The sequence below is a fragment of the Lepisosteus platostomus genome, chromosome 3, assembly GCF_059453375.1.
Source record: "Lepisosteus platostomus isolate fLepPlt1 chromosome 3, fLepPlt1.hap1, whole genome shotgun sequence".
In the NCBI taxonomy this organism is placed as follows: Eukaryota; Metazoa; Chordata; class Actinopteri; order Semionotiformes; family Lepisosteidae; genus Lepisosteus; species Lepisosteus platostomus.
In genome coordinates, this window is record NC_142613.1 from 64,098,222 (window position 1) to 64,242,400 (window position 144,179).

At 37.3% G+C, this 144,179-nt stretch overlaps 2 protein-coding genes across 4 annotated transcripts; one reads left to right on the top strand and one right to left on the bottom strand.

Annotated features, from left to right (window-relative positions):
• Positions 1 to 301: 301 nt before the first annotated feature.
• Positions 302 to 96,316, bottom strand: ephx2 (epoxide hydrolase 2, cytoplasmic). The gene is made up of 19 exons (XM_088626416.1): positions 96,049 to 96,316; positions 91,187 to 91,271; positions 89,136 to 89,295; positions 87,571 to 87,761; positions 84,372 to 84,494; positions 82,436 to 82,510; positions 81,804 to 81,899; positions 79,454 to 79,532; positions 76,692 to 76,726; positions 74,695 to 74,721; positions 50,373 to 50,458; positions 45,875 to 45,986; positions 39,103 to 39,177; positions 32,572 to 32,617; positions 30,311 to 30,413; positions 23,181 to 23,250; positions 22,016 to 22,096; positions 21,352 to 21,410; positions 302 to 1,290 (listed from the first exon to the last, which is right to left on the bottom strand). The coding sequence occupies exons 1-19, from the start codon at positions 96,150 to 96,152 to the stop codon at positions 1,206 to 1,208; spliced, it is 1,692 nt and encodes a 563-aa protein (XP_088482542.1). The 5' UTR covers positions 96,153 to 96,316; the 3' UTR covers positions 302 to 1,205.
• A 7,985-nt stretch (positions 96,317 to 104,301) lies between these two features.
• Positions 104,302 to 114,502, top strand: LOC148675273 (uncharacterized). Of its 3 annotated transcripts, none has more exons than XM_088626420.1 (3): positions 104,302 to 104,575; positions 113,482 to 113,983; positions 114,215 to 114,502. In XM_088626420.1, the coding sequence occupies exons 2-3, from the start codon at positions 113,487 to 113,489 to the stop codon at positions 114,351 to 114,353; spliced, it is 636 nt and encodes a 211-aa protein (XP_088482546.1). In that variant the 5' UTR covers positions 104,302 to 104,575; positions 113,482 to 113,486; the 3' UTR covers positions 114,354 to 114,502. The 3 variants fall into 3 exon arrangements, with proteins under 3 accessions (XP_088482546.1, XP_088482549.1, XP_088482547.1); XM_088626423.1 differs by lacking the exon at positions 104,302 to 104,575 and adding an exon at positions 108,278 to 108,469; XM_088626421.1 differs by lacking the exon at positions 104,302 to 104,575 and adding an exon at positions 112,319 to 112,526.
• The last annotated feature ends 29,677 nt before the right edge of the window (positions 114,503 to 144,179 follow it).

Consider the following 144,179-nt stretch of genomic DNA (forward strand, 5'->3'; position numbering starts at 1 on the left):
CAAAGCTTAGGTTTTCTCTGATTTTGAAGAAAAGGAATTGTTCATCATTATAGCTTGCTTGTATAGCAAGCTGGGGTCAAGACCTTGATCTTTAATAAATGACAACTCCTAATTGTACAATTTAATCATTGCCTTTTTTGTAACAATATGGTTCTCCTGCAGGTTGTCTATATTCAATGGCATCATATAATTCACAAACATTTGTTTCACGTTATTTATCCTTGATCTACCAGTTACAGCCCAAGTAAAACTACTTATGGTCAGAATGATACAAAGTAATTAAAGAAACCAGACTTAAGACTAAAAGCACACATATGTGGTTTATTACATCTATTGCAGTGTAGGAACAATACACACAATTTCCCAAAATACTTTTAAATTCAAAATTACATTTTTTAAAGTTTAATCTTACATAAACTATGAATATTCCATGAATTACACTTGATCTTTTGCATGAATTCTTTAATTAAACATAATGAAATCATAGGAACAAAAGAAAGGTTTCAACTGAGAGCTGACCAAGAATTATAAATCTATATTACGCACATATACTTTCTTTGTTTTAATTAACAACCATCAGAAGAACAAGGCTTTACAGTACTATTCCATTTGTTTTTTTGTTTTTTTTTAGGACCAGTTTCAAACCTTAAATCATGACCTATAAGAAGAGTTTGACTCTTTTTATAGGTCAAACAGAAATGTAACTTCCTGAAACGTCTACTACTGTCACAGACCAAAATATTGATTTTTTTGCAAAATGTTATTAAAAGGGCCTTCTCAGATCCTCTCCATCTTAACCATCTCTCTTACTGCTTCAATATATCACACTGACAGAAATATTATACAGATCCAGCCATTCAAAATGTGCGACATATGCTGCGCTAAAACAGTGGACGATTCGCAACGAACTGCAAAGTACTGTTTGTGTTTTTTTAATAGGATGAAATACCTTGTAAAGCCGCCAGGTGGGGATGGGTTTAGCTGAGCTGAGCTAAATGTTTCATGTGCAGCATTTGGCCAATCAGGTACTGCAGTATTCCGCCCTAATCTGCAGATAATTTCTCTCGGTATGAGCTTTTACCTCGCATTTTAAATGGCTGCATCTGTACATCATATTAAGTGTTAGATTTAAGTTATTCTCATTTGTTCCTTGTAATAAACCCCCTCTTTACACTGTGTAGCAGGAATAAGAGCTACCATCTCTTTCACAGCTTTGTTTTAACTGGGATTGAGGCCTTCTGGTGTACATCCTTCAGCCATGTAATGAGGATTTTATTGAGCTCAGCTGGCCTGTTAAATAAAACAAACATATGCATCAAGAGAAAAATACAATTCTCACAAAAGAGAAGAAATAAAACAATATTTTAAAATAAAGGCCTTTTTCTTGGAAAGGAGGGAAGTGATTCCAGATATACATCTGATCTTTCATCCAAAGTACCTTTTTAGCACATAAAAAATAATAGAAGGCAGGTTAAGTGCCAAAATAATGAGGGATGTTCTTTAACAAGACGGTTCAGCATTTCAAAGCTGGGACAATACAAAAAATAATGGATGGATGTGGATGTTTGCCTGTTAAGTTTTCCGTATTGTAGGGGCTGTAACATCCTGTTGCTGTTACAGTAAAATTTTTGTTTTTTATGGGACAGGGTTGTTAGCCTTGTGCCCAACCTCCAACATGGAGGCCCTGGCGCCCGACGTGGAACACGAACCCAGAACCCAGAGATTATGAGTCGCATGCTCTACTAACAGAGCTAGTTTAATATTTAAGCAACTGAGACACTGTCATCCCTGATCATTTGCAAATGAAATACAGGAAATGAAGAATAAACAAACAATGAATTAAGTTAATCAAATAATAATTACTTTGTACTAGTTTTTTACAGCAAAAATAAAACAAAAACCACACATTTCTTTTCCACAATCGCTATTCCAAAACATAGTAATAAGGTAGAGCTACAGTATAGGGAGACGAGTATTATACCAACACGCAGCTTGAAAGTTAGCAAAAAATCATCTTAAATTCAAGAAAAACAAAACATGTTATCTCATCCCAACAGCTGACACTTGGAGTTCTCAAGAGAAACATTTTTCAAAGAAAATTAAGTGACCTGGGAAAATTGTAAGGGGTTTAGCTGGAGGCCAATACTGCCAGTACTGTTGAAAGTGAACACTCATTCTAACCAAACAGGAATTTAATGTTTAACTGTTAGTTCATTAAACACTGCAGTGCAAAAAGCTATGACTTCTTCCCCACATAAAATAAATTACTGCTTGGTGAGCATAAAAAAACATTTAAGACTTCCCGACTTTTTGAAAATCCTGTCAGCATGATAAACCTATCTCTAGAGTACAAATTGGAATGTAAAATAATTGTGAAAGAAATGTCTTGTGTCAGTAGAAGTAATAAAGCACGATTCCATTAAAAAAGCGAGAGACAGAAAATAGTGATGAGGGGTGACCAGAGCTTTTCTTAGTCTTAGTATTCAAAGAATCACTTACAGTATATGACTGGTGATGTAAGGGCATCAAGAGCAAAACGGGATAGGCCAACTAGGATATCAGCTCAGATATCTTTTTTCGTACTTTTCAATTCATAGTCATGTTTAGAATGGATGGAGCAACCCTTTCTGGTAATTTTGCCAGCACTCACCCTGCAACTCACAGCTGGCAATCCACTGAAGCTCAGCAGGTATGAGTCCGATCAGTACCTGATCCGGTCTCCGATCAGGAGACCTCCTGAGAAAAAACTAAGGTTGCTGCTTGAAGAGCTGTTAGTAGGGTCAGCACGGGGTGGTCACCCTGCGTTCTGTGTGGGTCCTTATGCCCCAGTCTAGTATTTGGTACATATATTGTTAAAAGGTGCATGCTTCAGATGAGATGTAAAACTGAGGTCATTACAAATCCCAGGGCAATTCTGGAAAAGAGAATTTGTCCCTGGTGTCCTGGCCAAATTTCCCATGGCCTTTACCAATCATGGCGTCCTAATAATCCCCGTCTATGAATTGGCTTCATTACTCTGCTCTCCTCCCCACTGATAGCTGATGTGTGGTGAACGTACTGGTGCACTATGGCTGCCGTCGCATCATCCAGGTGGGTGCTGCACATTGGTGGTGGTGGAGGGGAGTCCCCATTACCTGTAAAGTGCTTTGAGTGGAGTGCCCAGAAAAGTGCTAGATAAGTGTGAGGAATCATTACTATTATTATTATTTTGTTTCCCTCACCATCTTAGTCTGTGGTAGTTGCACTGCCCCACACAAGCTGCAGTTTTGTTGACAAACATGATTTTTTCAAAAGTGTCAAAGCCTAGTTATTGTGACTTGAGATTAGTGATGTTCACAAAAAGTGATACATATACTGTATGTTCCACCTATATTAATCCCTTAGCCTTCTCTTAAAAAACACATGAAAGAAACTGACAATTATAATCAGACCCTGGTACTGTATATGTTGGGCACGCACTCTTTAAAAGTGCAGCATATACTGTAGCAAACGGCTAATTTTCCGAGAAGCCAATTAACCTACCGTTATGTCTTTGGACTATGGGAGGAAATCCAGAAAGAACATACAAACTCCATATAGCACCACACACAAACAAACCCTGGCTTCTTTCAAGAAAGTCTGAATGAAATCTTTGGATCAATTGATTATAAACTGCCAAACAGAATATATAATATATATTTATATTCTTATACCCTCACACCTGAAGAAGACTTCACAGCCGAAACGTGGTATTTTCACTCTTCTCTTTTCAGCATGGAATAAACCTATTACTTGTTCCTTTGCATACTATGCATGCTGACGCAGCTACCCACCTGAACTATTCATATTCTTATATTTGTTATTTTCTTAAAGATGCCGAGATAGTTCCCGACCAGATGCTTAGAAATTTCATTTTTGACTGCATTCAAACTAACATTTCCTTTTGGACCTACCACATGACAGCCTTAATATACAGTATTAACCCTTTGGTTGATAGCTTATGGATGTAACACTTGTTTGAAAAGTAAGCTCTACATACAGTACACAACCAAATTCATTTAAAGCAATAAGACATGATGACTCCAATATTATGTTGTCTTTCAGTTGCAGTTGTTAATAACATACACCTTACACTTACACAATCTGATAATGCAGAGTCAATTAAGAACATAAAGACAGATTTTCAAAATATGATACGTACGATTACATTAAATACAGAACCGCTTTAAAAAAAGTCTTATATAATAATATTGAATCTGATCCACTTTAAAAAAATCGTTCCCTTTAAGTTGCCCTACACATTCATAAAAAAGATCAATAATGTACTATACAAACCTATGAACTGAAGCTTAAATTTTAAGCATTGTTGTTATGTTTTCATATTTAGAGTTCTTTTTGCGGGGACTCAATATTCATAAACAACTGATATTAAACAGTAAGTAGCCCAGTTTCATGAAGCACTAAATAAATCCTTCACGCTTGAGTTGTCTCACACACTGAAGTAGTCATGAATCTCTTTACAAATTGCAAGACTGAAGTCACTGAAACCACAAACTAAGCACTGCTATTCTCAAATACAATTATAACCTTTCCAGGAATCGATTTGAAAGCTATTTACTTAGAGACCCTGCTACATCACCGTAATATAATAAAGGTGCAAGTTACCAACAAAAAAAAAATCATCTGGAAAAGATTTCCTTTTTCTGCTTTTGTTGCATAGATATCTTCCTCCACAATTGTTCTCATACCAAATAAATATACTGTAATAGCATTCAAAGGTGTTCAGCTGTATATGGAGAACTGAAGTAAGATGATTGATGTTCATTTTTCTTTATTCTAGCCCTTGGATTTCTCATAGAACTTTATATGTCTTAACAGCTCTTTTCTTTAGAAATCACATAACAGGGTGAAACAATAATAAAAGCCCAATGTACATTTTAACAGGAAAGGCTCTAGAATTGAAGACAGTACAGTATGTCTTCCCTTAAACAGTAAAGTAGTTCAAGGTTGGTATGTATTGAACATACTAACTTTTTTTAGATGTTTGTAAATTTATTCATCACTCAAAAAATTCTTAGCTTCTAGTGGTTTTGTTTTTTAAAATGATATCTAATGCTTAAGTCTGCTGCCGCAAAAAAGAATGAAGGGTGAACTAAACAGAGTGGAATCATTTTAAGGTTGACTTTAAGCGCTTGGCAATCCTTTCAACAGTGGGGAAATACAATTACACAATTATGTTAGGTCCAGGTAATTCAATTTGGGACATTGCAAACTAGGTTAAGAAAAATGAAACCAAAGAAAATTGAAATACAGTACCAAAAAAAAACCAACTTAAGAAACGTTACAGGTAATATGGAACTAATCATAAAATGTCAATAATATGGCAACCCACTATATGATAGGGGGCAGAGTTTATAATGGGAAAAAAAACAAATAAAAAAGCAATAATCTCAAAGTCCTGATTTACACTCCAAAAGTATGTATGCTGCTACCACCAAAAGGAAAAAATACAGAAAACAGTTTACAGGTTTACTATTAACTTCGAGCAATTTTATGTCCTGTTATCACTTTCAAAATAATCAGTTGCGAAATCCATTGTCCTGTGGAATATATTAAAACATAAATTGTCTAATGCTGCTATAGCCAACACTAAATGAACTCAGGTTTTGATTTATCACAAGTCTTGTTTTAACCCCCACTGGTTTACATACTTTGATTTCCTTGAATGCCATACCTTTCCAATGATGTTGTGATGTTAAATTATAGATGTAGAAGGGCAATAAAGCCTTCAGTTTTTTTTCCAAAGTTTTTGAGTTCTACTGAGAGGCATTGTTTGGGCCAAAAAGCGTATATTTAAAGAGTCAACAGTAAAAACAAATAGTAACAGAAATACTGCAGTTGTAGACTATTAAAAGATTAGAGATCACCTTGCACAAATCATCGTCTGTAGCTTGCCAAAATCTCTAGTTCAATTGTGAAACCCTCTACAGTTCATCATGTAAAACACTAAAAGGTTAAGGTTCCACTGAAAGTAAAACAAACCCCTCTGAAGAAAAGGAACTTAGGAATAGATGAAGTGCAAGACATGCTGAGATTGAGGCAGCTATTAAGGCCGACCTGAAGCAAAGACCTTTTGTGATGGAGGCAGTCTGACTAAGGTGGCACCTAGTATACGAGACACAAAGTGTGAGGAAAAAACCAGAGACACAGAGTTCTGCCATGTGTGGTAGAATCAAAAGAATGGGTGACATGGCCACTACTATTGACGAGTGGTTCCCTTTCTACAGTCCGCACTAAAAAAGCATCTCAAAGGTGAATATGCTGTCTTCTGAACTAGAAAGTCTTACTCCTGGAAAAAAAAAAAACATTGCTTTTAGAATGGCCTTTAATTTTATTCAGAACTTTATATTTCTGATACGATACATAATATTTGCAGTAGGGCACTGGAACTGTATACCTCTATTAGTAGGGCAGTAAAAGGTTTTGTATCTAAATTTTCAATCACATTAACTTTTAACATTCAACACGTCATACCCCTGCTGTACTGGATACTTCTAAGTGAGGATGTAGACTTGGCTGGAATTTTGAGCTTTCAGCTTCCATCACATCTGAGCAGTTGGTTTCGACGATCATCAGACAATCTTAATTTGTCACCCACCACTAGGCAACACTTGAAGAGTGAACACATCACTGAACGATTCATCTTGTGTGCAGTTTAGGCATTCTTATAGATTGTGACACTTGGCTGTCACACTGAATGTGTTTATTTGTTCTTTGAACAATGCCTTACACTCCTAGTATTTTGCAAGATGCTCCGGTAGCTGGCTTTAATTGTGTGTGCATTCCTAAGCACCTGCTTCTTTGACATTTTGATCTACAAATTGAATAAAACTATCTCTGAACGATCCTCCCATTAGTTAGTTCAGACAAGCGATCTGTAAAATGTTGTCTCAGTCTCTAGGGAGCCTATTACAGAAGAAACACATTCAAAGTTTTCCTGTTAACTTATGTTCATTGTGTAACTTGTAAAGCATTTTTGAAGACTCCCAATTTCTGACCTGGTTGTGGTACTCTTGTTACATGTATAGGGGAAGAACTTGAAACTAATAGCCAATTTAAAGTTGTATTTAGCTGAACAAGTAAAAAAATAGACAGAGCATTTGGAAAAAGGCGCCTTATTAATCCTGTGCAGGAAGGAAAGATAATTTCACAGAATAAATCCAGAATCTGAACACAACTAATAAATAGAAACAGCTTAACACCCTCTTGCAAAGGGAAAAGGGTAATAGTATGAATCTAGAGGGGTTTCTTTGTTTCTCCTTGAGTGATATGACTGCAACAGCCACTTCTTCTAATTTCATAGCTGAGAAGCAGTATAGAGCAAGAACGTGAAAATGAGAGAAAAGCTTTGCAAAGAACAGGGACAAATGAGCCGTGCACAGTGTTTGATTTTGTATGTCTCCCCTCTACAACAAAGGACAAGTGCTATACAGTATATGCGACTATGGATTAAGTCAAAGTATATTGTAATAGTCAAACAGCTTTATTATTGATATTTGATTCAGGCTTGAAATTTGACCCTCATGTGCAACATATTGTCCAAACATAATTCTTTCACCTCAGAAATATCTCTAGACTATGTCCTATGTCGCCGCTAACTGTTGCTGAAAAGCTGATCAACACATTTGTCTTCTCCCACATTGACTACTGTAATGCTCTGCTCACTGGGTTTTCTAAATCCACATTGAACAAACTCCAGTATGTCCAAAATTCAGCAACCAGAATCCTGACAAGGTCTAGTGCAAGTAATTACTGTACATTACTCATATTCTTGATTTTTTTTTTGTTGTCATTCTGTAAAGCACTTTGAGAAGCCACCTTTAAAGGTGCTATATAAAATAAAGTTTATTATTATTAATTGAACCAAATTTGAGTGCTTATGCATTATCTTGCTCAAACAGCCTTAAAAAGACTGTTTTATTTCTACAATTAAAAGGTGTACTTACAGTACAGCAAATTATTGTGTTTAAGCTGATTTACTATAGGCTTTATTTGCTGTAGCATATTTTATGTAATGTATTAAAATACAATTTTATTTGTATTTTTAAGCCACCTTCTATTTGCTACAAAATAGTCAAGTCTGTATTATGTCCATCATGCTATTTTTAGGTTATAACCTTAGACAGATTTACTGTATTTGAGATTAATATGAATGAATGTGACTAAGCCGGTTTCTGAAGGGGCCAAAAATGCCCATGACATGACAGCACCTCCGCTACGCTTCCGCATTTGCTCAGAAAAACAAAGAGCCAGCAGTGTTTTGGAACAATGTTTTACAAACAGATGAGACCAAGAAAAGCCATGATCAAAGTGACAGAAAGGTTAGAGTTTAAAGAAAGGAAGGAACTGCAGTTACATCAAAGAACAACCACTTAACTGTGAAATACAGTTGAGGGAATGTCATGCCATATATATGCATGCATTAGAAACTCTGGTTATTTATCATTTATCATTTTAGCAATGACCCTCATTAATAACTTGTTTCATAGCTAAGGTCAGTTTTAAAATCACATGCACATGTAAAATCTCCTCATAATCTGCTTTTTACAGTAAAGGAGAAGTTGACTGTATTCCATAATGGCTTCACATGCAAGGCCTCATACAATGGCTATACAAGCAAAGAACAATTACAAAGAAATTAACAAACACAAATATATATAGAAATTTAAGAAGGTTTCAGCTGAAACATTTTATGTTTCTGAATAACTAATGGGTATGTTCATAGGAAAGAAAAAATAGTTTGATCTTTTAAATATGTACTTTGTTAGGCATTCATATCTTGCTTTAAATCTATTTTTTCTCTGTTCATTGTTGCATCTGATCAAATTTCAAAGCTTACCTAATGCATTTACTCCTATTAACTGACAGTCCTCAGTGCTGTTAATTGTCAGATTATCAATGAAACCCCCATCCTTCACCTTCTTGCACTTAATCTGATGAGTTTGGGCTATGCTGTTAGCCCAGATAATTGTCTTATTAGAAAATGTCCATCATTTAAACCCAGCCTTAACCCCGGGCAACACAATTTCTATTTCTGCAGCCTAGGACATGCTCAAGGATATCCTGATTGGTATTGACAGAGGTTCTCAGGGATTGCTCCCATGTGAGAAATAGCTGCACTCAGGAGTCTTTTCCAGGACAAACAGTTACTGTATACTAGGACACAAGGGAATGGAATACATTCGATTTCTACACAAAAGTTTTCAGCTATCCCACTTTTTATTTGGCAGATTCCTTCTTGAAACTGTTCTGCATTCATCACTTTTTGGACCTACAATATATGACTCTCATCTTCTGATTATCACGTTTTTCAAAGTAAATATTAATTAAACAATCTGCAATGCATTCTTCTCATAATCTGCTGTGTCAGATTCCAAGACCCTATCGATCGGCATGCAGACAGAAGGAGATGAAGACCAAGTAGTCAGAAATCTTTATGGTTGTAAAGGTCATGCCCCTTACCTCCCCTGGGGAGTTAGCAGGAGAGAGGTTCAACAACAGATTAGTTTCGAACATACTACAGGTTACTATAAAGAGATTAACAATGGCAGACTCCTATATCTCACCGGGGTCTCAGTGCTGCATACTGTAGTTATACCATTATACTTTTACAACTAGCACCAAACTTGCTTTCACACACAGGAGAGAAAATATATAATATAAACATGTTGGCATAAATTAAATTGACACCAACTTTTAGAAATTAAGCCCACCGTTTGATGTAAATTAAGAGTGGTTCAATCGTTCTATATTTTGGGGTGTTTGATAAACGCAATAAAAATCCTGACTTTATACCAAATGAAAACTGACCAAAATGAGACTGCAAAATAATGAGAAGGTAAAAATTTAAAATACATTTATTTAAAAAAATCTTAAATCCAAACTAGCACATAAACACATAACCTTCTTACAAATGAATTACAATCACTGAAAATCCAGGCCTTCTAGTCCAAAGCTTAGCCACACTTTTCTCCTTTACAAATAGGCAAACCCTAGTGCAATGTAGTGAAAGAAATGCACATTCCTACACAACAATAGACCCTCCACAGGACTGACTCTTCTCTAAAACCAATGCTTCAGAGCGAAAAACTGTGTTGTTCTGATTAAGAGATCAATCAAGTTGATTTATCTACTAGGGAATGTAAAGAAATAATCATTTATTTATTAAACCATTACTGGATATTACACAGTTAAGCCTACCTGAAACAGAAATCGTGTTCTGTTTTCACAAAGATCATCACATAAAACATTTGCAGATCAGAAGACAAATTGGAAGGATAAAAGCATCTTAACAGGAATATCAGCAGTAGCTTTAGATTTAAAATCAGCAGAACAATAAGCTTCAGAGTGTTGGAGTGGAATCTTGCAGACAAAAGTGAAGCAATATCCACTGACAATGCACTCACTAAACACTACTTTGGAAATACTGTAAGTAATTCAGAAGTGTTCTCTGTGCTACAAACACTTTGTAAATTAGTATCAGGAAAGCCTGGCATTGAGAACCTTCTTTAATTAAAATTGAGCGGCATTTTAAACATAGCCCAGCCAACAAACAGAAGTCACTGCAATTGCTTAGATTTAGCACATTAATTATGCATTTCCTCTTTAATAACTTTACTTTTATGAATCATATTGAAAAGCTGAATCATAATTTGAGATTGTCATCTTCTAATGAAAAATCAAGGGTACATTTATGGGCACCTTATTGCATTGATGAAATGTTACAGTATGAGCACCCGCACTCAGCAAGACATTGTAATTTAGGCTCAATGTCTGTAGAGCTGTTTATCGACAGAGATTATGACAAATGTCTTGCTTTTCTGTAATCCTCAGGCTTTAAACTATGACACTATATAAATAAGTTACAAGTAAATGTACTGTAGTTAACATCCCAATGTTCATGTGGCTTTCCTCTGGATGGTCTGGTTTCCTCCCACTGCCCAAAGACATAATGCTAGGTTCATTGGCTCCTGGAAAAATGAGCCCTAGAGTGAGTATGTGCGTTTCTTGTCTCTATATGCTCTGCAATGGATTGGCATGCCATTCAGGGTGAATTCCACCTGGTATCCGCTGCTTGCCAGTATAGGCTTCGGCTCTAACTAACCGATGAAGCAGTTAGAAGATAGACGGATACGAAAAAGATAAAATATTAGCCCCTATTCGTACTCACTCCTTATCACAGTAAGTTTATAGTATTTTCAACAATATGTAAAAGAATAAGATGATGAAGAATAAATAAGTACACTGCTGCTAAAAGTAAAACAACAAGCATTCTGTTAATTGTAAAAACAGGCACTCTGAAATTATCCATTAAGTTATTTCTAAATATTTCTGTTTACAAGTCAGGGTTATAATCAGATTATAATAATTAAAAATAATTCTAAGCATGCAACCAAAATACTAACATTTGTTTTTTCTTTCATACTTTTTATTTCTGAATTGAAGGTATGACTAACTTACTACTTAAATTACTACTCCACTTTTCTCAGGTAAACAATAAACGTTTTCCTTCAGGTTGTGCTTTCACTTTTCCTGCCACAGGTAAAATTTAGTAATCCATATCTACAACGCATTGAATTTTAGTCCTGCCTACCTGTTTTTAAAATACAAAGAGGTAACCATGATCTGTGTGTGTGTGTTGGTGTGAAAATATGAATAATGAAAGGGTAATAATTAAAACCATGAGATGCTGCTGATGTTGTATGTTGTTAACCTATAGTACATGTATGTAGCCAATGCATTTTCCATAGTACTTGTTTGGAGTCTGAAGTGAAGAATAGAGAAAATGACGCAAGAGTGATTTGAATGAATTCAATGGAGACATTGAAAACCTGTTTATGCTATATTTGATAGTACAAACATAAATGCATGCTATACAGTATATATGCAATATGCATATGAGCAATACCTTATTCAGGAATTCAAGATCTGATAAAAACATTTTCCATACTGCTGTGAAATTCCCAAGTGTAGAGTTAAACCTGTATAAACACATTCATCATTAACAAATGCAAATACGAACGAGCAATTCATGGAAAGACGTATGTTGCAAATAAATGAGATTGCTGCTGCTTTTCAATTACATATCTGGGGAGCATTTAATAGCATGCAGTTCTGCCTCTCTTTTTCACCACTTTTATTCATTGTAGGCAGTGTTTGCCTTAATTATTATTGCTTTATTAGCAAAGGTATATGATTGACCCTGTTATCTCTGCAGGTTCAAAAGTTATTTGGATAGATATTTTAAATTAAAATCAAAATGTTAAAGCAGGAAAAAACTGTGCCTAATTTAAAAACCGAAAAAATGAAGTTAAAATTAGATTATTGATGGTACACTCTTTTCAAGTTACTGTCAGCTACAGTACATTCAAACTGTTAGGTCTGTTTTGTCTACAGTGTATAAGAGAAGCCATTTCAAATTTGTTGCCCCTGTGGCACATTAATTAACACTAAATTTAAATTCATTATACATAAGCTGGAAGCATATTGAATAAATTGTCACAAAATGAAAACAAATGGGGAAACAACTTCCAGAGTGAACTTCTTAGGATATGAAAGCTCAGTGATAAATCACAGGTTTCCAGTGTTGCTCATTACCTTCTACTTGCTTTATAATATACTCCTTCTTCTTCATAATGTATAGATAGCTTTAAAATATGCCTGTTTTTCTATTGGTTAATCTGCTTCTAAGAGTTTTAATAAAATCTTTAGTACTTTCTGTATAAGGATTGTATTCCTCCCTTTAAAGGTGTGATTCTTCCATCAACAAAACAAAGAACGTAAGGTAATGCAAAAATCAAAAATGACCACAAAGCGAAATCTTCAGGAATTATTTAAATTATATCTACAGAGACAGGAATAAAATTCCAGAATGGTTTTAACTACACTAGTTTAGGGGAGTACTTTGCTCAGACAACAGCAGTACCACACCCAGGATTTTAAATTACAGGCTTCAGTTTATGTCTCCAGAGCTCTAGCCACTACATTGCACTACTGCTAGGGACATTGGTAAATGAAAATAGAAAGCATGCCTACAGAAGACAGAAGTTCATGTTTGTCCAGGAGATTATTTCCAGAACCTTCTCCTTTTTCATATGGTCTTAACCTAAATGTAGTTTAGAAACCCCACAATTTTCTCACCATCATCTTCATTAGAATATGAAAACAGATTACAAATAAGGTACTCTACACATTGTAGGAAGTGCAAGAAGTGGGAACTGGTACAAATACACTGGGCACTGGAGGCCCTAAATATAGCATACGTCACAGGTACAGATGGTTTTGATCAGCAAGCCTTGTTAATACACTAATAATTAGTGTTAAGAAAGACTTCAAAAATGTTTCCTGGTGCTTTGAACAGACAATAACTCTGGCACAGCCTAGTTCCACTGAGGACTCATTTTAGGAATGTGACTGAGATGGGCCCCTCTGATGAGGTGAGTTGTGACATGACCCACGGGAGGGTGAACTGGGTCTATCTCAACACCTCCAGTAGTCGAGTGCCCAAACACTCAGTGCCTCCCCAAGAGGGAGGGGTGATCTAGAGGGAAGCCTAGCTGGAGGTCACACGTTAACCATCCTATTATTACCAACCAATGAAGAACCAGTGGGGGAGAAGGGCACTACACCTGATGACATCACAGCCACAACATGACTGGACTATGAAAAGGTATTGTACGGGCCAAAGAATTTATTAAATCCTAGCAACCTAACGAAAGCTAAAAAGCCATGTGACTTTGACCAGCGTCATGAAACAAGCTAAGACAGAGCGAGTCTGTATGTAAATAGAAAAACACAACAGAAATCTGCTGAAGACTATCTGCAGCAAGTTAAATCTTATGACTTGCAAACCAATCTTAATATCAGCTGATCAAACAAATAAATACAGATGGACTTTTGTCGACAAGCTTGAATATTCATGTATATTCAATAGTGATGCTGGAGCAAACTTCATTTCTCCCTACTTTTATCTCACTCACAGTCAGGCTTGAGTCAAACTTTGTGAGTAAACTGTTGGGAAGCCACTCAAGATAAATCCAAGCGGAGTTCTTTCTATTCAAGAGGAACAGCTTCTAAGCACTAAGCAAAGAGAAACTTCTCTGTCTTTCCTGGCACAGAGAAGGGTGCTGCTGGCACAAAGCTGGTGCAAGAAATTGCTTCTGCTTTTCCGCTTCTTCAAAGAACCCTGTCAGCCATCTTTCAAACTGCTCATCGAAGCTGCTTGGCCAGAGTGTGCCAGATGAATAGAAAGTTTACATTAGAAATCAAGAGAATTAAATTATTATACCAATTATGTTTGATAAAGTTCCATTTATGACAGTAATTCAATATTTACTTGTCTTTGAGAGTATGAAAGTGATTAATTACATTAATAGTTTGATTTGCGAGGTGGACCATAATGTGTTCATGTAAATATAATATATATTATATGGTCAATATCATATATATTATTACATGATCATATATATTATTACTCTTGTTAGCTTATTTGGCATGTTTCTGGTTATGTTAAGAAATCATATATTGTATATTTTAAATCTATGCGCCAATATTGCTTTTTAGTTTTTCTGATTGATTCCTAGTAGCCATAAAAAGCAATATTGCAATTAGCTGGATTAGTCCTTTTCCTGAATGTATTTTCTTTCAATAATCTTTTCACCACCCAGTCAGTGTCATTGCCTAGGGTACCAAGGTGGGAGAAAGTTATACAAGTTTTATTTAATTTTTTGTCAGCTGGGTAGAAAAAATACTTCTTCACCTCTTATACTGGGTTCATCCCTGAACTCTATAAATGATCAATTTACTGTGCTGGTGCCACAACATCCTCTATCAGTGTCTACACAACTGCACTAACTTCAATCTCTTAATTTTATTGTTAATGTATCTTTCCCCATTCTTATTTTTCTGGAAAAAAAAGTCTGTTAACTGCACAGATCTGAAAACATCTGTGTATTAACAAACCACTGATTCACACAATTATTTCCTCTACAATTTCTTCGATCCCAAACAAACTTATCTTTCTTTTTCACAGCTCCTCAAAATTAATCAAAAACATCTATAAATCCATTTTCTAACCACTTCAGCCAATTCAGGGTCAAGAGGGGGCCTAAAGCCTATCACGGCAAGCAACAGGCACAAGGTGGGATACACCCGTGAAAGGACCCCAGTCCATTGTAGGGCACACAAACACCACTCACCTCACAGTCATGCACACATTCACACCTATTGCACATTTTCCCAGAAGCCAATTAACCCACTAGTATCTCTTTTGACTGCGGGAGGAAACTGGAGTCCCAGAGCAAATCCCCCGCTAACACATGGAGAACATACAAACTCCACGTAGATAGCAGCCCAGGGATTGCAGCCAGGGCACCAGTGCTTCAAGGCAGTAATGCTAACCACTGCACCACTATGGCACCCTACATCTAAAACAAAGCATTTTTTTCCATTGACAATGAATAACCTTCGCAATGACTTAACATCACCCTCATCTGAGTTAAAACCAGCCTTCAGCACAGCTCCAGAAGAATTTCCACAGCATAAAATGTATTCCAATTGTATTTCCTTTCCACCATAACACCCTTTATATATTTGATGACCCTTTCCTATGGTTATCAAACCTTATACTTTTCACAGGAAAACCCTATGAGTCGTACCTTTTTTATGTTATTTGAACTTATTCCTTTGTACCATTTACCATCGGTTGGATGGGTTTTTAAAGGCACAGCTCTTTGGGAATATTTGTGCATGTAAATCTAGCCATTGATGACCAAAAGGATGCATTTTAAACAAAGTGCCCCTACTATCCAAAATATAATACTAGTCTATACTGGTTCTAAACGAAAAATAGAAAACAAAATGGGCAATAAAACAGTCAGTGAGCCTGTAAAGTCATCTCCAGCCTGTCATACCCCATACTGCGAACTAAAACTGCATATTGCGTGATCAAGATGGTATAACAGTTTCTGAAAAGATAACTTAAAATGTGATTTTGCTCTGCAAAAGAAGGAAGATACAATGCTACTGTATATGTGACAACATGTTATAGTATATACAGTAAAGATGGTGATATCTGTCATTGTATTTATGCAAATATCCATATAATTTAAGTTGAATTTATAAATATAACTGAAGTCTTACCACACATTTTCTAGTTCTACTGTAGATTTGTAATTAACACTGAGGCCTGTGGTTACAAAGGTACATCTCCAAAGTGTGTCTGCATGACACATACAGCTACTGTAGGACATGAGCTTGATGACCAATATCAACAATTTAATCAATGTAATTACAATATACTGTATATCTCCATAGGAAGAGGAAATACAACTGATTACGTATTCATTTACAAATTATGTTTCTTCATTTATAAATTGATAACAAACAAGGAGCAAAGCATAATTCTAAAATAATGCCCTTTAAACTACAGGAAAAGTTAACATTTATGAACTATAAAGGTTATGCCTGGTTCTTAATCATTATTGTACTAGTGGCTAGAAAGCATGTTAAATTTTAATTCAAATGTGCAATATTGGTATTTGATATTTGATATAAATTTGACTAGACTTTACTGTATTCTCATTTGGCTTAAAGTGAAGTAAAAGACTTCTATTGCTAATAAAGCCTTCCCTATGTACACACATTTTAAAATTAAAAAGTTACAGCTCAGTCTTTTAAAATTAAAAAGAAGATCAATGTTACCATGTGTTCAAATAAAACATTATTTTAACAAATTCATAGAAAGGGTAACTAGTGTAAATACATAAATTGTACCGAAGCTGTTTTATTTAAATTTTTCCCTTTGTTTCACAAATTTATCTCTGTGTGGATACCATCAAAAACTTTTTTGTCCCAGATATTCCTTGGCATACTGTATATTAAATGAACCTCACTGCTATTCTGAAATTATTTTATTGTTGTGATAATTGTCATATTAATCTGATTTTTTCAGAGGACCAAAGGCTGTGGAAATACAGTAATCATATTTATATCAAAAGACTGATTGTACCCTTCACATTAAGGACTGTAATCATATACCAGACTAAACCATGTGGTTTTGAAAGTACTTGCTAAAAATGAAAGGTTTTTATTTTTAAAACAATACTTTGACTCAAGCGTTCCAAATCAAGAACACATGATCTTACGATGACAAAGCATGCAAACATATGAAATAAAGCTGGATTTATTAACATTTCTAGAGAGACGTAAAGTTCCATTAGAAATACCTCTAAATCCATCTGACATTTGATGTGCTGAACCTGAAAGTTTAAATTGTCTGACTTCCTGCTTTCTCACACAACTTGGAAGATGAGAGAAAAAGCTTCTGTTCTGTGTACAAGGTTTATAAGGCTTCTATGAATAATTGGTCTTTAGGTCTTGACTAGAAAAAAAATAGGTAAATAGACAATGTATGTTAACATATTCATTTTAAGGCCTAGCACTAGCCTTTAAAACTGTTTCTTCCATTCCACTATACATAATTTATCTTAATCCATCAAGTCCCTTGAAAAACGCTTTGACGTGCTCTGGATAACGACATGAATGTGTCGTTAGTCATGGAGTGCCTTTTCTAAAAGGCAATAAACAACCCTTGTTCGTGATGGCATTCTGCACTATTTCCCCCTCTCGGATATTGATGTGATAAAACAGAAGATGTCATTATAATTCTTGATCCTTTCTGTACCTTTTTAAAGTTGCCAATCTGCTTCATCGTTAATAAAAATGAGACATGTGCCTTATTCAAAATGAAAGAATAACAAAGGATTAAGATTTCGTTTTTTTAAGTACAAATACTGAGATACATATGAAAAATATCCAGATTGATTATAAACCCACACGGAATGTTGTTTGATATACTTCTTCACACAAACTAAGAAATGTGACAGGAGAACCTGAAGAAAGAGACATACAGTCAAATTCAGCAATGATATATGGCCAATATAGAGACTATTGCAGTTCAAGTACCACTGTCACAGAGTTAACACTCAAATAAGATACAGAGCAAGAGGCTCATATATAACCTTATGCATATTTTAACATGGAGCACATTCTGCAAACTAAATGGGAAGAGATCCACAAGAAGGGTGACTTTGACTACCTTTTCTTTTAGCAATTCCTCTTTTTTAAGCAAAAGAAGACATTATATTTATTAGCAATAGGTTTATTCCATGATGAAAAGAGAAGAAAGGAAACACAATGTTTCGGCCATGGAGCCCTCTTTAGTTGTGTGACACGGACAAAACGTTGTTTTCTTTCTTCTCTTTTCAGCACGCAATAAACCTATTACTTGTTCCTTCGCAGCCTACGCATGCTGACACATCTATCAACCTGATTATATAAATTATATAGACTGGGCACCCAAAGAAATGTCTCACTTCGCTAGAAATTCACAGAATTAGTTTCAGGAGAGTGCACTGGAATTGTACTGGAATTTGAAGAACAGGGATCTCGTGTGAAATTCAGAGGCCAATACTGTCTGTGGACATCCAGGAGGTCATTGACCTTGACCTCCATTTTGGTGGTGGAAATGAATCCTTTAAAAGCAACCTGATAAATGTGTACATGTCAAAAGGCACAGAATTGACATGAAAATTAGTATCTAATGCCTTTTTAATGATTAATAAATGTATTTATTATTTTGTTTGCCATCATATTTTTATTAATAAATAATGATTGATAATTTGTAAAACTCTGCTAGTCTTTCATTAAAAAATATGCTTAATTTGATCAATTAATAATACAGTATGTGCTTGTGTCATTATGAGATTTTGTCCTGCGTACTTTTATGGGGTTATGATTCAGTCCTATTTCTCTGGTAGAGCCGTCTACTGGTCTATGATCATGTTTTGATTAGAAATATTCACTTTAAAAATAGATATAGTATATATTGATACTGCACATGTAATAATGTGTGAACAAAAGAGAATTCACATTCACACAATGGTGATCTAAAACTATTGTTTAAATGTTTGTTAAAAAACAGCCCAACACCTTCCACTGAATATGCATGAACCTGAATATACATTCAATACGACCCATGTCTGAAGTAGAAGGATGACTGGAATCTAAACTCATTCTTCATACCAAATCATACAATTTTTTTTGTTCCAAGCTAATGAAATCTATTGTATATTGGTACAGTATGTAGCTTTTGAAGAGGAAAAGGCGAGATTATCAGGTTCTTGCAGGATTTTGGAGAACTTTCTATTGAGCTCACAAAACTGTTTTGCAGGGGTATGGTGAAATCTGAATACGTTTGTGTTTAGATTAATATTTTTCCCTTTGGCAAGGTCAGTGCTGCCTGGTCCTGTTTATTAAATGGGTTTTGGTATGAAGCCTTTGATAAGGCAGTTGGAAATAAGGATTCTTTCTCCAGGTGTCATAGTGAAACATGATTGATGGTGCTGCACCCATGATTGGAAATTATTCCTCACTGCTCTGACTGTTAAATGAGTCACTGTGAAAGGAAGGACAATTTATACCTGTCACTAGTGTCACTGACAGATTGGCCTGGTTCTTTTAGTTTTAAGCACTCTGAAGAGACATATAAGAGATCCTATTGTGAAAATTCTTTTAGTTTACAGTGAAAAAAGGAGACAGACTGCATGCACAATGTGCTTGTAGTGCAATTGTGTTATTTTTTATTGTCTTTTTAAGTTATTCGGTTATAATTTTGACAAAAAAAGATGAATTTGAAAGCTGATATCTTTACTTGTATTTAAACCAGATGAACATCTTCACTCTCTTTTGACTGTCACTTCAACAATAAAAGTAGTTAGCATATCTACCATCACTGTTAGGTGCCGCTATGTAAAATGTATATTTTAAAATGTTATTTTGCAATTTGTAAACCATCTGTGCTGCGTGTCATGACCTCAAATAAGATGTGTTTTTAATTAATTTGTGAAAGTGCGCCCACAAAGAGACAAACAAAAAACAGATGGAGAATACAATAATTTAATTACACGGATGAAGCAACTCTCTGTAAAAGATTCTGTGGAATTAGATCCATTTTTATGTATAGCATAAAGTGGAAAAGCTTTAAGAATATTAATATTTGTCTAAACAGAATCCAAACAGAATATTAAGACTTTTATGTCTTACCCTGCAATTTCAGGAGAAAATGCTAATTCCATTTATAAACTATTCATTATCTGTGATAAATTAACTAAACATTAATATAATTTTAAAACTATGGTAGGAACTGACTCCTGTTCATAATCCATTACACAGTTATAAAGTGTTATTTGCAGCCCTTAGTATGTTGCAGATAGGCTGAATGAACAAACCTACATACTAACTGTACAAAAACAGTAATGAGAAACCTACCACTTAGAGCTGAGATATTAAATCCTTTATCCAGAGGGCCAGTGTGTTAGAGGGTTTCCATTCCAACTTAACGAGCTCTTAACGAGCTAAACCAGCTGGTTACTGGCTTAGCTGTTTAAACAGATTTTCCTAAAATTTTGGGAGATGCTGCTGCTTCAACCAGAAAACCCCCCAAAGTACTTGCCTACTCTAAACCGAAAAATACAAAGAAAGCCTTATGAGAAACATTGATCAGTGTGGCGTATCAGCATCCTACAGACAGGTAGCACAAATACCAGGTAGTCTGTAACTTATTCAACTCCTAAATTTCCCTTCGGGATCAATAAAGTCTTATCTAACTCACTGAAGGTGTAAACAGGCATGCAGCACAAGTTCTTGTTGCTCAACAAATTAAGGACAATCCACCACCTACAGTATTAAGTCAATTTAAGGGGCCATAACATACTGGCAAACTGTAAGGTGATTGTAAAGGAGTATAACACCTGTTACAAGACAGTGCACACAGAAAGTAGTATCTGGTGCATTATTCAGACTCAGATGCTACACTCTCAAGCTGAAGGCTGATATTTGGAACACTAGGATGGATGAGTAACTGAGTAGCTCTTATCAGTATCCTCATGATTTGGAAAAAAAAACACAACCCCCCTTAATTAGCTAAATAAGAAAGATAGTTTTGTAAGTAATTCAATTATGAATGGCCAAACAGGGTGTTATCATTTCAAATGGTATTATGCAAAATGTTCTGGCACAGTTGCAAAACATTAAAATCAAAAACTATAAATGACTTAGTAGAAATTAAGAGACGGCTATATTTTATGTAGTTATCAATGATATATCATAGAATTCTATATATAAATATCATATGAAGCTGAAGACCATCCTGTTGTATTAAGATAGAGAGATGTCTAATTTAATACTTTTTAATAATATTTAATAATAACAATAATTAAGACTCCTAATTAAAGAATTAGAGAATCAGCCTACCTTTCCATTTGTGTCCAATGTCCACATTCCTCAATGTGCCCTCTTGTTAGATTTGGAATCTTAAAACCAAACACAAGTATATACATTATTTTGAATGTCAGAAGCTGTAAATCTTTAAATTAATGTTCAGTCTCACTAAAAATACAAGCTGGGCAATTCAATTTCAATCAATGAATCCGTAATTTGAAAATAACATAGTCACTGTTCATCACGTACAGAGATATCAATAGTATTCAAACACCTTTTGACTAGCAGGTAATGGGCATTGCTAAATATCATAATAACAAAATAATGCATGGTGTTTTATTTTTACTTTGTGACTTGTTTTTACTTACTAAAACAATATCAAAAGTAATTACAAAAAAATCAAGGTAACCTGTTATGTGTCTCACCAACAGAGTATGTTTATGTAGTTATAAAACTACAGTAAAAACCTTTCAAACACTTCTAGTGAATTGGTTTTGTATTGAAGCCTCCAGGAAGACAGCTGTAGAGATCCAGCTCACTGCCTACAGCAGTGAAAGCGCACTGGCAGAAAGAAATGCTGAATTGACTTTTGTCCTGCTCAAATGGATCAGCCGGTTGCCAAAATATGATGCCTAAATGAATCTGTTCCATGTGTCTGGAAAAGTTCCAAAAGCCCCCGTATGTTCACTGAGCTCACCAAGTTCTCCATTCCGGATGAAAAGGCAGGCAACAGCACCCGGTCTTTCCCTGCAGTCACCATTAGTGCCGGAATCATGATCTGAGGATGCATACAGCAGTGTCATTGAAGTGTTGCACTGAACCCCTATTCTGAACAGACTCCGATTTCTATATAATATTTGTTTTTTGCTGAAGCATAAAAATTTAAAAGCTTAAAGACAAACATTTACTGCATCTTCTAGATTTGTAACAAAAACAAAGCAATTCTACATATATTCCAAAAACTCACTTTACTATTAATTACTCACAAAAACCTTTAGGGAGACATACAATGTCTCAGAATGACATTTTGCTGTTTATTTTAGAGCATTCCATCTGCATTTTCACATTCCGTATTCATTCCATGCAAAACAAGAAAAAACAATAACACCTATTGAGCTGAAGTTCTAAGCTGAAACTCGTTTCAAAATGTTGCATTCCACTGCTGTGTTATAAATGACAGTAGAGTGAGTGTGTAAATATGGCAGGGTGATTTAATGTCCAGGGGGATTCTATAATCAGTTAATCAATTCATTTAGCTCTCACCCTTGAAGGCTTGAACTCAAATTTAGATCATGGGAGCCACAAAGTGGTAAAGTCCTCTTGGTCAGAAAACATCAGACCAACGTTCAATAGACACCTTTTTTATGACTGTGTTGCTAAGGGTCTAGTCTAAGGGTTGAACAAGGTGAACATGGTGATAGCACACCTACTGTACCTTGATCCCAAATACTGTATGTAGTCTCTCCAGGGTATAACTGTTATCAATTGGTTTTCTATTCCAATATAATTACTATCGACACCTGCTCTGATGGTTGTTGGTTTCGGGTGTCGCAACGGTCTTTTCATTATAATTTCAAATTAAAAACAAAAGCTCTTTTGAACTTTGGCCAACAGGCTGTGTTTTACTTGCACTTTCTACTTTTTCAGAGTAGCGTTAACTTCTGCTTGATCTTTTATTAATACCCTGAGAAATGTTCAAAAATGAGAGGCAGTGACTGAGCCCATTTAGTTGGTTCTCTTGATTAAACCTAACATATATTTTGATGTCCTTTTAAAACATTTAACATTGCTTTAACAAATGTCATTTATCTTTTTAACGATTCATCATGTTGATAAAGAAAGACTGTTCTGATGGTAGTTACCTTGCTCCTTGGCCTAGAACAAAGCCAGCGCCAGTTTCTCTCAATGTTTCGGTACCAGTTTAAAGGACCTCTGGGTGGATCAGAAAACACAATTATAACACTATTTACAACCAGAGAATCAGTAACATGGACCTCAGAACACAAAGTTACTACGTCATCATAAAATGAAAAGGACAAGAGAAATGGTAATGAAACAATAAAAATAATTTTCATGATTTGAAATAAAATGATTTGTTTTATATTCAGTGGTTCACCATTGAACACTACAAAAGAATCCCCCAAAAAAACTTTAGTCCAAAGGCATAAACATTTTTATTTTTCATAGATTTTTACTGCAATAGCAAAAACATTGCTAACAGACTGCGCTGCCAGTGTTCCAATGAAAACCAATTAAATTAAAGAAATTCACATGTATGATAAAGAACTTCACACATAGTATGTCTGTCAGTGGCTTTTGCAGAAAATAGCCCAAACCATTATGTAGGCTCCAGTGTGTACAAGATCCAAAAACAACAGTGAATTGCTTGTTTACAGAATTCGTTTGATTCCAAAACATCATATATTAAATATGTAAACTGCCATAAAAAGACAGAACATAATTTATATGATGTTTTAGGTAAGACATTTATAAACAAAAGTAATTAGGCAGCAGAGGCTCTACAGCAGATTGGTAGTCAAACAAATGATGGTTAAAACTCTGCATTCCAAATTAATACACACTATTATTGCTGCATAATTCCATAATCTTTGACAACATTAAAAATATATGAATAGCAAAACAAATTCAAGATTTTCATTATTTGCAGGACCAAAAATTATTCTCATACCAAGAACCAAGAATGGTGATTATTGATTGTCTGATTACTTCCTTAATTAACATGTATGTATACTGTATGTAAAATCTATTTATTGTCTCAACAGGAAGAAAAATGCTATTTCAGAACAGGGCTGGGATTTGCCCAATCCCAGTATGCTATTTGTGCGATTATCTTTCTAATGTTACCAATTAAGGCAATATATTCCATGAATTAAGGAATCATGTATAAGAAAAAACATTTTTGTCACCTATACAGTGCCTCGCAACATATTCAGACCCTTGCACAGTTTTCACATTTTGTTGCTTTAAAACTTGCAGTCATGACCCTTTAAGAAGTAATCCTTATTTGTTACACAAACTACTACACACATTCAAAGCAAAAAAAAAAGGATGCACAGCTAGTAAATAACATGAAAGGAAAACAGAAAAGTTGTGTTTGCATAAATACTCAAACATGCTTTTGCAAACCTATCTTAAGTAGCACAAAATTATATTGAAGACCCACACAATTAGTGGCTATAAAACACCTAAACACACTTATCTCTGTAAAGTATATGAGTCAGGTAGTGAATTACAAGAAAAGATTTAACCATAAAGACAAAGGAGCATTTAAAACAGCTCAGGATAAAGCTGTAAAAGATACAGAACAGAAGGGCTGGTCAAGGCAAACTTGGATCTTTCTGGTCTGAATTCAAAGTATTTCATACATATGACCCCAAGTGTCTAGGGGTAAAGGGGTGTAACATTTAGGATGATTTGGATGCAGGTGGGTTTCTGGTGAGGGACTTAGGAAGCATGATAACAAGTTTGGTGCAAAGGGGATTTATTTTAAAGTGAAATAAGTGACTGGTATGTAATATAGGACACAATAACACACAGGGAAAGGGAGCTAGAGTGGTGCCAAAGAAAAGAAAATAACAAACAAAATGGAGCTGGCTAGGAAAGTGAGGGGAAGCTGACCTAACTACAAAACAAAACCCAAAACACTCGGTCTTCGGCATCTTCTAACACCCTGACTAACCTTCACTAACTACCCAAAACCATACAAGACACATGGCATTCACCCGTCCTATACTAGTGTTTCTAATACAAAGACCAACTACGTGTGCAGATGTACCTGACAACCTAAACTAACCTTTTACACAAACGTTCACACAAATACACAAGTGAACTACAAATACAAATAAGGGAAAACAAATGTAGACAAGGAATAGAGTACAAAAGATATAACAGAGGTTGATATAACACATTTGGGGAAGGTAATGGCGAAATACAGGATAAAAACAAACAAACGAAAGTACAAGGAGATGAACACAAACCAACTAAACCGAAGCCATATGGAAACACACACGAAGCGAAACGAATTATAACAGAGAGAAACTAAGCATTAGCGAAACGAAGCTGAGCCGAGCAGAACCAAAGTCAAGCAAAAGGCCTCTTCATTCTGAAAACTTCCAAGTTAAATACTGAAGAAGCTGAGTTCTGATTGGTCAACAGTTGATTGAAGATGATGTCACAAAGGCGAAGATGCTGAATTGATGGACCAATGGGGGGGCGGGGGGGGCAGCTGAATACAGGAAGTGGAAAAAAAACATACGGACACGCACAGGGACGTAACAAGTATATTCCAATGTAGTGCATCATTCAGTCAAAATGTCACAGCTGGTAAAACCAGTTATGCGCATAATAATATTCCATCTTCATTCAACAGACCTTCTTTCTTTTTCCTGGAATTTACATACATTAAACCAACACTACACAGTCATGGATCACAGAGATGAACATGGGATCACACAGATGAGTACAGTGAGTGCTGAATATATGACCCTGTGGTTTATGTGTGATCTATAACTGCCTAAGGAAAAGCATAGTACTAGTAAATCATTATATCTTGTCTGTTTTGATTACTTAAGGGGGTAGAGTCTACAGCAATTGATCCCAAATGACTGTATGATCATATTTCAGCATAGCTGGATAGTGTGTTTGAATTTCGATAGGAAAGATCTCATTACTATTTAAGAGCTTTCTTGCATGTTGTTAGAAAAGGCACCTATTTAATTTTTAAAATTTTCTTCCCATTCCTTTCAAATTCATCACCTCTGCACAATGCTATTATGCAACCAGTAAGGAAGCTGGCCACTCTCCATCAGCAATCCACTCTCTACAAAACCTCTGAAACACCATTGCTCGCTTTGTATTTTCTCTGCTTCATATCTCTCATGCAGCTCTTCAACAGTCTCTGCAATGGCTGACTTTCTTTAAGATACTTCTTGTTCGCTATTGCTCCCTTCATCATACTTTTGCTCCATTTCTCCTTCTATTATCTCATCCTCTCTGCACTTCTTCTGCTCTCTTGTCTCTTGTACCCACTTATTGTTCTTCCTTACACCTGCGTGGTGAAAACTACCCACTAAGGCATAGAAAAATGATCTTAAGGGCACCACCTTAAGACAATAAATAATAAAAATAACATTTTTTATAAAGCGCCTTTCCAGAGATCCACTTGTTTAAACTCTGTGTCCCAGTGTCCCAGGTGTGATAAAGCAACTTTTAGGAAATAAAAGAAAGGTGGCAGATGTATTAAATGAACACTATACTCATATAGGAAGTTACAAATGAGAGGAAACCATTAAGGCCATCTAGCCTGTTTGACAGTGTGTGTATAATTGATCTCAGGATTACATCCAGCCACTTCTTGAAAGTACTACCTTGAGGTGTTTCCCACAGAAGACAACTAACAGCATGCTTCAGGTGGAGGAAAGACAAAGCTCCACATTAAATGGCTTATCATAGAATAGGCAGAAGCGTTTCTCTTCAGAGAAGCATGAGATGTTATTTACAAGCCATTAAACAATCTTTTACAACTGCTACTCAAGACAGCTTAATAGTTCCCTTGAATGAAGAATTCCCAATTTACAACCCATCCACTGGGTGACAACAATTCAACGTAAAGTCCTACAGTAGAGTATTGTAAGATTGTGGAGATGATCAAATAAAACTTTAAGATTATCTGTACAGTATGGCACAAGGATTCCAATGGACAGTCAACACAAACTTAAACAAATGGTAGGTTTAACTTATTTAGCTAACTTGTTAGAAACAACAATAGTCATGGAAACAGAGCATAATATTGCTGCATTCAAAGGTATTCTAAAGTTAAACCTTCCCATTAAGTACCCAATCCCGTAATTTGAGGCAATGGGTATTGGTTTGTATTTGTGCAAACTGTCAATTCTGATTGCAGTAGTCAAATGTTGTAGCCATCACTAAGTCAGACTAAATCACTTCTCATTTAAATCATTAAAGACTCTCTAAGAACATCAATATCTAACAATAATGGATTATTTCTAGCATGATCATTAGGCCTGGCTTTATAGGGAAATTATATAGTCAAAATGGGCCTCAAGGCAGGATAAATTACACACAGTAAACATGAAGGACAGAGCAGAGAAAAATTGTGGACAGAGGAAGAGAAGAAAAAGAACAGTGAGAAAGAAACCTCCAAAAACCGATCAAGAGTTCAGAAACTGTCCACATAATGTGAACACTAAGATGATCAGACCTAAGGGTTTAAAGGAAAATACCTGTTTTATATTTTATATTTCAGGAAATACCAATTTCTTATTTGTGCAATCCACCAAGCTAAAGTACTTCCATTGTTGAGTAATGCATTATTTGGAGTACGAAAACAGAGATTGCATTTGGTTAGCATCCAATTTATGGAGAGTGATTTACAGTAGTTATGGGCAGGATCCTTTTACTTGATAAGATTTCTTCCCTTTTTTGTTTTCCCAATTATAGCGTCTCTGTTGCTGGGTCAAGTGCTGGAAAGCACTGTGGCACTCACAGGATTGTAAATATCTGTATATACAGTACAATTGTAAAAATGAAATGTGTGTGGTATGTACTGTATATTGTAAATAAATATTTATCTGTTTAAACTTGTGACAGAATTATTCATTCATTACCACACTGTGCTGGAGAACACAAAAACATACTTGCTTTGTTATGTTTGGTATCCCCAGACTATAGTGATGTAATTTTAAATTTTTAGAATTTGCTTGAATAGCATGCTGCTGTCAGGGCATGTTATTTGATACTGATATGATATATCTTACTTGATCATTTTAAGCTATTGATTTAAAATTTAGAATGTTTAAGCCTCATAAAATGTATTTACTGTATTTGGTTTGACAACTGGTTAATGGACAGGAAATAAAAAGTATAGATAAGGTGTGAATGTTCTTATTCAGTTTGTGTTAATTACTATAGTAAGAGAAGGATCTGTAACAGGACCACTCTTAGCAAAGGGATTATACCAAAACAGGAACATCAGGAAACACTTGTAGATGTAGCAAAGGGAAATTTAGCTGAGCTAAGCAAATCTCTGGCAGATGATGTTTAATGTAGACAAGTTCTGGGTGTCACAAACAAACCATAATATAAACATAAATTTGCCAACACTCAGCATCAACAAGCTACAGTACCTATTTGCTGTAAATGCCAACACCAGGAAGCTGCATTTAAATGTTGTTTATGTTGGCATATCATTTTCCCAACTTCTGAACAATGTGGAAAAGCAACAAAATGGGAAATGAGTGTTCTTGGACTTCAGAATGAACACTGATTAATGATCTATGGGAAACAAGTGGAATATATGGGGGAAACTAAGAAATGGAGGCTTATTTTACACAGATGTTCATGGGAGTCTCAAACAAGCTGTTGTGCTGTTAAAGCTGATAACTCGCCTTCTTTCCAGAACAGCTGGATGAAGTCCTTGGATCATTGCATTTCTAACTCTTCATTTGTTTTATTTCGTATCCCCTTTGTGTAGCTTGCCTTTCTTATTGTAAATAAGGTAATATATCTAATATATCTGTTTGCACATTACCTTAAATAAAGGTATCCATCCAAATTATAACTGCTTTATTCAAAAATGTGGGAGAGCCATAGCTGTCGGCAAGCAATGGGCCCAAGGCAGGATACGCCTTGGTTGGGATGCCAGTCCATTGCATGGCACAAACATGCACATGCACACCAATTTTCCCAGAAGCCAATGAACCTACCTGGATATGTTTGGAATTTGGGAGGAAAATTGAACACCTAGAGGAATCCCACTAACACAGGTAGAACATACAATCTCCACTCAACAAGCACCCCAGCAATTGAACCCAGGGCTGCAATACTGTGAGGCACCAACGCTAACCACTGCACTTCTGTGCCATCCAACACATTCATAATTTAAATATATAGCTTGACAAAAAAATTAACTTTCCTTCCTCAAACAAAATACAATGCCAAAATGATCTGAATAAAAAATAAATCAATATAATATATAATACTAAAGTTTGTATCTATTGTTTATTTTAGTAACAGCCTAGGCTAATTCTTATGAGCCAAAGATGAATTATTCAGAAGAATGAATTCAGACAGCCAAGAAGAATCACAGACAAATATTATTTTCAACCCCACAACAATTATGCAAATATTACATTTATTAATAAATCAGCAGAGTAAAATTGGACCTGTCACCTAAAAATTATTGGGTATAATAGACTTTCAGAAATCATTTGATTACAAATGCAAAATGATCAATCATCCATTTAACAAATAATGTTGCTTTTCCTACAATTGCAGTGTTATTAAATATTAAACTTTAAAATGGAAATTGAACTCCACTGTCTTAAAATCATAAAACCAAAAAAACGCTACATCTTGTTACATCCGAAAGGAAGAAATCATGAATACAAATACTGAAATATTAGAGAGACTCTAGAGTCACTAGGAGTAATGGTTACTGAAATGCAGTAGAGAAAATTAAAATTGTGTAAGCAAATGACATATACAGTCACTCCCAAAATTATTGGTAAAGATCACCTTTGATAAAGATGAGCAGAAACAGCCTGTTTGTAAACATATCCATCAGCAATATGTCTAGATCTTTAAAACTGGATACTCAAGTGTACTGTAGATATTACAATATTTTAATGAAATGCTTTCATTTCATATTTGTGAAATCTGTGACATTCTTGACATGAAATGGTGTTTGTTCACATTGTAGACTTACCTTGTGTAAAAAGCACAATGGGGCTAGGCTATGACTGTTTTATTTTTAATCTAAGTTACACAGATCTGGTTGAAAGGAGGCTATCTTTAACTGATTTTCTTCATATTAAAAGCAGTCTATTAGCTCTTAATTATGCATTCTTGTACAATTTTAAGCAAATCTAAGAAAACATAAAAAAGTTGTCTCCCTCTTCATGGTGCAGTGGGGCATTTATGTCGAGAGGAAATGGAGGCTTGGCTCCCCTACCTGAAGCCACTCTTCTTGTATTGTTGGACATAATACTGCAAAGCTGCTTCACTGAGAGATGAACTTCTGGTAGGATTCTCAGGTGCTCCAACCAGCAGCCCCCCTACGAACACAACAGAGCCCATCTTACCAACATTGCATTGCTTTTACCCCCATTATTCTGAAGTATGTTTAATGCAATTCTGAAATGTACTGTTCCAAAACCATAAACAGGCCATTGTTTTATGACATTTTCACAGAAGTATTATACCACTGTACATCTACCTCTGCTCTGGAAAATCTATCTTATCCTATTTTTGGGGTATTGTCATGCTTTGTAATGCCTATAGCTCACTGATCCTAGGGTCCTACCACAGAAAAGAGCACATTATGCCTGTGTTGGTACTGCTGTACTCACTGTAACTTTTATTTAGATTATTTTAAAATGTTTATATTACCATATGAAGCATTTATTCAGGTACAAAATGCTTCAACTGAGATGCAAATTCAATATCTACAGTATGTTTTCTTATGTTCCCATTAAAACACTTATTTAAAATGCTATGAGACTATGGAACAAGAAATTTAACCTGTTTTTTTAAATCTACTGTTATTAAACCTTACAAACATGCTACTGTTTATTAAACCTTAAAACTGGATCATAGCCCTGTCTGGAGCTAGCAATTTCTGAACTAAAACAGTAAAAACTGCCTGTTATTCCTACCATAATCACTGACCACTGACGTCTTATTTAATGGCACATTCCTTCTTTGTTGGCGATTCTATGTATGCTTGGCTGATGCAAGGGGAAAGAAAATTTACAGGACAAATGCATTGCATAAGTATAAAACTACAGGACAGTTTGAAGTCTGAATTTAAAAAACTTGCTCTCTCTGTTACAAAAGTATATTAGAAAGACAAATTACTTCAAAGCCTTTGGGTTTTTTTCCTTTTTTTCTTCTCGGTTAATGATATCTTAATTTAGTGATTTGTTTTTGCAATTCACACATTAAATGCAGCAGTGCAAATACATTGTAATACGTTTTATCATGAATCAGAAGTTTATGCTAATTGCTTTAATTGTAAGAATTTTTAGAATTACATCTGCCAGTGTATATGTGCATCTCTGTTATTATCTAATAGGTGCCTAAGAGTTCTAAGGTTTCTTGAATGTCAATTTAGGTAGAGACATTCAAAAAGGACAAAAATATCACTTTATATAGTTACAAATTTTAAATATTTAAATAAGTTTTAAATAAGAAACGTGTCAGTTCCCCACATTTAGTTATCCTTCACTACTTAAATTCTTTAACAGATTATTCATAACTATATAGCAGTAACCTGATGCCACAGGAAAGGAATTAGGGGGACAGTATTTCCAAGCAATTGGTGCAAAAGTGAAATGATAACCTCCTGGAAACACAGATTGCTGCTGATGTACAGACAAACCATTTTGCACAGAGGACACAGAGACCAAGAGGCAGAGCCAAATAGCTCTATTAAACTCTGAGGGCTAAACTCAAGGAGCTGTAATGGCATGAGCAATGAATTAGTGTTGCCAAAGCTGCAACAATTAGCACAGTACTCACTGAACCTACTGAGACTACTTCAACACAAATAGAGGGGAACAGGATCCATGCTCAACAAAGAGAAGTCTAAAATATAGCACGGCCATGGCTATACAGTACCATGCGTAGTTAAAATAAAAAAAAAGGTTATTTTAAACTAGTTTCCTCCTTTCAAAAACTTTTTTGTTCTGAAAATGAGTATTATTTTCCAAATTATAAACGGCATATTCCAAATTATAATGGCATGAGCAATGAATTAGTGTTGCCAAAGCACTAATTTGGCATTAGTGTTGCCAAATCTTGTTTAAAAGGGTTAAGAATCTTTTTTCTTTCCCACTTAGATTAGAATGTGGTTTTTGCTTGTTCTCCATTAACATTTAACAATTTCAGCTCAACATGGCTGTGCTTCCTTTATTACAATCAAAAAGAAATGTGCATGTATAACAGAAACAGATGGGATAACAAAATTGACCGAATGGGCCCATGTAATTGTATTAATATGTTGATATTGATGAGTAAAAGAGACAAAAGGTTAAAGTTGTTGCAACTGGACAGTAAACAAAACTATATTTAAAGTTTTTGTTCCACCTTAGTTTAGACAGAGCCAAGATAAGCACTCCATCCAGCATTTTCCATCCAGATTTCAAGGTGAATGATATGTCCTTTTATAATGCATAACAGTGATTTAACAGAAGACGATTACAGGTTTCCTACCTCTTTGGCGAACATTGGATGTAGTCAAAAAAGGTTGACCTTGATCCTAAAAAAAAGTAAATATCTAAATATATTAGTAAGCACAGTAAAATTATTATATAGAATAGATGTATATATATGAAAGATTAAAAGAGTTATCTTCTCCTGTTTTTCCTGACTGTTTAAAACTTTGGTTGAAGTGTAATATGCTCACTTAGCTACTGTAGATGACTTATCCTTGTCAAATTCAGTTTAAACTAGACAGCTACTGTACACTTTATCAGGAAATCTAGTAACTAAACCTTGTGGACTGAACATTTATCTGGGACCCTAGTCATCTGAATCTAAGGAAAATAATCTTCTGTGCTCAGTCAACAGAAACAAGCTGACTTATCCTATATTAAATCAATATTCTAAACTACTGTACCTGCTAGTGGTAAACTCTAACCACTAGAGACTGGGAAACCTGGTTTCAAGCCACTTTTCTATATCAAATTGAGTTTGATATAGAAAAATAACCATAAAATACCAGGAACACATAATGAAATGGCAAAAAGAAATATGTTGCAGAACCCAATTCATATTCACTCACAGTGCATAACATTTATACATTCACTTACATTATTGCTTTGTTACTCTAAAGTTCATTGAATGTTTAAATTCAAAAGCCTTTTATTAAATACTTGGGGACAAAGACTTATGAATAAAGCATTCATTTACTGCTGTTTATTTACATGCATTCAAATTTACACATATGACAGATTGACTAAGCTCAACACTATTATTTTCCACAGCCAACTGAAGTATAATACTGTATAAGTGCTTCTCTGAAAAACAATTAGGAAAGGACACCTGCTTATGATTGCTGGGTTCTTTTTAAAAATATAAACAGAAGACTACAAGTTAAAATAATTATTTCACTATTTGCTTAAACCCTCTTGAGCTCTGTGGATCTTGGTTCAGTTCCTTTTTGCCACTAGATGTCCTTCTTGTACCCAATTTCTTTATAATACACATGAATCTGCATTTTAATTGCTTATAAAAAATATGTAATTGCTTATGAAAAAGATGCATTTTACTACAAAAAGCCCCATATTTCTAAACAGTTTTCATCACATTTTACTGTAGTTTCCAAAATCTACTGTGTGTCCCTTTCTTCTGTATTTCATTTACTTCAATAACTTCTGTCTTGATCTGCAGAATTTAGTGGAAGAGCAGATTTCAAATTATAGGAAAGCAAAAAGATATTGTATATTGCATTTTACTCAACAGCAAACTTGAAGGATTGTCACTTAGATAAATAATTGCTGCACCGTATGTACAATGTAAAAGCTTTTCTAAGATTTCTCAGATTTAACTAATGTTGCTCCAATTATTTCAAAATAAAACACCCACAATGGCAATACTGGGTGGTGCAGGCATCTTTATTTTAAAGATCTTGCATGTTATACAACAACATTGTCCCCCAAAGTAGCCTCCCTACTATCTGCTTTCAAACACCCAACCACAACTAATCATGTAAAGCACTTTATATCCCCAAACACTCAACTGATTAACTGATTCATGTGAGAATGTGGAATGAATCACTACCAATATTCTAACACTTATCACCCAGTGTGTCTATTTGTAAATGAGAGAGGAATATTTGCTGCTTCTAGTGCCAAGCTGGCATTATTGTTGTCCTCTCAAAGGACACCTGCAACATAATAAGTCTGTGTTTCAAATATATGAAAATCAAAAACATTACCCTTAGCACTATATATTAGTCTAAATACAAAAGCTTATTCTAGAGGCAATGAAAGATGCACACAGAGTGACAACATATCATTTGTAAAAATGTTAACCCTAATGTGTACAGACAGGAAATCTGCAATTAAAATGTAAGATGTATTTCAAGAACATAACAATAAAAAAGAGAAAAGCTTTTGGCCTATGACTGTCAGGTCAGATGTTTTTAGCTTCACTAATTCTAACAGCATGACGTAGTCATAATCAAAGTATGGCAGCTGGAGTCCATCTCCTTTATTTCAATGTGAAGACCAATGTGGTCCTAGCCTCATTTCACATGAAAAACAGCCTCAAATAAACTCGCTCAAAAAACAGCAGATCAAATCACCTGGAATTCCTGTCCTTTTCTTGTTTTGAAAGCCAATCGCTTCAATACTGATGAAATGTTCTGTATGTCCCCCAAAATGCCTACATTATCTCTTTCAATGATCTCATATACAGTCCCTTTTATCCTGTGCACAGTCCATGAGGCGTGACTTACCCACAGATCCTCATTTCAGATTAGTTACACTAATAATTTCAACCAGAAAAACACATGCTTCAATTAGTAACATATGGGCTTGACCACATACAACACTTCAAAAACAAGTTGAAAAACAAATGGACTGTCTATGTAAGGGTGTCTGGTTCCAGTCAGTATTATTCCCTAGTTTGCTGCATCAAAAATACTGTTGGAATGCCAGAAAATGATTGGTTTAGATCAAATAGATTTAGATCTGTACCTGGCGTTATTGTACAGAAATCGCAATGGAATATAAATGAAGATACTAGAATGGACCTAAGAGTGCGGGAGTTGACTAGTGGGCGGAGCGGTGGCTCTGCGCCTGTGACTGGAAGGTTGCCGGTTCAAATCCCGCGGCCGGCAGAAGAATCCTACTCCGCTGGGCCCCTGAGCAAGGCCCTTAACCCTAACTGCTCCAGGGCGCCGTACAATGGCAGACCCTGCGCTCTGACCCCAAGCTTCTACCTGTCTGTGTGTCTGTGTCTCCATGGAGAAAAGCTGGGGTATGCGAAAAGACGAATTCCTAATGCAAGAAATTGTATAGGGCTAATAAATGACCAGCAGCCATATCACCCTGCAACTCACAACTGGCAACCCACTGAAGCTAAGCAGGTGTGAGTCTGGTCAGTACCTGGATGGGAGACCTCCTGGGAAAAACTAAGGTTGCTGCTGGAAGAGGTGTTAGTGGGGCCAGCAGGGGGCGCTCACCCTGCGGTCCATGTGGGTCCTAATGCCCCAGTATAGTGACGGGGACACTATACTGTAAACAGGCGCCGTCCTTCGGATGAGACGTAAAACCGAGGTCCTGACTCTCTGTGGTCATTAAAAATCCCAGGGCGCTTCTCGAAAAGAGTAGGGGTGTAACCCCGGTGTCCTGGCCAAATTTCCCCCCTGGCCTTTACCCCATCATGGCCTCCTAATAATCCCCCTCTATGAATTGGCTACATTACTCTGCTCTCCTCCCCACTGATAGCTGATGTGTGGTGAGCGTTCTGGCGCACTATGGCTGCCGTCGCATCATCCAGGTGGATGCTGCACATTGGTGGTGGTGGAGGGGAGACCCCATTACCTGTAAAGCGCTTTGAGTGGAGTGTCCAGAAAAGCGCTATATAAGTGTAAGCAATTATTATAATTAATTATTAAAGAAACATTATACATTATAGTGGTACAGTAGGCGCTCTGGATTCCTCTGGAGGCTCCAGTTGTAGCCTTGAGCAAAGGACTTCACTCACATTGCTGCAGGAAGTGCCCTGCAGGACAAATGCGTCCTCACATCTTCATGGTCAATTAAAATTTGTTCTCAATTGACTCATCCGGGTAAATAAAGTAATTAAATAGAAATCTGTTCAAATCGGTACATTCTGGATATTTTCGAGCATTTCCATAAGAACTCAGGCATTCCTTTCAAGTGTACTCCTAATTTGCTCTACTGTGACAAATATCTCATGTCTCTCAGCTTCAGTTTGATTCTGTCAAATAATAAGCCATATAAGGAGAAAGATCTTTGCACAAAAACAACTTTTGCTTCTGTGCCGAAGAGTCTATGGGTAAAATGATCACACTCAACAGTAAGATCTGAGGAGCATGTGCCCTCCTCACCCCATCTTCTTTTTCTCTGATGCAATTTGCTGTGTAATCTCTTTCCACCTAAAACATTACAGGTCATAAGCAGTTTTTGATAATTCTTGATTCACATAATATTTATTCTCTGTAGCCCTTTAGGCACCCGGCTAATGAAAACAAGTATTTTCTCATCTCCTGTGCTTGAAGCTAGGTTTTACTTACTGCTTCTGCCTGAAATGTAAAGCTAATGTTTAATTTGAATGCAATAACTTCAGTCTCTACATTACAAATTTATTTATTTTGATTAGTTTCATTTCCTGGGGCCTTTAATTGAGCTGTATTATGGACAAACCCTCCAAACAGCATTTAACAAGAATACTAAAAATATCAGAGCACCTCCAGCTGTGCAGGATACTTCTTATTAAAAAGAGATCTGCCAGTGTGGAAGGAAGTGAGAATTAAGTCATCACTGGATACATGGTTACTCAAGATGTTTTTGCTTTCAAAAGGAAACAATATCCAAACGGAGCTTATCTAGCAAGCCATCTATAAACATCACAGTCCTTCATTGTACAGTATTCAGATAATATTATTAACAATACCTTGAAAAAGATCCCAAGAAATTGCATTCCAGATGAAAATATCAGGAAGCCAAACAATACCAGAATAGACCACTTAAAGCAGTAAAAATAAAGTGATCATAAAAATATTTAATTTTGCCTATACTGCATGTATTTGAATGTATTAGTAGATACTAGGAAAAACCTTTAAACAGTATATTCAGCTGCAAGCTAAGAATGGATTGCCTGGAGGGATTACTTACTGTGTTTTCCTTTCTTTGAGCCTCTTTGTAGCCTCTTTGTAGTCCTAAAGTCTTTCCTGGGTGATTAGTACATACATGCTTTGAGATACAGTGGCATATAATCATAATAATGGAGAAATGTGAGGTCAGTCAAGCAGAAAAGTGGTTTTTAATGGTGCCAGTCTTGTGTGGGTGTATGAGTGGGCGAGGGGGCATTTTAAACGAGCCGTGTGTGTTTTTGTCTCTGCACCTCAGAGAGGTTCCCAGAGAGAAACAAGGTGCTGAGCATGATAAAAGGCCTGAGTCCCGGCTGTTTGTCTGCTCTGTGTGACATGCCTTTGGCCCCACAGGTTCATTAGCGAGCAGTATTACTGTCACATCAGAGGCTGGTAATGTATCTGCTGATGTATCGCTGGGCCCTGGATGAAGCACACTTTAATGTTCCTCATTACAATGCAAGGTCACTCAGCGTGGGACTCAAACCCCCAGGCATGGATACACACCTCATTGACAGGCCTCTTTGCTGCCTATAAGAAGAGGACTGCGTATCCAAACCTTTGATAAGATCTTTGAATTATATGTAAGAAAGCGGTAATTTCATTTACAGGTCATTTGCAATTAGGTTTGAACATACATACATGATCTTCGATTCAAATTGTCATTTAACTTTTAAAAACATCACTGCATTTCTTAAATTAAACATTTAAATATCACCAGAAAAAATCTAATTGCACTTTGATCCCCTGATGAAAGCTATTTAAAAATATAAAACGAATTTCCTTTAACAGTATTAATACATTCTAGTAAAAACTAAAAGACTTGCTGAATATTTAACCCCTTTTTCACACACACACTCCCTCAAAAATAATAGATTACACACATCATATAGAGTGTATTACACAGGAGAGGGTTGTTTTTTGTTAAGGGAAGGGGGAGGTTAAATGCTGCAATTTTCTTCCACCAACAACTTCAGTGTATCCTGTCCAGACAGTTTTAGATTTCTTGCTCATATTATTAGCAAGAAAACAAATGGCACAGGACATTAATTATCCAATCCATTTTTAAAAACACTTTTTCCAGTTCAGGGTCCCTGAGGTGCTAGAGGCTATGCAAGCAACGGGCGCAAGGCAGTCTACACCTTGAATGGGACACCAGCCCATTGGAGAGCAAACACACAGACACAAATACAGACATGCTCAAACTTGTTCCTAGGGACAGTTTTCTCAAAAGCCAATTCACTTACTAGAATGTTTTTGGAGTGTGGGAGGAAACCAGAGCAACCGTACGAAGCCCACGCAAACAGGGGGAGACAATATACTCCATGCAGATAGCACCCGAGGAATTGAACCCAGGGCCCCAGTGCTGTGAGGCAACAATGCTAACCACTGTGCCTATGACAATTATGATAAGGAAACTGAGAAGTTAATGTTAATTAACAAACTGATACTGCACTATGCTCAATGGGATTCCTTCTTTACCAGAATAAGTTATGCCTACATACTGTACTGTACATCTTGTTTGCTGCTTGATGGCAATTGCTCTGCACTACATGGGCACTACACTGTATCCATCACTGTTTTCTGTCCTTTTTCTTGACATTTCTTTTTTTTTTAATGTATGTGAATGATTTGTTTGCATTGACTTGGAATTGTTATTGTATATTTTGGAAGTTGCCCTGGATAAGAACACCTGCTAAGTAAATAACAACAATAACAAAAAAATACTAATTTAAACATTAGTCAGTCCTTGAAATCAAACAGAGTTCTGTGTTTGTGGGGAACAGGGGTCTGTAAACCTCATTTTCTGTAGAGTTAAAACATCTGCTGATATGCCTAACAGCATTTACAGATACATATGTTTGAAATAACTTCCAATTGGAAAGAGGAATGTTCCTTACCTGATCTCTATAAGTCACAAAGATCAGCTTGAAGGTTCTCTCCAGGTTCTTCTCCAGTTCTGCCTCAGCAACACCCTGCGGCAAGAACATTAGACTCATCAAATGTGAATTAATAACACCGTCAAAAATTAAAACAATTAAAATGTGCACTTTTTTATGGTGTTTAAAAAAATCATATAGAGAATTTACTCAAACAATATGGATGCCATTCGCAAGCAAAATGTTCTAGTAGCATGTCAAAAGGAGGTCACATTTAAATGTCAACAGAAACTTATCAATATAAGGAACAAACAGATTCTGTGGTGAAAAAAAACTAAGAAAGAGTAAAGAGAAAGTATAACACAACTCCCTATTCTGCTTTAAAAGCATTAAATTATCATCACCAATACAGGTGAAATATTCAGTACCAATTTTCAGAAAACAGACCATATCAATTACAGCTACAGTGAATGGGAACAGGCAGACAATGTCTTCATGTTTTCTGTAACTATACGGCATTCTACTGCTCTGGACAAACAGTATCTTTAGTATTCTTCAATTTACTCTTATAACCTCAGTTTAAATACAGTATAATTTTAACTAGAAATATACAGTACTTTTAATAATGAAACAATTCAAATAATTGACACAACCTAATTATTCTTTAAAAAATGAAATGCAGCAAAAAAAAAAATTACAGTACGAATTATCCACTTCTGTCTATATATACTTTAAATATATCAAATGTCCATACACTTGTCCTTATTCTGGAACTTGGGCAATGAGTAACGTAGTAAGTACAGGCCTCTTTCAGTGCAGGAATCACATCAGTTACTGTGATTACTGTGTTAGGATTACCGCATATTTTGTCATCAGCAAACTGTGCTCTGGCAACTAAAGAACCTAAATCACCAAAAGCAGAAGAGGTGGTAAACTTACCACCTAGAACGAACCACAGCACACAAGTGATTTTTGTTTTTGTTTTTCAGTGATTTGAACAGTATATGCTGTAAAAATGAGTATTGAAACCAACAGCATTTGTTAAATGTTCTCCTGTCTCTCTGTATATTTTTATGTTTTTGTAAGTGCTTAATGATGCAATGGTAAATGTTTTTTTAAGTTCTTTGTCATCATCTGATTTTCTAAACACTTTCCTATTCCTCATTCTAGGAAAAAGGTCAAATTCAAATTCTTTGAGACATTTATTATGTTGACTTTCATGGAATTTGACTGCTGTTCTCGACAATACCCTGTAGGTGTTTAACCTGAAAGATTTATCAGAAGCTCAACATTTCATGTTCAATCTTGTGTACCCCTGATACTCTTGATACAACTTTTTTATATTTTACGTGATGTAAATTCCAAATTCTATAAAACAGTATTTGCTATTTTATTGTTTCTAGCAAGAAAAGGTCCTAGCAAGCCTGTGCTCCCTATTTACACCGGGAAATGTTAAAAGTCAGTGCTTATTTTTACGCAATTAAGACAAGATTATATTTTTAAGTCAGGTTTTTAAGTTGATTCTCACACCAAGCAGTTACTCTCTTCTCGTTTTGCTTCCTTCCTCCCCTACCCGAACAATTGTACAATTGACTTTATCAGTGTTCCTGACAGAAGCCATTGACTTCGGGTTGTGTTCATGACAGAAGCACATGACTTCATTTACCTACCTGAGTAACTAGCAGGCCCGTGTACCTAAAAAGGTAAAAAACTAGTGAGCTGCAGTTCTAGTCTCCTGCCTCTCTTGATATATCCCCACCCTTGCAGTGGGGAACTACAGGAGACCGCTACTGTATTTGGACTTAACTTCCACACCTCCATACTTGTAGCTATTACAGCTATACTTTAATGTTTGTTTACCCAAATTTCTTTGACACTAACTCTATCACTCATTAACAAAAAGCCATGTATTACAAGCAAGGGGCAAGGCAATCCAGATCTTAGCCTCAAAGCATGGGGAAGAGGCAGAACTACAACCTTGATGAAACTCTAGTCCAGTATTTCCTATCCTGAGGTACACGAACATACATATAAAAATGTTGCATCACATTGCCCCCCTCTCACCCAATTCTGGCCCAAGCTTATAATTATTAAGGAACAAGTAATAGGTTTATTCCATGCTGAAAAGAGAAGAAAGAAAACAAGGTTTCGGCTGTGGAGCTCACACCTGAAGAAGGCTTTCTTTGTTTTCTTTCTTCTCTATTACCTAAACCTTGTTCCTTTGCAGCTTACGCATGCTGACACAGCTACCCACCTGAACTATTTATTATTATTAATATTGTTACAGCTACTGGAAGGGATATTGAGTTATTTAAAATTTAGAGACAATGGTCAACCTTGCTAATAACTTTTGCAGTCCTTGGGGTGCTTCAAAGCAAGTACAATGTATGGAAGAGGTGATTGCTGGTAGGGGGTCTGGAACATACTGTACTGATCAAAGGTATTGTCTGATTTACTTTGGATAAATAAGTTCTGGGTATATGATTAAGCATGATCAGCAGCTGAGATACACCGGATAAAAAGGCAGGTAGTCAGAGAGAGAAGAACACAGAAAGAGACAGACAGACACAAAGAGAGAGAAAAATGCGTGTGTCAGATGAGACACCTTTGTCAATCATCCCAAAAGACCAGATTTGAGTTTAGTATTTGAATCTTGTTAAGAGAGCTTGCCATTCTGTTGTTTTTAGGAAACACTGATTTCCTGTATGGGGAATCCCTAGGTTAAAAACTGCCTCTCTGTTAGTGGATGCATTTCTTAGAACAGGGAGATACAGATGCAGATGTGCTTGGGGCAAATTGTTGTGTGCCTCTGATACTGTACATGCAACATTTCACCAAAAAAGTAAGTGCCCAGCACCTTTTTTTTATATAATCTGGTGCAGAACTGAATTACTCTGTAAAACTGCCAGGTGGCACAATGAGTCCTTAACGTGCCATGTGTGTCACATACAGTATATCTTATTTTAATAATAAAAATTAAATCTGCATTAAATATTAACTTAAGTTTTATTTATTGTACCATTTGAAACTGCTTTTCAAGTTTAAACTGTGTAAAACTATAACAAATGAATATTCATGCTTAAGAACATGAGGTTCAGCTAAAGTATAACACATTCTACATCTAGACTTGACTCACTGAATTTCTCATGATATCAAATGCCTTTTTTTTTCATTTGTCATACCCCTCCTCCATTTTTTGCACTTCTAACTCTGCAGGAGGTCTTCAAAGAGGAGAAAAATAGGAAAGAAGGAGATGTGAAAGCAGCCATGACATCAGTAATCTTAAATGTTTGTAGTTTAATGAATTTTAATACAACTTTCTTATTTTATATTGTAATTATATAAAATATATTATACACAGTGGCTTAAATGATAATTATTTAAGAGGAAATATGCACATCAAAACATCTAAATTGCGATTTCTGTTTAAGGGTAAATTAAACTTCACTTACTCCCTCCGAACATCCTGGAGATTTTTGGTCTGACTGGTAGAACTGGTTTTTACTCCTACTATTGACAGTATTCACATTTTCTAACTCATTCATGTTACTCATATAATATTAATATTATTTTATTATTTAACTTACTGTGATATATAAAATAATAAAAATGTCAATATAGTATACATATTATGTATTGCATTTACTATTTAGGAAAGAGTCTTCATTGGTAAAAAGTACAACTTGTGCATTGACTAAGAATCGAACCCCAGTCCTTCTAGCTGGTAAGTGAAAATTCTGCCATACTACTGAGACAAAGTGCCACTCTGTTAAGACAAACTAAATTAAAAACTAAAAGAACTGCATTTTCCATTACAATAACAACAGTAAAATGTAGTTATAATAAGCAACACCAAAAACATTTCTAAAATAATGCAGATTGTTATAAGGAAAGTGGAATGCTTTTCTGCTACCAGCTACAGTATATAAATATTGTTATGAAGTGAACCTAGGTACAATGGGTAACACCTGGCTATTGTCAACATTTCCAGCTTTGGTTGAGATGTAGTAGTCCTAGATTCAATGATCAAAGCAATTGTAAAGTTCACCAGAGCAACTTTTCATCAAAGCAACTGTAAAATTTACTTAAGTTATGAGTAAATAATTAAGTGTCAATCAACAATCCAGGAAAAAGGCATAAAAAAGAGAAAGGAGCAGAGAGAGAGAAGAAAGAGTGAAGGCAAGAGCTCCTTGTTTTAGATTACCTGGAAAGACTAGATAGCTAAGAGAGCTAAGTATTTGAACCTTGTTAAAAGAGCTTGCATTTCTGTTATTGCTAGGAACTTTGATTTCCTGTGTAAGGAATCCTTTGGTTAAAAACAGCCTCTCCTGGTTTGTGGGTGCATTTTTAGAATAGGGAGATATTCCTATGATATATGATATTCCAATGAAAAAAGAACTGATGTGAAGTGATGATTGGCAGATCCAAGCACAGATCTAAGCAGCAGCTTCAGATTTTTCCACAGCGGCAGTGAATGGCTATGAAAGTGTTATTGGAGAAAGGTGTTGCAGGCAGACAAGATAAAGAAAATGCTCCAGTGCAGAAAAGGCTTCCTGTAATCTGCAGCAAGAGTGGTGGAGCAAAAATATCTAAGCAGGGAAAGCAGGAGATGGCTGTTGAGTCAAGGTGAGGCTCCAAGTGGAAAAACTAGATGGAAGCTGGCGAGCTGAAGCCTTAGAGAAGACAACCGCTAAAAAAAGCTATAGGTGACAGACACAAGAAGAGGGTGAACTCAGCTGAGTCAAAGCTCCCGAAGAAATATCGATGAGGAAATAGAGAGCAAACAGTGAAAATTCTGCTTGCACGGATGGCTCTAAGCTCAATGTTGGAACAGTGATACAGTGAACTGCTTTAAATAGCAGCTGATTAAGGAGATTGGGACCTTGATTAGTGCCTGATTGATAAATATTAGGTCTCATTGAGAGGCATTCTAACTTGGTTTGCACAGGCTCAAAGAAATGCTGACAGCTCATGTAAATGTTAAGGTCACCAGTGCACGACAGAAAGTGCATAAGACCTACTTTTGAAGTATTGCATAGTAAAAAAAGATAGATAACAGAAACTTAATACTCATATGTTAGGAGAATACTTCTCCCTTTATTTAAAAAAAAATGAATTTCAAGGTTCAATTGCAAACAAGTAATGCTGTTTTACGTGAAAAACATAGGTGCCAAAATTATTGGCACCCTTCAAGATCCCCTCAAATAGAATCAAACACATCTGAAAAAAATAATATATTTATACTTTAATCAGGGACCCCTTCAGTTCCTACTTAGTAGAACAACATTGCTGCTTAGTCCTTAGTACCAAACGGGAAGAGCTGATTGCCAGCTTTGTTCAAAGGGTATTTTCTTTGCAATCGAGCAGGCAACTGAGGATGATCCCCAGACAGAACTATTCTAGACAGTAAGCAATTTACTATGCAGTTCTGTACTAAATCCACAAATTGCATTGTAGTTAGGTCACAGAAGTCATAAAAAATAATCCAGTCACAACGATAAAGTGGAAAACCAACATACAGTAGTTTATATACTGTAGTTGTTAAGTGGTGAAAAGGGAAAAAATATTACAAAAGAAAAATTCAACAAAAATAAAAGAACTGCAGTTTCTTTAGGGAATTTCCCACAAGAAATTTAAGAGTATTTGTTTAACATCAACCAAGTTGTATTAAAGCACACAGACAAGGACACATTCAACACAAAGGCAAGACTAACTGCTACACTATGAACGCCACATTAAACACCCCAAGGTCCACCCCCAGCTTCTCTTGATGGACAGGTAAACCTCCAGTTCAAATCAAAGCGAGGAATCTGACAACAGAGAAAACGACTACAATCTGGATCCCCAACAGGTTAAAAACACAATAACAATGACAATATTCAATACATGAATGAGAATATTGATAATATATAAGAATAGATATAAAAAGACTCAATGTCCTTCCTCTTCATACTGTACATCCCAGGATGATGATCATGATGAAAAAGGTAAGTGAGTAATGAATATCAGAGATTATAAGAGACCACATCAGCAGTCATGCGATGAGGGCATACATAGGTCCTATTTCACACTTATCCTTAAAAAGTAAACCCATTGTAGCTCAACCATTAAAATGAAAAGACTCAGGCTGGCTGTAGGTAATTGAAAAAACAGTGTCTGGCCTTATACAGTACCAGGGAGTAAAAGTCAACTTAATGGTGAGCCTGGTGGCCTGAACACGCTGCAGTCATGATAAGACCAGGCACAAGTCAAATGCATTCACATGTTTGGTTCAAGTCAACAGTATGCCTGAAGGTTAGTCATACTGTATGTCTGAAATTGATGTTGGCTGAGCTGTTTGTTTCATCTTTACCCTGTGTACCTCTAGCTACTTGAGCCCTTTTCATTTACTGTTACAGTACCTTTGTTTTCTTACTTTTGTCTTTCTTCCGAAAGAAATCCACCCAATATAGATACATATAGAATAATCAAATTACAAATCAACTTCACAGTGCTTTTTCCATAATACAAATGGTAAAACTAAGGTAATGTATACAACATGTTAAGTAATGCAAATGATATAATGAAATTACATACAGTATTACATATTTTATTTGCCTAATTAAAAGAAATCATAGATGTGAAAAGTCTGGAATTGCATAGAGAGGACTGCAAAGCTGCAAAGCTATGGTGTTTCAATTTTCTAATTCTTTTAACATACTTGACAGTTTTGTATTAGAATGTTAATGGCATGTTTGGAGAATTTTGTAAAAGTTTTCTCATGAAGAAAGGAAAAAAAATAATGTTCACATACGGGGTCCTGGAAATAAAGATGGTAGTCAAAAATAGGCAAGGATTTCAGTTTTTCCATGGGGTTCGCATCAGGCGTAACAGGAAATAAGGGAGTGTTCAGTGATGCCACAGCCCTGAAACAGAGACAGATACAGAAGAATAAGTAGATTAACAAGCATGATAAGCAGTAGAACCATTCTGAAAAAAGTTAACATACTTTGTTAACAGACACTGAATGAACAGTATGAAATGCAGCACATTTTTACAACAGCTTTGTTAAATTTGGTTTCTCTCTTAATAGGTTTTTAGGAATCCCAGGTCTTTGATAGATGCATACTGTCAGAGATTAAATGTAAATGATATTAACTATGTACTGAATAAGTAATTAAACAAAGTAAATTCACTTACTCTTTGTTTACCATAATTTTGTCCTGTAAAATATAGAGGATTCTAAAAGCCTCTAAACATTTTAACAAATAATTTCTAAGAAATAAATATTTATAGGTTTAACAGAAGATCAACAAGCACATTGGTTCTACTCAGATTTCATATTTACAAAATGGAGTGGTTCAGTATACTTGCAGAAACGTTTCAAACACTTTAGCATGTACCAACACAAAGTTACCAGCAATAGGAATCTGGGTAATATCTCACCTAAGCACATACATAATTCCTAGAATTTGGTGTATCTACACAAAATGATAAGTTCAGTTTCAATATTAGCCTGTTCTTAAATCCAGTTATATCTTTCACAATAACCTTTGCTCAATGTTCAAATGATACATTCTCTTGCAAATGAATTCTCAGTTGGTTCAATAAATTGCCAGCTTATTTACACATTGAATGAGACTTCTTCCTGTTAATACACTTCATTTCCATTTGTAACCTCTGCTCCTGGGCTCTGAGGTGACTTTCAAAAAGACATTAGGGTTTATATTTTCCAATTCACTGTGGATTTTGAATGACATAATGAATAATTCAATCAAATCTCTCCTAAGCCTTCTCTTTCAGCCACAAAAGATTCGTTTTTAACTTTTGAATAGTTTTATTTAATTTTGATAATTTTATGGTATACTCCTTCATCTGGAGATTATCTCTAAACGTCTTGCCTAATCGTATCAGACCTCAGAAAGTGAGCAAGGCTGGGCCTGATCATCACAATGTCAGTCTTCAAAAAAAACAGGAAGCTGATGTAAGTGTAGCTGGTCAGTCTATTGGCACTCTTCCTTCTGGACCAGAATTTCCATATCAATGTACCAGCATGGTAGGGATTCTTAACCTTTTACAGACCATATACCCCCTACAATGATTCAGGGAAACCCACACCCCCACCCCCAAAAAATCAATACATATCAAGTTCATTGGATATCTACTCAGCTAGATGTCTGAAGACGGCCAGGTCCATTCTCAAGGACCCCAATGATCCCAGTCACAAACTGTTTTCCCTCCTACCGTCCGGTAAACGGTACCAAAGCATTCGGTCCAAGTCCAACAGACTACGGAACAGCTTCTACCTCCAGGCAATAAGACTGCTAAATAGCCAACTTGCAGCTCCTTTAGCAAATCACCTGTAATGGCTACAAGGACACACAATTCTCACTATATTCAGCATAACTGCACTACATGTATATATTAGATACACCATGGACACATAGCACATAGACACGTAGCAGCTCTACCCATATTGAGTTGTATTCAATTTAAAAAAACGTAACCTTTATAAATATCAAGTATCAAGTTTTGAATTGTGTTTTGGGGTTATTTAACATATCGATAAATGTATAATATGAAAAATCTAATATTTCTTTTACAGATTCAATTTGCAAAAACTAATGATGTTTAATATTTAATTATGGTAAATTGGTAGACTATTTAATGTTATTTGATTATAAATGTTATTAAAAATATTATTTTTAAGATTGAGGCATTTATTTACTATCTTCAATGGGATGGTCTGGCATCAACCAAAGCTCAAAACTGTGGAACACGGCAATTCATGTGTCATTTGCAGCATCTGTTTCGGTTCTTTGCCAACCAATGTTGAAAAATCTAGACTCGCAGAGGTATGTTGTCGCAAAAGGGGTCAATGGTTATCTTACAATTTAACCTTGCTGAAAGAACTATAGTACAATTTTGTTGATAGTCATTCAGTGGGGGATGTTTTTAGGAAAGTTATGGAAGAGTAATGATGGAGAGATAGAAAGTAGCTGATTAGTTTTTTTTTTTAATTATGCCTTCTAGGTTAGTTTATTTCCGTGTAGGCAGTAAGTTGTGCAGAAAACTTGTGTTTGAAACTGCCATTGTTGTTTTTTTGCCATTGTTGTTTCATCTTTGACCAGTGAATCACATAGCCGAACTTCACCACGATATTGTAAAGCCAAGCTTAGCTACTGTAATGTGCCAATGGGTTCTACTGCAAATTCTGAATTGTTCCATCTGTACTTACCACGTTTACTCCCACACCTCTTGAACTCCTTTTATGCAACACAGACAGTAAGGAGACACTGAGATGCACAGAGATGCACTTCCTGTGCACTATGAAAAATACTCTGGGTTTAGACAAACATTCTTCTCTAAAATAACAAATCTAATCCCAGACTTCCCACACCCGCCAGAATCAGAACACCTCCCAATCCTACTGGGAGAGGGAGGAGGGAACTTTTTTTTTTAATTATGCCTTCTAGGTTAGTTTATTTCCGTGTAGGCAGTAAGTTGTGCAGAAAACTTGTGTTTGAAATTGCCATTGTTGTTTTTTTTCTGGGAAAGGGAGGCAGTGGGTGAAAATGTGTAACCTAGAGTAGAATAGTGTAGTAGATTTTTTATGTGCTTTCCAGTGTTCAAGGGAGATGCAAACACATTTCTGATTTGATTAAATATATCACAAATTTCAAGTGTTTGTTGTTTTTCTTTTTGGCACTTAGTGGCATTAAACAGCTGGAGCTTTTTGGTCTCATGTGGGTGGTAGAACTGGGTTTTTCTCCCGCCATTGTTTGTTTTCACGTTATTCATTCATGTATTATTAATATTATTTCCATATTTACATAGAAATACTGTGATATATATATATAATCAATAAAGATTTCAAAAATTCTTTTTTATCATATTTAATTAAATAAATTTCATATTTATTTAACATAATATTTAAATAGTACAGTGAGCCAGGAATTCAAACTGGGACCTTCTAGTGTGTAGGCAATTTGTACCACTGAACCTAAATCATCATTCAGTTTAAACAGCTTGTTTGGACAAGCGTTTCATTTTCTATTGCAACAATCACAACAGAAAATTTAGTTGAAATAAGCAAGTCAAAATGTTGCCAAAATAACCACTAGTGACTGAGTTCAAGAATTAGATGCGGATGTTTATGAAGAATGTCATACAGTATATCCTACCAAAGCCAGCTAAATAATATTCTATTTATATTTTAATTTTAATATTGTTAATGATTTTCAGAAACTTATTTTTATTTTCAGCTACCAAAATGTCCTTTTAGTTACATGATTCCATATTAATATTCTACATTAAGCAGATTTTAAAAAGTACTACATTTTGGTTGTTGGAAGCTAACGTTTTCACTAACATCTACTGCACCACAAGTGCCACCTATCGATCATCTTTGACCAGTGAATCACATAGCCGAACTTCACCACGATATTGTAAAGCCAAGCTTAGCTACTGTAATGTGCCAATGGGTTCTACTGCAAATTCTGAATTGTTCCATCTGTACTTACCACGTTTACTCCCACACCTCTTGAACTCCTTTTATGCAACACAGACAGTAAGGAGACACTGAGATGCACAGAGATGCACTTCCTGTGCACTATGAAAAATACTCTGGGTTTAGACAAACATTCTTCTCTAAAATAACAAATCTAATCCCAGACTTCCCACACCCGCCAGAATCAGAACACCTCCCAATCCTACTGGGAGAGGGAGGAGGGAACTTAGTTAAACTGGCGGCCCAGTATGTGATCTCCTGTCACAGCCTGAGGAACAGGGTGGAGAGGGAGAGGACAGGGATGTCAGAGAAGGGAGAGAGAGGAAAGAAGGGGAAGAAGGAAACAGGAGAATTTGGAGAAGGTGAACACAGATAGACAACGTAGCTGTACAGATTACACACTCGAAGACTTTCACAAACATGCACAGTCAGAAACTCCAGACATGCACAGGTGGAGATGATTATACAGGCAGGCACAGCAGCACTAGTGCAGACACACAGCCAAAGAGATAGGGGGCGCAGCTGAGCAGAGCTGCAGCAGGCAGGAAGACAGGACTGCGGTCCACATGGTGCTATTTATACACTCTGTAACTTGGCTAAATTCCATTTTGGGCTTACAAAATTCACCTATTCTGCTGTGAAGTGGGGCTGATAGCACACAATGATTGCAGTGTCAATCAGGCGAGTACAGTACTTTAATCGTGGATAAAGTGGGAAACCCTCCTTTATGTGGAAAAAATTAGGATGAATAAAGATGTAAAAATATGAAGACAGAAGAAACAGGTTTGTAAAGAGTTCATACCTGAGTCTCTCAGGATAGCACTGTGCCATGTTCCACACAAATGAACCACCCCAGTCATGGCCAACCAGTGTCACCTGCGGAATGCCCTTGAGGACAGACAGAAAAGTTACTTCATTTATTATCAAACTGTAAAAAAAACTTTGTATTACCACAGTCAATTCCAACCCCAGATTTTTATATAAAACATAGTCCTGCAGTATTCCAAAGTTTTATAGCAATGCAGCAACTACTTGGAATTTGTTTTTAATAGACTTTTATCTATGACATTTTATTGGAATTTTGTTATGGAAGTAGAGATTTAAATTCTATACTTCAAATCATGAACAGATAAGAGGTATGTTTATGAACACTGACCACCTTAAAGCTTAGTCCTAAAAATGGCTCGTCAAAAAGGTAATGTTGATTCCAACTTTATGTCAGAGCACTGACAGGACTGTGTTCACTATCTTACTTCCACCTTATGCTGCTAGTATTCATGAAATCGCACCCACTAGTTCCCACAATTTATTTTCAAGTCCTACAATGCCTTCCTCAAGCTCTAGTTGTTAAGAGAAGAATAAAATGTGCTATTTCAGTACTGAAGTCATATCTAACCAAAACGTTTCAATGGTCCATTACAGCTCTCAAAAATGTCTTCATGCTAATGCATCATGTATTAGTCTACGAACATAAGAAGCAATGGTCTGTGTCTATTGCACTAGATTCTGACATCCCAACAATCAGTGTTTTTCACACAATGCACTAAAAAGCAGTGCATGTGTTACATGTACGTCACATTAGTTGGAGTTGTAGGATTTGTTACTGATAGACTGAGGATGCTGCTTCCTTGCTGTGTGCAATCAGAACATACTTTCTAAATACAAATGTAGTACTTAATCAACATATAAAAGATAACAGTTCCTACAGTATATGTGCTGTATACAAGTATTACCCTGCACTACTTAACTTCTAATCCCCTGCAGTAAATGTGTCCTGTGCCTGCTAACAACAGAGACTAAATGGACTGTGCCTGCAAGAGTTAGGTTGAGCCCATGAATAAATGACAGAGCAAAGTTAAACATTTATACTTTGACCTACCCCAGCAGTCACAAAAAACACATCCCCATGTTCACATTTTCATAAGTCACTTAAACAAGACATTTTTATCTTTAAAACAAATTTCACCACTGAACCTGAAGGTCTACTAATTTATCTGAGTTTTCCCAGTAACTGTGAGATGCTCTCAGATAAATTATTTGCCTGGCTACTTAAAGGTGCCATTTCTAGAACCTTAAATGACTTGTCTGCAAAACGCAGTACGCCCTCTCACCAGGTTTCGCAAGACTCAACTTAGTTGAAGTAGTTTTTTATGTAAAGATTGTCTTAACATAAATTCAACTTTATGTAAAAACCTCTCATGGATCCCTTAGTAAAACATGAATAAACATACTAAAAATGTTGAGTTAAGTAGAGTTTATATTATATGCATAAGGAGCAAATAGTGCAGTAAGTTCCTTCTGCATAAGTGCAGAGCCTAATATGGTCTCCACCAGGGCTCTGTTTTACACTTCAGTCTCTCCTTGCTTTTGCACACGAGACATCTTGTGGCTTTTTACAGAAAATTGCGAAAAGCCTGTATTGTAATTATCTCAGGAAAGCATGAACGGGATTTTATTATTTTAGTATTTACTGTGTTTTTTGTGTTAAATTACTGAACAGTACAGTGAAGGGTAATGAAATGTGCAATTCTTATAAATTCATTAAAAGGACATTCTCTCTGATTTATTCAATGTATGATTGATAGCTGATGTGTGGTGAGCGTTCTGGCACATTCTGGGCACCGTCCCATCATCCAGGTGGGGCTGCACATTGGTGGTGGTGGAGTGGAGTCCCCATTACCTGTAAAGTGCTTTAAGTGGAGTGTCCAGAAAAGTGTTATATAAGTGTTAGCAATTATTATTATTATAAACTGTATGTGTGATTTCAGTAGTAAGGAACACAATCTGTCTGTCCTGCTGAGCAATGAATAGCAACTATTTTATCATGATTGAGGGAATTAACTAAAATCTTTTACTAAAAGTTTGTATTATATTTTGTTGGCTTTGTATTATTTTACTTATATTTAACTAACTCCATCTCAGGATGTCTTGTCTCAAAAGATAATATAGTCACACTGTATCTTTACACATTGCTGCCATAGTTCTCCAAGTGACCTATCCTGGAACAAATGGGAAAAAAAAGTTACAAGCAGAAGGGGCTGCTTGTCACGCAAGCCAGCTGTAAAGAAAATATAGGTAGTGGTCAGCTTTCTAGAATGACCATATATAGCCACAATGCAAGCAGAGATTTATATGGGAGTGTATCTTGTATCATTTGTTTCACTGTAAAAAAGAGCGCTGTAAGTATTGTCTTTGAGTCTTGCGTACAAGAGCAAGACTCCCATATGCATATGAAATAAAGACGACTTTCAACACAAAAACTCTCGGCTGATGCTCTTTATTTGGCACAATATGATAAACAACTACATTAGAATGTGAGAAGAGTACATTGGTTTCTATACTTCTATACTATACTTCAGCTGCCGTCTTTTCATATTTAAGCCATTTGTTCAGCATAAAAACATAGGTAGAGGCAAATTCATTATGCCCATTAACATTGACATCCATAGAGCTCACTACAGAGGATCTATTGTGAAAATCAGGGACTTCTAGTGTCCACTGCTGGAAATGATAAAAGCAATAGAACTACTCCACAGGCTTCACTGCAGGTTGCGGATAGTGGCTTGTGGGATAAATAATAATTGCTTAATAATTATAATTGCTTACATTTATATAGCACTTTTCTGGACACTCCACTTAAAGCACTTTACAGGTAATGGGGACTCCCCTCCACCACCACCAATGTGCAGCCCCACCTGGATGATGCGACGGCAGCCATAGTGTGCCAGAATGCTTACCACACATCAGCTATCAGTGGGGCGGAGAACAGAGTGATGAAGCCAATTCATAGATGGGGATTATTAGTGGGGAATGATTGGTAAGGGCCAATGGAAAATTTGGCCAGGACGCCGGGGTTACACCCCTACTCTTTTCAAGAAACACTCTGGGATTTGTAATGACCACAGAGAGACAGGGCCTCGGTTTTACAGTACATCTCATCTGAAGGTTATTTACAGTATAGTGTCCCTATCACTATACTGGGGCATTAGAGCCCACATAGAGTGCAGGGTGAGCACCCCTTGCTGGCCCAACTAACACCTCTTTCAGCAGCAACCTTAGTTTTACCCAGGAGGTTTCTCATCGAGGTACTGACCAGGCTCACACCTGCTTAGGTTCAGTGGGTTGCCAGATGTTAGTTGTGAGATGCGAGTTGCTAGATGCAAGAGTAAGTCCCATTTCTCCCCTAAACCCTGTAGGAGCATGTCCCTGTTCACTTTGCTCTGCAATCTAAATGTCACATCACCCCAGCTCATCCCACAAAAGCTCAATCAGACTAATTTCCAGTCAGTAGGGAATCCATGGCGTAAATGTCACATTCCCATGTCACAGGAAAGCCACGGTTGTCAAGTCATGTCATGCAAGTAGCAAGTTAGGTTCCTGGGTGTGATCAATGTAGCACCATGCTGTCAGTCAGTTTGCCATCAGTTTGTCAGTCAGTTCAGGTGGAATTCTATAGTGACTACACACTACTACATGAACCTCAATTGGTCTGTTGTGCACAAAAGTCATAGTAACATTATGCAAGTCTGCAGCATACTTGCTGGTATCCATCAGAGTGGTTCATAATAAACCTTTAGGTCATCACTTAAGAGGCTGGTTCCACTTCTAAAGTGTAAGTCCAACATAGAGTACTGATGGTACAAAGCCATTGTTCGTTTGATAAGGACAGAATATGTATTATTTTCTGCATTTTTCTGCATTGATTTTCACCAGGCTTGACATGCAAAAGGTTAAATCACTTTGTCAACTGTGCACAATGAAAATTCTCATTAATGGGGTGATTTAGTGCTTATGCAACATTCAAAGTCAGTCAAGTGTATTGCAGTCATGAATAAGAAATTAATCAACATTACACCAAAAACATTTAATCTCTTTTCAAAATCGATATACTTTTCTGAAATTATACATGCATAGTTGTAATGTTTTTATTTTCAGTATATAACGTAATGACTTTGAACAGTTTATTGAAACTAAACTATGTTTTGATGACAACAAACATTTATATTTTTTAAATCAAGCAACATGGTAGCTCAGATTATCTCTCCTGTTCAAAGATTCTAAGGCTCAGCTCCATAGAGCAAAAAGAAAGAGAAAGCTGGTAGCAGAGGGCAAATCTGGACCATGATTGACAGAATAATCATTATTGTACAACTGGAAAGCATTCTGGAAAAAAAGTGTAATAATAAAAAATATTAGCAAATCCAACTCAAAAATCTGGATTTGTGTTTAGTCTTCAATGCCTGAAAATTATGGTAATGTGGTATAATGTTGCCAGTTCAGATGTTGCAATCAGAACTCAAAACATATTTAAAGTTATTTAAAATATGCAATGCACACAAATATAACAGCAGGACTCACAAATACAGTATATAAACTATTAAACCACGGGATACGAACCGGCAACCTTCCAGCCACAGCGCAGATCCTAACCCACCGCTCCACCCATATTGTACATGAATTACAGTCATGTACTGTATAGACAACAGCACTTTTACACATTGACATTAACAATTATCTCCCTAAGGCTGTAAAATCACTTCCTCTATCTCTCTGAAAACCTCTTTCAATAGACACTGTTTTTGTCATCACCTTTGAAACAAAAGAACTCACACCGCATAGTGTTTCCATCACGGTACCTTCTCTTGTCATCCACATGAGGTGATCTGCAACCTCACACATCCGTATGTCAGTTAAATTAGCCTTTAATTAGAGCCTAATGATCTCATTTTTCACAATATGGTTTTCATTAGGGAAAGTGTCTCCCCATGATAGGACTGACACAAATCAAGATTTGTTCTGCTGTGGTGAAGCAGCCTTTATAAATTCTCACGCAGGGGGCAGATTGCAACTTGTGAGATCAAGCAGCGCATTTGTGTTAAAATATGTGTTTGTTACACATAAGATTTAAACAATGTACAGTATAAATCTACCTATCAAACAGAAACAATTCAGCCTAAAAGGTAAATTTGTGTCTTAGCACTAGTTTTTGTATCTGATCCACATATGAAGGAAACAAAACTGGTATATAGCAAGGATTTCTGCATTTTTCTCTTGGACAGTGCTAATAATTACACCCACAGGTATAAAGTATCTGGTACACATTATTTACTGATCTGGACATAGACTGATGAACAAAACTTACTAACTTGTTCTCAAGTATAACAGCTTACATTAGAAAAAATAGTTTAGCCATAATCAATGTCCTTGATTAAAAAATAACAAATACCCCATTCATATGTCTTAGATCTCTTAAAAAATAAAAACAAATTGATGTACTCAAATACCATCTTGTCAAGTGTCAAAAACACTTGTTTCGTTTAATTTTAACATAAGAAACACCTACACATGTAATGAAAAAGCATGTGCTCAATAATAGTATATACATATTCACATGAGCAATAAATAACCAAATAAAAAAGTTTAAATAAAATGCAATACAGCTATCTGTTGCCTATTGCTTTGTAAGGTTAAGTGCAGAAGAGCTCAGAGCCTTCCTGGACAAAGCCATGCTGACTTAATTAAAAAAAAAATTACAAAGTTGTAAAACCTTATGTTAGACATGGGCATGTATTAGATTTACAACAGATTATAAATCATTCCATGGGCTGGTTGAAGCACTTAATGTCTTCTCCCCCTCACTTATTATAATTAGAATACGGGAAAGAGGCAACCAAAAAGCTTAATTCTATTAGTCCACATAATGAACCTTAGAGGTTTCAAAAGATTATCTTGCTGAGGAAAGACAGCCATACGAAATCGGTTACATCAAGTCTGTAGAGACTCAACTCTATGGACTGGCATGGCCAGCCCTTAACTGTAATTCCTTTCCTATAAATGATCCTTTTCAGACCAAATGTGTAGAGTCACTACAGTATCTTGCTAGAATAAGTTTCCTTTTATGGGTAAATATAAAAGTTCCACTATATCAGTAACTATAACAGTAAGCAGTGACTGTAGAAAAAAAGACTAGTCCATTCTATTACAGAGTAGGTATAATAATAATTGCTTACAGTTATATGGCACTTTGCTGGACACTCCACTCAAAGTGCTTTACAGGTAATGGGGACTCCCCTCCACCACCACCAATGTGCCGCATTCACCTGGATGATGCGACGGCAGCCATAGTGCGCCAGAACGCTCCCCACACATCAGCTACCAGTGGGGAAGAGAGCAGAGTAATGAAGCCAATTCATAGATGGGGATTATTAGGAGGCCGTGATTGGTAAGGGCCAAAGAGCCAGGATGCCAGGGTTACACCTCTATGCTTTTCGAGAAACGAAATTAACAACCACAGAGAGTCAGGACCTCAGTTTTACATCTCATCCGAAGGACAGCACCTGTTTACAGTATAGTGTCCCCGTCACTATACAGGGGCATTAGGACCTACATGGATCGCAGGGTGAGCGCCCCCTGCTGGCCCCACTAACACCTTTTCAAGCAGCAACCTTAGTTTCTCCCAGGAGGCCCCCCATCCAGGTACTGACCAGGCCCATACCTGCTTAGCAGCAAAAAGTTGCCAGTTGTGAGTTGCAGAGTGATATGGTTGCTGGCATATTACTCTGCACTAAGTAACTATCACTATTAAATAAAATAATCAAGCAATGTGTGGTGACATTTTCCTCCAAAAGTATTTTGCACATTGCTAAAAATCAGTAATGAATGAGAAATTTGATTTACCGCTCAATTATGAACTTGGTGAAGTTAATAATCCTCAATGATTGTCTCCTTTGTGTTCAGCACACTTTACCAGTAGTAAGACTATTTTAAAAATCCAACTGTTAAACTAGTGAAAAATGGTACAAGCAGGGGAATTAATGGTTACAATAATTTTTAGCAATAAATATATTAGGACATTACTTAACTTTTAAGTCAATTTAAGTTATACCTGCAGTTAAATTAACATTTCATATCATGTTACAATAATAGACATCATGACAATTTAAGTACAGAAAGTCCATTTGAAGTAAACTGTACAGTATGTCACTGTATATGCAAAGCACAGCACCGCTTAAAAAAAATTGGTATCTACTGCTGTTTATACTGTATTAGTGTGATGTGTGCATGTACACTTACTGTACATGTGGCGATATGAAAAGTCAGGATTGTAGGCAGTGAAAATCACAGTATAACTGATATATGGGATCTGCACTCATGTCACAGCAGTCACATCACATTACAGACCACTTTACAGATTATGGCTCCCAGGTAAGATAGGAGGTTTAATTTACAGCTCCCTACTGTGAAAGGTCAGTCATGAGAGAATCTCACTGAGGACGGGGAACAAAACACCGTCACTGTGCACTGCGTGAGATCTTCAATTAAACAAATCAATAGTGCAGTGGAGATAGGGGCCAAGGGGCTGCATGGGAGGTCCCAGTTAGCATTAATCAAACCACAGAACTCCTCAGCATTTTCCCTCTAAGGGTCACGTGGTGAGTACTAGGAGAAGAAGCAATAAACGGAAGCCTGCATTCACTCTTCATAAGCCTTCATCTCTGTTATCATCATCACAAAATTATTAAAAGGCCTAAAATGCTTCAATTTACGGATATGATGTGAAACTGGAAAAGTCCAAGAAAAGGAATTTTGCCCAATATCTAAATGTCCATCTTGTCTTTAAAGTCATTAAAGTCATTAAGTGTTCTAATGTGTCAAAAAAACAATTAATTGAACAAAAAGGGCTGTAGCTAAATTTTCCATAGGAATAGGGTAATTGAAGATGATGATGTTGGAACAACTGAAGCCCATGACATACAACACCTAAAAGCAAAAAGAAATGAACAATTCATGTGTGTATATTATCTGTTCTCACATATTTATTCAGTCTCTGAATTTTTTATTTAAATACGTGCTTGGATCTAGCTAAACTCGGATCACCAGAAAATAAATAGCACACCCAACTTTAAGAACATCCTATTTTCTGAAAGGTATAAACATGACTTGTACAGTAATTGTTATCCTCAAATAAATCTGAAAACTTAAGACTAACTACACGCCATTTTAAATAATGCTGAAATTGTTTTAATGGCTGGAATTCCAAATGTAAAATGTAAAATTCTGTTTGTACAATTGTTGTTGTGATGGCCAGGATCTCGGCTTTGCTATTTCAGAAATCATCACTCTAAATTAGATATGAAGAACACCTGCAGATCCATACTGTACAGTACGTGACAGCAATAGGCAGTACACATTAACAGTATGCTCTGCTACAGTCATCTCTTAATAATGATTAAGAAAGGTATAATCTCTTAATGACTTAAAATTAAACTCGTCAAATAAATCTGGAGAATACAAATGAACTCCATGCCATTCTAAATAATGCTGAAATTATTTATCTGTAATTTCCACAACGTCCGTTTGTACAAATATTGTTGTGATAGCCAGAACCCTAGCCTTACTATTTCATAAAACAACCCTCCAAATCAGAAATGAAGTACACCTGCAAATACCTACAGTATAATACAGTGGAAAGCAGTATGTATTGAGAGTATGCTCTGCATTGTTAATAATGATTAAAACAAAAACCTTTTATCTGATGGGTTCACACAAAGTGAGCCAGGGTACATCAGAGCCTAATGAAGAATACCTCAGGCCAGTAATCAACCTAATGAATGTCTCATGGGTCCAAGGGAGACAACACTTTTCCTAGCCTTGAATTCCTCAATTTCCAAAGTGAGAGCTAAAAATAATGCCCTTTAAGTTAATGCAACTCATTAACATCAAGAGCCGTTTCAACTGCAGAGATCCATCACAGTTTGTGCCTGTGGATACTTCACCTTATTAAATAAAAACTCCCGAAGGAGACATTCCAGAAATCTAAAATATTGGGTTTCCTGTCCTGTGTATAGCGTATTCCTGCACATCCACAGCAGGCTATATTGGGTAGTACTGTATATGAAAAACAAAGTAACAAGTAAAGGTTAATTCCACACCACAAAGAATTTACAATGTTTTCGGCTATCAAACCTTCTTCAGGTGTCCATGTGTGTTGACACAGCTTTCTACTTATGTTATATAAAACAAAATAATTCTTCTTGTACAAATCTCTCTTACACTTGCCTACTATTATCTGGGCAAACAATAGCAATTAAAATATCTCAGAAGGCATGTTACTGTGCGACAGAAAATAAAAAAATGCACATATCAACAGCTGGAAAGGGCTGGAATACTCAAAAAAGGTTTTCCAAAGTCCCCATGCATAAACGGACATTTGATTATGACAGCTTGCTGATCTCTGTAGTCTTTCTTTACACACCCTGGAGGACAATTAGATTAACATAATGGTAAGCAAATTTAATGAATTGATTTAATTGAGTAAGAGGGACTATAAAATAAGAAAGTGTTCATACCAGTAATATGTTATCAGACAGATTTCATGCTCTAGGTGGAAAAATGGTCAAATGTAAGGGATAGATGCAAACGTTCATTTAAACTGTTCTACTCACAGAATAAATTAGATTTCTTTCTGCTCAGACCAGCCTGTTCTGAGCACCAGTTTTAATGTTTGCATCTCTTGTAATAAACATCTACCAAATCCTTTCTGACATCACAACACTTTATAAAGCCTGTTTACATTGAAAGTTCTACCTTTTGTAGGATTAACCTTGTACTGAGGATAGTTTACACAGGGGACTTACTGGGGCTGAGCCAGCTTTTTCCTGTTCGATCTCTATATACGGATTTAAGGCTTCATGGGTTTAAAGCAGAATGGCAGCCAAAGGAATATTTGATATGACAAAAATCCAATACTGGCTCTTACATTTCACTGCATTTGCAAGATTCCACATAATTTCGCTAGAGTTAGCAACTTATTTAATTCAGTGATATAGCAGTTCATATATAGTACATGCACATTCAATTTAAATCCAAGCTTACTGCATCTTACTCATAACAAATGACTGTAGGAATAGTTGCTGTTGTCCATTGAACATCTGCAGATTTTTGTTAAAAAATGAACAAGCAGGAGAGAAGTAGCAAAAGAAAAATGGATCCATGTGTATAACAACGTAATGCATACTGAACAAAATAACCACGTTTTACGTTCTTAGATTAAATACCAGTAATCTGAGGTGTTTGAAGATGGGGCAATTGATAATTACAGACTAGTGAAAACAATGAAATTGAAAAAACATAAAATCATAGAAAACTGATTCTGGCAGCTTGCAAATTCAAACAGACAATTCAAAAGTCTGGAATAAGCAATTCAATTCAATTATAGGATATTGACATTTTTTAAATCAATGCTCAACTTACATTTGAGCTATCTAGACACATCTGCATTTGGCATTTGTGCCTCGGTCTCCTCTGCTTTACTGTTTTTGCTCTGACAGCAGGCTACAGACTCAAAGTGAATTCCACAGTTTGTGCCTTGTTTTTTTTTTATGGCTAGAATCACCATACAGTATAAGCCATCAAATTAATGAACATCTTCATCAGTATTATTATTTTGCCTAGCAGACAATCTTTTCCAGGGAGACAAACTATACATATGTATATACAGTATAAAGTTTACATTTGGTACGGGTACAGGGAGCACGCATGTGACTATAAAATAAACTAATGAAATAAAAATGAAACAAGCTGAAGTGCAATGCAAGTCTACACTAGACAAAATGAACCAGTGGTGTTGCACAGGCAGACAGGATGGAAGAGAAACAATCTGGTGCAGAAACAGAGTACCTGATTTGTTACTGTTTCATCTGGTCAGCTTTGTGATTTTCTCAATTTAAGTAAAAATAAATCATCTGTCACTCCTGGAACGTCTGGTTTCCCTTAGGGAACTGGGGACGTTTTTTTTTCCTCAAATTGTTTTCACTAATATTGCGTTTTCCTGAGCTGTATTACCTTCCCAAAAGGTAAAATGCAGGTAGGTAGTCAGACATAATCACATTTTATGCGCTGTAACAGGGTAGTAGTGTCACGCCCAGTACCCCTAGAGAGTGCCCTACTTCTCTCCTGTTCCTTGTTCCCTGTGATTATTCATGTCTTTCTGGTGTGTCTTGTTGTGTAGCCTATTTAGTTCCTGCTTCTGCTCTGCTCCTCGCTCAGCATTGAGGTTCGGATGTCCTGAAACCCGCCTAGCACCAGGTCGCCCCACGTCCACTGCCTGAGGGCATAGGTTTCTATACGGCATTCCCTGAACAGCTGAGCCCGGGCTAACCCCCATCTCGCCACTACACATAGAGTCTTTTTCGCTCTCCTGCCATTCCACGGTTCGTCCCTTCAGACATCTGTGACAAGTAGATAATCATAAGGTTTTTGGTTTAAGTATTACATTCAAACCTTTTCTAGCACAGGGTTTTTCATTTTTAATGTACAGTAATTCAGAAATGTGCATATACAGTATATACAGTATAGTCTATCTGTCGCTATCGTTTCTCACTACCAATAGGTATACAATATATTAAAATAAAACACTTAATACAGTTATGGCAACAAATTCTTTGTTCCCCATTCTTTGCCTATGTCTGGCTTATACTGTACATATTTAGTATTCCAATTTAAAAGTTTATAGGTATTTAATAAACAGGCAAAAGCAACAGCAATATAAGGCCATTGCAGGATTATTAGCTTTCTTGACAGAGACAACCAAGGGGACATGAATACTCTCTGTATCTGTGAATACTGTCAGATGGATCTTGAGTCCAAAATCCATGGGCTTGAGACCCAGCTTGCTGACCTATTCTGCAACTCAGATCTGGTAGAATCACAACTTACTAGTTGATATGCCCTATAGGGACATGGCATGCACACCACAAGCAGAGGAGGAAGAGTCTTCAGACCAGAGAGAGAGATAGATGCGTGACTGTAGGCTGCAGCCACAGGGGCAGGGTGTGCACAATGCATAGGCTTGATGTGTCCATATGCTTCCAGGCCTTACTGGTGCTGGATTCAAGCACTGATAGCTTGGAGGACAAAAATGACAGGCTCCTGGCCAGACCCAGGTTGGATTTCGTTGTCATGATACATATTGCAATAAATGACATAGGAAAAGGCAGGCTGATGATTCAGTAAGACACATTTAAAGTTTCATCTTAGGAGAAGAATATCTCAGGTGCTCTTAGGGGTTCTACTGGTGCCACGTGCAAGCCCAGAAAAGCCAGAGTACATATTGAGGATTTATATGAAGCTAAAAGACTAGAACAGGTGGACCTGTTTATGCAGGATGGGTTACAGTTTAACCAAAGGAAATGGGGAAAAGGTCTGAACCAGGAAACTACAGATTAATCAGTCTTACCTGTACTTCTGTAACGGGTAAAATTCTGGCAATGATAGAGCTAAACTAGAAGAACAGTCAAAATTAAAGAATTTTTAAGAGACAACCAAAGTGGATTTGAAAAGGGAAAGCTTGATTAATTTGTCAGAAATCTTAAAACAAGTGAAAAGTTAATTATGTAACACTAAAGCATATGATATGGTGTATTTCAACTTTCCAGAAAGCATTTGATAAGGTAATTAATGTAATAAAAGGTGGACTCTCAAATTAAAGCTATAGGAATCCAAGGTAATTGGTTAACAGATGTAAACCTGTCCAAAGGTTAAGTTGCATCTCTTAATTGTTCCACATACCTTATATATATGATACATTTATACATATTAAAGTTTTCACTTTTCACATCCATGCATTTTATAACCACTTGATCAAATTCAGGGACACAGGGGAGCTGGAGCCTATCCCAGCAAGCCACAGGACGCCAGGGCAGACACACATAATCATACACAATACACCAGGGTCAATTTTCCCAGAAGCCAATTAACCTGCCCGTATATCTCTGGACTGTGGAAACCACAACACCCAGCAAAAACATACATGAACACGGGGAGAACATTTTTTCAGAAACAAATCATATTACAAAAAATCCTCAATATTGGCAAATTCTGGCTTGATTGCCTGATGAGTGTCCTGTGTGACTGGAATACCACCGGAGTGAATTTGATTGGTCCTGGAGGTAATTCCACATTCCGCAGGATTTACTATTGGGTTAAATTAGAAGCCAGGTATGCATAGGCTAGAGGCTATGTCAAAGCTCCTGCAGTTCAGGGAGAGAGTTAGGAGACGTATGATCTGCAGGGAGATTAAATAGTACAGGAGCTCATAATGGACTTTTGTGCTTCAAAATCAGCAGTCAGCCTGTAGTTCTAATTCAAATTCAAGATGGATTTGAGAATGGTATAGAAGAAACTTGCAAGTGTTTTTTTTTAAGTGGATTGACAATACTAACTAGTGATTGATACAACCAGAGTGAATTTAGTAGTGTTGTCTCTGTGTGTTCCTGGATTTAATTTGAAATCATCCATAATCTCTGAAGAGTTGTAGAGAAGTGCTGATTAGCCCTGTTTAGTGTTTCAGGAATTTGGCTGTTCCAGCTTCTTCACTGGATTTAAGAATACCAAAAGAGTCAGTCCATGGGACAAAAAGAGGGACAGAAGATATTTAATCTAATACCAGTGATTAAGTGCTTTTTTGGGGGGGGCTAAGCCAGACTTCTGTGAAAGGGGGCCACTGCTACATCCTAGGAGTCCACAGAGGTTCCAAAAGCCAATTATGGTAACAGATGGCCTAAACGTGCACTTTATCTGGCGATATGCTGGCTTAGAGTCTCTGTGGTCAGGAAGTTGGCATTCTCCATGAATATTAATAACAATTAATGTTAAAAGTAAAGAAAATGTCTTCTACTAAGAATGAAAAAACTCTAACACAGGGTTAACTGTACTTTTATATTATAACTGAAAGAGTAATTTATGTTTGCACATACAATAATTTGAATTATAGGGAGAAAACAATGCTTTTTTTCTTTGAAAATCCTTATTTCCAATAATAACACCATTTCTGAAAAAGTTATAACAAAAATTTTACTTTAGAAATGGAATATTTCCCAAAACCACACCTGTTTTTTCTGTATGTGTGAATTCACCATTCATGGAAACGTCAAAGTACCCAAAGATGTGAATAGTGAAATTTTACTATACTAAAATGACTGAGAATCTGTCCATTTTTTTAGCCTATTAGTCAGTAATCCAAATCTAAAACTCAATATGAAAGGTTTCTGCCTCTCCTAGGCAGGTCAAAATAAATATTCACCACTATGCCATGTTATCTATACAGTGTATTTACAGTACATCAGTGTGAAAATGTTACTATATATAATGTAATAAGTAGCATAAGTAGGACAAATCACTGTAGCAGAAGGCCAATATCTCTATCAAGTTTGGACCTACAGTGTATCTATCACACTTAGTTGTGAGAAACCAAGAGTGACATACAGTAGATACTAAAAATGGGTTGCAGTGTATACTGTTCACCACACCTGGCAATGCATGTTTACTAATCCAGTGGTACACATGTCTGTGGCACCAACCTAAAGACCTGTACAGCCTTGAGTGCTTGATTCCAACAGTGAAGGGTTCTGGAGGTTTCTGCCATGTTAACGGGCACATTTTCCTGGGTGTTAGGTGCACAAACCTTAGAAGGCAAGATCAATGCAAATTGCTACTTAATGGTACTAAGTGGTCATCTTCACCCCATCTTGCGGCATTTCTTTCCGACCAGAGGGCTGTCTACCAGGATGACAATTCTCAGAGCACACGTGGTCATCCAATGGTTTGATGAACTCTATATGTCACAGCCTTCTCAGTCACCCTATCTGAACCCAGTCAGATATGGGCTATTCTGGAATAAACACGTGAGACTGTTTTCCACCTCCATCAACAAGGTATGGGATGATGCACTTTCTTGTGGAAGAACAGTGCTGCATCCCTCCTGCAGAATTCCAGACAGCAGCACACTCTATGCCAGAGCACTCAACACTCTTCTAAGCGATGCTACCTGTACACTGGCACTTCTATTTATTCTTTGTCCACTGTCTCTACATCTCTCAAGTGCTTATGAGGATCGTAACAATGACAAATTTAGAAACAACAGAACATGTTAAAAGGAGACAATGTTAAAACATCTCATTAGTATTCACATTTTCTCAGATGTTTTAGCTCAGGGCTTTAAGGTGTTTAAGTATTGCAAACACTTTTGATCTGGAACCATTATTTTGGCAGACACTGCTCATTATTTATTCATAAAAAGCCTTAAAAAACTGTAGAAAATTCATTAATACCACCGCAGACAAAACAATCACTTTGGAAAATAGGAAGGCATTTCTTAAGGATTAGTACAGTAGGCAGTGAAAAGGCATCCTGTAAAAAGAAACCTACTGTACTGTATATACCACCATAATAAACTACTAGAATAATTACAAAATACTGATGGGGTTCTAGTTTTTTTTATTTTGTTGACATTTAGAATCATTTTACCGTCTTACTACATGATAAAAATGATCTTCACACATTTTAAACCTACATCCTAAATAAGAAAGTACACCTTTATTATTATTTTGTTACTATTTTCAATGAAGCGCACTGGGGGAAGTTATCATGAAAATAAACAATACATGTGGTTTGACATCAAAAGGAAGCAGGCCATTTTCAAAATCTGTTCAGAAATCTAAATACGCATGTTTATGAGGAATTTCAGGCCTTTTTTTATACTTGTGTTCGAACTAAGGCAACTGAAACAGGGCTGATAAAGTTAAGTACCTTTGGGCTGCAGGCTTGTATGATACAGTCCTACTGTACCATGTATTTTAGGCATTCAATTTACTGATCAAAGTAAATTAGTACTGATCACAGTTAATGTCTCTCACAGAACTGCTGAGGGCAGTTCTGTGAGAAAAAAGCAAATTCTAATTTTGGTTTCTCTTTTCATTTGATTTTCTTCCCAGGCTTGCTGTGACTTGTCTTATCATACTGTACAGCAAAACCTTGTTCACTTCAGTTGGTTGGCTTCAACAGGAGTAGAAAGAACGAGATGAATAATTTTGAGACTTTCTGACCAAACTGAACATGGATACACAAATGGTAATACATTTATCAGGCTTTGACAGATTTAATGGGATGAGAGAAAAATAAAAGGTTAATCTTATTGAATCCTAGAGGAAGCAAAGGATTTAAAAGGGTTTGGCAGCACCACTGTAATTCCACATCTCCTAAATGATTTGCAAAAAGGGGACATTGCCAATTCGCTGTTCATCCCATTCAATGCAGTGACCAATAAATAGTATTGTAAAATGACATTTTCATGAAAACTTGAAGATTTTCTTCCATTGAATAGGAAGACACAAGGGCAGCCTGAGGCAATTTCCCACCAATTGCTTCAATTTCAGCCCAGAAATAAAGCATGATAACGAGGTGACTAAAGCCACCTTCACCTGCCTGGAACTTCTCTTTCACAGTGGGGGTTGCAGTGTAGTTCTAATTCACTACCCTGGCAAGGACAACTGCAGTTCGATCTTAAATTAGAACATAAGAAAGGCTACAAGTGAGGGAAAGCCATTCGACCCATTTAGTCATTACATTAAAAAAATCAACGGTGCTAAGGGCTACATAAGAATAAGGCAGAACTGAGAACTACTTTACAAGAAAATAGCATAAAGTTTAAAACGTCTGCAGAAATTAACTTTTTATATATTTACATTTTCCATTTTTAAAAAGAAGATTTAATGACTTTTTCTGCTTTGTAACCTATCTAGTGTCACGAAGCGTTCTTTCCGGACCCTATGCAGATGACACGATCCAGGGAAAAGTGAAGAAAACACGGAGAAAAAAAAGTCACGCAGGATACGGGAATGAAAACAGGGGGGCGTGTCCATGGGGTGCTGGTGGTCGGGGGAGGTGTGGCCGAGGCATACAATCCGGGGATGAGTCAAAAGAGGAATCCAAAGACAGGGCAAAAGTCCAAAGCCAGGCGATCCATCAGGGACTGACGATTAAAAACCAGAGCCGGGTCGGGACATGCAGGGGAAATGGGAACGGGACCAGAAACTAAAAGCATAACGGAGCCAGGCGCATCCAGGTCCCGGGCTCACATGATGCGGAAACCAATGCAGAGCCCAGATTAACGTCAGCATCTGGCTTTTAAGGGGGGACTGAAAAGGGGCTGGAACAAGGAACAGGTGCGGGGAATGAGGCAAACAAGTGCTGGAGCGCCCTTAAGAGGAGGGGTTTGCGATCGTGACATCTAGCTCATTTAATTGGCGTTAGTTAAACTGTTTTCTTAAAAGAAGCCAGCATGTCAGCTTTATTGTAGCATGTTCCAGACTCACTCCCAAAACCTTTTGTTTGAAACAAATGATCCTCAGAATTAAGCATCCGTTTTTTTAGAAAGCAGAGTGTCCTGTGAAGCCTTTTCTGTTATTTAGAAAGCAGCATCACCTCCATAAGCAGCCGTGTTTCTACTGTTGGTCTGTCTTTGAGGGGACGAGTGAGAGTGTATTCGGACTGTAGATAGCCTAGGCTCAGAGACCTACAGCCTAAGCTGTTTAAGTGCTTTAAGGTGTCTTTTACATGTGCGCCTCGTCATTGATCCCCCATCTCACAAACAAATCACATGATCCACATCATCAGTTTACATTATGAACTATAGAGTGAGAGTTATCTCATTTTCTAATATGGAATCAAGTATTTCTTTACATGTGCTTTAATGCATCATCACTCTTACATGTTACTAAGAAAAACAAGTAATATAACCTACTAACAAAACAACGTTTCACATCTCAGAGAAGATTGTAGTTTTCTTAAATACTACTTTGGAGGCACAGGAATGATTACAGAATATTCCCAAACACTTAAGTTATATAAAAGAACAAGGAAATATAATTAAAGAAGAGACAAACTGTATGCTGTATGATTTTGGCTAATAATACTGAAAATTGACCATGTACTGTACAGACAAATTTTGTAAGTTGCTACAGTTTGCCAATTAAGGTTGGTGAGTGAGAACGTTTTGTGGGGAAGATTTGAGAAAATCTCTGAAAGTCCCTTTTTCTCTTGTTACATCAAAGAATGTTCAAGGCATTAAAATATTTTTCGCGTAAAAGGGAAAGGAAGCATGCATTTCTTTCTGCTGCATTTCAAAAGCTTGGCATTAATGTTTTGTTAAGTGCAACAGTATGCAAACTGAATTAAAGTCAAGCTTTAATAACAGTGTGAAGAAAGGTACCGATAAAGAAACAATATTTTAAAAAGTGCTGTCCAGCAGTGGGGTTTTTCATGTTTTTTTTTCTTTTTGGACAATAAAAAAGGGTTAACCCACCCAATGTTATTCTCAAACTGCAAAGATCGTATCAACAAATAATTGAAGCACCTTCATAAGATCAAAAGGTTAATTGTGTAAAACTTCTAGTCTTATCAATGATATATTATAAAAATGAAAAGCAGTTTTTAAGTCCTGTATCTGATCCTACATGAAGGTCTTTGTCTTCACATGAAATATATACTATGGTTGTGACAGCAATTTTTTTCTCCTGTTTGTCATTTCTAAAAGACTGTAGTATGTTAATTCAGCATTTCATAAATTTGCAAGCCTCATCAATGGCAACTAGCTGCCCACCATATTTCTGTCTTAACGATATTGCACATGCACAAGATTTTCATTTAAAAAGTGCTACCATTGGCACACTTTATATGAGTTATCCAGTCTAAAAGTGTCTCGTGTTCCCTTCTCTAAATAGCAGGCAGTTAACCTCAGTCATTGCACAAGGTGATAGGATGCTGACTCTGTCATCCCTCGACTTTAGAAAAGCAAAGGGCTATTTATCTAGTGTCAAACACACAGCACTCTATTCCTCATTTATATATCCTTAGGGTGTAATGCGGTTTATGTCATGCCAGAGGAGACATGAGCATAAAAAATACATTTATACATTTGACAAGGGATGTTAATATGGACATATTCAGAAATGGCACTTTTTCAAGTAGCTCCAGCAAGATGCCACTGCATCATCTTAAGTTTAAACATATATTGTTAATTTAACATCTTGAGTTAATCACTATTTTCAGCTGTGGGTTTAAAAATGCTATTTGTTCCTAACAATCTTCCTTGATTTTTTTACATACATACTGTATGGTATATAAAATGTATACTGCATATAAAAATATACAAAAGTTAAATATTTAAACCCTTTAAGTAAGTATTTTAATAATGTTTAATTACCAGTTAAGCATGTGCATACAAATCACAAAACAGTCAACTTAATATAAATAAAGACTCCTGTCTGTCCCATTTAGCAAGGGTAAAAATGCAGCATATGCTGGAATTCAAAATGTTTACCTATCAGCAACATTTTCTCCCGTGTGCCAATATGAAAAGAGTACTTTAAATTGTATACATCAGTTTCCATTAAAATAAACACCCAGAGAAGAGCTACTCAGCATAGAAAGTAATGCTAAATATAGAAATTTAAAGAGGACTCCTTACCCACTGCTGAATAATACTGAATACCCAGCATGCAAAATATTCTATTTTGTATTAGTTTGTCTCTCTTGCAATTTCTACTCAAATTAAATGGATGCCATGTTACTTCAGTATTACAGCAAAAAAGATGTCAGTCATTTAAAAGGAATATGTACAGTATACAACATTTCAAGGCTGTTTATTAGCAAACCACTTTAGTTGAAATTTTAACCTATACTTAATTTAAGTCTACTAAATGAAGTCTGTACTAAAAAAAGCACTAAAGAATATACTGCTCCTACATCCTCATATTCTGCCATGAAATTAGAAACTATTTTTGTTATCTTAAATATACACATAATATTGTAAGTGGAAAGAACAAAACTCACTAATAGCACATGCATGTTTCCCACCGCCTGAACTTTGGCATGAAAAAGCAATAGATGAAAATCTTGGATTGATTGCACAATATTACTATTACTTCTTATTGCAGCACATACAGTATGCAGATAATTGAAAATAGTAAGAAATGTAAAATAGTAACACTGAATATGTGAAATGAAAAGTGAAAAGTGAAATGTGAATATTTGGTTTTAACAATCAAACTTCCCAAAACTGATGGAATCATGCATCAGCATACTGTATGTACAGTTTTAGTCAATCTGACATCAGATTGAATTTTTTTCAAGGTACTGTAAATTGTAAATTGAGCTCTGACATGACCTCTGACAATTTTCAAATGAAGGAACAACAATGTGGGTGATTGTGAGCATCATGCCCTTTTCGTGTGGGAGAAAAAAAAAAGTTTTGTATGATTTATTCCCCTTACAAACCAAACTGAGTACCCAAAACAGGTGTATAAATTAAAAAATAAAAAAGGATTTTATGATTTGCTGTATTTGGTTTGGCCTTTAACTAGGATATAAATTTATAATTGATAATATTGTTAAATAATACAGAGATGTAAGAACAACACTGCACATGAAATACTGTAGTCACAGAAAGCCACTTCAGGAGTTAAAAACAAGATAAAAAAGGAGAAACACTAGGTTCTGAAGAACAAGAATCCATTGAAATCCAAGAAAACATTGCTTATACACATGGATCCTGACAGCATGTAAATCTAGACTGAACATGCATTAGGTATACAGACATAAAACATTAAATACTACATTATGTGAAGAAACATTTAATCAACACACTTGTAACTAATCAGGCTGTTTTTCATTTTGACTATTGTCATGGGCCATGCTAAGGTCAATATAAAATATCGCACCTCTCTCTTCTCCCCTGCCTGACATCAGCAAGCAAGGCACTCTGGGGCTGGGGAAGCTGACCCCTAAACAGGAAGTTGCTGTCTGTCCCAGATGTGAGATGAGGGCAACTGTTAGCAGAATCTTGGGGCCTTAAGTAACATGTAGAAGAGGAATCAGAGGGAAACTCTTGGGGACGTGGAATAGTGCTGACCTGTTAAGTTCTTTGGAATCAGGCCTCCATGTAAGTACTAAAAAGTATTAGGGTTCTATTCTCCTGACACCTATGTTATGGAATTTTCAATAACCTCACACAACTATCTAACACATTCAACGCTGATACTGTATTAGGTTAAAATGAATGTCTACTGCTGGAACACACATAAATAATCAATTAATCGACTTTCATAAGTGTATTTTTCATTAACCCGACTGGCATTTATGTTACATTAACTGATGATAAAAATGCACACTGTATGACTGTTGCTTCTCTCCGATGAAGCAAAAGTTCTTTACTCTGAACTTCTGTCCAACTGAAACTTACTGCTTACTGCACTGTAAGCTCTTCTCAAAGACCTATTCAATTGAATAAGTCACTGAGCATTTCAAGCATGACTTCCCTGCTGAACATAGGTAATAATAAAAAGATGAAATTATCTTTCTGCTGAGACCTCTAAAAGCAGTAAATTGAGTTTTTTTTTTTCATTTAATCAAGACAGTTCTGTACCTCAGGAGAAAAAAAAAGGTCTGTACACCTAGTCAGCAAAGCCAATACAATTAATGGTACATAAACTCCACTCTGACCGATGGCAGATCAACACTACCCTTTTACTCATGATAAGAGACCATACACCAAGAGAATGCAAGACTTACTGTAGTAAACAATTATATTTTGCAACACTTATCAGTGTTGCTTCCTTAAATATTGTACAATTACACAGTTTGAACAGGTTTGCTTTGGAATTGTAATGATTAAATATTCTTTTAGCATGTTTAAATAAAGCATAAACACTACAAATTAAACTGTTGCACTTGCATATGTTCACTGGCAATTATTTCAGATTTCTACAAGCTTTCAGGAAAAGACTTATCCTCACAGGTTACGTTTAGTGGTTAGATCCAATAGCTGCACTGGATGGCAAAACCAGCTCTCTGGTTAGCACTGCTAAGATCTTAGATCCCTATTTCAGTTACAGGCTCGGAGAAGTGTGCATATTCCTCCTAGTCTAACCAGATAGCTTGACCGGGCAATGCTCCTTACCAACCTTCCCTGTCAACAGAAGTTTGTTTTCATCGCATATACAGTAGCTCAGCTGAAGAAGATGCACTTCCGAGTGCTAGGGTACAGGTGTGCTTTATTAATAGTTCCAACAGGAGTTTAAATGATGTGATGCATATCCAGGCAAAGTACTAATCAGTGGAGAAATGAGAGTGCTGAGGTGGATAACTGGTAAAGTACAGAGCATTTAGGGTTTGGCTTCTGTGTTATTAGGGATGGAGGTCATCAGCTTTCATCACTTCTCCAAATAAGTTATATAAGCAATAAACATAAAACATAATTCCTCCATAACAGAACACCGACTGCAAAGTATGCAGATATTATTTCAGTAGTGCTGTGGGATACATTTCAATTCCCATCATTTTAACAGGACAATCTATTTGTCCTGTTAAAATGGAGTCAGCATTATTCTGCTAATCTTGTGCCGCATCTGCCTTTTGATTTTTAAGGACGTAAGATAAAAATGCATTTCACACATGAGACATACTGTATAATAGTCTGGTATGGTCACAAAATTGTTTTTATATACTATATGCTGTGCTTTATCTAGGCAATAAAGCAAAATATACAAAACCCTAAGCTTCCTCTGTATGTGGTGTTATTTACTGGTAAACAACATTATTTCAGACAACAGCAGGATCAACAAATACAAATATTAAAAACTAAGTAAGATCATAAGGGGGGGACACTTAGCCAGTCAGATTTATTCTGCTGTGTCTATTTTGTTAACATGAGAACCATACAAATCCACTTATTTTAGAATTCTAGCCGATCAAATTGCATAATAAAAAAGTCCTGCATTTAGGTCATAAATAGAACATTTACTGTAACATTGTGTCCATTTCTCCTAGTGTCCTTGCCAAGGTTTTTGCTGTTTGGATTATAACTTGGAATTCCACTAGAGTGAAATAAGTATGGCATTTTTTATTATATCTTTATAAGATTAGGTGATAAGCTCAAAAGCTCAAACATGTCAGTTTCTTTTGATGTCATGTTTCAGATAAGTTTTACATTACTTTCTTGTGCTTTGACAGACATTTACAGACATTTTCTTATCAGTAAAAACATTTTAATGAAGGACTGATGGAAGAAACGGTAGGTTACTTTCAAGAAAATCATGAATAACCAGTTTCCACATCAACCATAGTCTTTCAACATCATTATACAAATTCAATATTTATGTTTTTTTATTTTCACCTTGTCCACATATACGCCTATATTTTTCTCATGGTTTGACAGCTCCTGTCAATTTGAATTGCTCCCCTGGCCTTTATGCTCTGGTAGCACAAAGGCACGGCCCTACTTAAAAAATCTACAGTACAAGTGTCTAAGAGGAAATATGATATTTCTATAGAAACCTTAAGCTTTGAACACTCACAGAAAACTATCACAATAGAGTTTTCAGGTTGATCTCTGCAGTTCTCAGAATGTAGGAATGCCTGGGACAGCTCAGTACTGCGACAGAAGATCAAGTTAAATTGGGGCAAAAAGGCAACATGGGTCAAAAACACATCTGACTGAACTTAATGCAGACAAGTGCACAATGTTCCATGCAGGTGGAAAAAAACAACAAATATAAAATGGGAAACACTTAGCTTTCAGAAGCCGTCTACGAAAAGAGACAAGTTTCTCTTGACATTTCCATTTTCCAGACACTATGGGGAGCAGTGCATTTGAAATACAGGACAGGAGACACTAGAGAAAGGGTCACAAGAATCTGGAAAAAGCTACCCAGACATCTTTGCTAAAGAAATTACTTGATGACATCCCCAGTTAAAAAAAAAACACTCCTGTGACTCAAGTGTACTCTATAACCTAGACAAACTGTACTATACAATCTTAAAGCTATGAGGATGGTCATGCGTAGCTATTGCAGAAATTATTACATATTGTATATGGAGTTTGGGAGGAAGGATAGACACACTTTTTCTTACCTAGACCTCGCACAGAGGTCTTCTCTTCTACTACCTCATCTCATTCCCCCTCTGATCTACATTCTTGCAGCCAACTCTTTAGCTCAATTCTCGAAATAGTGAGAGGGTTTTTGCAGCCTATCCTCACAGCTAGCATGTCAATCCCACAACTAGGTGAGCCACACTAAAAACTCCAAACATTTTTGCCCCCTATCACGTTCGTAAGGATATAACCCAAATAATAAAATATGTACCGTAATAAATTGATTTTGTAAAACGGTAGTGCATTTACAGTTAGTTTGCTTCTGGGTTAGCCTATGATCCAGTCTGAGAAAAAACAAGTGTTATTAAACCTGGGCACTTTTCTTTGGGTTCCACTTCTGTTGTTCTTTACTTACCATTTTATCCAGGAAGGTCACCAAATTCTAAAAAAAAAAAGAAAGAAAGAAATGAATTGTAATATTTCTACTAATGTTCCATTAGAAGCATTTTCTGAAACATCTTTCAGTGCCTTCTTCAGGAATAAAAAGCTGGGCAATAAGTTATCACTGATATATTTCTCCAGTTAGGCCTTAATGACTATTTCTCATATTTCATAAGACTTTACTATCAGTTTGAAAATGAACACATTCTTTACTAACAAAACTGAAATCCACCCTTACAGAAATTAGCCGCCGTTCCCAGCCTGCCTTGCGTGCGCTTGGCTACAGCGCCCCAAGTGGGCGCTACAATACTGTACACTCACAGAACACAGGTGTCGAAACACGTGCATGTCTAATTCTTCTTAGTTCTGGCAAATTGACTGGATGTGATATTTACAATCAATATTTCTGAACAAACCACGTGTTTTAGTATGAAATGAAAAATTAATGACATTTCGCATAATGACAACTCTAGCAATGAATTTTGCAATAACTGTAACCGTGATAGTTTGTGTGTCTACTTCGACTAGAAACATCAGTAAATTAAGCACTGAAAAAGTTCCATTAGGATAAGATACAGTAAAATAAGGTTTTCTTGCTATCAAAAAGTGATCAGAACAGCCTTAAATTTGCGTATTACTGGAATAGTACTGTAAATTTCCATTTGGATCCAAGTACTGTCCAGGAAAGGGTTCCCTCACTCTCAACTATTGTAACAAGCTCAGAAAGTCCACTGTTCATGAGATTTTTTGCTTACATTGTGGACAATCTTTCTCTTCACATGTAATCCAGGTCGCTGTTTGCTATTATGCCTTGCTTGACTTGGCAGTTTTTCCAGCAACACACTGAAACTTTTATCAAAACTCCTATTAGAACTCTGAAATTTCCAATAAACAATAATACATTTTCTTTATTAAATCTGAAATATCCAGGAACTGTATCTCCATAAAAGTTGCACAAAGTGCTGAATGACTAATGCCTGGACAAGCAAGTGCCTGCTCAAGTGTGCTCACTTCCCCAACCAAGATACACAAATCCACATATGAAAGCTTTAAAAACAAGCTTTAAAAACAAGCTTTAAGTTCCTCATACATCTATTCCTAACCCAACCGGTTTCAGTCATGTTTTTCTAACTGCAAGAAGTGGTACTGTTTCTACCAGGAGAAGGGAAATTGAAAGGACGTTAAACAATTTATAAATAGGTTCATTTTGCATCATTAAGAGTGGGAGAGTATTACTTTTTTGGCATCACTTCTTTTCACCACTTTTTCCATTTTATTTCCTGGGTTAGAGATTTCAGAAGGTCACGTTTGTGGTGACTTAAAGCAAAAGTCATCGACAGTATAAGTCTTGGACAATCAACACAAATGCTAAGCATCTTCGGATTCAAATTAACTTGTGAAAAGGACTGGCTAGCAGATTTCAGCTGCAATATGGTACAACAGTCTCGGAAGCATTCACCAATGCTCGAGGTTATACACAGACTTCATTATTCTAAAGTCAAACTTTTTAATTAAAAAAAACTAATATTTCAGCAGAACCAGAGGTTTCAGCAATACTAGAATACAGCTTATTCCAATTGCAATATATTCCTATTCCTGAACAGCACTCCTAAATGTTCCCCCCAGCACTGAGGACAGTAATATGATGTACTTGTAATATATTATATTACTCATCACATATTTTAATCAGATTCAATATTGTTGTTACAGAAGGGTTCATAATAGTATATAATAAACCAGTGGTATAAAACATTTTGTTTTTTTTTTTTAAACATTTCCTTTTATTTGTTAAAACAACAAAAAATAAAACAACAGTTCCAAGAAAAAAAAAACTACATGAATGCAGGGAGAATAAATCCCAACTCTGCAATTAGATCAGGACTTTTAAGCCGTCAGGCAACAGTGGTGACCACTCGGCTTCCATGATGGTCAAGTCAAGAAATACACAAGTAGTATTAAAAGGTGGCATACCTTACAAAGCTCTTCTTGAGAATACTCCTCTATGTCTGCAGAAATAAAAGAAAAAGAAAAATTACTTTGTGCTTTTCCAACTGTTTTCAGCTGCAGTTTTCACCTCGGATGGTCAGTGTGCTATTCTGGCTGGAACAAGGTGGGATTACACCCCATCACAGGGTGCACACACACTTCAGGCAATGCAAAGATGATGAACCTGGACAGCATGCAGTATCTCTGGACTGCTGAACGAATCCAGAGCATAATTTAAACAACACATTTTCCAACAACCCCTTTATATTTTATAAAATCTACCATTAAAAAAACCTACTAGGAAATCTTACATGTATTTAACCACAAAGGCAACTTATTATTTATTAGTGGCAATTTTCTATAGAAATGTTTGTGGTAAACGTAATACAGTCTAGGTTTTCATTTAGCCCATTGTACAGTAACCGAGTAATCAGCAAACTGAATCATTTTCCAGTAAGTGTTATCACCTAGAAGTTCCCCATAACAAAAATAAGACATTGGAAAGTTTATAACGTACAGAAACAATCTGGACCATCTTTTTTTTTTTTATTTAATGCAAGACCTTGCAACTTTTCAGCAATTAGTGTTAAAAAATTTCAACCATACAGCACAAGACAGTGCATTTATGTCAGCGGAAGAAATAAAAACAAATAGTCAAAGAGACCAGGTGATTCAAACACTGGAATAACAGGTATATTGTGTTTTTTAACCTAAAGCCTCAATTTTGTTTATGGTTTTCTCCCCCATTCCTTTTAAAGTAAAGGTGTTGAAGTAAATAAGCATGAAATGAGATTTCCCGCTCTACTGACAGTACTACATTAATAAAGATTTATACAACAGAGATTCGTCAAATCCTGACAATCCCGGGCACCCTATAGTACAAGGATAATGATTTTAAATGGCAATTAACACTAAAGCCAAAACTTCCACAGTTTTATTCAAAGGTCATCATCAACACGGTGAATATCTGTACACTTCCAGATGCTTTTTACTTCATCATATCACTCAGCCATGCGGATATTATTCAAAACAGTTGCCATCTAGAAGCACAAAAGAAATTAAACTGACATTAATCAGCATGACTAAACAGTTAGGCAGTTTAAGAAACATCTTCTTTCTCCTTCATTCCTCAAGATCTCCCATTCAGTTAAATCCATGTTTGTTTTTATAAAATATTTAAACAATACATTTAAAAATAAATAATAAATAAAATAATAATGAATTTTAATAATAAAAGGTTATTTTATTCCAAGACCTGGTGAACAGTTTACAGTATATTCAGCTTGACTCTTGCAAAATGACATTCTTCTCACTTGAATGCTATAGTGTACTTTATACTGTATAGTACAAGTACAGGTCGCTCTTATTTACAGTACAGTCTGTAGAAGATGGCATTCCTGATCAAACACAGCACAAACCAAAACAAGTAATTTAAGAAGGAAGAACACCAAGCGTAAATAGAAAGGGCAGTGCTATGGCGTCCGCACGCAAACAAAGGGTTGAACTCCCAAATAAAAACAATTACAGAGATTTATTCACGTGAAATACTCATGGAGTTGTACCAAAAGTCCATTTCAAACTAAATGTTTGTTAATAACACAAATGAATATTTAATTTAGTAAAAGGTGAAGGGAAGACATGTTAGTGGTGGGTGAAGAATAATGTGGAAAGTGAAGGAGTCATGTGCTCACTTACATCTGGACTGCACAACGGTCTTCAAACTTTGTAATGTCAGCAAAAATGTTTTTATGTCTCATAAGTAATATTACAAAACAGTTTTTCCTTATTTATGTACTTAGGTAACTTCTGATTTATTTTATAGTGTTATAGATTGAATGTTAAGGTTGACAATTGTTTTAACAAATAATGTGTCAGTAACTTACTTTGTTTTATGGTTTTATTGAAACTTGTAGTTCAACAGTGAACAATATCTGGAGAAACACCCAGACTACGATCGTCCAGCTGCCCTTCAATCACCCAAACAACTTTATTCATCCTGGTGCGCAACTTTGTACAAGCAGCATATATAGTCTCAAATGTTTTGCACAGTTACTGTACCTCTTGTTTCCTTCTGAAAGTCACTTCAAAAGAAGACACATTGAGACGTTTCAAAGCACCTCTTTCTCCAAAGGTAGAACAGACCCAGTCAAGACATCTAATCAATTAAAGTCACCCTGCTAGTGGGAGTATGTCCACCTTCTTCTGACAAGCCGAGCAGAGAGAAACAGCTCCAATCTGCAAGCCCTGTGGCTGGCACACAGTCAAGTACTCTGAGTGACCTTCTGGAACTCCTGGTGGTCGGGGATGAGCCTAGCATATTGTAACCTTGTTAGATGTTTCCCTAGTGATTTCTAGGAGACTCTCTTAAGTTTCAGTAAATGCTAGGTAGGATTAAATTTAAGTTTGGTTAGTTTTATACAAAAACACCTAAAACTTTATTGCTACACATATTATCCTGCAGTTCAGCTAAAAGGCTTTAAAAGTCCAAAATGGGTAGGTAAAAGGCCATTAATACCCAGATCATAAAGTTTATTTCATTTAATGAAGAGCAAAATTAGATAGATACTTCACTAAACAACTCACAAATAGGTCCTTGCCTTAAAAATGACACTTGTGGGACAGCTTAGCAATTAGACATTAAAAATGATTAACGTAGCAGAAATCTTTATCTTTTCCTGGTTTCTGCCAGTTTTAAAGGGTGGCTAAAAACAGACTTAATAGTACAGACAACTTCTAGATTAGCTCACCAGGGGGTGCTGTGGAATCTCCATAGCCTTTCATGTCTAGAGCCAGAACTCTGAAACCCGCATCTGCCAGAGCTGGGATCTGCAGCAGAGAAAAGAATACTCCTGTCAGTCAAACCACCCTCAACAGCTCTGTAGGATAGCAGACTGGGAATACACTACCCAGGTTCACCTTGCATTAACCACCAGCAAAGTCAACGTGTCTTACATTACCCTCTTCATTGTGGGTCTTGTGTGAATCAGTTTCTAATTTGTAACAGTTAAGGAACCTACAGTACAAAAGCTGTCAGCCATCAAAAAAACAAAACAAATAAAAGTTTTAAAAGACTTTGAATAACTTTGGATTTAGACTTTGTCTTTTATCATTTATGCTTGGTAATTAGCTGTATTCTCTTTTTTCACTGTGCATTCCTATGTGCCATGCAAATGGACTAGAAACTAAAATCCTTAGAGATTGACTGAATAGAATGAAGACCTCATCCTGTTTGATTCATAGAAAAAGAAGTGTAAAAGGAAGATGACCAACTGACTTGCATACCGGTGAGTATCAGGGGTGAAGTAAGGTTTACAATAAACAGAAATAAAACCAAAACTGAAAAATAACTGAACAAATCTTATAAAAGCCAAGTCTAATTTAAGTCCTAACTGGGGCTACTGTACATAAGTGAATTATGAAAATTTAATCAGACTTTCAAAATATACCATATGGAAAGTCACAAAAATAAGTAAATAAAGTATCTATCTGTACACTGATTAACAAGAACTAACTTCCACACACACATCACTGAGTGTGGTTACCAACTGTGTTGATAAATTATAATATCCCCTGTGGTAACTGTTGTTGACTGTTGATCGAGCTGAAGATTACTGCATCTTAAAAGTAATAATACGTTATAATCACATAGCTGAACTGGAAAACAACTGTACTTTGGCATATACTACATTTTGGTCATAACTTCGATGAACCACAATAGTATAATAATGCAGAGTACTAGTTTTTTTTATAACATCTTTACAGTAATATAAAACCCCTTCTACTGTATTAAAGACCCAGAAGTCAACAGAATGTGATTTTATGACTAGTTTATAGCATATAAAACTGACTAACAGGCCAAAGCCAGCAGAACGGGCAGAGGCATTGTAATAAAATGCAGAGCTACTATAGAAACACAGGTGTCCACTCCTGGACCTGGAGGGCTGGGTTGTGTGCAGCTTTTCGTATTCCCTTTAAAACAGTGGCACCTGGAGAGCAGGGAAAAGCTTTTAACTGCTCCAGGTAATTCAATAAACAACTGGCTTAGTTCATTAACAGCCAAGTTAGACTGAAAAGCACTAAACACTCCTGCCTTCCAGGATCAGAACTGGACACCCCTGATAGAACAAAACAAATGTTTAACAGAATAACGATTATATTCCTGAAGAAAATGCTTTTGTATTAGGAAATAAGTGGTGTTTCTCTTCCACATTCAAAATATTAAATATTCTTTTTTTTAAATGCACGCAAACTTTAGATAATGTTTCCATGTTCTTCTTAATTTTTGTCACAAACACACAATCTCAGCATGTTCTTCCCAGGTAATGGGTGACCCAAATGTCATTATCAATTAAGTCCAGGCAAAGGCAAAGGAGTACTGGTGATCTTTCAGACATGGGCTAGATTATATCAAGCTCTAACATCTTGCATTTAATATGAAATTGCAACCTGTTAAAATAAATCAACTCCTTTACTTTAAACACTACAGATTTACATGACAGCAAAAATCGCACTAATATTAAAAAAAAAAAATACAAGACGTAATGCTGTCAGGAGAAGGTTTTCTTAAACATAGACACTTAGTATACAGTTTCAGAAGGCTTTTTAAAAAATGATATGTTGTAAGGTTGTTGAATTTTGCTTGATGTAGACCAAATCTAGTTTCCAAATCAATTGTTGAAAGCTAAATATTCTTTCACAAAGTATTTGAGGTTACATGTGGTTTTCAGACAGAAGCTCATGCTGGATGCAGTCAGTTTACTCTGGGTGATGCAGACATTATTCAGTTAAAGCAAATTAATTCAGTGCCAAGGTTTAACAGCCCATTTTTAAATGCTCAAATGTTGTATATTTAATGTATTGATAAGAGTTTTCATGTAATACAACTAACTTCACAGTCTACTATAATAAATCACTATAACGAGAACACCGCTTAGCACTTACCAACAAATTCACTGTAAAGAGTTTTAGCAAGGATTTAGAATAGGTACAGTATAGTACCTCTTTGTCCTTCAGCTAATGTGACAGACTCACAAAAAATACCTACGGTACCTCCCCTGCCTTTTTCTATACTGTACCATTAAGGGTGCTCAAGCATACCTGATATCTCCAGGAGTACCAGCTTTCAGGGAATCCATGACACAGAAGAACAGGTGGTCCATCTCCTTTCTCCACGTAATGGGTCTGGACTCCAGGCTTCAGAATACACAGGAACCAGATACAAAAGAGTGAATGCTTAGGTTTTTTGTCTCAGACATAAACATCCTATTTTTTACCCATCTACATTTGTTGACACATTCTAAACTTAAACTATGAAACAGACTTCCCAGCACTAATGAGAGATACTGACGACAGTCAGATCACACAGCTATGCAACCAATAAACCTGTACATTCCCAAACACAGCTGCTCTGCAACACTGGGCAGATAAGGCTGTATTAGAGCTCTCCCTCTAATCAATGTGCAGTAGATAATATATTATATATGACTAATACATTTTTAATGTTGTACAGCATTTATACAATAAAAATCTTAATGAGCTAAAAGCTACAGTTTTAAGTTCCAAGAGGATAACAATAAACAGGAAGCTATCATCAGCTTTTTCATCAATAATGAGCTTTTCTTTTCATGGCTGTTGCCATTATTACTGTGGTTAATATATTTTACAGCATTATGCGCAGCAAAAAAAAGCCCATACTGTATGGCTTCCTTCCATATAATCTCAGTTATTACCTTAATGGAAACAAACCCATGAGAAACTTCTTCAGGATGGATAGACGATGGGACCATTTCATCCTGACCTAACAACTAGAAGAAATAAAATGATTAAGAACTTAAGAAGAACTAAACACAAGTCAAATATGTATATATAGCCACAACAAAACTAAAGAGTAATGTTACATTATATATATATATTTGCTAAGCCAACACTAATACTATGGTTAGTGGGTTTTTTTCCCCCATTCTTGCCAGGAATATGATCCTCAAGCATTTTACAAGAAAAAGGTGAATACACTGCTATAGCTAAATATAACAGATATTTTAGCTGAAAAGGGGCGAGCCTGTTGAGAATGTGAGAAGCAAATTCAATCTAAGCTTATTGGAAGTACTGTATATAAATATTGGTGTTCCAACAGCACTTCAGCCACACAAACAAGTTTTGACTCTACTGACAAACCACACAGAATAATGCTAAAAACAGTCCTTCACCTTCTCTTGGTTTCCAACTAGTTATGACCAAGAACCTTTCTGTTCAGTCTAAACAGTTTAACAACAGTTGGTTTTCTGATCTAAATGTGGCTTAAGAGGCTCATTTGCTAAAAAGACAGTTTTGTAAGTGAGAAAAGTGTGGTATGATAGTTATATAACAATCTATAACTATTGGCAAAGCAGGGTCTGAAATGACAAGAAAATGGCATGCTAAACCACAGGCAGGAACATTGAGTGGTTTAGCGCTGATGGGGTGGTTACTTTCTGTCAAACTGTATATATTGTACAGTAACAGCAGTTACAGAGAAAACGTCTTGGAGACTGAGTTTGAGGCGTCTTTAAATTTGCTACAAGTAGCTTAGTAATACAGTACATCTTATTTTGACCTTCTTTTTCTTAAGAAAAAGAAAAAGTAAGCTAGTTGTTTTTATCAGGAGGTAACCATCAATATAAATTACTTTTTTAATTAAAACATTTAAAATGTAGTTCTAATCACACAGATTACTAAAAAAAGTTGTCCCTTTAAGGCAAACCTAAGACCAATTCTCTCTTGTATTATGTAGGACATACAATGTATTAAAAAAATTAGAACAACAAAGTCAAAAAGCTTTTGTGATCATTGATTAATATGAATTGTAAGTACAGAATGTTTAATTTTTTCAGACAATTCCATGCATATATTTTATCATATTAGGACAACAACATACATTGTGTTCAACCCAGAAAAAATGTTCTCCCTGTAAGTTACCCATGGAGAAATGAGACATCGTTCTTCTACAAAGCTTTGTCTGCCATTATACAGTTTGTATGATGCAGAAGTCACAAAAAGACAAAACTGATTTAGCACCAGGTCTTGGGAAACTGGCCGTTAATGCTTATCCTGACGCAAGAGCAATGCTTTGATTTTCCTGCAAAAACAAAAAGGCAGGAATATACTGGTCCTGGGATTTTAAACAGCAGTAGACTTGTTTAATATTTGTCTATTGGGTTAATCATAACGATAGAAAGTTATATTTCTTCTATTTAAAATTTTGAATGAAACTATATAGTTCCCTTGGTAAAGTATATTTCACACGGCCATGTGCTCCTCTAGTCGATTTCACTATACTGTTTATTCTTATGCAATTTAAAAGGCATATTTGTTTACTTTACTGACTTTGCTTGAGGTTGCAGTAAGTTGTCTGAACCGAAGTGTACATAGCACTTTTACACTGAAAAGAAACAAGAACAAAATTCCAAATACTATAGAATGATGCACACAATATAAAGTGGATCTACAAATAATTCAGTATCTGAGAGAAGGATTCATGGCTTCAAAATTGTGAACAATCAGAAGGAAGATGGCATTATCTATAACTGGCACAGCGAGGTTTTTATAAAGACAGCCAATGGAAGACGATATGTCTCAGGTGACAGCCTGGTCCGTTGAGGCTAGGGAAAGTTCTATATGAGAGTTTACCTCCACTCCTGAGAGGGCCTGCAGCTCTTTTAGGGCTTCAGTGGTGTCTTCAACAAGAATTGTGGCCATACCCAGGTCTCTAGCCACCTTCAGATTAGCTCCAATGTCATCCAGAAAGATCACCTGGAACAAGAGTCTCAAACATCAGGATTTCTCTGGAAGAACCAAGCTTTTCTCTCAAAGTTCACAATGGAAAGTCACTAGTAAGCCTGATCTATACTGTATATGTCTATGGGTTGTCTGTAGGTAACTCCGTCTGTAGGTTGTCTCAACTTAACCTTTAACCTCTTGTATCACCAGGTCAGGGTCTATGCTTACAATGCATAAATAAATTCTCATTAAAATTATTTCAGACATTACTACAGTAACCAAGAAAGCAATGAACTAAAAACATTATTTGCCATTTTGTTGTTTAAATTCAAAACACATATAAAGAGAAATCAAGTTGGGAATTCTTTTTAAAATAAAAATAAACCCTAAACTGAAAGTAAAACATTTGTTAAATGTTAAAAAAGGGAAAGCTGGTAAATGACAAAAGTAACTTCTAAGAATATCTGAACATAATAAATGTGACATAAAGGAGGCCAATTGGATTATTTTGGTTATTAATACCTTTGATCCAAAAATCACACCCAGCTGTTTGCTGTATATTTAATGTGTCAGCTTCATTAAGTAGACCACGTAGTGATGTACAAACAAGAACTTTCTATGTTAAGTCCAAAAATGTGATTCCCCATTATGTATAGTATGTACATGCCCTTACATTATTTTTCTGCATTGGGAGTATATTCTCAGGAAGAGGAACGTAAACAGCTTCATTTTGGTGTTAAATTTTTTAATTAAAATTCATTCTATACAGCAATCGCATATTTGGGGACAGTTTTATAAAAGCAATAAGGCACTCGAGGCCTGTGCTGTATCGTGGATATAGTCATAGTTAAAAGGTTTGCCGGCCCTACACTTCGCGTCGGGCCTAACAACGCCTTTTAACTGTGACTACAGTATATCCACGATATAGCACGGCCTCGAGTGCCTTATTGCTCAAGTAGAACATTGAGTTGTCTCTGCTTAGAACATTCAGAGATCTGAGATTTTCGATTCCAGAATGCAGGAACCCCCATAGTACAAGAACACAACGTACATTCCACAAAGCTTCAAAATATTCCCAGCACAGGAATCCTGCTGTATCTCATTTTTCTTTCTGGGTCAGCATCAACTACATTTTTAGTGGGGGGAGTGACATGTGGTGTTGAAATGCACACTCCACTGGTGCAACAGGTTTTCCAAATGCCTCATTTATGGGAAGGCAAAGGAAGGTGATGCAACATAAGAAACATTTGAAGTTAAACATTCTAAAAACAGTTGACTTTGACTTCCTCAGTCTGTCTTAGAAACGTGTTCCAATACACAAATACTGTAAGTGTTTCCTATCTTCCATCCCAAATGAAATTCCCTTAGTTTCAATTAAGGCCATGTGTCTTTGTTTTGCTACTGAGTGCAAATTAGTCACCTTGGTTGACCCTATCTATACCCCTTAAAATTTTATACATAGTGCCTTGCAAACGTATTCAGAGCCCTCCACAGTTTTGAGACACAAGTTTGAATACTTCCTATGCAATCAACATACAGTATTTCATTTTTCTCTCTTTAGTTTTTGCTGACATTTACATGTATAGTAATTTGTCTTACCTGTAGAAACCTTCAATTGGATCATCCAGCTCTTCAATAAAATACTAATTTCACAAAATAAATTTCACAAAATGAGACCCACAGGAAGGGTCTCAGGACTTTTGCAAAGCACTGCACTTCCATCAGATTTACTCTCATTCCAATTTATTCTATAATGGAGGGGTTTAGCTCCTTTAACCTGGGCCTATATGGCAAGGAATCATTCTTGTTGCTCTTCTTTGAGGAACTGTGAGTATAGCTGAACACAGAATTCTAATTTTTACAAATTTAGGTCTTACTAATGTGTTGTAAAGCTTGAACATGCCTTCCCTGTACAGTATATTTATCTCAGAATTCTAGATATCAAACCTTGTTTTTGTTAGTTCAGAAACTTAAGGATTGTCCAATCTTTTTAGCCATTACAAACATTTGACTGCAATAAAGCCCTCATTTTGCAAAGAACAGTAGAACTCTATCAATAATTATAATACTTTACAGAGGCCTCTATAAGACAAACCTACTGTAGTCCTCACAATAGCAAGCCACTGCACTGTCTTGAATGGACAAAATAAAACTTCCTACCTAAATTCTTTGCATCTTACCATGTCAGCCAATCACCTGTTGCATTACACAGAATATTACAAAAAACATATTCTTGTATGCTAAAATATCAACTCTTAAGGTTGTTGCTACATACTGTACTACATCATGTATCTAGTTTAAAAGTTTAGGTACTGGAAAAACTTGTTGTTGAGCAAATTTATCAGAAAGAAATAGCAAGATATACTGTATCTGGGTTTGCCAGCAAGATGTCCCATAGATAAAAATGATCATTCCACCAAAGCCATAGGATTTAAAGAACGAAAACATTCGATTTAACTCTTTGCAGACTTAAAAATATTGCCGATTTATCATGGAAATCTTGCACACAACTATTTTCTTCATCTGCACAAAGTGCCGAGTATTTGAAATCAAAGACAGTAAAACTTGTATTGCCTACAATGCCTCAGTTCAGCAAGAAACGCATGTTATTTTTCCCTTTAGAATGACAGTTCCACTATTACACTTTTTATCCCATTGAGAACCTCCAGAGAATATTAGCGTAGGACAGCTTTGAAGATGACAGGACAAGTTACATTCATTTGTGGAGAGCCTAAAGCAGAGTGTGGCTTCATGAGTTGACATAATTGTTTACTCAACAGATTTAAATGGCAGGTTTTCAGACCCGTTTGTCAACTTCAAGTTACCTACAGTAATAAAGCCTGCAGAACTGTAGCACAGACCTGCAGTGAGTATCGATCCCTTATGGGCAAGTTTGGTAACCATTAAGTGATAAAATAACTGGAACATTAAAACTGTTTTTCTGTCTCCCCATACAGGTAAATAAAGTTTACATGATATAGAAATATCTGTACATCTGTAGTTTTTTCTGTACATCAGGAAATATGCAGCATTCATGAAACTCAGGCATAAAACACATCAAACAGTTATGATTGTCTGTTGCTTCTAGATGCATGAACAGATACTTCACCTCCTGAGGTTTAGATTGCAGTTTGTCCAAAGTAAAGGAGTAGATCGAGGTCTCTGGTTTCCTCATGCCCACGCGGCAGGACTCTACAATCAGGTCAAAGTGTCCACTCAAAGCCGAGAGCGTCCGAGCCATTCCCCCTCTCTGAGAAGAGTCATCAACCCAATTATTGGTCAGGACACAAGTGGTAAACCCTGAAAAGAAGGGGGGATATTTCAGTGCAGTTTTAACACAGTTTATTACATTCCTGATTAAGGAGATATACAGTAGCATTCCAGAAAATCTGAGAATTACTCTTCCAAGAAGACTCTGTAGTGGAGCAATGTCATTGCCATTTCATGGATTGGTGGCCAAAGCCGAGCACAATATTTATCCAGATCTTAACATAAAAGCTTTTTATACGGTTTAAGAAACTTCTCTGATTTGAGTTATATTTTTTTAATATATATCCACGCATTTGGTTGGGTCTTGGCCCTGTATTGCCTAGAAGAAAATACTGATTAACATATCCCAAATTACTACTCATATGAGGTTCAATATCTGTTATCTAATGTACATAATACCATATAGTTGTCTACACTGAATGTTACCTGATGTGCGTTTGTCCATTTCTAAATGCAGTTTTTGGAGACAACAGTAATGGTAAGATTTCTTGAATAAAAGAAAATGTATTTTATGAAACTTGTCATTGTGTCTTTTTTTCTACACAGATTAAATGTATGCATGATAACGCGGTATACCATCACAGATTTCATAAATGACGTTAAAGTCAATACAATATTGTTCCAGTATTTCAAGAAAACATTTGCTGTGCGTTTGTCACTTAACGCATTACATACTGTACATGTAGAAACTGTATATTGTTGGAAATATTCTGATGCTTGTAGGTATTGAAGGATCAAACATTTATTTCTCTTATTTCACTAATTTGCTTTTACTTTGTAAATAATTTACTAACATCATTCTACAAACTATTCTGCTAGAATTATGGAAAATTACTAACTGCAACTTAGGTGTGAGCTAAGCGCCTGGAACGTGAAGGGCAGAGCCAGCTTCAGGCAGCTTGACTAGAACTGAGAGCGCCTGATATCTGCTTAAGCCATGATTAACGAAACCTAGAAGTACGTACTGTCTGCTTAAACAATAAATAAAGGAGCCCAAGAATATTCTTACAGTTGACCACGTACCAAGGCTAGGAGCCTTCGCTTTACACCATATGGAATTGTACTGGAACTGTTCTGGGTGGGTTTACTGTTTGTAATTTTGTATAAAAAGCATCCTCTTGTATCAATGAATTGAGTCAGTGCTTCATCGGCTTTGGATCCAAACATAATAAAGGTAATGCCTACTTCATACACACCTGGATCATGTCTCCTTTGTTGGACACAACAGTATAAAAAGCAATATAACATTTTAAAAAATGCATTTACATACCAAGAGCAACTTGCTTGAAAGGGCAATGTAAGTGTTATTCATTCATGTCGTAACAGTAATATTAAGCATTTTACAAGTTGCTTTTCAACAATACATCTCTTGGAATCCTTACGCCTGGCCCCTTATTTCCATACCACGACTCCGAAGTTTTATGGCTGCTTCCAGCATAGGAGCATTGATGTTCCCGACTTTGCCAAAGTCTTCAAAGAGGTCTCGCACTGAGAACTGAGCAGGCAGAGGAATCCCCTCACTGGCAGCACTCTTCTGGCACTCTGCCTCGAATTCCGAAACCATCTGGAAAAACAGGAGAGCGTAGAGATAGGATGTGAGCATAAGGCTTTTGCTGTACACATTGCACAAAAACTTTTTACAAAACAAACGGCCCTTTCCTCACTTGTTAAAAATGTCAGATGACGACGTAATAGCTCTGCATGCAAGCAGCTGTTGAACAAAGTAAATTATAAACGAATCTTTCATTCAGTCCACCGTCTCTGTCACCCTAAAAGTTTTCTCCTATCAGCCATGCCTTTCTAACCAGTGACTGTAAAAATGCAAAACAAAAGTGTTGCCAGAGAATATTACACCCGATGCAACCAGAAATCAAGTTAATAAGAATGAGTATTCCCGATAGTTTTATTTTTTATAAATATGAAGTGTCAGGTTTTCCCAATATTGGAAAGCTGTTTTGAATGAGTAAGCACAAATAAACGTTAAAGCTCAGATCTGTGAAATCAATTAGGACATAAGTTATAATTATAGACGTATACTCTTGTTTTATCTTTAACCTTTTAGTCTTTTATCATTACGCTCAGTCCAATCATGGAACTGCAAAACCCATCGATTTATTTTCAATTGGTTAATTAGGTCATTAGGAGTTCTCCGACATTGCGACTGGCTGTTTTGTTTTTTTTTTAATTTGTGATGGGCATCAAGAGCTGTCAACAATGGCGGACATTAAGAAACCAGAGCGTCAAAACTGTTTGTGACGGGCCTTTAGCCAGTACTTGTCTAGAAAGTCATAGCTGACGAGCATAAGCTGTTAACCACCCCATTTAAAGGGCCTGTCTATACCTCCGAGAGGAAGCTCACTTAACCCTGCAGGAAGCAGCATGTGTGTTTGTGCTCATCATCAGGTCATCATCAGGAAAACAGCATGGATGGGCAGGTGAGGTGTGTTGGCCGCATGTCCCGTGTTCGGAAAGCAGCCTGAGTGGTAGCAGTGCCTGTCAGCTGTATTGCTGGAGAGGAGGCCAGGAAAGAGCTGTGGAGGGGTACGAGTTCCTGTGTATTGTGTGACTGAGATCACTCTGACCCTGAATAGCTGCAGAGGAAGCGGTCAGGTAGCTGTAGAGGCGCTGAGTTGGCACGTGAGTGAGAGGCGACATGGCGGAATGCCATGGAGGTCCAGTATATTAATGTGGGTATAATGGAGTCCATGGCGCTGTTATTGGGGGAGTAGAAGCGTTATTAGTGTGAATAAGTGTGCTGAAGAAAAGACGTCAGAGAGCAGGAGATGCAGCCTGGAGTCTTCCAGCTCTGACACAAGAAGTGTGGGAGGGTCTTCCTGTCCAGCTCCTGACTCTCAGTTGAGTGAGTAGCATGGAAAAAACATACACACAGGCGCATAATTACCTTGTTGGATAAGGGTGGTCTGTCACACTATTACGCTAACAAGAGCTCTAAATGTGTTTTTACTATGTCAGCATTATTGTGAGGGTGGCTTTCCAAGCTTCACATAAGAATCAAAATGGGGGGGGGGGAGGATAACCTTTCCAGAGCAAGAGATGTGCATTTTAAACAAAAGCAAGGAAAGGTTAAGCACAACTGTCACAATGACAAATATGTACATTCATTTACCTAAACTGGAATAGGTAATGTAGTGAGGTTCATAAGGACATTTTAATATTCTTTTAAAGATTCTAAGTCTGAAAGTTTTTAATTTTGAATTTATATTCAGAGGGACATAGAGATGTGTGTCTACTTCAGGAGGTCAGTCATCAGAACTATGTTATTTGGTGTGGTTGTCTCTTAATTATCCCACCATTTGACATACAGGTACAGTATATGGCCTCAGCCAACGCACTTCAGGTAATGAGGCATCTAGAAAGGAGTAAGAAAACATCTACAGATAACCAATAGAAATGCAAATTTAATGCACTGTTATTTAAATAGTGTGCATTCTCACCTGGGTTAAGGTTAGCTGACCCTTTTCGCCCCGAAAAAATGCATTCTCTGGACCCCCACTGACAATGGTCTTCTGGAAGAAATCCCTAAGGAACAACAAGCCCTCACAATGAGACAACCAGTGTACCCATCACATTAGCATGCCATATTTATATTGTGCTATAATAGAAAAGTAATAATGAACAAAGGAAGACTGAAAACATACAATGTTTATTCTTGATTTATTAACATACAGTACCATGCCCAAGTCTTGTGACAATTTTACTAACCATTTGATAGAATTATATAGTGGACTCTAATGTTAAAAACACCAGAGAGAGATACACAACAAAAGGATTTGTTTTACTTATAGTTAATCCTACAACTCACACAAAGCCAATACAAAGTACTGTATCTGAAATAAAAGTAGTATTTTCACAGAACTTAATTATGGAATTATTTTAGAAGGTTCAAAAATTGAAGTCTGTTAAGAACAGCTAATCATCTACGTTAACAAGGCCTTACAATAATCCAGTCTACAAAATACAAAAGCATTAACTACTGTAGCGTGAAAGCATCGGAAGGATAGGGTGTTTAGGAAATTCTGTGCATGTGGAAAATTGAAATCGCAATGGTATTCTTCTGATGTTCATAACTTTCAAAAGCTCACATGAATTAAAGTCATGAAGACATCAGAATTAGGCTTAGTCTGCAAATCTAGATATATTCAATAAAAACATTGAAGATAACCCATTCCAGTCACACCTAAAATATGGCAACATGTACAGTATATGCTAAACAGAATAGGTCCCAAAATTGAACTTTGTGGGACATCAGAACAGATAGAGGAGGTTCATCCCTTTATCAAAAATTGAGGTCCACCACTCATTTAGGAACCAGTCAGGAATCGCAGCACTTCCATACACATTATCAAAATAATTAACCAATTAAGGACAATTTGATTAACAGAGTCAATGGCACAGGACATACGGAAGATTCCTGAAGAAATCATTCACCTCCCTAACCAGACCTTTTTATTGCATTAGAGAGAGAGGGTGTCTATATTATCCCTAAGGGGTAATTTGTTCTATAGCAGCAGACAATATAAAGAAAAACACACAAACAAACAACACAGATAAACATAAGCAAGAAAATCAACTGATGAGCAAAGTTATGGCCACAGGTATAAATGAGAATTTGAACCTCTTTGTTTTTAAATTAGGAAATATGTATCTGTGTTCTGAGGGGAGAAATTGGGATCATTAAACAAAGAGTGTGAAGGGTGCTTTATGCATAACAGACATACTTGGGCTATAGGCTCAAAAGATCAGTGCCAATGGCTTTTTTTTTTACATCGGTTTTGTTTAAAATCAGATAGGATGGTTTCAAACTGCTTACTTTTGTTAAATGCTTTTGCAATCTTTAACAATTGCAATGTCACAACATATTCCAGCATTTCCAGCAAACCTCACAGTCCTTGTTTCAATCCTTCAATAAAGGTGTAAGAGCAGCTCATTTGAATAATAAAGACACAGTTCAAGAGCACAAAGATTTGTTGACAATGGTTAATTAACGCTTGGCAGAGAACTGAAAAATACTACAATGCTCTTTTGAGATAGAATAATTTATTATTTGGCTCCAAAATGCAACTTAAAAAACCCTGAAAGGGGCACCAGAGATTGTTTGCTTTAGTTAACTAAACTTCAGTATATCACAAAGAAGGTTTGGAAAACTTTTAGGGAGGTGCAAAGCCCTTGAAAGAAAGCTTGGGAAATGCAATATGTTACACTGTGGAGAAGAAAACACAATTCCAGGCTTCTTCCCCAAAAACAGAGTTTAGAAGCAGATTAGGTATGAAAACAGAAATTGTTTTTTTGGCAAAAAGTGATCCAATACTGAACCAGCTCATTTTCCAAACGCACAAATGGAAAAATTCGAGACCAGGATCTGCCAAATAACATGTGATTATTTCATATAAAGTGACAAACCCAGAAAATCAGTCCATTAACAGTATTATTAAACATAACTTGATCAAAAACAACAGAATCTGGCATGAGCCTGCGACACTGCCATGTTACTCTGCTTCATCATGGGATAGAAGAGTAACTGATTTCACTAAAGTTACAAATGTTTCAACCAAGCTTTAGAAACCGTTCCATTCAATAAACCAGTGATGACAAAATACCTCAATACTGTTGATTAGATACTGTAGATGAGATCCAAATAACGTTAGATGCACTCACTTTGTTATGTACAATTTCAAATTAATGAGAACACTATAAATGTATAATGCATCAATCAAATAAATTTAACATACTGTTCATTTGAAATATTTCCTTCTATAAAATCATATATGGTGGATGTGTTCATTGAGATATGTTTTCTATTTGACATAAAACAGAAAATACAGGAAATCATGCAACACGATTAGAAACATTCACTATCAGTCTGCTATTACATGTGTGGTAAAAAAAAAAGTCTGGGGGCAGCGTCATAAATTAATTCCCTCACACATGACAAAAGAGATAGTTCCAAATATCGCATAAGGTGAATCTACTGTAAGTAAGGCACAATCCACGTTGTTCATAGGTTAGTCACTCCATGCCTATCTGAAAATGTTTAACTTTGGAGTTTCACAATACACTTTGTTTCATTAACCCTTCGTATGCCTAGATTCCTTACCAGAGTCAAACCTAAACATTGCTATTTGCCTAATCTTTCAATACAATTAGTTCAAAACAGTATTCAGATATTGTAAATATCAGAAATGGAAAATTACTGTGTGGTATTGCATCTCCGTTCTAAGTGTCACAATAGGACATTAATCAAAACATTTTCATTATATGTGTAAGGCATAGATAGAAGTGAACAGAGGATCGGTTGGTTGTGCTCACGGTCTAAATAAACGAAGATAATGAAAGCACGTGAGGCTAACCGTCTCCTCTTAATATTCTCCATTTACAGTTTAGTAACAGTTTATTTGCTGTAAATAACATTATTCATAGAATACTTCTGAAATCGTGAAAGTTTATTATACTTTCTGTACTGAGTCCTCATTGTCTCACATCTGGAGCTTGTTCATTCTCCATCTTGGAGTTCTCCTCAGTGGTGGAGCGAAGTACCAACAGAAACCAGAAGAGCTCAGTCTCTGACCACCTTTTCCCATTTGCTCAAGACTCATCTGTCTAGACACCCCCTGTGATCTCGCAGCTCTCAACTACAGTACATCCTTCTCCAATTATGACACTATATGAAGTTAAAGTTTTTAAGTCTCAAAACTTGATGCAATTTGCACTTACTGTACAATACACACTGCAAACATGGAATATCAAAAAGTTATCTACATTACTGCTCTGTACACATACACTCTTTAGACCATTTTAATGGCATCAGCGCTGCTTCACCAGTTTGTGCTGCAATTACTGTTTGATAATCAAGAGAATGCAATATATTCTATATGCTTTTTGAAAAATTCTACAAAAGGTAACAACTAAAAGCATTACAGAGACATGTGAATTTAGAAAACTAGTTTACAGCTAAAGTTTGGAGAATGCAATATAAACGGTTAATTTATTAGCCATGTTTATTTAATTAACATACGGCAAGCACTATTGAGCAATGGGCATTATGTACTGTATACTTCAAAAGCTACAAGTTAATTCCATGCTGAAAAGAGAGTAAAAAGCACAGTAGTTCAGAGGTGGAACCTTCTTGAAGTGAAGAGGAGAGTCTTTTTTTCCAGCAGTGCTTCCGACAAAAAATACAATGAGATTTATAACATCCCACTAGAGTAATTTAGTTTAAATGTGTCTATTCCAGTTTAATGTGAAACAGATTTGACTCCAATCATTCACAGAGTAATTTTGCTCACCGTCCTTACTGAGGTGGTCAGTGTTATTTCTGCTTCTGATGAGTCAGAATGACAAATTGACTGCTGCGTAGGAGAAACTGGCATTTGAACTAGGGGGTGAGTGGTGAGCAAAATGGCACGAGATGGTACTAAACAGGTCACCTACAGTATAACCTCTACAGCGTATCAGACCCACAGCATCAGGAGTGTTCAACTACCATTGATGCTTTTGTTGTAGAGCCTGAACCCCAAGCAAAAGGCCAAAAATGTTCTCAAGTTTCACCAAGAGCAGGAACAAAGCTGACAATAGCAAGCCGAATTACAGTACATTTATTTTTTATTCTGTTTTGGAGTAAGCATCTTAACTTTGTGGTGGGTTGTGGCCAAGACATTTAGGAATCAGGTTGCATGTGTAAAAAAAGGCAACAAAAGATATATACTACTGCTTTAGAGCTCATACATTAGAGAGTTATTAGAGCTCATAACAACAATGATGGTCAACTCCAGTTCTTTTTAAAAAAAAACATTGAACGTGTAACAACAATAATGCAGCTAAATTGCATGGAGCCCGCATGGAGGACAATCGTAAAATTATTTTTCTACCCGGCTGTCATATACTGTACGGCTCGACCTCAGTGATTTACAGTGCCATTTTCGAGTTTTATTCGTTGTCGATCAATGAATGAGCTCTTTTCTTTCAACTGTAATCTCTAAACTGTCATCTTTAAACAACCCTTGCAATGCTTAAGATGGACGTGTTGACTTAAAATCCCTGCATTCATTTTACATTCCACTGTACTACACTAAATCTGTCTTTGCTGATAATGCGCACTTAGTTTTACACTCACTAGGCTTTCATTTTGTTTTGTTTTCATTTTTTGCAACTTTATTTTGGATTACACCACATCATTGAGGCAGAAATTAATAGGAAATTGTGCTGCGTTTCGTACAACAAATACCTACGAAATACCAACAGTCACTACCCAGTGTTACTGGATAAACAAGGTTCACAATATTGACAGCAAATTTCCTACCTCGGCAGACCAATGGACTCCGCGTATCGCTGAAAAACTTGCCGCAGAGAGGGGATAACTAAAACTCCCCCCAGGTCGAAAAGCACCACTTTTCTCAGCGACATGACGAGATAATCTCTGTCCACCCAACACAAGTTAACGATTTAACAAAGCAGAAATTACCCTGAAATGCAGGAGGTAAATAATATTCTAATTCTGTTAACTTTGCCCTCCCCCTCTATTTTAATAATTGGAAACGCCTGTTGAACAGCCCCTGACAACTGAATGTGAGTGTAACAGACTTCGTCCTCTTTTTGATAAACTTATCAGCTGCTTATGAAGCATAAATAGTTGAAAGCAATCCCTATGAAATGGCATTTTCCTAATCCTGTTCATGGAAGCATTCCATGAAGGAATATTCACATTCCAAGCAATGAATATTCCTGTTCAGCGGAACTGCTGAGTTTTATTACAACTCTTTACTTAATTTAGGCCTTAATGAAATCGCGTTCTTAGTAATGAGAAATCATTGCGATTTAAATTATTATTCTACATCTACTGTACTAATGCCCTTAACAGTACTAACAATACTAATACTGCACATATTAACTAGAAATGAGATCACTACAAATTTTCCTTTGTTAAGCAGAATGTTTCATCATTTTTTTGCATATAATGCAGCAAAGTGCTTTGCATATTGATACATCCATCCTTAACAAAACCACTCCCATTCCCATTGCTAATGTGACTCCACATGCCCAACGACATGTCAAGAATTAATTCTTTATTTTGATAGTCATTAATTTGCCAATGCTAAACATAGGAATTTTTTTCGTTTTTAAAAAATCGGTGTTTTTAATCATTTTTAAAGCTGAATCCAGCTTCACACATAGAATGCTTTATGTAAAAAATTAATAGCATACAGGAAACATCAATCTCTCGAATACTACCCCACTGATCTAGATTTATTCAAATTTAACAAAGAAATCTTAAAATTGCAGCCTTGCAAAAGTATTCCTACCCATCCAATGATACCCCATTTTGTAAATTAAAAAAGCAATGCACACACATTTTTAAACTTAATATTTTTATTAAAAATCTGAATGCTCAAACTAAAGACATCTAAAGGTACTGTGTGATAAGGTACACTAAATATCCCCAGGACTTAAGACATAAAACCAAAATATGTTGATGTCATATAAATTCAGATAAGTGATCTCAATATTTGGTGAATATTTGGCAGCAATTAGAGTCCCCATTACCTGTAAAGCGCTTTGAGTGGAGTGTCCAGAAAAGCACTTTATAAGTGTAAGCAATTATTATTATTATTATTATTATTATTATTATTATTATTATTATTATTATTATTATTATTATTTCAAGACATTTTACTTACTTTTATTGTCCCAGATGGGAAAGTTGCTGTGCAGGCAGGTAAAAGACTTAATAAAATACACAATACATTTAAAACAACATGAACCCATTAACAAATAAAAAATATACATGTATTAGAGAAAGAAAAATTATATTGGATAAATAACATAAAATATATAGTTGTCTAAAGTTAAGCAGGTTGATGACTTTAATGATTGACCAAGGACTTAATTAAGTAACATAAACCCAAAAATCCCTTTGATCATTGTCTCTCTGACCACCTACAGCTCAGTAAACATTTTGTCTTCTACTTATTGTTTTTTAGACTGAGACATGCAATATTTTAAGATAATACATTTAAGATAATAAATAAGATTTTTTTGTTGTAAAAGTGCACCCTATGGCTTGAAATAAAAGATTGGTAAATTACATGGAAATACTGCATTCATCCTTGTCATCATAATCTGATTGTAACTATTTACCTTAATTAGCATACATAACAAGTTTGACAATTGCAAGTATATTAACTTTTTACATAAAACATTGAACAAAATGGTTTACTGTAGCTTCTTATTAACTTGCTCTCATCATACAGTACCAATCATGCCATACTAGAATATGCCCCTGTGCATAAAGAACACACAGATTACCTCAGTTTATCTATACGCAAATGCTGCAAGTGCTTCTCCAACTATGTGGTTACAGTCATAGCTTTAGTAATCCATCAAGACATCCTTGTGCTGAATTACTTAGAAAACTTCCTTCTTCCCAGCCAGGCTTGTCTAAAGCTGCTCTTGCAAAACTTTGCCTAGGTCAGTCTGGTGGTTAATGTTGAGGAAAGTGTTCTGTCCAGCAGACATGAAGGCAATCCTTTAGAACATGTGTCACGGGTCATGGTTAGATTTACTGTAGCAGTTCTCTCTTGCTTTACCCCTGATCTGCCACCAGTGATATTCCTGTTGGGCTTTCTTGTGTGTTGGTGTTGGCACTTCCTCTGTGAGATCCTGTGAGGTCACATCAATCACCCAGTGTTGTCAGACACATATCTCCTGAGTTTGGAAGTGTGGTGAGACCCAATCAATATCTCTTTAGACATCTTCTTGGTGCCGATATTCAGGCAGGAGGTCTAAATGTTAGTTAGAGTTCAAGGTCTTGTTCAGGTGCAAGAAACCCACGTCTGGGCTTAGGCTCACCTGTTTTCCCTCTGAGGCATTTGTCTTCCAGGTGCAATCAACACTGGTAGCCATTGTCCATGGAAGACTGGATGTACTGCAGATACTATGGAGATGTACTGTACGTGCATCCATTGATGGTCTGTAAGAATTGCTATTGCATCATAGATGGAAAGAGTTACAGTACCTGTTCATGAGACAACACACTGCCTCTACTGTGATCTACTGACATCAGTACATACAGTATACAATACTAGGATTTACAATGCATACTGACCATGGTATTCTTAGAATAGCGTTGTATCTTGCACACTGGCAGGTGACCAGAGCCTGAGACACTGTCTCTTACCAAGTCATCTATATAGTCCTTTCTCCAGTGACTGTTTGATAGAGCGTGTATGATGATATGTTATGATGTGTTGGTTGGGGAGTCACATGGCAGCAATAATTCTGGCTCCCCTCTTCTGTCACTGACAGCCTGAAGGGATTTTCGTGTTAGCTATTAGAGTGCACTGTTCCCAACTTTGCTTTTCAAATGTATCATTTCCCAGTTTTCCATTGGAGCAGCAGCCTTTCCTCTCCCAGTGGTTTGTGGGTTTATATGGTTTGGACCCCTATGTTTTGGGCCCTCTATCATGGCTCTTTTTGCCTGTTATTGACAGGAGTTTTACCTTTTTCTATTTGCCCTTTTTCTGGACTGAGTATGATAATGTAAGAGGGCAGAAGTTTTAAACAGAATGGCAGCCCTTATCTGGACCACATCAACAGCTGCCGGATGACAGTTGTTTAGGTGAGAGTATACTGTCTGGGGGCCAGAGATTGCATGTGATGCTATGAGGGGCCATGCCATCAAGGGGCGTTACTTTCCCCAGGGACCCCTGGATTTTTCTGAAGCTTTCCCTCTACTTAAGATGATGGACCGCAGTAGATGGCAGCAATCACCAGAGCAGGCATCTGCTTTGCACCCTGCTCCAGACCACATGAATAGAGCACCGAAACTAGACAGATCAGAGATGACTGGGAGAAGAAGTAGGAGCACAAATGACATAAGACTTTCAAATCAGCCTTTGCCCTTGCACAGACTGCTGTTCTTTCCTGTTGATCCTACCTCTGGGATGAAGCCTTCAGCTATAACCACTACAATCAGAGCTGAAGAGCAGGTTTGCTGCTACTATAACAACTACGTTACTACAGTGCAGACAGTCTGTATTTTTCCACTACAGCCACGGAGCTGCAGACCTCAACCTTAAGGGTGTTTTATAAATCTCCGGGCTGAAGAAAAGCTGTCGGTGTGGCAGCAACTCTAACACAGCTTAGGCTGCTGATTCCACAAAACCGGGCTGAAAACTCCAGCTCCCCAGTTGTTTTCACTAACTGCCTGGGTGAGGAATGGCTGTGCTACCACTGCAACTGAAGCCTATTTACACTGTTGGCTCACTGACACAGCCATGGGGATTTAGACTGCAGTCTCAAGACACCCTATGCACACTTCGATTACTCCTTGGCTTCCTCAAGCTGGACATCCACAACCAGTTGCTGTGTTGAACATGAGCCATATTATACACAGTTCCAAAGAATAAGCCACCATTTAGGACTTGTGTATAGGCTCTCTGGCCAAGGCCCCACCTGGAACCTGGAACCCTGTTGTGAGCGACCCTATCATCACCAGAGGAAGAAGGATTCACTGTCCATGCAATTGTGAAACTGTGAGTTTTGGAGTGCCTTTGAATGAGTTTTTGAAAATAGTCTCAAAGAGAGACTTCTACATTTGGAAGAGTAGGGTGAGACTGAGGTTTTTGTAGTCATGTTTTGAAGAGTTGTTTGATTTTCTGGCTAGTAAGCATCTTTGCTGCCCAGCATGATCTTTAGGGACTGAAGTTATCACAGCTCTAACATCCTGGGTTCAAATTCAGATCCACCCAAGTGGATCTTGTATGTATTTTCTATGAGCACTTCTGTTTCCTCCCACAATCTGACATATTGTCCAGATTAATTACAATCTCTGAATTGTCCCCACTATGCATGTGTGAGCCGATGCCAATGCTATACGGTAGCATTGCTGTCTCACAGCAGCACTGGGGCCATGGGTTCAGTTCCTGGGAGGGGAATCTGCATGGAGTTTGTGTCTTTTCCCCATGTTCACATGGGTTAACTGGCTTCTGGGAAAAACTGGCCCCCTGGTATGAGTGTGTGTGTGTTTGTATGCCCTGTGATGGAGTAGTGTCCTGTACAGTGTGTATCCTGCCTTGCATCTGTTGCTTGTTGGGACAGGCTTCAGTATCCCCTGCAAGCGTGTATTGGATAAAGCGGTTGTGCATGTGTGAGTGAATGCATACATGTGTGCCTAACGATGGATTGTTGCCCTATCTGTGGGGTTTCGATCCTCTAAGGATGTAGTAGTTTAAGTAGAAATGAATGGGATTTGAAAGTCTCCTTTAATAGAAATAAATACAAATTAAGTAATACAATATACAGTATATTGCAACATATTTGGTAGACATTTTATATATTTATAATCACATTTTCTACTATTCAGATAATATCATTTCAGTGTGCACAATAATTCATCATATTTATAATAATGATACTGTATAGAACTGTAGATGTAGCACTTTATTTACACATTCAATTCTTTCCATTTAAAGGCACTTTTAAAACCTCACCCAGATCAACTAATCCAAGGGCTTATATGTCCATGTGGTCATTCTGGTGCATGATTCAAAAAAGGTTGTCTTAGTTCAAAGTATTTTTAAACAAATGCAAATTTATACTTTCTTTCACACTTGTGTTCACACAGTAAATTTCTTTCTCTAGCATATTATGACACAATGTTATTTTGGTTTGGAATGTCACATTCTGGTTTCTGTTATACTGGCAGTTTCATCTCACACTGCAGCCTGGAATGTGGCTGGCCTCATGCTCAGTGCCTTTCCTACTGTGGCAGACTAAACAGAACTTCTGTCTGACCTACCAGCACAGCCTGCTGCAGCCCTCCTGTACATTTGACCAGGTCACTGTCTCTGTGTTCTCTTTCACTGCACTGAAAAGCATGTAAGGGTTAGCAGTGCAGTCCACAATGGGAAGGCTGAGGGGGTCAGAACACAAGCCTGAAGCCATTAATTTGCAGTATTTACAAAGCAGAATCAGCATGATCTTCATCACGAGTCTGGTGGAGGTTCTTATTTGGTCAGCTACCATTCAACCATGTTCTAAATGGTTGACTCTATCACTAAGGAACTATCCCAAGTCAGAATTTTACTTTTACTGGCCCAGTGTCAATTAAGATATTGCAATATACAGTATATTGTGTGTTGCTGCCTACTGTTTGTGATACAGTGAAGCAATTTCTTTATGTTCTGCCACATAAATGAGTTTTCCAACTTGCTTACTAATAAAAGCTAGATAGGTCAAGCTAACCTTCTCATAATACCAACCAATGAACTCTTGCTCCTTTCATGTGCAGGTTAAAATACTGTTAGAAACTGTTTATTTCCACTTACATTAATGAAGCATCTCCGTGATAAAGGTGCAGTATCACAGTAGAATGTGACAACTATGCTGTATTAATCAATAGTTTCATATTGTGAAGTTCTATTTAACCCACAGCTGAAAACCCCACGTTAAACTTTGTGTATATTGTACACATGCTAAAAAGGAAGACTGCCTCACAAATCTTATAACTTTAAAATAATGATATATCTTTAGTAGTATTGGTTCTTTTTCATAAAAAAACATAATCCTAAAAGGATGACAAAAGCCTTAAAATGCAGATTCAATAACAACACTTTCTGGATATAATTGATCTAGCCTGTACTTGTAAAAAGGTTGTTATCCAATGTTTCACCTTGGGAGAATGTATAAGATGTATTAAGATACTTAATAAACTTATAAAACACCTGCTGAAAACTAAAAAAATATTACCAGTTCTTATAAGACTGCTGTGTACCTTTATAAAATACCAATGTTTTATACATTAAATAGGGTAAACTGCACTAGAACAAGAGATCTATACAGTATTTTTCTTAGAAAGATTTTAAGGAAAAGTAATTTTTGTGCAACTCAGCCTATTTCTATTTTGTTACAGTCAGGAAGTGTTAATCAGGACCCTATGCAGACTGCAGAATCTGGAAGGGAGTGAATCAGACATGGGGGAGAGAGGACTGGGAACGGGGCTGGTAGACGAACAGGGGGGGCGTGTCGACGGTGCACTGGTGCTCGGGAGGGCGTGGTCCAGGCGAAAGTCCAAAGGGAGTACAAAGGAAATTCCAGTGTGAAAGCAAAAGTCCAGAACCGGGTAATCCATCCACGACGAACAAGACAAAAGTTAAAAACCGGAGCGGGTGTCACAAATGTTGGAAAGGACGAACCATGGAATGACAGGAGAGTGAAAAGACCCTATGCGTAGCAGTGAGCCGGGGTTTAGCCGGGCTCAGCTGTTCAGGGAATGCCGTATAGAAACCTATGCCCTCAGGTAGCGGACATGGGGCGACTTGGTGCTAGGCGGATTTCAGGACATCTGAACGTCAATGCTGAGCCCAGGTAGACTGAAAGACCCGGAAATATATAGCCCCAGAGAGAGAGAAACACCAGAAGGACAGCAAAGAACCGGAAATGAGAGCAGGACAGAGAAGGAGCGCCCTCTGGCTGCAGAGGGTGTGACAGCGGGATCCGGTGCACGGACGGGGGAATAAAAAAGGGTAACAGGGCCAGGCGCTCCAAGCCCCGGACCCAGATAGTCAGGACGCTGTTGTGAAGCCGAAACTGACGGGCCACTCCTGAACCCGCTGGTAGGCAGGCTTCCGGCGTTCATCTTCCAAAGCTGAGCCGAGAATGGTAGGACCATCTGACTATTATAGGGAGGGGTTGGATGGGAAGCAGGTGCACAAAGCTAACTAAAATTGGAAAGAGCCAGAGGGGCCTTAAGAAGAGGGACTTATAATCGTGACAGTTACACATGTATTAAATTGGTAGGTAAATCGATTAGATTAGATAATTAAGAGCAGTCTAAAAAAGGACATGGCTTTTGAAATAACTACTGTATTTTGTACTTTATGACCTTGTAGAAGTAATAAAGAATTGTATTTGAAAGCTTTCATGAAATAGTTTAGGAATTTATTTGGTCTCATTCTGTGAATGTAGAATTGTATGTTAACTAACAAGCATACAAATTTAGTATGTACTTGGTCAGATGTGCATATTGAAAAGATAATTGTTCTTATAAGTTTGAATTGACAGTAACTGTTATTTTGTTTAAAGTTCTGTTTGTGTGTGTTATACACCCTGACGAAGGTGCAACTGCATCAAATCATTGGCTTTTAATCCTATTTTTATGAATTGACACAAAAACAGTTTTATCCAGTCTTCTTATACAGTATGTGTTGGATATGAGCTCACTATTTTCTCTGTTGTCAATTAATATTACATCATAAATTATATAAAGTACTACTACATGTTCTGACCTATTGAAAAGTGAAAGATCTGAAATCCAAATATTTTTGTAACCACTAAATTGCCAAAAACACAACCTGAACAAAAAATGTGGTTGTTTTCACTGTCTAAAAAAACAGCAAAGTTAAATAAAAAAATAAATGATTTACATGTGTAATATTATAAAATTCTTTTTTCTCCTTTTAGAAGAAAATGAGTGAGTGCCCCTTTAAAAAGGTTTCTCAGACTCCGTAACTTAAATTTCATCCGTCACTCTTTATCCCCCTACATATGTGAAGTAGATTAGAGGTTCCCCTTCCAGAACAAAGAAAGAACCCATTGACTCACAGGCAGTCTTCCAGCAGTGCCTCCTGTTCACCAGACAAAGGGACAGAACTGTACTTTTTAGTAGCAAAATAAACATCTTTGAAAGAATACCAATACAGGAGCAATCATGATATATTTTAAATTTAAAAAAAGAATGTAATTTTTTTTATGGTTTCTGGAAACTGGAACACATCACCAAAGTCTACACTAATTAAAATCTGTAACTCATTGACTCAAGATCAGAGGTGGTAAGTATTTTTTTTTGCTCTTTGAGACTTTCCTCACAAACATTCATTCAGCATTAATGAAATGGTTTTCAATTAAGGAATTGTTTCACTGAAAAAATGAAAGTGAATGCATAAATGATTCTGTTAGAAAATGTGTCATGATCAGCATATTGTATGTTTAATGCTATTAAATATTTCTTGTATGTATAAAAATAATAGTTTTAAATGTAAGTTCTTCCTATATTTAAATCTGCTGTGTGCCTGGGGGAACAGTGCAATTGACTGCTATACCTTTTACTCCTGAGAAAAATAAATCTTTAGAAGAAAAATGTATTTTTTCTTAATCAAACCTGTGAGATGCAATATAATTCAGTGGGTTTTACCTAATGTATTGAAGAATGTAGTCTTAAATTACTAGAAATAACCTCGGTTACTACTGAGAGATATTTGTGAAATAATCACTTGGTGTGCAATGTGAACAATAGTCCCTCATAATGTGGTATCTCAGTAACTAAAAAGTTTGTGATTAAGTCCAAATAATCCCACATTAATTAAATTACATGTTACAAAATCTGGCAAACATAAGGTTTTGAAAACTGGTATAAATACTTATACAGAGACTCTAAACATGATCATTTTCTTTTTCATAAATAGGCTTGATTTTAAAAACTAAATGGGAAATCTTGCTTGTAATCAGTATGTTCAGTGGGATTTTTAATGACCACAGAGAGTCAGGACCTCGGTTTTACGTCTCATCCAAAGGACAGCGCCTGTTTACAGTATAGTGTTCCCCTCACTATACTGGGGCATTAGGACCCACATAGACCGCAGGGTGTGCGCCCCCTGCTGGCCCCACTAACGCCACTTCCAGCAGCAACCTTAGTTTTTCCCAGGAGGTCTCCCATCCAGGTACTGACCAGGCTCACACCTGCTTAGCTTCAGTGGGCTGCCAGTTATGAGTTGAAGGGTGATATGGCTGCTGGAATGGATGAGAACGCATTACAAGTGGAACCCGCAAAAGAAGAAATATCAGTTAAGTATGTGAATGGAAGCTTTTGCAGTTGAGGGGCGATTCAGCACTAGTTGGACACCAACTGATGGAGGGGTAACTATGGAGGATTAAAAAGGGAATACCCACTGCTGTAGCAGCGTGGGCTGCAGGCTCTAGCTCTGAGAAGGAGGATCCGGTGCAGGCTGACACTGTGCACTCTCACTCGTGGGACAGAGTGGCAGTCAGCAAACAGGGGCCCTGTGGGCAGCAAAAAGAAGGACTGGGGCAAAGGGAGAGATAAAACAACAGATATAGACTGGTGCAAAGGGTTGGACACTCAATCAGAAACAGAGTGAAAAGTGATGAAGAGGAGATAACTGGGTAAGTGGAATTAGGAAGAGAGAAGGGAAGGAAAAGGGAAAGACAGATTGTCCACAGCTGTTCAGAGATTCTGGAAGTCTTAATTTTAGAACATTAACTACAGTGTATTTGAATGTAAAAAATATAATAAAATTTGACACAGCACAGTGGTTTAGCAGTTACTGTTGCTGCCTCACTGCTCTTGGCTCCAAAGTTTAATTCCATCCAAGGTGCGTTTGGTATTTAGTTTGCATTCCCTCTCTGTATTTGTGTTTTCACTTGGGTCACTTGACTCTCACCTGCAGCAACTCAGAGCTTATCCGTAAAGTACAGTGTTCAATGTTCAACTAAACTTTGGACAGGGTTGCCAGTATATTGCATGGCACAAGCCATCTAGTTTAATTAGTGTCTCTAAATCTTAGCTTTTATCTGCTTGTGCCACACAATATACTGGCAACCCTGTCCAAAATATAGTTGATCATTGAACACTGTACTTTAGGGATAAGCTCTGAGTTGCTGCCTGCCTTACCGCCTTCTAGAAAGTGTGTGGAAACAATTAAAAAGGCAAGAATAACATTAAGATGTATAGTTAAAATATAGAGATTAAATCAAGGAATGTTTTGTTACTACAATATAATGCATTAATATAGCCTCTTTTAGAATATTGTGTACAATTTTGGTCACTATGACATACTGTAGAAAAGATTTTGCTGATCTGGAATCAGATCGAGATAGAGAAGATAGAGAAGATAGAAAAGAGCAAGCACATACATTCTGGTTCTTGAGGAAGTGTCCTTTACTCAAGGCTGGAGAACCTGAACCTTTTTATTCTTGAAATGATAAGATTATGTAGGGACCAGTCACAAGTACTCAAAATTCTCAAATGCATTAAGTCAACCCAGTGCATTTCTTCAAAATGAGCTCTGAAACATGAACCATTGGGTACAAGTGGAAACTACTTTTATTTAAGTCCATTTAACACTAAGAACAGTAGGCAATACTTTAGCCAAAGAGCTGTGGGAGTGTAGAACAAGTTATCCAGCCATATCAAGCTGATACCCAGGACTGTATGAAATGGAAATGGCTGGATGACATCCTTGAATCAATTAGATAGTATCTCCTGTGTGGGTTTGATGGGCCAAATTCTCATTTGTATTTCCATGCACTCTTTAACTTTAACATTGGAGTTACCAATTATGTCAGAAATGTTGTTCTTCTTTCTTCCTGCTCCAGCAAAAATTGCTAATAATCTAGGTAAGGCATCTTTTTGCTCTCAACAACATCAGACAGGGATTTAAAAAAACCTCCTCTCTCATGTGTTTGAGTCCTGGTAGGTGGGCATTTAAGAAAAATATTATTCACCGCTCCCCTAAAAAAATAAAAAGAATATTAAAGTGGGAGGCACACTATTCGCCTCTGTATTGAGGCAAGTGAGATGTGGCTATTAAGCAAAAAAACAGTATGACATCTGTATGAATTTTTTCAAATCAGTATTACAGTTAAAGAATATTTTAAGGCAGCCATAATGCTTTGTCATTGCTACAGGATTATTTCTCATACTGTAATTCTAAATTAAAAAAATAAAATTAAACCAAGAAGGCTGCCAGAATGTTTTAGCTTTGTCAAAATCAGTTACTCTAAGGAGGATGTTTATTACGTTTACCAGTATTTAGTGAAGAAGAATAAACAGTGCATTATCTGATGGGAAAATACTGCAAGTCTGTGTTCCTCAAGTGAGTAGTGGTACATGAATGCTTTTTGCTTGGGATACAGAGACCTTAGTTATATCATGTGCTTATTCACTACACTCCCTTAAATTATATTGGATAATTTCCATCCGACATTATTTTTGGATTAATATTTACAGTTATTATATTTATTTGGTATTTTTGGTTTTAGAGTAAAGAAGTAAAACAATTTCATTACTGTAATGCGTACACAAACACAAGTCCCAGCAGCAGGGGTGAATGACTGGGGTACATTTTTCAATCAAATGTTTCACTAGGAACAGATAAATCACTGTTATGAGGCTTTTTAAATTAATGAAATATCCATTACCTTCCCAGTCCCCGGCAGTAGACTTCACCATTGTGTTTATGTAAGTCTGAGATTCTTTTGAAGTTCATGCCATATGTGGTTCCCCCAGCCAGGGAAAGGCAGGGTGACATAAGAGGTCAGTGTTTACTGTAGATTGCTCAAATGTTGGAAAGACAGGGGCACAATATAGGGCTCTACTAACAAAGTATTATTACAGCCATTTCCTAGAGCACTCCTCAAACACATGTTTAGTTATTTCTGTCTTGCAACTAATAATGCTGATTATTGTAGTTCAGACCAACTTTACAATCCACAATTGTTCACAAACCCTGTATCTTTATCACTTGCTAATCTGGTTGTCTTTAATGTTTGTGATTTTTTTGTGATCGGGGAATTAACAGAACAGTAATTTATCATCAAGAAGCTAATCCCTCTTTCCCTCCTGTTTCCTCCCCCCAATACGTAAAACCATCCTCGTGAAACAAGACACTTCTCCTTCCCCTTCCTTTTTAACCAATCATACCTAGGTAGGTGGCCTCCTCTCCCTTCCCAGACATTATACAGATGTGTGCAAGAGAACCCGTCACATACGTATCTGGAGGCAAACTCAGTAATGTTTGGTTAGTGTTTACAGCTGCCCTCCAACTTTGCAGTCTCCCCCATTGACCCACGCAATGGTAGGATATGGAAAGATTTGTATGTATGACTTCACAAATGTTTCCATTTTTGTTTACTTTATAAAAGGGCATTTAGAAGAAAGAGAATTAACAATACATTTTAAAATACTAAAATATCCACAAGGCCAAATATGCTCAGACAGTGGACTAGAACTATAAAAGCCTCCTTCAGCCAAATGATGTTGAGTATTATATTACACAGATGTGAGAATCTGTGTAACCTGTTATCTGAGGGGTGATGGAAGGCAAAAGTGCTGTGAAAATAGGAACAAAGCAACAGCTGTCAGGTATTTTGTCCTCTGTCCCATTTACACTGACTGTTCTCTCACTCTGATTACCAGGGGATAGTTCCCACTTGTTAATATAACAAAAGAGCCCTGTTCTTGAAAATATTTCATCTCACTCCAGGAAGACTGTTAGAACGATTACAGATGAGAGAAGGTCATCGTCAGCCCATCTTGATCATTTGGTTGCTAGCAGTGAATTTATCCTAGGGTCTTATCCATCTGTTCCTTAACAAAAGCCAGGGAGCTACAAAATCATGACTGAGTAACGTATTCCAAACTCCTACTGCGCTTCAATTAAAACTGTTCTCAACTTTAAATGCACATATTTTCCTGTTACATGCTCTGGCTTGTGTTTCATTGCTGTTTTTGAAGTCCATCGAGTTGACTCTGTCAGTGCCTTTGAGGACTTTGAATTTGACGTAGGAAATACTCATAGTGTTCTCTGTTCATCACTAAAAAGAATCGGTTCCTTTAACCTGTCAGTGTAGGACGTTCATTTCATTCTGGGAATATATCATGTTCATCTTCTCTGGTCTCCAGAGCAGCAATACAATTTTTGTAAAGTGGTGCCCAAGACTGGGCAGAATCTTCTAAATCAGGTTTTGCAAGTGCATTGTAAATTCTAAACATAACATCCATTGATTTAATTCTCCTTTATTAACTATATATCACAAATATATGTGATGACAATTTTAACTATGATATTGGTATTGTAATTGTGTATAGTACATAGATGAACAGAAGAGGAAAAAAATAATATGTAACATTTCCATGCTCTTAAGATGGAAAGTCTGTGGACATGTGTGCCATAATGTAGATATTGGTAAATTAAGGTTCTCGATCTGTATACTATTTTATCCATTAAACAACAATCTGTACAACAGCATACAGCAAAGTATTCAAAGGCCAAATGAGAACAAGTAAAAATTCCTTAGAGTTGAAGAGAAATTTTCAAAATAATTAAACTCTGAGGAAATTTGTCAATCCCAGATATAATCTATAAAAATATAAAAAAGATGCAATTTAAACTACAGCAGGGTTTTTGCCACATGTACACCTTCATCAGTATGTTAGCTACAGAGCAACAAGGAATTATCTCCACTTGGGGTTTTTTGCCATATGTCAGAAAAAGTTGTACATATACAGTATGCCCGACATTTTCCAATTTAGCACAACAGGGCAGTCTTAGAGAAAAAGAAAATTCAGCAAGAAAAACATCCCTCAGATCTGCCTACACAATAGTCTTATAATGATTGTAAGTCAACGCAAGTGAGTCAATTAAAATAGGCACTGTACATGTGGGTACAAGAATTTGACGAGTATAATGAGTGTCCTCGTGCAAAGTATTGTAAAGACATTTTTCTCCATTAAACAATATTTTCAGGCTGCATCCTATGCTGTCTATATTGGATAAATTGGATAAAAATGGTTCAAAGTACTTTTTTTCAAGGATAGATTATTGCCGTGTCATGTTTGCAGGAATTTTGCAATATGCGCTTAAGTTAAAATATATTCGAATTCTGTAGCCAGAATCCTGAATTTAATCACACACAACTGATAACATTACCCCATCTTACAGTTCTGGCACTCAGATTTGTGTCACGGATGTCGGAAGGGACAAACCATGGAGAGGCAGGAGAGCGGAAAAGACCCATATGCGTAGCGGCGGAAAGGGGGATTAGCCCGGGCTCAGCAATTCAGGAGTCGTATAGAAACCAATGCCCACAGGCAGCGGATGTGGGGCGACCTGGTGCTAGGCGTTTCTCAGGACATCCGAACATCAATGCTGAGCGAAGGTGAATCAGTGACCGGGAAATATATAGCCCCAGAGAGAGAGACACCAGAAGGAGAGCAAAGCACAGGAAACTAGGGACAGGACAGAGTAGGAGCTGCCTCTGGCTGCAGACGGCATGACAATTTTAAGGTGATTTTAAAATCCCCCCCTTAACATGGAATGTCTTATGTAGCATGGCTACTCAGTATCTTGTAGATGTATTTTCTGTCAACCATTTCCTGACTTTGACCTTCACTCAGCTGATCTTATGTGTTCCCACTGTTCGTCTTCTGAGACCTTGGGGTTCTCATCAATGTGAATGGTTCTTTCTGACTTGTCTTGTAGTGTAAGAAAAAGTGCACTACATTTATTTAAAATGAAGGCTCAAACGTCTGTTCAAGAAAATATGGAATTACCAGTACAATACAAAGAAAAAATGTACTCCTTTTTTCGAACTACACCTTTCCACAAATTCATAAATTATTGGGTGGCAATTTCGTCTCCCAACTTTCTAATATACAGCACAGTAGGAAAATCTCACTAGCAAACTTTCCCTTCCATACAAAATCCTTGGCCTTTAATAGATGACTATATCTCTCATATTCTACCTCATATTCTGTCACTGTCTAAATTCTATGGGTGACAGGACCTTTTGTCGCTGTACCCCAAAGCATTGGAACACCACCCCAAATGAACACAGGGACTCAGTCACTCCGCACTTTTAAATGACTGCTTTTAAAAATGCTACTGTATATAGAAATAAAGGCGCTGTATATACATAAACACAGTAAATATACACATCTACTGTTTATATTGTCATGCATACGGCCACCATTGGTTGTGAGAGCCGGCTTACCAGCGCGGTGACGTCACCGCCCTTCCCTGAGAATAGCAGGGACCACAGCCATGGGGCTGACGGGAGGTTTCTCTTTGGCTCAATTGGCTGGGTCCCTGTTGAGTGACGCCGGAGGCCCAGGTTTGAGTCCCCGACGGTGGGGGGCCGACCCGAGGCGGCAGCGTGAACCCCGAAGTGTTACAATATAAATAAATCAGTAAACTAATGTAGTGTTTAAAAAATAACTGAAACTCAAAATATGCAGTGTTATAATATCCACACAAACAAGGCAAAACCTGGCAGCAGAATTAGAAAGGCAAGCCATATAAGGCTCCAATACAACCTTCTAGATACTGTAGATAACCTACTGTACAGATTGCACTGCTATATAATACACCCTCTTCAGGGGTTACAGAAGACTCAACTTGCACAAATGTGACTTTACATAAAAGCCTCTTGTGGGACATAATAATATTTTCTCCCTGTCATAATAACATTTTCAACTCCAGTCTTGCTAGAAATGTAGTAATTTCTGTACATTATCTCACACTTTTTCATTGAAAAATAATTGCCATCATGTCAGGGAAGTGCCTTTATTATTCTTATTTATTGTGTATTTTATATTGTGTTTAATTGCAGAAGACATGTGTAAGGCAATGAAATCATCATTATTTCTTATGTCATTGCTCTCCCCAAATATAAACAGGGGAATCTTCATTCTCTCTCTGCCTCATGGACTGCTACCTGCTGATATATTCTCTTCTCTTCCTCTCCACCCTTTTCTGTGATTAGCACACTCTCCTGTTAATCATTAAAGGACTATGAACTCTGCTGAACCTGCAGTTCTGCTCTCCTGCCCTTCCTCATTCACTGAAACTCCCAGGGCAAGTAAATGAGGATCTCTGCAATACCATGAATAACACTTTTCTACAGTACTGTATACTGTATGTATTCTTGCAATGGCTAAGAAAGGATCTCTTCCGACTCGTATAAAAAAGACTTAAGGAACTGGTAAGCCGGGGAGTGTATTTGCATTTCCAGGCTGAACATTCAAGAACAGACCAAACCTCAAACATGCTGTAGTAGAGGCATATGAAAGCATCTCAGATGATTGCACAAAGGGTTTGGGGAGCTCAATAGGCTGCAGGCTTCATGCAGTTATTGCCACAAAGGGATATGCAATCAGTGACTGACTTCTGCTTCTGAAATGTGCTTAAAGTAATTGTATCCCAATAATCATGGTTACTTGAAATCACTGAATTGAATGCAACGTATACAGTAGTTATAGTCCAGAGCAGCAGAAACATTTAATTTAAAATAATGGAAATTGTTAATTTAGGTTAATCAGAATTCAATATTAAACCACCAATTAAACAACCAATTGTTCAATCAATTATATTTTGTCATAGTTAACTGATCAATAATTTTTACAAACAGGATTTAGACAGATTTTAACTGGTTTTCAGACAGAGGATGCCAGAATAGTATGTACAGTACTGTACAGTACATTTGCAACATCTTGGATATCTTTAGCTACTGTACATGCATCACCATAATTCTACCGCTTTGTGTGATTTTGGGATATTTCTGTAAGTTTTGTCAAGAAAGGGGAAAGGGGAACCAGTAATGGGGGCAGAAGTCGAGGGGGTCTCTGGGTGGGGCAAGTGTGGTTGTTTAGTTGTTCTGTTGTGCTTTGGACTGTTTTGTTTTTAAAAATAGAAATAATTAAAATGTATTCCAAAAAGATATCGACAACATTATTGAAAATAAAGTACCTTTTGTCTGCAATTGTGTTGTACTCCTAGGTTTCTCTCCACCCTACTCATACTCTAATTCTATCAAGAATGTATTTAAGTACAACTTTAAATATAGTACATGTGGGGGGAAAATATTAAACATTTTGGGTTACTGTTGTCTACTAATTCAGTACCATTAATTTCTGTCTTACTGTATATTATGTTCCCAGGCAGAATGCTACTTTGGTGGATGCTGTATATGTTTCTAGTAGTAACACAGGTACCATGCAGTGTCTCACAAAGTGGACAAGGTGATGGAGAAGATGGTTCAAGTGATCCCTTCATCATTCTGAATAGCAGTCTCACTGAAGAGATGGTAAACGACCAACGGAGGGCTCTGGAGTACAAACCAGATCCAGATGGCTGCTCTATCAACTTCAAAACGGCCCACAGAGGCCCCTGTGGAGCCTCAGGGCAACAGGTCAGGGACTGGGAGGATGAACTTACCTACCTGAAAGAGATTCTCCATGGCAACCAAGCCATTGTAGACAGCCTTACCCAGACCATTAGCTCAGAGATTGGGGAGCTGAAGTACCAGGAGGTCATCGAAGAAAGCATCATTAGTATTAAGGAAGATAACCTGAACTGTGACAAGGTTGTGAAGAAAGTCCTGTTAGAGTTGGAAACACAGTTGGAAGGAGACGAGGCAAGATCGTTGGAAGGGGTTCAGAAGTAAGTTGACTGCCTGTGCTGTAGTAGTCCAAGTGATAATTACTGTTGTCTGCCATAGCACAAAGAGCTTTACAAGTTAGAGATCATTCATGCCTGTTGTGCTTTCTTCCATTTAAACTGAATGGCCATTAGGGTGTTGCATTCTAAGCATAATTTTTTTGCTGAAGATAGCATTCCTGACAGTAACTTAGAATATATTAAAATGCATCCATCTCCTGTTTTTCTTTGCAGAGTTAAAGAGGATTACCTGATCATTGAAGAAATGCTACATGCAGCAGAAACAACTGCCAAGAAGTTGGAGAGTACAATTCAACCTCTGTATTCTTCTCTGACAAAGCAATCTTTAAAGGGTCTCTCTGGCCGCAATTAACACTTCTTAATTTTATACAGTATACTGTATGTCCCGGACCAAACAAATAATTCTGTAGAATCCAGGCTTACGAGTTTGTTCTTTATCAACCAGATAACATTTTACAATTCCAAACTGTTGATCAAAACAAATTAAATGCAATTTTGATGGAGTGCCTGGTTTTAGATAAAGTTTTTTGCATGCATATAAATGGACTGTAGCTCCATAAATTCCGAAACATGCGTCTATAAAATGTGTTTGTTTTTTCCATATCAAATTCATAAAGCACACTTTAACTTAATTTAATGGTGGAGCAGTGGTTGGACTTGCTGTCTTGGAGAGCTGTGACTTGGGTTCAATTCTGGAACTGGGGTGCTTTCTGTGTGGTTTCCCTGGTTACTCTGGCTTCCTCCCACAGTCCAAAGACCTACTGGTAGGTCTTCAATTGGCTTCTGGGAAAATTGGCTCTGGTGTGAGTTTATAGACAGGCATGTCATCCAGGGTGTATCCTGCTTTGTGCCTGTTGCTTGCTGGGATATGCTCCAGCTCCCCCGCCACCCTGTACTGAACAAAACCGTTAGAAAATGGATGGATGAATGCACTGTATCTTGTCTTTTCAAGAACAACAGCTCCTCCCTTTTACAAATCTGTATTTGTAAAAGAATCTGTATTTGTTATACATTTTATCAATATCATCGCTATTTTTAAGGACTTCTGGTAAAACGAGCCAATTATTTTTAAAACAATTCTGCAGCTGCATAAGTAGAATTGTGGTGAAGACTGTTAGTTTTGGGAATTTCATTACTACTTTCAATGATAAAATAAAGTCTTACTCCTTACAGCAATTTCTAAGTTAAACCAAACTTTAAATTACAGTAAGAAAACCATTTAAAATTTAAAAGAGAGAAGAAAAATATGTTGTTTTACATAATAGGTAAGAAATGTCATTTGTTTTTCACCATACAATACATCGGCATGCTTTTAATTCCTGGCTAGGGTTAGGGTTAAAACAACCATAGAAATAAGCCCGAAGTTACGCTTCTCGCTGCACTTTAATGGACAAAATGAAGAGAGTTTACCCCTTAGAACAGGTATTCTTCACACTTTTCATCTGGCTCACTTTTGGGATCAAATCAATGAATGGGCCAATATACTGAAAGGTGGCCAAAAGTGTCCGAAAACTAAAACTGCAGATAGGAGTAAATTATCACTCATCCTAAAGATAACTGGGGGCCCCGAATGCAGCACTGACAGTAAAAAACTTCTACGTAGTGTGGGATCGCTAACCCTAACCCTAGCTAGGGTTGAAAAGTGTACATTCCTGCAGGGTATCTCAGAAGCCCTCCAATCATGAGATTTGAATGTTTTCCTCAAACCCAAAAATATCAGTCTCAAACAACCCAAACGCTTTTCAAAACCTCTTGGAAATGTATCTTCTTTAATAATCTGTCTTCTTTAGGCACATTCTCAGTGAGGTGAAAAATGCTGTCAAATGGTACATACATCGGCATGCTTTTAATGCCTGGCTAGGGTTAGGGTTAAAAGAACCATAGAATTTAGCCCGAAGTTACGCTTCTCGCTGCACTTTAAAGGACAAAATGAAAAGAGTTTACCCCTTAGAACAGGTATTCTTCACACTTTTCATCTGGCTCACTTTTGGGATCAAATCAATGAATGGGCAATATACTGAAAGGTGGCCAAAAGTGTCCGAAAACTAAAACTGCAGGTAGGCGTAAATTATCAATCATCCTAAAGATAACTGGGGGCCCTGAATGCAGCACTGACAGTAAAAAACTTCTACGTAGTGTGGAATCGCTAACCCTAACCCTAGCTAGGGTTGAAAAGTGTACATTCCTGCAGGGTGTCTCAGAAGCACTCCAATCATGAGATTTGAATTTCTTCCTCAAACCCAAAAATATAAGTCTCAAACAACCCAAACGCTTTTCAAAACCTCTTGGAAATGTATCTTCTTTAATAATCTGTCTTCTTTAGGCAAATTTTCATTGAGGTGAAAAATGCTGTAAAATGGTACATACATCGGCATGCTTTTAATGCCTGGCTAGGGTTAGGGTTAAAAGAACCATAGAATTTAGCCCGAAGTTACGCTTCTCGCCGCACTTTAAAGGACAAAATGAAAAGAGTTTACCCCTTAGAACAGGTATTCTTCACACTTTTCATCTGGCTCACTTTTGGGAACAAATCAATGAATGGGGCAATATACTGAAAGGTGGCCAAAAGTGTCCGAAAACTAAAACTGCAGATAGGCGTAAATCATCACTCATCCTAAAGATAACTGAGGGCCCTGAATGCAGCACTGACAGTAAAAAATTTCTACGTAGTGTGGGATCGCTAACCCTAACCCTAGCTAGGGTTGAAAAGTGTACATTCCTGCAGGGTGTCTCAGAAGCCCTCCAATCATGAAATTTGAATTATTTCCTCAAACCCAAAAATATCAGTCTCAAACAACCCAAACGCTTTTCAAAACCTCTTGGAAATGTATCTTCTTTAATAATCTGTCTTCTTTAGGCAAATTTTCATTGAGGTGAAAAATGCTGTAAAATGGTACATACATCGGCATGCTTTTAATGCCTGGCTAGAGTTAGGGTTAAAAGAATCATAGAATTTTGCCCGAAGTTACGCTTCTCGCCGCACTTTAAAGGACAAAATGAAAAGAGTTTACCCCTTAGAACAGGTATTCTTCACACTTTTCATCTGGCTCACTTTTGGGATCAAATCAATGAATGGGCAATATACTGAAAGATGGCCAAAAGTGTCCGAAAACTAAAACTGCAGGTAGGCGTAAATTATCAATCATCCTAAAGATAACTGGGGGCCCTGAATGCAGCACTGACAGTAAAAAACTTCTACGTAGTGTGGAATCGCTAACCCTAACCCTAGCTAGGGTTGAAAAGTGTACATTCCTGCAGGGTGTCTCAGAAGCCCTCCAATCATGAGATTTGAATTTCTTCCTCAAACCCAAAAATATAAGTCTCAAACAACCCAAACGCTTTTCAAAACCTCTTGGAAATGTATCTTCTTTAATAATCTGTCTTCTTTAGGCAAATTTTCATTGAGGTGAAAAATGCTGTCAAATGGTACATACATCGGCATGCTTTTAATGCCTGGCTAGGGTTAGGGTTAAAGAACCATAGAATTAAGCCCGAAGTTACGCTTCTCGCTGCACTTTAAAGGACAAAATGAAGAGAGTTTACCCCTTAGAACAGGTATTCTTCACACTTTTCATCTGGCTCACTTTTGGGAACAAATCAATGAATGGGGCAATATACTGAAAGGTGGCCAAAAGTGTCCGAAAACTAAAACTGCAGATAGGAGTAAATTATAACTCATCCTAAAGATAACTGGGGGCCCTGAATGCAGCACTGACAGTAAAAAACTTCTACGTAGTGTGGGATCGCTAACCCTAACCCTAGCTAGGGTTGAAAAGTGTACATTGCTGCAGGGTGTCTCAGAAGCCCTCCAATCATGAGATTAGAATTTTTTCCTCAAACCCCAAAATATCAGTCTCAAACAACCCAAACCCTTTTCAAAACCTCTTGGAAATGTATCTTCTTTAATAATCTGTCTTCTTTAGGCAAATTTTCATTGAGGTGAAAAATGCGGTCAAATGGTACATACATCGGCATGCTTTTAATGCCTGGCTAGGGTTAGGGTTAAAAGAACCAAAGAATTAAGCCTGAAGTTACGCTTCTCGCTGCACTTTAAAGGACAAAATGAAGAGAGTTTACCCCTTAGAACAGGTATTCTTCACACTTTTCATCTGGCTCACTTTTGGGATCAAATCAATGAATGGGGCAATATACTGAAAGGTGGCCAAAAGTGTCCGAAAACTAAAACTGCAGATAGGCGTAAATTATCACTCATCCTAAAGATAACTGGGGGCCCCGAATGCAGCACTGACAGTAAAAAACTTCTACGTAGTGTGGGATCGCTAACCCTAACCCTAGCTAGGGTTGAAAAGTGTACATTCCTGCAGGGTGTCTCAGAAGCCCTCCAATCATGAGATTTGAATTTCTTCCTCAAACCCAAAAATATAAGTCTCAAACAACCCAAACCCTTTTCAAAACCTCTTGGAAATGTATCTTCTTTAATAATCTGTCTTCTTTAGGCAAATTTTCATTGAGGTGAAAAATGCGGTCAAATGGTACATACATCGGCATGCTTTTAATGCCTGGCTAGAGTTAGGGTTAAAAGAACCATAGAATTAAGCCCGAAGTTACGCTTCTCGCTGCACTTTAAAGGACAAAATGAAGAGAGTTTACCGCTTAGAACAGGTATTCTTTACACTTTTCATCTGGCTCACTTTTGGGATCAAATCAATGAATGGGGCAATATACTGAAAGGTGGCCAAAAGTGTCCGAAAACTAAAACTGCAGATAGGAGTAAATTATCACTCATCCTAAAGATAACTGGGGGCCCTGAATGCAGCACTGACAGTAAAAAACTTCTACGTAGTGTGGGATCGCTAACCCTAACCCTAGCTAGGCTTGAAAAGTGTACATTCCTGCAGGGTGTCTCAGAAGCCCTCCAATCATGAGATTTGAATTTCTTCCTCAAACCCAAAAATATAAGTCTCTCAAACAACCCAAACCCTTTTCAAAACCTCTTGGAAATGTATCTTCTTTAATAATCTGTCTTCTTTAGGCAAATTTTCATTGAGGTGAAAAATGCGGTCAAATGGTACATACATCGGCATGCTTTTAATGCCTGGCTAGGGTTAGGGTTAAAAGAACCATAGAATTTAGCCCGAAGTTACGCTTCTCGCCACACTTTAAAGGACAAAATGAAAAGAGTTTACCCCTTAGAACATGTATTCTTTACACTTTTCATCTGGCTCACTTTTGGGAACAAATCAATGAATGGGGCAATATACTGAAAGGTGGCCAAAAGTGTCCGAAAACTAAAACTGCAGATAGGAGTAAATTATCACTCATCCTAAAGATAACTGGGGGCCCTGAATGCAGCACTGACAGTAAAAAACTTCTACGTAGTGTGGGATCGCTAACCCTAACCCTAGCTAGGCTTGAAAAGTGTACATTCCTGCAGGGTGTCTCAGAAGCCCTCCAATCATGAGATTTGAATTTCTTCCTCAAACCCAAAAATATAAGTCTCTCAAACAACCCAAACCCTTTTCAAAACCTCTTGGAAATGTATCTTCTTTAATAATCTGTCTTCTTTAAGCAAATTTTCATTGAGGTGAAAAATGCGGTCAAATGGTACATACATCGGCATGCTTTTAATGCCTGGCTAGGGTTAGGGTTAAAAGAACCATAGAATTAAGCCCGAAGTTCCGCTTCTCGCTGCACTTCAAAGGACAAAATGAAGAGAGTTTACCCCTTAGAACAGGTATTCTTCACACTTTTCATCTGGCTCACTTTTGGGATCAAATCAATGAATGGGGCAATATACTGAAAGGTGGCCAAAAGTGTCCGATAACTAAAACTGCAGATAGGAGTAAATTATCACTCATCCTAAAGATAACTGGGGGCCCCGAATGCAGCACTGACAGTAAAAAACTTCTACGTAGTGTGGGATCGCTAACCCTAACCCTAGCTAGGGTTGAAAAGTGTACATTCCTGCAGGGTGTCTCAGAAGCCCTCCAATCATGAAATTTGAATTTTTTCCTCAAACCCAAAAATATAAGTCTCAAACAACCCAAACGCTTTTCAAAACCTCTTGGAAATGTATCTTCTTTAATAATCTGTCTTCTTTAGGCAAATTTTCATTGAGGTGAAAAATGCTGTCAAATGGTACATACATCGGCATGCTTTTAATGCCTGGCTAGGGTTAGGGTTAAAAGAACCATAGAGTTTAGCCCGAAGTTACGCTTCTCGCCACACTTTAAAGGACAAAATGAAAAGAGTTTACCCCTTAGAACAGGTATTCTTCACACTTTTCATATGGCTCACTTTTGGGATCAAATCAATGAATGGGGCAATATACTGAAAGGTGGCCAAAAGTGTCCGAAAACTACAAGTGCAGATAGGAGTATATTATCACTCATCCTAAAGATAACTTTGGGCCCCGAAAGCAGCACTGACAGTAAAAAACTTCTACGTAGTGTGGGATCGCTAACCCTAACCCTAGCTAGGGTTGAAAAGTGTACATTCCTGCAAGGTGTCTCAGAAGCCCTCCAATCATGAGATTAGAATTTTTTCCTCAAACCCCAAAATATCAGTCTCAAACAACCCAAACGCTTTTCAAAACCTCTTGGAAATGTATCTTCTTTAATAATCTGTCTTCTTTAGGCAAATTTTCATTGAGGTGAAAAATGCTGTCAAATGGTACATACATCGGCATGCTTTTAATGCCTGGCTAGGGTTAGGGTTAAAAGAACCATAGAATTAAGCCCGAAGTTACGCTTCTCGCTGCACTTTAAAGGACAAAATGAAGAGAGTTTACCCCTTAGAACAGGTATTCTTCACACTTTTCATCTGGCTCACTTTTGGGAACAAATCAATGAATGGGGCAATATACTGAAAGGTTGCCAAAAGTTTCCGAAAAATACAAGTGCAGATAGGAGTAAATTATCACTCATCCTAAAGATAACTGGGGGCCCCGAAAGCAGCACTGACAGTAAAAAACTTCTACGTAGTGTGGGATCGCTAACCCTAACCCTAGCTAGGGTTGAAAAGTGTACATTCCTTCAGGGTGTCTCAGAAGCCCTCCAATCATGAAATTTGAATTTTTTCCTCAAACCCAAAAATATCAGTCTCAAACAACCCAAACGCTTTTCAAAACCTCTTGGAAATGTATCTTCTTTAATAATCTGTCTTCTTTAGGCAAATTTTCATTGAGGTGAAAAATGCTGTCAAATGGTACATACATCGGCATGCTTTTAATGCCTGGCTAGGGTTAGGATTAAAAGAACCATAGAATTAAGCCCGAAGTTACGCTTCTCGCTGCACTTTAAAGGACAAAATGAAGAGAGTTTACCCCTTAGAACAGGTATTCTTCACACTTTTCATCTGGCTCACTTTTGGGAACAAATCAATGAATGGGGCAATATACTGAAAGGTGGCCAAAAGTGTCCGAAAACTTAAACTGCAGATAGGCGTAAATTATCACTCATCCTAAAGATAACTGGGGGCCCTGAATGCAGCACTGACAGTAAAAAACTTCTACGTAGTGTGGGATCGCTAACCCTAACCCTAGCTAGGGTTGAAAAGTGTACATTCCTGCAGGGTGTCTCAGAAGCCCTCCAATCATGAAATTTGAATTTTTTCCTCAAACCCCAAAATATCAGTCTCAAACAACCCAAACGCTTTTCAAAACCTCTTGGAAATGTATCTTCTTTAATAATCTGTCTTCTTTAGACAAATTTTCATTGAGGTGAAAAGTGCTGTCAAATGGTAAATACATCGGTATGCTTTTAATGCCTGGCTAGGGTTAGGGTTAAAAGAACCATAGAATTAAGCCCGAAGTTACGCTTCTCGCTGCACTTTAAAGGACAAAATGAAGAGAGTTTACCCCTTAGAACAAGTATTCTTCACACTTTTCATGTGGCTCACTTTTGGGATCAAATCAATGAATGGGGCAATATACTGAAAGGTGGCCAAAAGTGTCCGAAAACTAAAACTGCAGATATGAGTAAATTATCACTCATCCTAAAGATAACTGGGGGCCCCGAATGCAGCACTGACAGTAAAAAACTTCTACGTAGTGTGGGATTGCTAACCCTAACCCTAGCTCGGGTTGAAAAGTGTACATTCCTGTTGGGTATCTCAGAAGCCCTCCAATCATGAGATTTGAATTTCTTCCTAAAACCCAAAAATATAAGTCTCAAACAACACAAACGCTTTTCAAAACCTCTTGGAAATGTATCTTCTTTAATAATCTGTCTTCTTTAGACAAATTTTCATTGAGGTGAAAAGTGCTGTCAAATGGTAAATACATCGGTATGCTTTTAATGCCTGGCTAGGGTTAGGGTTAAAAGAACCATAGAATTAAGCCCGAAGTTACGCTTCTCGCTGCACTTTAAAGGACAAAATGAAGAGAGTTTACCCCTTAGAACAAGTATTCTTCACACTTTTCATGTGGCTCACTTTTGGGATCAAATCAATGAATGGGGCAATATACTGAAAGGTGGCCAAAAGTGTCCGAAAACTAAAACTGCAGATATGAGTAAATTATCACTCATCCTAAAGATAACTGGGGGCCCCGAATGCAGCACTGACAGTAAAAAACTTCTACGTAGTGTGGGATCGCTAACCCTAACCCTAGCTATGGTTGAAAAGTGTACATTCCTGCAGGGTGTCTCAGAAGCCCTCCAATCATGAGATTTGAATTTCTTCCTCAAACCCAAAAATATAAGTCTCAAACAACCCAAACCCTTTTCAAAACCTCTTGGAAATGTATCTTCTTTAATAATCTGTCTTCTTTAGGCAAATTTTCATTGAGGTGAAAAATGCGGTCAAATGGTACATACATCGGCATGCTTTTAATGCCTGGCTAGGGTTAGGGTTAAAAGAACCATAGAATTAAGCCCGAAGTTACGCTTCTCGCTGCACTTTAAAGGACAAAATGAAGAGAGTTTACCGCTTAGAACAGGTATTCTTTACACTTTTCATCTGGCTCACTTTTGGGATCAAATCAATGAATGGGGCAATATACTGAAAGGTGGCCAAAAGTGTCCGAAAACTAAAACTGCAGATAGGCGTAAATTATCACTCATCCTAAAGATAACTGGGGGCCCCGAATGCAGCACTGACAGTAAAAAACTTCTACGTAGTGTGGGATCGCTAACCCTAACCCTAGCTAGGGTTGAAAAGTGTACATTCCTTCAGGGTGTCTCAGAAGCCCTCCAATCATGAAATTTGAATTTTTTCCTCAATCCCAAAAATATCAGTCTCAAACAACCCAAACGCTTTTCAAAACCTCTTGGAAATGTATCTTCTTTAATAATCTGTCTTCTTTAGGCAAATTTTCATTGAGGTGAAAAATGCGGACAAATGGTACATACATCGGCATGCTTTTAATGCCTGGCTAGGGTTAGGGTTAAAAGAACCAAAGAATTAAGCCCGAAGTTACGCTTCTCGCTGCACTTTAAAGGACAAAATGAAGAGAGTTTACCCCTTAGAACAGGTATTCTTCACACTTTTCATCTGGCTCACTTTTGGGATCAAATCAATGAATGGGGCAATATACTGAAAGGTGGCCAAAAGTGTCCGAAAACTAAAACTGCAGATAGGAGTAAATTATCACTCATCCTAAAGATAACTGGGGGCCCTGAATGCAGCACTGACAGTAAAAAACTTCTACGTAGTGTGGGATCGCTAACCCTAACCCTAGCTAGGCTTGAAAAGTGTACATTCCTGCAGGGTGTCTCAGAAGCCCTCCAATCATGAGATTTGAATTTCTTCCTCAAACCCAAAAATATAAGTCTCAAACAACCCAAACCCTTTTCAAAACCTCTTGGAAATGTATCTTCTTTAATAATCTGTCTTCTTTAGGCAAATTTTCATTGAGGTGAAAAATGCGGTCAAATGGTACATACATCGGCATGCTTTTAATGCCTGGCTAGGGTTAGGGTTAAAAGAACCATAGAATTTAGCCCGAAGTTACGCTTCTCGCCACACTTTAAAGGACAAAATGAAAAGAGTTTACCCCTTAGAACATGTATTCTTTACACTTTTCATCTGGCTCACTTTTGGGAACAAATCAATGAATGGGGCAATATACTGAAACGTGGCCAAAAGTGTCCGAAAACTAAAACTGCAGATAGGAGTAAATTATCACTCATCCTAAAGTTAACTGGGGGCCCTGAATGCAGCACTGACAGTAAAAACCGTCTACTTAGTGTGGGATCGCTAACCCTAACCCTAGCTATGGTTGAAAAGTGTACATTCCTGCAGGGTGTCTCAGAAGCCCTCCAATCATGAGATTTGAATTTTTTCCTCAAACCCCAAAATATCAGTCTCAAACAACCCAAACCCTTTTCAAAACCTCTTGGAAATGTATCTTCTTTAATAATCTGTCTTCTTTAGGCAAATTTTCATTGAGGTGAAAAGTGCTGTCAAATGGTAAATACATCGGTATGCTTTTAATGCCTGGCTAGGGTTAGGGTTAAAGAACCATAGAATTAAGCCCGAAGTTACGCTTCTCGCTGCACTTTAAAGGACAAAATGAAGAGAGTTTACCCCTTAGAACAGGTATTCTTCACACTTTTCATCTGGCTCACTTTTGGGAACAAATCAATGAATGGGGCAATATACTGAAAGGTGGCCAAAAGTGTCCGAAAACTAAAACTGCAGATAGGAGTAAATTATAACTCATCCTAAAGATAACTGGGGGCCCTGAATGCAGCACTGACAGTAAAAAACTTCTACGTAGTGTGGGATCGCTAACCCTAACCCTAGCTAGGGTTGAAAAGTGTACATTACTGCAGGGTGTCTCAGAAGCCCTCCAATCATGAGATTAGAATTTTTTCCTCAAACCCCAAAATATCAGTCTCAAACAACCCAAACCCTTTTCAAAACCTCTTGGAAATGTATCTTCTTTAATAATCTGTCTTCTTTAGGCAAATTTTCATTGAGGTGAAAAATGTGGTCAAATGGTACATACATCGGCATGCTTTTAATGCCTGGCTAGGGTTAGGGTTAAAAGAACCATAGAATTAAGCCCGAAGTTACGCTTCTCGCTGCACTTTAAAGGACAAAATGAAGAGAGTTTACCCCTTAGAACAGGTATTCTTCACACTTTTCATCTGGCTCACTTTTGGGATCAAATCAATGAATGGGGCAATATACTGAAAGGTGGCCAAAAGTGTCCGAAAACTAAAACTGCAGATAGGCGTAAATTATCACTCATCCTAAAGATAACTGGGGGCCCCGAATGCAGCACTGACAGTAAAAAACTTCTACGTAGTGTGGGATCGCTAACCCTAACCCTAGCTAGGGTTGAAAAGTGTACATTCCTTCAGGGTGTCTCAGAAGCCCTCCAATCATGAAATTTGAATTTTTTCCTCAATCCCAAAAATATCAGTCTCAAACAACCCAAACGCTTTTCAAAACCTCTTGGAAATGTATCTTCTTTAATAATCTGTCTTCTTTAGGCAAATTTTCATTGAGGTGAAAAATGCGGTCAAATGGTACATACATCGGCATGCTTTTAATGCCTGGCTAGGGTTAGGGTTAAAAGAACCAAAGAATTAAGCCCGAAGTTACGCTTCTCGCTGCACTTTAAAGGACAAAATGAAGAGAGTTTACCCCTTAGAACAGGTATTCTTCACACTTTTCATCTGGCTCACTTTTGGGATCAAATCAATGAATGGGGCAATATACTGAAAGGTGGCCAAAAGTGTCCGAAAACTAAAACTGCAGATAGGCGTAAATTATCACTCATCCTAAAGATAACTGGGGGCCCCGAATGCAGCACTGACAGTAAAAAACTTCTACGTAGTGTGGGATCGCTAACCCTAACCCTAGCTAGGGTTGAAAAGTGTACATTCCTTCAGGGTGTCTCAGAAGCCCTCCAATCATGAAATTTGAATTTTTTCCTCAATCCCAAAAATATCAGTCTCAAACAACCCAAACGCTTTTCAAAACCTCTTGGAAATGTATCTTCTTTAATAATCTGTCTTCTTTAAGCAAATTTTCATTGAGGTGAAAAATGCTGTCAAATGGTACATACATCGGCATGCTTTTAATGCCTGGCTAGGGTTAGGGTTAAAAGAACCATAGAATTAAGCCCGAAGTTCCGCTTCTCGCTGCACTTTAAAGGACAAAATGAAGAGAGTTTACCCCTTAGAACAGGTATTCTTCACACTTTTCATCTGGCTCACTTTTGGGATCAAATCAATGAATGGGGCAATATACTGAAAGGTGGCCAAAAGTGTCCGATAACTAAAACTGCAGATAGGAGTAAATTATCACTCATCCTAAAGATAACTGGGGGCCCCGAATGCAGCACTGACAGTAAAAAACTTCTACGTAGTGTGGGATCGCTAACCCTAACCCTAGCTAGGGTTGAAAAGTGTACATTCCTGCAGGGTGTCTCAGAAGCCCTCCAATCATGAAATTTGAATTTTTTCCTCAAACCCAAAAATATAAGTCTCAAACAACCCAAACGCTTTTCAAAACCTCTTGGAAATGTATCTTCTTTAATAATCTGTCTTCTTTAGGCAAATTTTCATTGAGGTGAAAAATGCTGTCAAATGGTACATACATCGGCATGCTTTTAATGCCTGGCTAGGGTTAGGGTTAAAAGAACCATAGAGTTTAGCCCGAAGTTACGCTTCTCGCCACACTTTAAAGGACAAAATGAAAAGAGTTTACCCCTTAGAACAGGTATTCTTCACACTTTTCATATGGCTCACTTTTGGGATCAAATCAATGAATGGGGCAATATACTGAAAGGTGGCCAAAAGAGTCCGAAAACTACAAGTGCAGATAGGAGTATATTATCACTCATCCTAAAGATAACTGGGGGCCCCGAAAGCAGCACTGACAGTAAAAAACTTCTACGTAGTGTGGGATCGCTAACCCTAACCCTAGCTAGGGTTGAAAAGTGTACATTCCTGCAAGGTGTCTCAGAAGCCCTCCAATCATGAGATTAGAATTTTTTCCTCAAACCCCAAAATATCAGTCTCAAACAACCCAAACGCTTTTCAAAACCTCTTGGAAATGTATCTTCTTTAATAATCTGTCTTCTTTAGGCAAATTTTCATTGAGGTGAAAAATGCTGTCAAATGGTACATACATCGGCATGCTTTTAATGCCTGGCTAGGGTTAGGGTTAAAAGAACCATAGAATTAAGCCCGAAGTTACGCTTCTCGCTGCACTTTAAAGGACAAAATGAAGAGAGTTTACCCCTTAGAACAGGTATTCTTCACACTTTTCATCTGGCTCACTTTTGGGAACAAATCAATGAATGGGGCAATATACTGAAAGGTTGCCAAAAGTTTCCGAAAAATACAAGTGCAGATAGGAGTAAATTATCACTCATCCTAAAGATAACTGGGGGCCCCGAAAGCAGCACTGACAGTAAAAAACTTCTACGTAGTGTGGGATCGCTAACCCTAACCCTAGCTAGGGTTGAAAAGTGTACATTCCTTCAGGGTGTCTCAGAAGCCCTCCAATCATGAAATTTGAATTTTTTCCTCAAAGCCAAAAATATCAGTCTCAAACAACCCAAACGCTTTTCAAAACCTCTTGGAAATGTATCTTCTTTAATAATCTGTCTTCTTTAGGCAAATTTTCATTGAGGTGAAAAATGCTGTCAAATGGTACATACATCGGCATGCTTTTAATGCCTGGCTAGGGTTAGGGTTAAAAGAACCATAGAATTAAGCCCGAAGTTACGCTTCTCGCTGCACTTTAAAGGACAAAATGAAGAGAGTTTACCCCTTAGAACAGGTATTCTTCACACTTTTCATCTGGCTCACTTTTGGGAACAAATCAATGAATGGGGCAATATACTGAAAGGTGGCCAAAAGTGTCCGAAAACTTAAACTGCAGATAGGCGTAAATTATCACTCATCCTAAAGATAACTGGGGGCCCTGAATGCAGCACTGACAGTAAAAAACTTCTACGTAGTGTGGGATCGCTAACCCTAACCCTAGCTAGGGTTGAAAAGTGTACATTCCTGCAGGGTGTCTCAGAAGCCCTCCAATCATGAAATTTGAATTTTTTCCTCAAACCCCAAAATATCAGTCTCAAACAACCCAAACGCTTTTCAAAACCTCTTGGAAATGTATCTTCTTTAATAATCTGTCTTCTTTAGGCAAATTTTCATTGAGGTGAAAAATGCTGTCAAATGGTACATACATCGGCATGCTTTTAATGCCCGGCTAGGGTTAGGGTTAAAAGAACCATAGAATTAAGCCCGAAGTTACGCTTCTCGCTGCACTTTAAAGGACAAAATGAAGAGAGTTTACCCCTTAGAACAGGTATTCTTCACACTTTTCATCTGGCTCACTTTTGGGATCAAATCAATGAATGGGGCAATATACTGAAAGGTGGCCAAAAGTGTCCGAAAACTAAAACTGCAGATAGGCGTAAATTATCACTCATCCTAAAGATAACTGGGGGCCCCGAATGCAGCACTGACAGTAAAAAACTTCTACGTAGTGTGGGATCGCTAACCCTAACCCTAGCTAGGCTTGAAAAGTGTACATTCCTGCAGGGTGTCTCAGAAGCCCTCCAATCATGAGATTTGAATTTCTTCCTCAAACCCAAAAATATAAGTCTCAAACAACCCAAACCCTTTTCAAAACCTCTTGGAAATGTATCTTCTTTAATAATCTGTCTTCTTTAGGCAAATTTTCATTGAGGTGAAAAATGCGGTCAAATGGTACATACATCGGCATGCTTTTAATGCCTGGCTAGGGTTAGGGTTAAAAGAACCATAGAATTTAGCCCGAAGTTACGCTTCTCGCCACACTTTAAAGGACAAAATGAAAAGAGTTTACCCCTTAGAACATGTATTCTTTACACTTTTCATCTGGCTCACTTTTGGGAACAAATCAATGAATGGGGCAATATACTGAAACGTGGCCAAAAGTGTCCGAAAACTAAAACTGCAGATAGGAGTAAATTATCACTCATCCTAAAGTTAACTGGGGGCCCTGAATGCAGCACTGACAGTAAAAACCGTCTACTTAGTGTGGGATCGCTAACCCTAACCCTAGCTATGGTTGAAAAGTGTACATTCCTGCAGGGTGTCTCAGAAGCCCTCCAATCATGAGATTTGAATTTTTTCCTCAAACCCCAAAATATCAGTCTCAAACAACCCAAACCCTTTTCAAAACCTCTTGGAAATGTATCTTCTTTAATAATCTGTCTTCTTTAGGCAAATTTTCATTGAGGTGAAAAATGCTGTCAAATGGTACATACATCGGCATGCTTTTAATGCCTGGCTAGGGTTAGGGTTAAAAGAACCATAGAGTTTAGCCCGAAGTTAAGCTTCTCGCCACACTTTAAAGGACAAAATGAAAAGAGTTTACCCCTTAGAACAGGTATTCTTCACACTTTTCATATGGCTCACTTTTGGGATCAAATCAATGAATGGGGCAATATACTGAAAGGTGGCCAAAAGTGTCCGAAAACTACAAGTGCAGATAGGAGTATATTATCACTCATCCTAAAGATAACTGGGGGCCCCGAAAGCAGCACTGACAGTAAAAAACTTCTACGTAGTGTGGGATCGCTAACCCTAACCCTAGCTAGGGTTGAAAAGTGTACATTCCTGCAAGGTGTCTCAGAAGCCCTCCAATCATGAGATTAGAATTTTTTCCTCAAACCCCAAAATATCAGTCTCAAACAACCCAAACGCTTTTCAAAACCTCTTGGAAATGTATCTTCTTTAATAATCTGTCTTCTTTAGGCAAATTTTCATTGAGGTGAAAAATGCTGTCAAATGGTACATACATCGGCATGCTTTTAATGCCTGGCTAGGGTTAGGGTTAAAAGAACCATAGAATTAAGACCGAAGTTACGCTTCTCGCTGCACTTTAAAGGACAAAATGAAGAGAGTTTACCCCTTAGAACAGGTATTCTTCACACTTTTCATCTGGCTCACTTTTGGGAACAAATCAATGAATGGGGCAATATACTGAAAGGTGGCCAAAAGTGTCCGAAAACTTAAACTGCAGATAGGCGTAAATTATCACTCATCCTAAAGATAACTGGGGGCCCTGAATGCAGCACTGACAGTAAAAAACTTCTACGTAGTGTGGGATCGCTAACTCTAACCCTAGCTAGGGTTGAAAAGTGTACATTCCTGCAGGGTGTCTCAGAAGCCCTCCAATCATGAAATTTGAATTTTTTCCTCAAACCCCAAAATATCAGTCTCAAACAACCCAAACGCTTTTCAAAACCTCTTGGAAATGTATCTTCTTTAATAATCTGTCTTCTTTAGGCAAATTTTCATTGAGGTGAAAAATGCTGTCAAATGGTACATACATCGGCATGCTTTTAATGCCCGGCTAGGGTTAGGGTTAAAAGAACCATAGAATTAAGCCCGAAGTTACGCTTCTCGCTGCACTTTAAAGGACAAAATGAAGAGAGTTTACCCCTTAGAACAGGTATTCTTCACACTTTTCATCTGGCTCACTTTTGGGATCAAATCAATGAATGGGGCAATATACTGAAAGGTGGCCAAAAGTGTCCGAAAACTAAAACTGCAGATAGGCGTAAATTATCACTCATCCTAAAGATAACTGAGGGCCCCGAATGCAGCACTGACAGTAAAAAACTTCTACGTAGTGTGGGATCGCTAACCCTAACCCTAGCTAGGGTTGAAAAGTGTACATTCCTTCAGGGTGTCTCAGAAGCCCTCCAATCATGAAATTTGAATTTTTTCCTCAATCCCAAAAATATCAGTCTCAAACAACCCAAACGCTTTTCAAAACCTCTTGGAAATGTATCTTCTTTAATAATCTGTCTTCTTTAGGCAAATTTTCATTGAGGTGAAAAATGCGGTCAAATGGTACATACATCGGCATGCTTTTAATGCCTGGCTAGGGTTAGGGTTAAAAGAACCAAAGAATTAAGCCCGAAGTTACGCTTCTCGCTGCACTTTAAAGGACAAAATGAAGAGAGTTTACCCCTTAGAACAGGTATTCTTCACACTTTTCATCTGGCTCACTTTTGGGATCAAATCAATGAATGGGGCAATATACTGAAAGGTGGCCAAAAGTGTCCGAAAACTAAAACTGCAGATAGGAGTAAATTATCACTCATCCTAAAGATAACTGGGGGCCCTGAATGCAGCACTGACAGTAAAAAACTTCTACGTAGTGTGGGATCGCTAACCCTAACCCTAGCTAGGCTTGAAAAGTGTACATTCCTGCAGGGTGTCTCAGAAGCCCTCCAATCATGAGATTTGAATTTCTTCCTCAAACCCAAAAATATAAGTCTCAAACAACCCAAACCCTTTTCAAAACCTCTTGGAAATGTATCTTCTTTAATAATCTGTCTTCTTTAGGCAAATTTTCATTGAGGTGAAAAATGCGGTCAAATGGTACATACATCGGCATGCTTTTAATGCCTGGCTAGGGTTAGGGTTAAAAGAACCATAGAATTTAGCCCGAAGTTACGCTTCTCGCCACACTTTAAAGGACAAAATGAAAAGAGTTTACCCCTTAGAACATGTATTCTTTACACTTTTCATCTGGCTCACTTTTGGGAACAAATCAATGAATGGGGCAATATACTGAAACGTGGCCAAAAGTGTCCGAAAACTAAAACTGCAGATAGGAGTAAATTATCACTCATCCTAAAGTTAACTGGGGGCCCTGAATGCAGCACTGACAGTAAAAACCGTCTACTTAGTGTGGGATCGCTAACCCTAACCCTAGCTATGGTTGAAAAGTGTACATTCCTGCAGGGTGTCTCAGAAGCCCTCCAATCATGAGATTTGAATTTTTTCCTCAAACCCCAAAATATCAGTCTCAAACAACCCAAACCCTTTTCAAAACCTCTTGGAAATGTATCTTCTTTAATAATCTGTCTTCTTTAGGCAAATTTTCATTGAGGTGAAAAATGCGGTCAAATGGTACATACATCGGCATGCTTTTAATGCCTGGCTAGGGTTAGGGTTAAAAGAACCATAGAATTAAGCCCGAAGTTACGCTTCTCGCTGCACTTTAAAGGACAAAATGAAGAGAGTTTACCCCTTAGAACAGGTATTCTTCACACTTTTCATCTGGCTCACTTTTGGGATCAAATCAATGAATGGGGCAATATACTGAAAGGTGGCCAAAAGTGTCCGAAAACTAAAACTGCAGATAGGCGTAAATTATCACTCATCCTAAAGATAACTGGGGGCCCCGAATGCAGCACTGACAGTAAAAAACTTCTACGTAGTGTGGGATCGCTAACCCTAACCCTAGCTAGGGTTGAAAAGTGTACATTCCTTCAGGGTGTCTCAGAAGCCCTCCAATCATGAAATTTGAATTTTTTCCTCAATCCCAAAAATATCAGTCTCAAACAACCCAAACGCTTTTCAAAACCTCTTGGAAATGTATCTTCTTTAATAATCTGTCTTCTTTAGGCACATTCTCAGTGAGGTGAAAAATGCTGTCAAATGGTACATACATCGGCATGCTTTTAATGCCTGGCTAGGGTTAGGGTTAAAAGAACCATAGAATTTAGCCCGAAGTTACGCTTCTCGCTGCACTTTAAAGGACAAAATGAAAAGAGTTTACCCCTTAGAACAGGTATTCTTCACACTTTTCATCTGGCTCACTTTTGGGATCAAATCAATGAATGGGCAATATACTGAAAGGTGGCCAAAAGTGTCCGAAAACTAAAACTGCAGGTAGGCGTAAATTATCAATCATCCTAAAGATAACTGGGGGCCCTGAATGCAGCACTGACAGTAAAAAACTTCTACGTAGTGTGGAATCGCTAACCCTAACCCTAGCTAGGGTTGAAAAGTGTACATTCCTGCAGGGTGTCTCAGAAGCACTCCAATCATGAGATTTGAATTTCTTCCTCAAACCCAAAAATATAAGTCTCAAACAACCCAAACGCTTTTCAAAACCTCTTGGAAATGTATCTTCTTTAATAATCTGTCTTCTTTAGGCAAATTTTCATTGAGGTGAAAAATGCTGTAAAATGGTACATACATCGGCATGCTTTTAATGCCTGGCTAGGGTTAGGGTTAAAAGAACCATAGAATTTAGCCCGAAGTTACGCTTCTCGCCGCACTTTAAAGGACAAAATGAAAAGAGTTTACCCCTTAGAACAGGTATTCTTCACACTTTTCATCTGGCTCACTTTTGGGAACAAATCAATGAATGGGGCAATATACTGAAAGGTGGCCAAAAGTGTCCGAAAACTAAAACTGCAGATAGGCGTAAATCATCACTCATCCTAAAGATAACTGAGGGCCCTGAATGCAGCACTGACAGTAAAAAATTTCTACGTAGTGTGGGATCGCTAACCCTAACCCTAGCTAGCGTTGAAAAGTGTACATTCCTGCAGGGTGTCTCAGAAGCCCTCCAATCATGAAATTTGAATTATTTCCTCAAACCCAAAAATATCAGTCTCAAACAACCCAAACGCTTTTCAAAACCTCTTGGAAATGTATCTTCTTTAATAATCTGTCTTCTTTAGGCAAATTTTCATTGAGGTGAAAAATGCTGTCAAATGGTACATACATCGGCATGCTTTTAATGCCTGGCTAGGGTTAGGGTTAAAAGAACCATAGAATTTAGCCCGAAGTTACGCTTCTCGCCGCACTTTAAAGGACAAAAGGAAAAGAGTTTACCCCTTAGAACAGGTATTCTTCACACTTTTCATCTGGCTCACTTTTGGGAACAAATCAATGAATGGGGCAATATACTGAAAGGTGGCCAAAAGTGTCCGAAAACTAAAACTGCAGATAGGCGTAAATCATCACTCATCCTAAAGATAACTGAGGGCCCTGAATGCAGCACTGACAGTAAAAAATTTCTACGTAGTGTGGGATCGCTAACCCTAACCCTAGCTAGGGTTGAAAAGTGTACATTCCTGCAGGGTGTCTCAGAAGCCCTCCAATCATGAAATTTGAATTATTTCCTCAAACCCAAAAATATCAGTCTCAAACAACCCAAACGCTTTTCAAAACCTCTTGGAAATGTATCTTCTTTAATAATCTGTCTTCTTTAGGCAAATTTTCATTGAGGTGAAAAATGCTGTCAAATGGTACATACATCGGCATGCTTTTAATGCCCGGCTAGGGTTAGGGTTAAAAGAACCATAGAATTAAGCCCGAAGTTACGCTTCTCGCTGCACTTTAAATGACAAAATGAAGAGAGTTTACCCCTTAGAACAGGTATTCTTCACACTTTTCATCTGGCTCACTTTTGGGATCAAATCAATGAATGGGGCAATATACTGAAAGGTGGCCAAAAGTGTCCGAAAACTAAAACTGCAGATAGGAGTAAATTATCACTCATCCTAAAGATAACTGGGGGCCCCGAATGCAGCACTGACAGTAAAAAACTTCTACGTAGTGTGGGATTGCTAACCCTAACCCTAGCTCGGGTTGAAAAGTGTACATTCCTGTTGGGTGTCTCAGAAGCCCTCCAATCATGAGATTTGAATTTCTTCCTAAAACCCAAAAATATAAGTCTCAAACAACACAAACGCTTTTCAAAACCTCTTGGAAATGTATCTTCTTTAATAATCTGTCTTCTTTAGACAAATTTTCATTGAGGTGAAAAGTGCTGTCAAATGGTAAATACATCGGTATGCTTTTAATGCCTGGCTAGGGTTAGGGTTAAAAGAACCATAGAATTAAGCCCGAAGTTACGCTTCTCGCTGCACTTTAAAGGACAAAATGAAGAGAGTTTACCCCTTAGAACAAGTATTCTTCACACTTTTCATGTGGCTCACTTTTGGGATCAAATCAATGAATGGGGCAATATACTGAAAGGTGGCCAAAAGTGTCCGAAAACTAAAACTGCAGATATGAGTAAATTATCACTCATCCTAAAGATAACTGGGGGCCCCGAATGCAGCACTGACAGTAAAAAACTTCTACGTAGTGTGGGATCGCTAACCCTAACCCTAGCTAGGGTTGAAAAGTGTACATTGCTGCAGGGTGTCTCAGAAGCCCTCCAATCATGAGATTAGAATTTTTTCCTCAAACCCCAAAATATCAGTCTCAAACAACCCAAACCCTTTTCAAAACCTCTTGGAAATGTATCTTCTTTAATAATCTGTCTTCTTTAGGCAAATTTTCATTGAGGTGAAAAATGCGGTCAAATGGTACATACATCGGCATGCTTTTAATGCCTGGCTAGGGTTAGGGTTAAAAGAACCAAAGAATTAAGCCCGAAGTTACGCTTCTCGCTGCACTTTAAAGGACAAAATGAAGAGAGTTTACCCCTTAGAACAGGTATTCTTCACACTTTTCATCTGGCTCACTTTTGGGATCAAATCAATGAATGGGGCAATATACTGAAAGGTGGCCAAAAGTGTCCGAAAACTAAAACTGCAGATAGGCGTAAATTATCACTCATCCTAAAGATAACTGGGGGCCCCGAATGCAGCACTGACAGTAAAAAACTTCTACGTAGTGTGGGATTGCTAACCCTAACCCTAGCTCGGGTTGAAAAGTGTACATTCCTGTTGGGTGTCTCAGAAGCCCTCCAATCATGAGATTTGAATTTCTTCCTAAAACCCAAAAATATCAGTCTCAAACAACCCAAACGCTTTTCAAAACCTCTTGGAAATGTATCTTCTTTAATAATCTGTCTTCTTTAGGCAAATTTTCATTGAGGTGAAAAATGCGGTCAAATGGTACATACATCGGCATGCTTTTAATGCCTGGCTAGGGTTAGGGTTAAAAGAACCATAGAATTTAGCCCGAAGTTACGCTTCTCGCCACACTTTAAAGGACAAAATGAAAAGAGTTTACCCCTTAGAACATGTATTCTTTACACTTTTCATCTGGCTCACTTTTGGGAACAAATCAATGAATGGGGCAATATACTGAAACGTGGCCAAAAGTGTCCGAAAACTAAAACTGCAGATAGGAGTAAATTATCACTCATCCTAAAGTTAACTGGGGGCCCCGAATGCAGCACTGACAGTAAAAACCGTCTACGTAGTGTGGGATCGCTAACCCTAACCCTAGCTATGGTTGAAAAGTGTACATTCCTGCAGGGTGTCTCAGAAGCCCTCCAATCATGAGATTTGAATTTCTTCCTCAAACCCAAAAATATAAGTCTCAAACAACACAAACGCTTTTCAAAACCTCTTGGAAATGTATCTTCTTTAATAATCTGTCTTCTTTAGGCAAATTTTCATTGAGGTGAAAAGTGCTGTCAAATGGTAAATACATCGGTATGCTTTTAATGCCTGGCTAGGGTTAGGGTTAAAGAACCATAGAATTAAGCCCGAAGTTACGCTTCTCGCTGCACTTTAAAGGACAAAATGAAGAGAGTTTACCCCTTAGAACAGGTATTCTTCACACTTTTCATCTGGCTCACTTTTGGGAACAAATCAATGAATGGGGCAATATACTGAAAGGTGGCCAAAAGTGTCCGAAAACTAAAACTGCAGATAGGAGTAAATTATAACTCATCCTAAAGATAACTGGGGGCCCTGAATGCAGCACTGACAGTAAAAAACTTCTACGTAGTGTGGGATCGCTAACCCTAACCCTAGCTAGGGTTGAAAAGTGTACATTGCTGCAGGGTGTCTCAGAAGCCCTCCAATCATGAGATTAGAATTTTTTCCTCAAACCCCAAAATATCAGTCTCAAACAACCCAAACCCTTTTCAAAACCTCTTGGAAATGTATCTTCTTTAATAATCTGTCTTCTTTAGGCAAATTTTCATTGAGGTGAAAAATGCGGTCAAATGGTACATACATCGGCAAGCTTTTAATGCCTGGCTAGGGTTAGGGTTAAAAGAACCAAAGAATTAAGCCTGAAGTTACGCTTCTCGCTGCACTTTAAAGGACAAAATGAAGAGAGTTTACCCCTTAGAACAGGTATTCTTCACACTTTTCATCTGGCTCACTTTTGGGATCAAATCAATGAATGGGGCAATATACTGAAAGGTGGCCAAAAGTGTCCGAAAACTAAAACTGCAGATAGGCGTAAATTATCACTCATCCTAAAGATAATTGGGGGCCCCGAATGCAGCACTGACAGTAAAAAACTTCTACGTAGTGTGGGATCGCTAACCCTAACCCTAGCTAGGGTTGAAAAGTGTACATTCCTTCAGGGTGTCTCAGAAGCCCTCCAATCATGAAATTTGAATTTTTTCCTCAATCCCAAAAATATCAGTCTCAAACAACCCAAACGCTTTTCAAAACCTCTTGGAAATGTATCTTCTTTAATAATCTGTCTTCTTTAGACAAATTTTCATTGAGGTGAAAAATGCGGTCAAATGGTACATACATCGGCATGCTTTTAATGCCTGGCTAGGGTTAGGGTTAAAAGAACCATAGAATTAAGCCCGAAGTTACGCTTCTCGCTGCACTTTAAAGGACAAAATGAAGAGAGTTTACCACTTAGAACAGGTATTCTTCACACTTTTCATCTGGCTCACTTTTGGGATCAAATCAATGAATGGGGCAATATACTGAAAGGTGGCCAAAAGTGTCCGAAAACTAAAACTGCAGATAGGAGTAAATTATCACTCATCCTAAAGATAACTGGGGGCCCCGAATGCAGCACTGACAGTAAAAAACTTCTACGTAGTGTGGGATTGCTAACCCTAACCCTAGCTCGGGTTGAAAAGTGTACATTCCTGTTGGGTGTCTCAGAAGCCCTCCAATCATGAGATTTGAATTTCTTCCTAAAACCCAAAAATATAAGTCTCAAACAACACAAACGCTTTTCAAAACCTCTTGGAAATGTATCTTCTTTAATAATCTGTCTTCTTTAGACAAATTTTCATTGAGGTGAAAAGTGCTGTCAAATGGTAAATACATCGGTATGCTTTTAATGCCTGGCTAGGGTTAGGGTTAAAAGAACCATAGAATTAAGCCCGAAGTTACGCTTCTCGCTGCACTTTAAAGGACAAAATGAAGAGAGTTTACCCCTTAGAACAAGTATTCTTCACACTTTTCATGTGGCTCACTTTTGGGATCAAATCAATGAATGGGGCAATATACTGAAAGGTGGCCAAAAGTGTCCGAAAACTAAAACTGCAGATATGAGTAAATTATCACTCATCCTAAAGATAACTGGGGGCCCCGAATGCAGCACTGACAGTAAAAAACTTCTACGTAGTGTGGGATCGCTAACCCTAACCCTAGCTAGGGTTGAAAAGTGTACATTGCTGCAGGGTGTCTCAGAAGCCCTCCAATCATGAGATTAGAATTTTTTCCTCAAACCCCAAAATATCAGTCTCAAACAACCCAAACCCTTTTCAAAACCTCTTGGAAATGTATCTTCTTTAATAATCTGTCTTCTTTAGGCAAATTTTCATTGAGGTGAAAAATGCGGTCAAATGGTACATACATCGGCATGCTTTTAATGCCTGGCTAGGGTTAGGGTTAAAAGAACCAAAGAATTAAGCCCGAAGTTACGCTTCTCGCTGCACTTTAAAGGACAAAATGAAGAGAGTTTACCCCTTAGAACAGGTATTCTTCACACTTTTCATCTGGCTCACTTTTGGGATCAAATCAATGAATGGGGCAATATACTGAAAGGTGGCCAAAAGTGTCCGAAAACTAAAACTGCAGATAGGCGTAAATTATCACTCATCCTAAAGATAACTGGGGGCCCCGAATGCAGCACTGACAGTAAAAAACTTCTACGTAGTGTGGGATTGCTAACCCTAACCCTAGCTCGGGTTGAAAAGTGTACATTCCTGTTGGGTGTCTCAGAAGCCCTCCAATCATGAGATTTGAATTTCTTCCTAAAACCCAAAAATATCAGTCTCAAACAACCCAAACGCTTTTCAAAACCTCTTGGAAATGTATCTTCTTTAATAATCTGTCTTCTTTAGGCAAATTTTCATTGAGGTGAAAAATGCGGTCAAATGGTACATACATCGGCATGCTTTTAATGCCTGGCTAGGGTTAGGGTTAAAAGAACCATAGAATTTAGCCCGAAGTTACGCTTCTCGCCACACTTTAAAGGACAAAATGAAAAGAGTTTACCCCTTAGAACATGTATTCTTTACACTTTTCATCTGGCTCACTTTTGGGAACAAATCAATGAATGGGGCAATATACTGAAACGTGGCCAAAAGTGTCCGAAAACTAAAACTGCAGATAGGAGTAAATTATCACTCATCCTAAAGTTAACTGGGGGCCCCGAATGCAGCACTGACAGTAAAAACCGTCTACGTAGTGTGGGATCGCTAACCCTAACCCTAGCTATGGTTGAAAAGTGTACATTCCTGCAGGGTGTCTCAGAAGCCCTCCAATCATGAGATTTGAATTTCTTCCTCAAACCCAAAAATATAAGTCTCAAACAACACAAACGCTTTTCAAAACCTCTTGGAAATGTATCTTCTTTAATAATCTGTCTTCTTTAGGCAAATTTTCATTGAGGTGAAAAGTGCTGTCAAATGGTAAATACATCGGTATGCTTTTAATGCCTGGCTAGGGTTAGGGTTAAAGAACCATAGAATTAAGCCCGAAGTTACGCTTCTCGCTGCACTTTAAAGGACAAAATGAAGAGAGTTTACCCCTTAGAACAGGTATTCTTCACACTTTTCATCTGGCTCACTTTTGGGAACAAATCAATGAATGGGGCAATATACTGAAAGGTGGCCAAAAGTGTCCGAAAACTAAAACTGCAGATAGGAGTAAATTATAACTCATCCTAAAGATAACTGGGGGCCCTGAATGCAGCACTGACAGTAAAAAACTTCTACGTAGTGTGGGATCGCTAACCCTAACCCTAGCTAGGGTTGAAAAGTGTACATTGCTGCAGGGTGTCTCAGAAGCCCTCCAATCATGAGATTAGAATTTTTTCCTCAAACCCCAAAATATCAGTCTCAAACAACCCAAACCCTTTTCAAAACCTCTTGGAAATGTATCTTCTTTAATAATCTGTCTTCTTTAGGCAAATTTTCATTGAGGTGAAAAATGCGGTCAAATGGTACATACATCGGCATGCTTTTAATGCCTGGCTAGGGTTAGGGTTAAAAGAACCAAAGAATTAAGCCTGAAGTTACGCTTCTCGCTGCACTTTAAAGGACAAAATGAAGAGAGTTTACCCCTTAGAACAGGTATTCTTCACACTTTTCATCTGGCTCACTTTTGGGATCAAATCAATGAATGGGGCAATATACTGAAAGGTGGCCAAAAGTGTCCGAAAACTAAAACTGCAGATAGGCGTAAATTATCACTCATCCTAAAGATAACTGGGGGCCCCGAATGCAGCACTGACAGTAAAAAACTTCTACGTAGTGTGGGATCGCTAACCCTAACCCTAGCTAGGGTTGAAAAGTGTACATTCCTGCAGGGTGTCTCAGAAGCCCTCCAATCATGAGATTTGAATTTCTTCCTCAAACCCAAAAATATAAGTCTCAAACAACCCAAACCCTTTTCAAAACCTCTTGGAAATGTATCTTCTTTAATAATCTGTCTTCTTTAGGCAAATTTTCATTGAGGTGAAAAATGCGGTCAAATGGTACATACATCGGCATGCTTTTAATGCCTGGCTAGAGTTAGGGTTAAAAGAACCATAGAATTAAGCCCGAAGTTACGCTTCTCGCTGCACTTTAAAGGACAAAATGAAGAGAGTTTACCGCTTAGAACAGGTATTCTTTACACTTTTCATCTGGCTCACTTTTGGGATCAAATCAATGAATGGGGCAATATACTGAAAGGTGGCCAAAAGTGTCCGAAAACTAAAACTGCAGATAGGAGTAAATTATCACTCATCCTAAAGATAACTGGGGGCCCTGAATGCAGCACTGACAGTAAAAAACTTCTACGTAGTGTGGGATCGCTAACCCTAACCCTAGCTAGGCTTGAAAAGTGTACATTCCTGCAGGGTGTCTCAGAAGCCCTCCAATCATGAGATTTGAATTTCTTCCTCAAACCCAAAAATATAAGTCTCTCAAACAACCCAAACCCTTTTCAAAACCTCTTGGAAATGTATCTTCTTTAATAATCTGTCTTCTTTAGGCAAATTTTCATTGAGGTGAAAAATGCGGTCAAATGGTACATACATCGGCATGCTTTTAATGCCTGGCTAGGGTTAGGGTTAAAAGAACCATAGAATTTAGCCCGAAGTTACGCTTCTCGCCACACTTTAAAGGACAAAATGAAAAGAGTTTACCCCTTAGAACATGTATTCTTTACACTTTTCATCTGGCTCACTTTTGGGAACAAATCAATGAATGGGGCAATATACTGAAAGGTGGCCAAAAGTGTCCGAAAACTAAAACTGCAGATAGGAGTAAATTATCACTCATCCTAAAGATAACTGGGGGCCCTGAATGCAGCACTGACAGTAAAAAACTTCTACGTAGTGTGGGATCGCTAACCCTAACCCTAGCTAGGCTTGAAAAGTGTACATTCCTGCAGGGTGTCTCAGAAGCCCTCCAATCATGAGATTTGAATTTCTTCCTCAAACCCAAAAATATAAGTCTCTCAAACAACCCAAACCCTTTTCAAAACCTCTTGGAAATGTATCTTCTTTAATAATCTGTCTTCTTTAGGCAAATTTTCATTGAGGTGAAAAATGCGATCAAATGGTACATACATCGGCATGCTTTTAATGCCTGGCTAGGGTTAGGGTTAAAAGAACCATAGAATTAAGCCCGAAGTTCCGCTTCTCGCTGCACTTCAAAGGACAAAATGAAGAGAGTTTACCCCTTAGAACAGGTATTCTTCACACTTTTCATCTGGCTCACTTTTGGGATCAAATCAATGAATGGGGCAATATACTGAAAGGTGGCCAAAAGTGTCCGATAACTAAAACTGCAGATAGGAGTAAATTATCACTCATCCTAAAGATAACTGGGGGCCCCGAATGCAGCACTGACAGTAAAAAACTTCTACGTAGTGTGGGATCGCTAACCCTAACCCTAGCTAGGGTTGAAAAGTGTACATTCCTGCAGGGTGTCTCAGAAGCCCTCCAATCATGAAATTTGAATTTTTTCCTCAAACCCAAAAATATAAGTCTCAAACAACCCAAACGCTTTTCAAAACCTCTTGGAAATGTATCTTCTTTAATAATCTGTCTTCTTTAGGCAAATTTTCATTGAGGTGAAAAATGCTGTCAAATGGTACATACATCGGCATGCTTTTAATGCCTGGCTAGGGTTAGGGTTAAAAGAACCATAGAGTTTAGCCCGAAGTTACGCTTCTCGCCACACTTTAAAGGACAAAATGAAAAGAGTTTACCCCTTAGAACAGGTATTCTTCACACTTTTCATATGGCTCACTTTTGGGATCAAATCAATGAATGGGGCAATATACTGAAAGGTGGCCAAAAGTGTCCGAAAACTACAAGTGCAGATAGGAGTATATTATCACTCATCCTAAAGATAACTGGGGGCCCAGAAAGCAGCACTGACAGTAAAAAACTTCTACGTAGTGTGGGATCGCTAACCCTAACCCTAGCTAGGGTTGAAAAGTGTACATTCCTGCAAGGTGTCTCAGAAGCCCTCCAATCATGAGATTAGAATTTTTTCCTCAAACCCCAAAATATCAGTCTCAAACAACCCAAACGCTTTTCAAAACCTCTTGGAAATGTATCTTCTTTAATAATCTGTCTTCTTTAGGCAAATTTTCATTGAGGTGAAAAATGCTGTCAAATGGTACATACATCGGCATGCTTTTAATGCCTGGCTAGGGTTAGGGTTAAAAGAACCATAGAATTAAGCCCGAAGTTACGCTTCTCGCTGCACTTTAAAGGACAAAATGAAGAGAGTTTACCCCTTAGAACAGGTATTCTTCACACTTTTCATCTGGCTCACTTTTGGGAACAAATCAATGAATGGGGCAATATACTGAAAGGTTGCCAAAAGTTTCCGAAAAATACAAGTGCAGATAGGAGTAAATTATCACTCATCCTAAAGATAACTGGGGGCCCCGAAAGCAGCACTGACAGTAAAAAACTTCTACGTAGTGTGGGATCGCTAACCCTAACCCTAGCTAGGGTTGAAAAGTGTACATTCCTTCAGGGTGTCTCAGAAGCCCTCCAATCATGAAATTTGAATTTTTTCCTCAAAGCCAAAAATATCAGTCTCAAACAACCCAAACGCTTTTCAAAACCTCTTGGAAATGTATCTTCTTTAATAATCTGTCTTCTTTAGGCAAATTTTCATTGAGGTGAAAAATGCTGTCAAATGGTACATACATCGGCATGCTTTTAATGCCTGGCTAGGGTTAGGGTTAAAAGAACCATAGAATTAAGCCCGAAGTTACGCTTCTCGCTGCACTTTAAAGGACAAAATGAAGAGAGTTTACCCCTTAGAACAGGTATTCTTCACACTTTTCATCTGGCTCACTTTTGGGAACAAATCAATGAATGGGGCAATATACTGAAAGGTGGCCAAAAGTGTCCGAAAACTTAAACTGCAGATAGGCGTAAATTATCACTCATCCTAAAGATAACTGGGGGCCCTGAATGCAGCACTGACAGTAAAAAACTTCTACGTAGTGTGGGATCGCTAACCCTAACCCTAGCTAGGCTTGAAAAGTGTACATTCCTGCAGGGTGTCTCAGAAGCCCTCCAATCATGAAATTTGAATTTTTTCCTCAAACCCCAAAATATCAGTCTCAAACAACCCAAACGCTTTTCAAAACCTCTTGGAAATGTATCTTCTTTAATAATCTGTCTTCTTTAGACAAATTTTCATTGAGGTGAAAAGTGCTGTCAAATGGTAAATACATCGGTATGCTTTTAATGCCTGGCTAGGGTTAGGGTTAAAAGAACCATAGAATTAAGCCCGAAGTTACGCTTCTCGCTGCACTTTAAAGGACAAAATGAAGAGAGTTTACCCCTTAGAACAAGTATTCTTCACACTTTTCATGTGGCTCACTTTTGGGATCAAATCAATGAATGGGGCAATATACTGAAAGGTGGCCAAAAGTGTCCGAAAACTAAAACTGCAGATATGAGTAAATTATCACTCATCCTAAAGATAACTGGGGGCCCCGAATGCAGCACTGACAGTAAAAAACTTCTACGTAGTGTGGGATTGCTAACCCTAACCCTAGCTCGGGTTGAAAAGTGTACATTCCTGTTGGGTATCTCAGAAGCCCTCCAATCATGAGATTTGAATTTCTTCCTAAAACCCAAAAATATAAGTCTCAAACAACACAAACGCTTTTCAAAACCTCTTGGAAATGTATCTTCTTTAATAATCTGTCTTCTTTAGACAAATTTTCATTGAGGTGAAAAGTGCTGTCAAATGGTAAATACATCGGTATGCTTTTAATGCCTGGCTAGGGTTAGGGTTAAAA

What these genes read in the sequence shown, in the direction of transcription:
- ephx2 (XM_088626416.1), bottom strand. Translation starts at nt 96,152, where the DNA reads ATGTCGCTGAGAAAAGTGGTGCTTTTCGACCTGGGGGGAGTTTTAGTT. An exon ending in GAGTCCATTGGTCTGCCGAG is followed by an intron (nt 91,272 to 96,048) that starts GTAGGAAATTTG and finishes GTTGTTCCTTAG; the next exon opens with GGATTTCTTCCAGAAGACCA. An exon ending in GTTCTAGGCCAAGGAGCAAG is followed by an intron (nt 22,097 to 23,180) that starts GTAACTACCATC and finishes ATGCATCCTCAG; the next exon opens with ATCATGATTCCGGCACTAAT.
- LOC148675273 (XM_088626420.1), top strand. Translation starts at nt 113,487, where the DNA reads ATGCTACTTTGGTGGATGCTGTATATGTTTCTAGTAGTAACACAGGTA. An exon ending in TCGTTGGAAGGGGTTCAGAA is followed by an intron (nt 113,984 to 114,214) that starts GTAAGTTGACTG and finishes TTTTCTTTGCAG; the next exon opens with AGTTAAAGAGGATTACCTGA.